This window comes from Onychostruthus taczanowskii, unplaced genomic scaffold (genome assembly GCF_017590055.1).
Source record: "Onychostruthus taczanowskii isolate IOZ18803 unplaced genomic scaffold, ASM1759005v1 scaffold3, whole genome shotgun sequence".
NCBI classification, from domain to species: Eukaryota; Metazoa; Chordata; class Aves; order Passeriformes; family Passeridae; genus Onychostruthus; species Onychostruthus taczanowskii.
This window is the reverse complement of record NW_024500349.1, coordinates 5,446,055-5,567,950: the sequence shown is the minus strand read 5'-3', so window position 1 is coordinate 5,567,950 and position 121,896 is coordinate 5,446,055. Positions and strand designations below refer to the sequence as shown.

Below are 121,896 nucleotides of genomic sequence, written 5' to 3'. Positions count from 1 at the left end.
GACAGATTTAGAACAGATCTGACAGATAGCAAAGATATTTTATAGTTGTTTCATAAGTAAAAAATCAGTAGCTGGAAGGTAGAGCAAGACCTAAACTGGAAAAGTCTCCACTGTGAGCTCAAGCACTGTATGTGTGGGGAGGGCTCTACTGGCCAGACCCCAGGGACAGGCTGGCCAGCCTCTAGCTGGGGGCATAGAGGGAACCAAGTATTTCTGGAGCCAAAGGCGTCTTGGAATGACTGCACAACCTGGGAAGAGGAAGGGGGCATAAGAGAGGGGAGAATGGGCGACTGCAGTGACATAGACCCTCTGCAGGAAATGGCTCTTCACGACTGCTGAAGGGACAATCTGAAAAAATCAGTTTTCATGATCAAGCACCCTTGGACAGAGTAGCTTGTGTACCTTCCTTCCCACTCCTTCTCAGACAATTGGTAGCCAGCGCTTGATGAGGCACTGAGAAACTTTAAAAGGAAGGCTTGACAGCAACTCCCCTTTGCCAAATCCAATGCCAATATCCCTGACTGGGGTATGGATTTATGCTCAGACAAAAGGTTTGCTCAAGCAGGACCAAAAGAAGGTCACATAGAAACTGTGTGATAGAAGAACTCTTTACACAACAACGGGATAATGAAATTAGGTAGATGGCAAAAAACCCCCACAATCCTGATGAAAGGGAGTAATGACAATATGTTTATTAAGTGGGAAGTAATTCAATACTTCTATGGTAGGAGTAGAATGTGGGTATCTAGGCTGCATGCAATGTTTTGACCACTGCATAAATGGGCAGAGAGAAGCCAGGCGAGCTTCCCATTAGCCATGAAGACTGTTTTGTGTCTTTTTAGAGTCACAAGTGCTGTTAGTTGGAATAAGGGAGCAGGAGCACACTTACAGACAATTAATCTGCCTGAGCCTTTGTTATTAAATGACACCTGCAATCATTTGCCATGAAATAAGAACAGCAGACATGTTAGCATTTTGGTCTTTGGGACAACTGATTGGTGGCAGTTAGGGCATTTTCTTAGCCAGGAAAGGGATCCAGATTCATGGTTCTGCAGACCAAATAAGAACTGTACATCATCATCTTGTACATCTGAGCGACAGTGGGTTCTGCTGAGAAATTCAGCCAAAAGGAATCTTAGGTACGCTTCCAGTCGTACCTTGTAAGCAAGACTTGAAAACAGTAAGTTCAATAGGTGCTCAAGGTAGGAAACTCCAATTAGGAATAAACATGCTACAATCCTGCAGTCCAGTATTAAATCCTTACATTCCTAAAAAAGGAAAAGTTGAAGTTGTGCCTCCAGGAAGTTTTTCATTTGCTGGCTTAGGCAAACGCTCATCATCTTGGTTTCTGTGGATACCATTTTTACGCTACTAAGTAACACCATGGAATACATATGCAAAATTCAAAGCTGTGGTTCTCAGTGGGTAGCCAGGCCTTACTTAATAGATTTAGTCATCAATTGCTCTGATCTTCCATATCTGTTGAATGACAGCGAGCAGGAGCACCTTAACTCCTATGAAAGAGGTTACATGCATAAGTGCTTCTGGGCAGTAAGGCTGTAACTCCAACGCCATGGGGTGTCGAGACCAGCGACAAGCGCTCAGAACGTGGACCCAGCCTTGTGACTGCTTTTGCTGTTAGAGCTGACTGGAAAACCCAGGAAGACACCGAAGAAATGGAAACTGCTGGTTAAATGCACCGGATTTTTTTTTTTTTTGGTGTGGGTTATTTTGGAGATAATGTGCTTTGTCTCCGGCAGCCTTTCCAAAGCCCGGAGCGCTCCAGGAGTCCCGGCCCGTCGCGTTCCGTCCCCTCAGGGCCGTGCCGGGCCCGCTCGCGCCCCCGCCGGTCAGTGCGGGGGGGGCTGCGCTGCGCCTGCGCGCGGGGGCGAGGCGGGGCGGCGCGCACGGGATCCGCCGGGGCCCGCCCGCCGTCCCGCCGTGGGATCCGCTCGCCGTGTCCCGCCGCAGCTCCGTGCGGTGAGTGCCCTCGGGCAGCACCGGGCCGGGCCTGTCCGTCCGCCCGGGGCGAGAGTGCGGCCAGCATCCCGGGCAGTGCTCCGCTGGCATGGGCGGGCGCGGCGGACGGGGCGGGACGGGCCCCCCGGCGGCGCTGGGCAGGGGGTTCTCTGCGCTCGGGGCTGGGGCCGTCCCGGCGCTGTCCCGGCTGGGGGAGATGCATGTCCCCTCACGGGTTTGCCCCGCCGCCCGGCTCACGGTGTCCGTTTCTGCCCCGCCTAGACCATGTCGAAGTCCCTGAAGAAGATCGTGGAGGAGAGCCGGGAGAAGAACCAGCCCGAGGTGGACATGTGCGACCGCGGCATCTCCAGCATGCTGGACGTGGCCGGCCTGTGTAGGTACCGGCGGCGGCGGGCGGGCGCAGCGCGGAAACTTCCTTATTTGTCCCGGGCGAGCGGGGGCCGGCCCTGGGCGTGGGGGCTCCGGGACACCCCGCCCCGGCCCGGGCGCTGCCCCGCCGTGTCCGAGGCTCTCCGGTGCGGGGATGGCCTTTGGGCACGGGGGGCTTGGGGACCGATCCGTGGGCTGGGAGAAACGCCCCGCAGCAGCACCGCCAGGAGCCGTGCGTGTGGGGTGTGTGTGTGTCCAGGAGAGCCCCGCACCGCGGCTCGGCGTTCCCTGTCGCACTGCTGGCATTCTGGCACTTGGCTGATGGGGAGACTTTCTCTTCTCCGTCCTGCTATTGAAACAAAACCACCAGCCAAGCACTCCACTGGGTTTTGAAAGGGATAGGGTGACATCAGCCTGCAACTACAGGCGACTGGTCTCTGGAGGAGAGGACAGTAATACTGTATCACAGGTACAGCAACATCATGCTTTGGATGTTGTACCATTGCACATGCTTGCTGAACCGTGGCAGGGTGCAGCTGTCAGTATGGTGCATTTGCTGTAGTTAAATTCACAGTAAATACAGCATGCCAATGGCAACGTGCTGTTGTGGTTCTGGAGAGCACATAAATGAAGAGCAAGTTAGGTATCTTTGCATTTTTAAAGTGCACATGATGTTATGACGTAGCCAATACTCAGGGAGTTAAAGTTGTGAGTATCTGTAGTGTGCTACAGGCTGAAATTTTTCAGAATGCCTGATCCAGTGAGGGGGAGAAAGCACAAAATCTCAACCAACCAATGTACTTAAAACTCTTGACTGTATCCTGGTTTACCTCTTTACTGTGTTTGTTAAACTTGAGAGCAGCTAGCTGCAACTGTACATAACTCTTCTCACAAGATAGGTGTGGGCTCAGGGAAAGGTATGGCTAGCTATCAACTGCCGTTATCTGCAGAGTTGGGAGCTCATCAAGGTGTCTTCTATCACATCACTAAAGGATGAAGTCTTAAGTACAGTTTTGCAGAACTAGGTTCTGTACTTAAGTCTTCATTCTGTACTGCTGTTTTCCTGCTTCTGGGTGGTGCATGGGACTCTGGGAAGATGGTGTTGTAAGGACTGTATATGTGAACTCACATTAAATAGAAAGTTTCACTGCATTTCTATAGGAAGAGCAGTTATTTGAGACAAAGTGGTGTTTAGCTCACATTAATTACAGATCATTTTTGAAAACTATACTTAGATCTGTCAGGTATATGAAGCAGCAATAGAGTACTGTTGCTTTTGTTAAGTAGACTTGGTGCCTGCTATCACTAGACACATAATTAATTAACTAGCTTTGATCTTTCAAGCATGGAAAAAGGATAATGTTGAAGCACATTGATAATCCTTAAAAAAAAAAAAAAAAAAAGAAAGAGGCTTTTCTTGCACAAAGACTGTTTGGGGTTTGTTGTTCAGGAAGGGCCAAGGACCAGGGTAGGACACTGTGGTTCCCAGATGCTCCCTGATACCAGGATGCTAATTAAGCATCTGAAGTGTCTCTGGCAGGGAGCTCCCTACATGAAGACTTGTGGTACCATAGTTAAAAGTGCATCAGAGGAGTCTCTGTGCAGATACTCTTGGTGCACATCGTGTGACTTGATCTAGCATGGGGATTTGGGGCCTTCTTCCATTTGAGATGTAAGTTAGGAAAGGGGGAATGATGGCTAGTTTCTGTTAAATTCATTGCTTTTTCAGTTATGATGTTCACTGACAGAACACATAAGTTGGTTTGAGTGTTTTTTTACTGTGGAGGTATTTGCCTTCTGGAGAAGGAACACCTTTCACCAAATAAAAAGTAATGAACAGGTATTACTTCTGAATTTTTAGTAAAGGGTTGAGGAAGTGTTAAACTTGTTTTCAAACCCCTGTCACCTGACTCCAAATGGATGATCTTCTCTAACGTAGATTGGATGTTTTGGTTTTCTCTGGCTCTCAGAACTGGCATGTCAGCTAAAGGAGACTGACCTGGTACCTTTCCTTGTCTGTTGCTGCATACCTTTCCAGGGCATGCCTTTTCAGCTATGTTAATTTTTTCCTTCCATGAAGTAAAGATCTCTGTTAAAAGCAATCATCACTATCCATGCCCAGTGACGCTTCTTGCACAGCATTTTATCTTTAAAATGAGGGCCATAAGTAGATGTAGAGAGTTCAGGTAAGTTTAGATAATGATTGGAGGGAACATTGTTGGCTATTTAAGTTCCGTAGATTGGAAGGTATGCCTGAATTTACTGTGTTTAGTAGCCCCTGGTCAGCATTTTGTCTCATATAATTATTCAGTGGTTGTGAATGTCCCTACCAGAGGTGCCAAGTACCCTTAAGGGTAAACTGCTCCTTCTAGTCCTGAATCTTCAAGGAAAGGACCAAGCCTTGTCTCACTGCACATTTGAGTACTTGCTTCGGAGTGGCTAATGAGCTTGTGTTTAACCTTTCTTAACTTAATTCACATAGGGTTAATAGAGGCACAAGGGTTTGGAAGCAGCATGGAGCATCTGTTCAGTGTGCCAGTTCTTTTCCTTAGGTGTCACCCTGTCCTTGTCATGTGTGTTTAGGAAAAAAACCCACAAAAACAACAACAAAAAAAAGTAAGTGATAGAGAAATCTGGTGTTATGTGGGGGCAAAGAAGAGCAAAGGGGAATATATGCCTTGTCTTGGGTACAGTTCTCTTCTGGCTTCTCTTTTCAGTATAGTGAATGGCTTCCTGCAGTACAGGGCAGTCACTTTCTTTTGCATTGTCTTCAACCCTCTGCAGTAGCTGTGGGAGAGACAAAGCAGAAGAACTTGCTTCTGTCAAATACCAGTGTCTCTTTCCAATAAAGAATGAAATACTTCTGTCTGGAAGGAGATTGGCAAGCTAACTTAGTCCTGTAAACTTGGCAACCTTTACATCTCTTCCCACTTTCATGTTTAGCAAAAAAAGAGTATGGTTACCTGCTTATATACAATGTGGTGTTCAGATTCACTAAAAAAGGTTAAGTAGTCCCTGAATTACTTCTAACTCAGGAGTTCATTAATGTCATTAGAAGTAGAGTCCTATTTTTGGAATATTCTTTGAATCCAGGCATTTCCATGTTTTCTCCTAATGACTTAAAATACAAACTAGAATCATGTTATACACCTTCAGAGCATCTGAATTTTTGATGCTTTCAGAACTGTAATGTGAGAGCCCTTTCTCAGACATGTTCTGTAGAAAAGAGATTTCATTTGAGACACAAAATACCCCTTGATCTAAGTGTTATGTGATTTAGCTTGTCATGCAAATACCATGTGATACAGTTTTAAGTGTTAAAGACTTTTTTTTATTATTCCAGCATATGATAAAACAACAGTTACACCATTTGTGTGCACATCTCTACTACAGTTGTGCATCTTCCATACATAAATGTCCTGTCCCATGGAAGTGTTATTGTGTTGGTTTGGGTTTTTTGCCTTCATATTGTGAAGTAAATAGATTATATTTGTTTTATAAAGCACTCACTGTGGACAATGGTAGAGAGCATTAATAGACATCCTGTAGGCTGAGCAAGCAAGAAGGGAGTAATGTGCCCTTTCCCTTAGCATAGCAAAGGATAGGGCATTTATGGAACGGACTTTGAACAGCCGTCAACAACTATGGGATTGTTCGTAGAGTATGGGCCAGTCTTATTTATGTGTCTTTTAAGCAGTTGATATGGAGGAGGAGGTACGAGTAAAGGAATTATTTTGCCCAAATAACTTGTGACATCTGCTCTGTTGTCAGGGAAGGAATATTGGATGCAATCCTATTTATGTGTTAATTTGTTCTCATTATCATTCCATCTGTAAGCTATTCATATTTTGCATAAAGTACATACTTGTGTGACTAGAATTCTTTATCACAAAGTTAGTGTTGATAAAATTGTTCATTCTTAAAATAATAAAAGCACAGAAGATGGAGAGGCAAACTACTTGTAACAATACTGTAATGCTCATCCTGCATTGACTTCCTCCAGTGGGACAGGCAGTGTCTTATCTTTGCTCAGCAAAGTCATTGGGGTCTTCCTGTTTTGTGGGTGTGGGGTTTTTTTCCTAATTTATTTTACTTTGGTTTGGTTGTTTTGTCAGGTTTGTTGGTTGGGGTTTTTTTTTTTCCCTGTTGATGGGCAGGGCTTTTATTTGTTTTATATTTTCCTTAATAATTGAGTATTGTCATCCAGATATTTTATGTGAAGCTAGCTTGCAGTGCAAGGCAGCAGTATATGAAGATGTTTGATAACAGTGCCAAAATGGAAGAACCTAAATATTCTTCCCTTGATTGACTCTTTTTTGAAGTAATAGTGGGACTGGGACCATAAGGAGAATTTGTGATTGCTGTGCAAGTAAATTGCTCTGGCAATAGGTATTTTTCCCCTCTAGAATATAGGTATTATTCTGTGTGAATATCTGGTGCATTCACGAAATCCCAGTAACTTACTGCCTGTATGCTAATGACTATAATGTTATGAGGTAGTGTCTAGAAGCTCCTGCAGTGGCATCATAGAGAGGTTATAGCAATTTCCAGTGGGAATCTCAGTGCCCTTCCATTTTCAGAAGACTGGTACATGGGCTGAGTCATCTGACCTGTTGTATGTTGTGCTTACCTGGACTGTGTCCATCCAAATCAAAACTGCCCCACCAGCCCCCCTTTAGCCTTCTAGATGTTACTTGGGAATGTTGATCAGTTAAGACAGAGGTCTTCCTTGCCAGACCTGATAGTTTCGTTGTCCTACAGAATGACTTTATGTATAGGGTGAGGTAAATCTCAGTCAGCTGTTCCCACAACATGGTCCTTTTCACAGGAGTACGCACGTGGCAGTGGAAGGAAAATGTGTTATTTCCAGGGGCTGGTTGTTTGACTCAGGTCTGTTTGATGTAAGTGAGCACATTTCTCTCTGTGTCGGGAGTGAGCAAGTACCACTCTCTTATCTTTGTTCTCTTTCTTAAAATGCTTCCAAAATTGCCTCTGAATTGCTAGTAGCTTTGGACCTTTCAAGTCTGAAGAATCTCTTTGTTTTGCTATGTCTAAAATGCTGCTGGAAGTAGTCCAGAGCACAGACACCTAAACCTTTGCTCTTTTCAAAATAGTATTGGAGTGTAGCCTTTCTTGTTCCTTTGGGGGATGTCAACCTGCCATTGCTGGTCAAGGATGCCATGGGACTTTTTGTCATGCATCAGGATTGACTGAGATAGTGGAGTTTCAGACAAGGTGTCTAGGCTTCAGTCAAATTTAGACAGTAAAATACAGATTCAAATGTCTTTTGCCTAGGGATTTTGGTCTTGACATTTTTAACGTGGACTTTGTTCTGTTCTGTATAGATGTGAGAGAAGAAACCTTTCTGGAAGTAGTATTGGTTGAAGAACACCATGATGGGACAAAAAAGGAGAGGGACTAGTGAGAATAATGCTTCTAATCTTGTGTTGCTAAAGGCCAGTGGTGCCCATGGCTTGGTGGTGTAGTCAAAAGGCTTACCTTTAAATACGCACAGAACTCCATTTAAATTCATCCAGAGTTCAATGTTCAGAAGACCAAAATCTGCAGCCCCAAAGCTCCATTGCCCTTGAGTAAGGATCTGTGCTTCCTTTGTACAGACATGATGACATTGTTTGTCTGCTTTGAAAGCAAAGGGAAATAGAAGCAACTTTGTACAGTATCAAAAACAATGATTTTTTCCTCCTTTTTTTTTAAAAAAAAGAAATTTTTTTTTATTGATACTGTTGAGTTTAGGTAAAGCCTCAGAGCTCCAGAATTACTTATTTCTGAAGTAAAATGCAGGGAAAAAAAAGGTTTTTTCCTGGGATTGATGATGTCAGATTTTTTCTGGCTATGGTGTAGGTTCAGTTGCCTTGGAATTGATGACGTCAGACTAGAGGAGTTTTCATCTCAGTGGTAGAGCTGCCCTTCTGGTGGTTGTCTTCTTATTAGTCAGGCTTGAATATCAAGGGCCCATGAAATGTTGACTTTTACGGATTGTCACAGTTATTAAAATAGCTAGACCAAAAGAAACAAATGTATAAAGCTTACTTAGGCATTTGTTCACAAGCTTGTGACTATCTCAAGAATCTGCTCTCATTTTGCTATGTAAATTGCAGTCCTATATTTATCTATATGGGTAAGCACTCAGTAGTGTTAAATGGTTGCTTATGGTTCAGGTACTGATGTGCCCTTTGATTTAAAGATAGAGCTCTTTGTGGAGGCTGCTGCTCTTGTCTGCCCTTTAGTGATGATTTTCCTACAACACTCTTACAGACTTTCTGTAAGCTTCTTTCCATGTCCTCTTGTTCTGCATAGTAAGGTGGTACAGACAGTACTTTGAGTGCTCAAGTTTTGGGAGAAGTTCAGGGTTCTGTTTATTCTTTTATCCTCTGTGCCTTTCATTCCTTCACAACCTGCAATTGCACAGTGAATTGTGGTGATTCTTTTTTTTTTTTTTAAACATTGAACTGTCTGATCTGATGGTGTCTTTGAGTGACTGCTTTCATTCTGCTAACAGGTTGTATTTGCCTTTATTACATCATGAGCTTTTTCAAGGATTAGCTGAAACAGGTCGCTGTATCAGTGAGTAAAACTCTCCATGTTGTGTCTGATACAGTAACAGAAATGTGAAGTAAAAGGGCAGAGGAGTAGGTGGATTCGCCCTTTACTCTTGAGCTTCTCTTGTTTATTTGTGACAATGCACGTCAATCAGTTACTGGAGTGTAAAGAATAATTTTTTTTTTCAGCTGAAATAGATACAAGCTCTCAGTTGCCATGTCCATAAACTAACTTCTTTCTCCCTTCTTTTGCAGTTACGCTATCTCACATCACACAGCTGGTTCTGAGTCACAACAAGCTTACAAGTAAGTATGTTCCTGCCTTTGGACTTCATTGCAGGCAGTTGAGTAACACTGAAAACCTGACACTGCTGGTTTGATACAGAGTGCAGTGACTCTGTTAGAGTGGTGCTTCTTGGTTAGTACTTCATTAAAAGTAAAGAAATTGAGGGTGTGACTTAGCAGCCATTTTCAACGTGCCTTTCCAACTTCAATGTAGACCTGCAATGTGCAGAAAGATCTGTAGTTCTCAGTCTCATCACCAATTCAGCCAGAAATCCATTTCCTACCATGGCTCTGAATCCTTGTGTTAAGGTGAGGACTTTTGAAATTTTTAACTGTCTCAGAAACAACACAGTTTGCATTTTAGTAAATGGATAATGAGTTTGACTGAAGCAAAGCAAATTACAACTCCACTGCATTACATATATAACCAAACATATATGAGCAAGGCCAACTGAATGTAAACATGGGAAAAAAAAGTAGCCTCTTTCTGTTCAAAAAATTATTGTCTCTTGGTCATACTGCTCACACCATCTTCAGGTTGTGGATCTGCTTCCCACAGTAAAGAAGCTCCTAAATGAGGTGTTGGTGAATAGCATGTCAAGAACAACATGATTATGAGACTTAACTTGGTAGAGGGAGATACCAGACTGACTTTTGCAAGACAAAAGTTTTTGTGGGTTTGGGGTTTTTTGTTTGTTTGTTTCTGTGGTTTATCTACCAGTGTCTTGTGCAAACATTCCTGCTTCTTGGTTGTTGAAATTCAAGCAGTAAATTTTGTCTCACCCCTGCTTCTGTGCATCTTCTAAAAAGAAGTGTTGGTGTTGTTGATGTTCTTTTTGTCTGCTCTCTGCATGTGCCAGTGGGTTTCTCTATAAACCAGTCCTCTTTTTGAAACTCAACTGGAGAAATGGAATGGGGAGGGGAATGGAACTAATAAAATGGGTGTGTGTTGACAAGAGGCATATTAGGGTGTATGTGCTTTAGGGTGTATCCAAGGAAGTCTTTACAAATTGACATGGGTCTTAAGAAACACAAACAAATTAATAAAACTCAGCCTGTTGAACTCTACACTGCTTGCTGCATGAGCTGTAAGGTAGTACTTGTTATTTAAAACGTGAATTAATGCAAAAGTGTCACTACAGTCTCTGAGCATTTGCAGAGGATTAAGCATGAGGAGAATATAAATATCCCTAGATTTTAGTGCATAACACTTCTATGGATGGAGTTTATTGGGTACTGATGTGTAGCTTAAAGGGTTGGTAGTAGTAAATAGATAAAATTATGGGCACTTTGACTGGCTGTGAGAACTATGAATTAGTTGTTCAGGACCCTTCTTTTGATAGTGTAGTGCCCTCTAGACTGCCATCTTGCTATTTGTTTTTATCCATTGTAGTTTTCAAAGAAATCTCAATTTAATTACAAATGTGACCAACATTTTCTACCCATCTGGCATGTAAATGATGACTGATGGGTAAATTAATGGGCCAGTTAAGGGAGGAAAACTCCGAAGGGCATCACTGTTAAGCATGCTGCTCTGTCCATGATTTAGAAGGCCATCAAGTTACAAGTAGCTTGAAACAGGGAGAATAATCTTTTGAGAAAGATTATGATGAATTTTCTTTGGTCATGTTGCCATCTGGCATGTTATCAGCCACTGGTGGAGCTGGGCTGTGGGGCCACCCAGCTAGTGACTTCTGTGTGTTCCCTCAGGTACTGCAAGGAGACGGTTGTCCCTGAACTTGAGCTTCTGAAAGCCATGCAGTTCACTGTACTCAGCCACTGCAGCTTTCTCTGCAGCCTTTGGAGGGTTGCAGGCATCTCGAGATAGCAGTTCATTCTGCACACCTCTGTCTAATTCTTGTGATCAGACAGCTCACCCAAGGTTGGATACCTTAGTGCTGACAGGCAAAGCTTCTCTCTGGTGCTGAATATTTACTCTGGTATCTCTGTCTGAATGGCTGCTTACCTGGCACGAGGATGAAATGTGTTGGAAATGTTACTTTTTGTAAATGTCACTATTCTTTGTCTGAGATTTGTAACAAAATTCCTAGAACTTTTGAAATCTGGCACTTTCAGATTGCCAGTGAATCAGCTCTTCCACCTACTGCCTTACAAATTTTAACGTAGCTAAAGGATGATCTCAGCTGAGGACACAACTGGCTGGGCAGGTAGCTGCCTTGCTCTGAGGAAGGTGTCTGCCTTGCCCTGAGGAAGGTGTCTGCCTTGCTCTGAGGAAGAGGAGATAGGCTGAAGCTCCTGCATGGAGACTTGAATCATGGTAAACTTGTCTGTCTCACCTCTGAGCCTGGGGAGGGCATGTGCTTCAGCATGAGCTCCACACTGAAAAGCTGAGTTGCCAGCCTATGCCCTAGGTGAGCCTTAGCTGCAGACCTGACTGGGGGAGGAAAGATATGGTAATAAGTGTCCAAGAAGGATGTGTCCAGGTTGGCTTTAACTATTCAGGAAAAATACAGGGTGTACCTCTTGCTTAAAGCTGTTTTAGTTTTCAAAATACCAGTTTAAATATTGCCATGACTGTAAGTTTGTGTTACATTACATTAAATCTCACCCTTCAATTAACTGCTTTCTCCTAAAGTAGCTGTCAGATCAGCGGGCTGCAAGTACATGCCTTCTCTGAGCCAAGGGATTCTGTCAGCCTTTCTAATTGCTCTCTTTGGGTTTCTTTCATGGCAAGGTAAGAGCACTGCTTGTCCTGAGAAGTAACACATCAAGTCTGAAACTTACTCTTCTTTCACAAATGGATGTAGACACTTAAATAGACAGCACACATTTTTAAAAGGCTAAATTTCAAGTTCATATTTTCATATTTGACACTGTTGACCTAATCTTTTAAGCTGTGTAATTAATTGTCTTAGCAGATTGTTCTTAAAATGACTAGGAAGCTGATGGCAGTGACACTTGACATGCTACACTAAGGTCATATTAGCATCTTCTACTAGTTTTCTGCCATTTAAATGAGTGTTCTGCTAGCTTTTTTTTTTGGTGTTTAGAGTAAATATGTCTATCTGAAAGAATAAATAAATGTAAAAAGTAGATATGCATATTTTTATGTAAATGTACTTTGTTTTCTTGCCAGAAAACTATTAAAACTAAGTAAAGTTTCATCAGCAGGTGTAAGGACTGCTCAATTAAATCCATCATACTGCTCAGAATACTTCTGTGGCATGGATTTTAGTCGTATTTCTAGTGTGCCATTTGTACTTCATTTGCATGTCTAAATCATTCATTATCAGAAGTACTCAAGTCCACATTGATTTTTCTGGAGGATATTAGGCTGAATTTTTTTCAGTTATCTGGTGCTGTCCTAATGGAGGAGTCTTGCACTGGCATTTTCTGCTTTAGGTGACTTCTGAGTCAGTTGAGTCTGTCCTTTGCTGCTTGGTGAGAACTACTTGTGCTTCAAAATCAGAGGCAAAACTCAGGGAAGCTAAATAGCTGTGATTCTGCAGCCTTGTTGAACCAGATGCTGCATAAGTGACAGAGCTGGGATGATTCCTCTGTAGGGTCTCTGACAATCCAGCAGAAAGGAGGAGAAAGAGAAGAGAATATTTGTACTTTTTCTTGGCGTAATGTAGATGTAAGGGCCATTTTCTCTACATGTTATACTGGGTGTTTTTTCTTCCATCATGTAGTAATTTTAAAACCTTCTATCCAGTATACAGCTGAGAAGCAAAATTCAAGATAGTCTTAGCCTGTATAGGTTGTCTGATCCTAACCCAGGTGTCTTTTGAACCCATTGGCTATCATCAAAGTAAATGCAATAGAAGTTCTAACAAATGTTTTTTAAATTGGTGGAAATGAGTGGCTGAACCATAGATATCTGCCCTTCAGTGTGGTGGATTAATTTGGGTTGTTTTTGTTCATGTCACTTGGTGCTAGCTGAGGGACATGCAGATAACATTCACGTCCTGCTCAATAGGTTCATTTATGGGACATGAATAATGGTAGGGAATTAGGGTGGCTGTGCTAGAGGGGCAGAGAGGGAGTTTGAGCCACAGGACATACTACTGTAGAAACTACATTTGATCAGTTTGGTCAGCCACAAATATTGTTTTTGTATCATCTGTGCAAGAGCAGTAATTTTTGTGGGTAGTTATGCTTCTGTTTTGGGTATTTCTAGGGCTGCTTCACTCAAGTTCCGGTGGAACATAACTGGAAGTCTGCAGCAATCTTGGCCACGTGCTCATCTGATGCCTCTGTACAGGAGGAAAGAGACCTTCAGGTGTTGGTGTAATCTGCCTGTTCTGCAGGGGCAGCTGCCATGATTCCTGTGACATTGCTGCTCTGTGGTTCATGCTGGGGTAGTAGTGCCAGTCGTGTGTCAAGGAATTTGTCATAAAAGTTCTTGAAATCAAACTTAGAGCTATTTTGTTCAGAGCCCTTCAGCTAGAGTTCATGTTTTAGTAATGGTTCTGGGGAATGGGCTGGGAATTGCAGAATACTGAGATTCTGAGAGCCCAGTCAGAGAGACGAAGGGATATCATCAGGCTTGTTTCTTTTTAATTTGGGTCTTGCCCCATATTGTTTCAAGCACAACAAGGTGGGGCCCTGGGAGGCAGTGTAAAATACATCATCAGAGTCAGGATGAGGATTTTTTCCAAGCTGATAGTAGGGTTTGTCTGTCACATGTCTTGAGGGCTCATGGGGTTTTGGGGTTTTATTTATTTATTTATTTACTTTATTTGTGAATTGATTGTGCTAGTACAACAAATGGCTGCCTTTAACTGGAAAAAGAGTACCTTTGCAGGCTGAAGTCAGCAGTTAAGTTGGGTTTCACTTTTTGGTCCCCTTGTACCCCATTAGATTTGTAAGTGAGCAAGAACTGGAGTAGAACCAGCAACAGAAAAAACTCTCAACTTTCATAAAAAATACTAGTAGAGCATAAAAATGTAGCTTGTGCCTTGTCTACTTTTTCCTAGCAGAGCTTTTGTATACTATTTTGCCATAAAGTATGAAGGAATACTGAACCTTCTGGAATTTAGATAGGTCAGCTAACTCAAGGTATTCTCCAGCCACGTAGAACATACACAGAATCTGACATCCTAGCATGGGATGGGAAGTCCTTACTTGTATGCTGATGAAATTTTGACAATTAAAATCCGTGTATTATATTGTGAATAGGAAGTGTTTGAAGAGGTTTCAGATGCTCCGTTTGTCTGTTATCACACCCAGAAGGGCACAGAGGGGACGATGTGACTGGAAAGCAGGCTGGAATATTAAAGGTTACTTCAGCATTGGTAGCAGGTGTCATCATTATGTGTGCAACTATTATGCTGCCAACCTGTTTTATTTTCTTTTATTTTGGGATGTGCAGTAAGTTTGACTTGTAACTACTATGACTTTTTTTGCATTAGCTGGCAGGGGTGGTTAATTAACATTGCAGTCATTTGGAGAAGTCAATTCAGAGATTCTATCTGCTGGTACTGGGAGTGTTCCTGCTGCTGGTGGAGTACCGGTTCTTTGTGGTTTGTCCAGAAGAGGTCACTGTTTGAGTACATTTAGCATTTTATTTCCCTGGAAGAGGCTTGTGTTCTGGTAGCTGGCAGCTGTTCATCCCACCTGCTAGATGATGGTGCACAGCTACTTCGTTTTTGCCCTTCTCCTCAGTCTCCCTAACCTCAGGTGGTCCTGTGCTCCCTGGCTTCACATATTCATGTGCTGTCTGTAAATGATCTCAGAATTTTCCTGCTATTTGTAGCTCACTCCTGATGGTTCCTTTATCGTTTTGTTCTCGTGCTCTGATTCTTTGTCCAGTGCTATCAAATGATTAAATAATGAGAGGTCGGGAACAACTATTTTTTACTGAAACCACTTCTGTGTTACCTGATGTCATGTTCTCTGTCCTCCTCTACCATTCTTCTGATCTGCTGTCCTGTACCGTTCTATGATCTCTCCACTGCTTCTCCCTTGATTCTCATGTAATCCTTTACTCATCTTTGGTCCTTTCCTTTTTGTGGGGTGATCCATTAGTTTTTTGCTGCTGCTTCCCATTTCCAGACCTGAATTTTGTTTGAGTTCACTTTGTGCTCGTGTCAAAATGGCTGTGTCTCATTGATCATTGTTCTTTTGAAAGCCATGTGGTCACCCTTTATCATCACTGTACATTTTGCCTTCTTTCAACAGAGCAGTTCAAAACTTCTTTTTTCCTGCTCACATGACTTACTGCTTCTTTGCTCTGCCATCTCCTAAATTGTTTTTCTCTCTGTGTGTGACCAGCACAGAAGCTTATCCTTTTGTTGCTGTTAACCCTCTTGACTGTGTCCTTGATCTTTTTTAGCATGCTGCTAAAATCTCTTGGTTTAATTTTTGCATTAGGATGTCTCCTTTCTGAGTCACCTTTCTGGCTGTAGTCTATACCTGGATGTATTGGAGGTAGTCCAGAGACAGCAACACTGTATCTGCCTGTCCTGAATTCCTTCCCAGTCTAGCTGCTTTGTCTTCTCCAGTCTTCTGAAATGTGTGATGGTGTCTCCCACTGGCATTGTCTGACACTTTGCATCTTGCCTGGTATCAGGTTATTTATAGAACAAATTTGCTGACTTCTGGAAGGAACTAGATGACCGTGTACTCTTCACTCTTTGTTGTTTCTTGTATTCTCCTCTACAATGCTTCTGCCTCTGCCTCCTTCTGTTAAGTCATTCCATGCTGTTGTCCTGACACAATATACCAACGGGGCAGGTCTGCAAGGTGACACCGGGGCTGTGTCCAAAGCACAGGACTAGTGCTTGACAGTGTCTGTCAGCTATGTGTGGGAGAGATGCTTTAAGCTAACTGTAAGCCTTTCATTTTTTTGGTATGTTTTGATTTGATCTTACTTCCTATTTCTGATTGAGGGATCTCTAATGGGAAGTACCTTTCTGAATGCAGTACACAGGAGGATGTGAAAAGGAGGAAAAAGGAGATCCCTATACATATGCCTTACTAAATTTGTGACATCTGGGTTCTACTCAAATGTGTTGATTAAATACCTTGTTAGCTTTTTCTTTTCTTCCTAAAAAAACCCCTGAACCTTTGGTTCTGAGAAAATACATATGGTAGAGCATTTTCATTTTAAATATATGTAATATCAACTTTGCTTCTTAGAAGCTTTGGGGAAATGAAACAGAATAATGTGTGAAAGAGTTCTGTGCTGTAATGGTATAAGGATACATGCAGAAAGTGCCCAATTTGTACGCAAATTAAATTGTCAGAGTTTGTGCTGTATGGCACCAAAGTCAGTTTTGCACCGTAAGTAAACCCTACTAAAAAAAAAAAACATTAGACACAAATCATTTGTCTTGAACATAATTCTTCAGATACTTTTGTTCTTCTCTTACTAAAAGACACCTGCAAACATATTAACTCCTTTTTTTAAATTCTCAATGTTTTCTGACATTACTACAAATTTCTTGTGTCTGTATTTATTTCCCAGTGGCTTAAAATAGCTCTAATTTTTTTGTGGAAGTCCCATATCATTCTCCTTGTTTATATACAGGTTGTAATGGGAACTTGTTGTAAATCCTCTTGCCACATACAAACTATTTTGCAGTTGGCATTTTCAAGGGAAGTGAACATTGCAAAATGAACTCACCTCATTAAAGACATTAATTTTGTATTACAGAATTTACTGTCTAATAAGCTAAGTAAAAATTTTTGGCTTCTGATATGGAAGGACTGAGACAAGAAGGTAGATTTAGTGTAGATTGTGGGGAAACTGGATTTAGTTTCATGTACTTGGTTTTGTACTGCATTTTTTATGTATTCTTTTTGTTCTTGTAGTAGTCAGGTGTGTTGAAGTGGATAACAACACAGCATTTCCCTTCAGACCACTCATCCTCTGGCCTTTTCCCATTCCTGTGGCACAACCTTTGGGGTGAAATAATTCCCTGATCTTGATGTGATGATGGCCAATGTGGTAACTGGTTGCCATCAGTAATATCTCCTGTAGCTGGAAATGAAATGTACAGTCAGCTGAAGCCTGGGGTAAGCTAACGTAGAGGCACAAGGAGGACTGTGCCATACAGACTTAAGGAGGTGGATTTAAGTGCTGGGTATGGGGAGCTCAGACTAGGAGGGAGCTTAATTCATTCCCAGTTCTGAGAACTGGAGCAAGAAACACATGTGCTGACTCTGCTTTTGAGCAGTGAGCTTTTTTACTGCAGCCTCTTCTGTGAGTGTGTTTAGAGGACAGGCTGGTGTCCCCACTAAGCAGTGTCAGCACAGCAGTCTGCAATGCTGAATAGGGGAAAGACTCGGTTGTTGATGCAAGCTGCAGTGAGAAATAGTCCTGTGTGTGTTTCTAAATACATTTCAGTGGTGTAAAAAGTTTAAACTCCAAATACTGGCTAATACAGCAAACTCAAATAATGAAAAAATTTTTAGACACACTGAAAGCAGAATTTTGTAACTAAGCACTGCTTGGCACACAGGAGATAGACACTTCTGAGTAAAAGGCTGAAGTGATCTTCACCTTTGAGGGTAATCTATAGTAATTTTTTCAACGCCTGGTGTGTCAGATGTGTGTGACTTCTTTGGTTAGTTCCTTTTGTGAACTGCAGAAAACATGTTGAATAGGCTGAAGTAAAGAGAATATTGAGGAAGGGAAAGGTGAACTTACTGAACTAACTTCATGACGGGTTGATTTATCTAAAGCCAGCAACTGTGCAGTAGTGTGAAACTCTGAAGATATCGTGCCTAAACAGTTCAAATACCTGAAAGAGACTCACTGGCATTTAATGATACTGTTTGCATTTGGTGGAAGCCTAATATTAAATCTCAATGCTATCAACTGAAGTTCATTTTTCCTGCAGAAGTTATTTCTCTTAGCCATCTGCTATTGAAGTATCAACACACACAGATGATCTGACCTGTAATAAGGGTACATAGCCTGCACTCTTCAACTTTTTGCACGGTGTACCTCATGGTTTTGTTTTGTTTTTTTTTCCTCTTGTCTTAAATATAAGACAGCAAGTGTCTTGGCTGAACTGTGCACTTCTCACAAAGCAGTTATTGAAGATGAAGAAGCTGTGGTTTACCACAATAAGTTAAAAAGCTTGGCTAATACTTTGCTCTCTTCAAAATTATTTGCAGAAATGAAGTGTGTGTTTATATCCACATTTTTATATATATCCTTATTCACACCATTCCCTAATGCTGTTAAAAATGCTAAAAAGCATCAGATTTTTGTGAGCTGTTTTGGTGTGGTTTCAGTTCTTTGCAGTTAGGTGATGTATTTTCAAAATAGTAATCCCTTCCTAACCTCAGCCCTTGGCTTCTAGTATTTCTCTCCAAACTCTGACATCTTATGCTCCCTTCTCAGAGAAGAACAGATTTGTCCTTTCTCTTCACTAGATGTCACTTGATTCCCAGTGTCTTCGCAGTCTTTCTTGTGCTCGCTGCTCTTCTCCTTAGACTCTGGCTTCTAAATGAATACTGTTTATTGACAAATTGAGCTATAGTATAATTTAAACATGTTCATAAGAACATTTTAATATCTGAGGTGCTTCTGTGGATAATTGAAATAAACCCTGCTGGTTTCTGGAAAGAGCTGAAGATTAAGGAGGCAAGTTTGTTTTTAATGTTTTCGGTATGAGGAAGATTAATATCCATCTTTGGAAGAGTGAAGGGAGGGCAAAAGGGGAAACTTGAACTGCATAGTGTGTAAATTAAGTACTGTATGCTTCAGTTGGGATCAGGATTCTCTCCAGTTAGCTGCCAAATATGATATCAGCATGCCTATGAATATTTAAAATGAAAACTGTTGTGTTCTCCCTCTGCTAATTCCTCTTTTATTTTGGTGAAGTTGATTGCTTCTCTTTCTGTATAACAGAACCCTTGTCAAATTAATCTGAACATGACTCTAGCTCTGTGAGTGCAGTTATATTGGATGCACAGAATGCATTATATATTTAGTATTCTAAATTCTTCCTCCCCCATGAAATGTGAGTAACATTTCATGTCTTTATGACCTTTTACACTAAGGGATCCTTACTCATGAAAGCTTCCTGTTGATGCTAACTGGATTAGCAAGTCCACAGAACTGGGTTTATTATATTGTGCAGCCCTCAGGTTTTACTTGAGTCTTAAAAAGTGGATTCTTGCTTTTGGCAAGAAATCTCTGCTTGGGATCCACAATGGACTGATTGGACTCTGAAAGGTCTGTATTGAGTTCTCTTTACCCTGTATGACTCTTGACCAGCTTTCCAGTTGAACAGTTTAATGAGGAACTGGCATAGTTGTATAAATCTCTCTTCTGTCAGGTACTGCTATTTTTAATAGCTCTTTTGGATAAATATTCTCTTAGAACATGTAAAGGTTTGGAGCATTACTGAACATCATGTTCCTAGGTACTGCAGAATTACTTCATTACATAAAGAAACATTCTAAAAAAGCGAGGGATTCTGCAGCTGTTAAAACTTTCTAAGTATCTAATTGCCTATTTATTTAAAAAAAATAAGATTCTTGTTTCTCTTGATGTCTGATTCAAAAAACATTGACTTCAGTTGGAGGTTTTCTGTAGCCTTTGGGTCATATTTATTGAGGAGATTGCAAGCCTATTCATGCACAATTTTATGCATAATCAGGTATTACAGATAGCATTTTCTAAGTAGCAGTGGGACAATGTTTATTTTGAATATTCAGTGTTAAGGTTTAAATGAACTGAAATGTTTAGTGCAGTTTACATACTGTGTGCTCTTGTCATGGAGACTTAAATTTTTACTGAATCATTTCAGTTATTCAATTGAGTAATTTATTGACCCTTCTAGGTTTTTTTCCATCTGAAGTATCTTATCTAAAATGCTTTTCATTTTAGTTTTGAATTGTAAAGGAAATTTTGATACAGATCTCTTTTACCAAGAGTGTCTTCAGAAATGTTTAATTTAGTGTCTTTACTGAACAAACAAAAAGAAAAGCAGACTAGATTATATCTTTTAGTTAACAGGAAGTAAAGACTTAATTTTGCAAACACCTGAGATTGTTTTCTTTTGAAATTGTGAGGATTGCTGTTGTTTTCCAAGGCTTCACAGACATTGAAGAGAAATCATCTCGGTGACCATGTGTGAAGGGCCCTGCCACCACAGGAGGAATTGTATTGAGACCTGTGTGAATGGCAAAAGAGTTACTGAGTGGAACTAGAGGGGAAATAATGGACTTTGTTTTCTTCTTTTCTGTTTCCTGTGCTTTTCATCCTTAGTCAGAGGCTGAATATAGAAAAGGAGCTGGATTTACCTCAGTTCTAGGTAGTGGTACGAGAACCTCTTGACTTCCTGCTTTGTGGGAAAGGGTTGCATCTGAGACATGTGATTCCAGGCTGCTGTCACTGATCTGGATGTTTTTAGTGAGTTTCTCTTCAGGATCCAGCTGTCCTGGATGAAAGGTCCTTCTTACCCAGTGCCTGGTCTCCAACTGAGGGGAACATCAGACCTCTAGTAAGGATCACGTCTGGTGTTGGCTTCTGGTTCTCAGTGCTGAAAGAGTTAAGGCTCAGATCCAGGATACTGTTAAGTGTGGAGTTACATAGCCATTGAATAGTAGCATTTAATCCTTCTTATCTGTATTTTGGAAATAATTTTGTTAACTTTTAAACAGCTGCTGGTTCTATAGGACTAAAATTTAGTGACTTGCCTCAAGTAATCTTGATGAGAGCTTGATGTTTTAGTGCCTAAAGAATTGCCACTAACTTCAGGGCAAAAAGAGCATAAATGCTTTGAAGAATAACAAGTTGCCAGTCCTTATTTCCAGAAACAAGAACAAAGTCCTCTGAATCCTTGTTGGCAGCCTATAGACCCTGTCTTTCACTGTCAACCAACCCTTGAAATCAAGGTGAAGTCTACAGCTGTCATAGTGAATCACTGTATGCAGTTTCCAGTATTGAACAAGGGGAAGCTGTTCCTGGTCTTGTGAAGTGAAACTTAATATGAATGGGGCTTCATGATGTGACTGAAGCTTCGCAGGAGAGCGCAAAGGCACTGGGCTGCCAAATTTTCCTGGCGTTTGCTGAGGGGGAGTTGTTAATGACACTGGGCAGCAGATGGGCTTAGGAGAGTTGTTAAGACACTGAGGATGGTACTGTAAATACGTGGGTGAATAGAACCAGGATGCTGACAGTTCACTCTCACAGCTCATACCGAGAAGGAGACTCGAGTGGAATCCAGCATTGCCAGAACATGAATGTCTCGGGATTTGGCAGTCAGCAGGCTGCCAAATGTATCTGGGAAGAGTTTTGCAACATAGTAGTGGAATGGTAGTGGGGTCATGTAAAGTTCAAAACAGAGGGCACGGTATGCCTGGTCAGCCTTGCTTCACCACCAGTGGTCTTCTGGCCTGAAGCTGCTGATCCCATGCAGTTTAGCTACAAGATCAGTACAGGAGTTAAATTCAGTCTTCTGATTTTCATTGAATGCAAGGGAGCATTTATTTATATTACAAATGTATTTAAATTGTTGAACCAGAAAATAAGCTATTACAGAAAAAAGTCCTCTCTTCCTTACCACAAGCCTGGTGTTGACCTACTCTTCTGTTCTTCTCACGAAATGCCTCCAGGCATTGCATCCAAACCAAAAAGTACAGTTGTGGATTGGGGCTTTTAATTTCAGTTTAAAAGGGTAAGACACAAAAGCATTTAATTTAAATCCTTTGCTAAATATTTAGCCTTTTTCTCATCTCAGCCTGTTTACCAATGCAGCTTTTAGTATGTCTTGAAGAAAATAATGATATAAAGTATCCCAAGTGTCATTCACAACATGAAATACAGTATGTGGGGATTAAACAGATATATCAGCAGGCAGTGTTATATCTGTATTGCAGGCAGTGTTATATCTGTATTGGTCTTTCTATTATTAAAGCATTGACTAAACTAAAACCTGTATTTTCTAGTACTTCTTATTCCTAGTATTCATAAATGTGGTATCTGAGAAGATCAGAAGCGTGATTTGCCTGTCTGTTGCATCTCATCAAAGTCAAATTATGAAGTCTAATTTCTGAAAGGAAAATATTTTAATACTGGTAATTACTTTTCTGGTGAAATATTGAGGCTGGAAACAGCTGAGTGATGCCAATTAAAATCCTCAGTTAACTTCTGTTAGGGAATAATTTAAAATAACAGTAGTAGTGAAATACCCTTTGGTTGTGAATGCACATAATTCTCACTATCATTGAATGACAGATAAGTATGGACCAGTTGGAAAATGCCTTTAGGGGATGTCTTTTAACTGTTCAGATTTGCCTTAATGACTTCATATAAAAGTCTGCTAAAAATCTCCTGCAATGAATATGGCCCTCAACAGTAATATTTATGTGGTGTAATTAGAGTCTTTGTTAGGGATCCTATTATTGTTCGCATTGTAATTAGACTTGTAATCTAGTAAATGTGGCATACTGCAATGTTCCGCTTTGTAAACATTATTGACTCCATTTTAAGACTGAGATTGCCTCATACAACAAATAAAAAAAAATCATGGCCTCATAAAACCTTCTAATTATTTAGATGAGCATTTTGTGGATTCCTGATGCAAAGTTGAGACTGAACCAAGGTGAATATTGAGCACAGGTGCAAGCTTCAGCACAGGTGACTTGCCAACCTCCTTTACACCTCAGCTGGCTGCTTAAATCTCACTCAGTTTGAGGGGAGAAGAGATGCAAATCTGAATAGCTTTTTAACCTCATTAGCACAGTCGTTGATATTGTGTTTCTGCCTTATAGTTCATGTTTCTCGGTAGTAAAAACCAGCTGTTGATTTGTTGCTAATCCACTGTAACCATGTATGTGTATTGATCAGTTAGTTTATCACTCATGGGAGGTAACTGAAAATGGGCTTGGCTAAACAGTTATTTTAGGGCTGAATTTTTTTTTTTTTGTAAATTTTGTTGTCTCTTAAATGACCAAGAATTTGGATACTGAATTGTTAAAGCAGTAAGCAGATTGGGCCATAGCTAAAAATCAGGGATTACTTTATGTTAGTTGTTAAGGACCTTTAGTATAACTGCTGTCTTGGTGTAACTACTTGTATCATTAATGTTTTCTCCACTCAAATAATGTCATGATCCAAGTCTCTCAGGCTCTGCTCTTTTGAGACCTCTGTGTGCTACATGAATTGGGAGGACAGCGTGCTTCTCTTAGTCTGTAAGAGCACTTGCCCTTCTCTCTCTCTCTCTCTCTCTCTCTCTCTTTTTGCAGTGGTCTTTGTTAGTCAAAATATCTTACAGCTCTGGTAGTAATTTTTGAAGAGTACAAAATGAGTGCTCTCAGCAATGAGAACAGGTTCCAGATAGGAGGCTTTCTGGATAGAAACTTTACTTTTATTGGAATAATGGGATGCTTTCTGTGCTGCAGTCACTGTACAAACAGTGCAAACGCCAGGTGCTGGTAAAGCATCTGTAGTCTGGGTAGCTTGCCCTAATTGCAGTCTCTCACTGTGAAAACTTTCCACAGCTGTGCCAGCAAACATCGCAGACCTGAGAAACATAGAAGTGCTCAACTTTTTCAACAACCAGATTGAGGAGCTGCCTACACAGATAAGCAGCCTTCAGAAGCTCAAACACCTGAACCTTGGGTGCGTATCTTAATGCAAAACTTTGCTGTAATAGAGGTGTTACCAAATGGTGTCGCAACTGAACCTGTAACTTCTTATTTTTTGATAGTAATAAAGTTTGTTATTGAAAGTGGCTTTGAGGCTAACTTGGGAAATACGGCTTCAGAGTGTTCAGTTAATGTCCTGGATAAACAGAAACATAAATGATGAAGCACTTACTCTGGTATACTGATAACCATTTAAGGACAACAGCAACTCATATTCATCAAATACTGAAGTCAAACTGAACAATTACTGATTTTTGCTTCTGTAGCAGCTGCGTCTTAATTCTGTGGTTACTGCATAAGAATCAAGAATCAAGCTCTGTTCTGATTTAAAAAAAACATCCATGTTAATTTAGGACTTCAATTCCAAATTTTTGGATTCATGTTTATAGACACTTCAGTTTATATGAAACCTGTAAAAGAAGCAGCATGTATTAGGTGTGGTGTGCATTTAGTTCAAAGAGCTGGTATTGACTGAATTTGTGCCAGGGGCGTTTATATTAAGTGTTCAGATTCTATGTTCCAGTAGAGCTGGTGATGCTTTATAATAACTACAGTTGCAGAGGGCTTTCTTGAATTATTAAGAAAACAAATGTGAAGCATTAGACCTTCTTAAAATTAAATGGGCATATTAAAGTATAACTATGTAGGAGAGCATTGGTAGGCCTAAGCTTTAGCATTGTAGGCTTCTCATAGAAAGAATGTTTGTATTTTATAAATTCAACTTCTGAACACATTAAACTGAGCATTTTTTTAGTCTTCAAAATACCAGATGATTTTTGCTAACCTCTGTGTATTCTGCTCCAGATACTTTCATGAAGTGGTGATAATTGAATTGCATCTTGAACTGTTGGAATGCCAACGCACTTTTTAATGATGATCTGTCTTCCCTGGTCTTTTTTTGTTCACAGTAGATATTTAGCTTTCCTTAATATCTGTTCCAACCTCTGAATTGATTTTCAGAGCAAATATTAATTAAGAATCCTGATTCTCTGCATTTTGTGGGTTATAGCCATATTTTTGGAATGGCATGTAGAGGTGTTGCAGTATATGAAGGAAGAAGTTGTGCACTTCCTGTGGCTTAAAGCGGCGACCACTGTTAATATAGGTCAGATGCTAGTCTGCATTAATGAAAAATTGTCATGCAAAAGACCACTTGGTGTTTGGAACAACAGACATTCAGGTCTGGAACCACATTTGCCATCTTCATGTATCATATGGCCTAAAATCTTAGAGATTAAACACTCTTCCCTCTTAATTCCATCCTTATACATGGTCTTCAGGCACAAGATTTACCACCCAGTCTTAGCTTTGCAAAATGGGTTTTGCTTTGGACATCCTTGGGGTCAGTGGCAAAGAATTTTTTTTGCCTTGGTAGGTTTTTCAGGAGACAGACAGCCTAGAAACCCTCTTGTCATCTGCAGTGTGTGTGTTAGAGGGCTTCAGAAGAGCCCCTTAGGGGAGAGGGGCTTGAATAAGAGCAGAGATTATTTTTGGGAGGGTTTTGGCATGGAAGGGTCAAGTGGTGTGGGAAGAGAAAAGGTGTACTGCTGCACAGAAAGCTTAAAATGTAACGTTTGGAAGGTAGGTAAGGCACACGTTCAGTGTTTGAACTTCTGCAGGGATGAATAGTGCTGGGCAGCAACTTTGAGCTGGTTCTCTGTCCCTGCCAAAGAATAGATACCATTCTGCCTCTTGTCAGTGGGGAGAACATTCTTTCCCTCTCTTCCTTGCTTGCAAAAGGCAAGGCCGTTAGGGCAGCTTGGTAAAAAACCCCTTTCACTAGTAGAAAACGAGCTGCTGTCTTTAGTCCTGTTTTATAGAAAGACCAGTTTTTAAAACAGTGACAATTCTGCAGTAGTAAAGAATGCCTTTCTGTGGTTTAAAAGCTAATACAACAGCAGCAATGTGAGTTGTATGCCTATGATGGGACTGCTTAATGGGGTTAAGGAGGAAGGATTTTGTCTAGATTTAGCTACAGAGCTGATCTCTACAGGTTCGTGTTTTGTTGGGACTGGCTTATGCAAAAGAGGTAAGTAAAGGTGAGGTTATTTTCTGAGTTTGTGAAAGAAATGGTATATGTGCTTCTCCTGACCTTGCTCACATGGTTATGTGATCTTTCTTATTTTTGGTTGTGCACCTTTGTCAGTACTTTGACTAGAGTTTTTATAGTTTTAAGTGTCAGATATTCATACATTCATATAATGTCTCCTCTTGACTTCAGTGACTGCTGCTTATCACTTTTGCATCAAAAGAGAATCAAATTCAGAGTATGTTTAGGGACAACATCTGAAAGGTTATGTTTGTTTCCAGTCTTCACATAAGAAAAAATTCCTGTTCTTGTCAGTAGCTACCTGTTCAGGCTCTTTCTGAAGATGCCCCTCTTCTCTGTTCTGCTTTCATACCTGGGTGACAACTGAAGCAAGATCCATACACACCAGGTATATATTTGCTGGACATGCAATAGGGACAGTATAAATAAGAAGCTGATAGGTATTTTTTTTCTGTTCATGTGATGAACAGCCATACACAAACAGTTCTTACACAAACAGTTGGGTTCTGTGAAGATATCTCCAGCCATGTGCCTGCCCTCCTTGTTGCAGCAGCTCTAGAGATTATCTGGATCACCCTGTTCAAGCTCTTGGAGTCATAGAAAAGTTACCATTTTCTCTACCTTGTCTGATCCATGTTATGAGAGAAATCTCTTCTTTCTGTTACATGTCCTCATGTTGTTCTGTCTGTTACCAGTAGGAACTGCTGTCCTAAACCCTCTTAAGAATGGCTGATTGAGCTATATTTAGATTAAGCTTTATCAGTCTCAGGACTGACATTTTATTTACTTCATGCTCCTTGTGCATCAGTAATTCTGTAGTGCTACAGATTTGCTGTTCTTAGGAAGAGGTTTGAGCAGCAGTTATCAATAACTTGAGGTATTCCCCTTTGTATCTGGTATCATGGTGAAGAGCTACATGGCAGAATGAAATATGGTCAACATGATGTGCAAAAGGGTAATTTGTCGTTTAGCTGGAAGTCATCTACCAAGGACCAGCTTTCTCCATGGAGTGTTGTTAAAGTGGAGCATGGCATTGTGACACCTCTGTCCCTTGTGCTTTGTTTTGGGTGTGGCTGCTCATTGACATAACAGACAGGATCCCTTGAGAGTGCGTAAGTTTTGGTATATTTATGGGAATGAGTGGTTATAAAAAGGTCTGCTTTGCACAAGACTTCCTCAGTATCTTGGAGCATCCAAGCCTTTTCAAAACAAGAGGAAATCTTGGCATATATTAAATTTTTTAAGGGGAGAAAAAAAAAGGAAAAAAACAAACAAAACCCTTGTGACCTGTATTATTCCTGTTAGGTGAAGTGAATACTGATGTCATATTCTGTTTTTTCCCTTTACCTACAGCATGAACAGGTTAAACACCTTGCCAAGGGGATTTGGCTCTCTACCAGCACTAGAAGTTCTTGACTTGACTTACAACAACTTAAATGAAAATTCCCTACCAGGAAACTTCTTCTATCTGAGTAAGAAACTTTTCTAAAACCTCTACAAATCTTCAGGATATGGTGCTTTGCTCTTTGCAGTTGAAATTTATTTGATGCAGACAAAAATACAAATACAGATTTTTTCCCAATATTTATGTTTTTCTTTTAATATATCTTGAGTATTTCTGCATAGCATGGCAATATTTATCTCTGATATACTGTCATCTGACACCTTTGGACATGAGCAGACTTGCTTAGTAATGGTATATTAGTTTTCTTCTGAGTAATGCTTCCTTGGGTCCCATACTCAGTTAAAACATCATGGAGGGTTGTAAGCCTCAGAGGAAAGTAAACCATTTTGCAACACAACTGTTGTTTGTTGAGTCTGAAAACAAATGTATTCTTGATAGTTCATTACTAAAATAGTTTTAACAGCATGTGGGTGTTGAGGTGTCCAGTACATTAAAACATATGCTAAGGTTACAAGGCTTGGCAGAGGAATGGTAGAGCTAAGCTGACCTTTGCATGTGTTAAAAATACATACCCAGAGGGTTGACAGAAAGGTATTGTAATGCATATGTGCAAAAGAGCTGCATTATGGTTGCCTAAGCAACTTGAATTCTGGTACTTTCTGGATTTCAGTGATTCTGCTTTTCTGTGTACTGTGCTGAAGTGGCTTCAGGATCAGTGCATTCAGCATCAAAGTGACAGGCGAGGGGAGAGAAGGAGTGCTGCTCTCTGAGGGGTGTTGTGATTGTAACCTGGCACAGGGAAATCTTTAAGTCAGCATTATTAAAAGTGGTCACATTTAGTGAAATGAGAAGAGGAGGAGTGAACTACGTAAGACAAATGGGATCTCCTCTGGTGGGAAGGAGAGGTTTTGCTCATCTGACCACCTTCTCTCCTGCTGCACCTGACATTTCTTTGTGAGTCTCCATTTTAATTCCTTTTTTCAACTGTCATGTATGCTTGTTCAGTAATAGCAAGCTGCATAGTTGTGCTGGGTCATCTTTTTTTGATTAATTTCATTGAGACTTGGCATGGAAATTACAAATTATACCATTGGAGTCTTCTCTGTTTCATTTCAGATCTCTTTTCCAGTGTGGTTTCTATAGAGCTTAACATATTTATATATTTGTTGAAAAAACTCAGAAATTTTTAAATGTCTCTTCCAGATGCAAATTGATGTGATAAATAAGAACCAGGGGTAATAAAGAGTAATGACTGTATTCTCATATCTGAGCATTCTGCCAGAATCTGCCAGGGTCTACTGTTGCAGAAATTGTTAATTGTGCTAGTCCTTTTGAATATAGATGTTTTCCTGAACTCACCAACAATATAATAAGCCAGTAAATCTAAGTTTGACCTGCTTGTTATTATTGTGAGCCCTGGGTATGTCAAAGGCTTTTCACCAAGTCAGGGTTATTAATCAAACCTGACTCCTTTTTATTGATTAGACCTCAAATGGTTGGGTTATATGCCACCGTGTTTATATATTGCTATTTAATTTGCAGCCACCCTTCGTGCACTCTATCTAAGTGACAACGATTTTGAAATGCTGCCGCCAGATATTGGGAAGCTCACAAAGTTGCAGATAGTAAGTAATTTATCTAAATTCTTGGAAAATCAATTCACTTTTGCAACACTTGTAGGAATGGAATCCAGTCAATTTGAGGAGTAGTAGGGTAGGTTTGCAGGAATAGACCACTACACCTGGAACTGTTTCTTGTTTACCAGAGGACACTTGTAAATAAATTGGAAGAATTGAGCATTCAGGAGAAAGTTAGGGGCAGAGGGAGTGGAGCTCTCTTTTGGGCTGTCTTATGGTAACTGAAAATCGTTCTGACTGAATTTATATTTGCTCTTAGCTGAGTCTTAGAGACAATGACCTGGTATCACTGCCTAAAGAAATTGGTGAGCTCACCCAGCTTAAGGAACTGCATATCCAGGGAAATCGTCTTACTGTGCTGCCCCCAGAACTGGGTAAGATTATGGATGATCATTTATTTATTTGACTAATAATGATAATGATGAACTGTATTTCCTCTGAAATTACTATGCTTAAGTCATCGTATATGCTAATACTTACTTTCTCCTGAGAAAAACTCACACTCCTCCACTGCACTCCTGGATATGCAGGAGGAGCCAGAAGATGACATATGTTTTGTTTTATTATTTTATTGCATGTTGCATTTTTCTTGTGTGTTAGTACACCTGATTGCCAATTTGTATATAGCACCTTACTTTATATAATATATCATAAATACTGGGTCAGCAAACCCATTCTTATCTTTCACTGGGTTTTGATACCACTATTTAGATTAGTCAAAATTGTATTGAACAAAAATGACAATAGCATAAGTCGCTTCTTAGTGACTGTGCCTATACGAAATGGAAGTTTGATCAACTGGAGCGAAATGTAGCTAAATGGGAGGATTTTTTTGTTTTTCAATTTGATAGCTTTTCTTAGGGACCTGACAGCTCTTTAGCTTAAAGCAATGGAGCTGGTTGATGTACTTTGAATTTGTGATACTGTATGTTTGAATACAGGTGGCTTCTTTCAATCTGTAAAATAGGAGAAGTTCTTTGAAACTTAAGTATTGATTTTACTGAATTTGCATTGCAGTACTCCATTTTACATGAGGGGCATGGTTCCTGTTTGCCCCAAGTCAGAAATTGGCTTCTAATCTCAAAATTTAAAAAAAATATTTTCATTGGGAATAATGTAGTTGTGTCAATTACCTGTTTTTGAAAGCTTTTGGGGAAGCTTCTTTGTTTCTACTGGTACCTTCCACGTAATACTTCCCAAAATTCAGAAGGATAGGGACAGAAATTAGCATGATAAAGTAAAATTAGTTGTTTTCATAAGAACTTGCTTTGACCCATTGACCCTTTACTTTAATGTATTTATTGTGACAGTATGCAATGAATGCTTTTTGTTTTACAGAGCAATGTGCTTTGCTTCTGTGAATTGGGGAAGGTATTTGTTTGACTCTTATTTGTTTGCCCAGTATGGGGGTTTTTGACTTTTTCCCATACCACTAGTGGATGAAAGTTGCTCTTTTTTCTTCAATTTCGGATGTTTATGTCTTGACACAGGTATTCTTTCCTTTGGTTTTGATCAAAGTCATATTTATTTATCAATCCTTGCAACAGCAACAACATTTCAGAAGCATGTGATGTCTGTAAATGTACTTTTCTGTAGCTTCCTAAATTATAGCTTTTGGGGTTTTTTCAGAACATGGAAGATGAATAGTGCACTGAGCCTAACCACCTTCTTTGACTAATTAAATATTCTAAGCATGCTGCTGCCTTACAAGCATAACAACAAATCCCCATTAAATGGGTTTACTATCAAAATTCATTCCAAATGGAAATGTTTGAAATAAAATTCTCAATATTTATTTTGTATTAACCTGCAAAATTCAGGATGGCTAAGGGAAATTTTTTCCTCTAAGCATTTCTTTGCATGTTAGACCAATATCAGTCTGGTAAAAAAAGGACTTGTAATTTTGCCCCAGTTGATAAAGGTGAGGTTCACTGACACAGTTAAGTCCTTGTTACCTCTGTTCTTTATTACTCAGAAGGTATCTTGTAAATTGTACTCTTCTTTTCATGTGTTAATTGATCAGTGTTTAATTTTGCAGTCTTACTCAAGATCCTCATTTGTGATCAGTTGCCATCACTTCTGTTGTGATCTATGCCATGGATAATGCTAGAATCATCTCAGATATTTAAAATAGATATTGGCGTATATTTCCAGAGAACGTTTACACTGAAGTCTACATTAGTAATTCGTGCAACTTGCAGGCATATTTACTGTGGAGAACAATGTTCTGCTTGTTTATTAAACATTTGGCACACGTGTAGGGATTGGAACACCAGACATGGGTTTGGAAGTCTTGTTTGAGGTCAGGGAACAGGCCATAGGCAAGAGTGAATCTCTGCAGTCCTGGTTTCCCTTCTGTAAACCAGGGCAGTTGAGAGAAGCACCCTTTGGAGACGATTTTAAAGTCTGCCAGTGAAAGGTGGCATGAGAGGGTTGCAACCTACTGCATGGACTGCTAATGCCATAGTCACCATCTGTGGGAGAATGAACTTTGTCTGCTGTCCGAGTTCTCCCTCCTAAATTTTTAAAATTGAATTATAATGTACTCAGAACTATCCAAATACTTCTTGGTGTGCTTTTTGGATAAATAGCTTTTCAGTGAGCTGGTCCTATTTGCATTAATTGGAGCTGCTCCTGTTCCATTCAAAGTAAACAATCTTTTCTATCTCATTATCACTTTCATAATTAAAGGTGCTGAAGGCTTTTGACTGGCTTAGTTCAGGCTCTGGTGGACAGCAGTGAGTCATTGGATGTTCATTTACCATGGAGATAGGTACAAATCAGTGATGAGAAGGATGTATGTGTTACATTAAACTGTTTCTTAAAGGTAATGTAAATAAGTGCAGAAGAAGGAATGAAGAATAGGGTATGAAAAAGGCCACAGACAGGCCTCAGGGTTCACAACTTTGGAGTAGATACCAATAAATAACCTCCTACAGTCAGCCTGTAATGTCACCCAATGTGATTGAGGTGACACCAGTACGGGGCTGGGGGAGATCGCTATTATCCTCCGTTGTGTTTAGCAGAGAATTCCTGCTGCTAATTTAAGAAAAATATTCCTGCCCAGGATGAAATGAAAGGACTGAAAGACTGCACTGGTCCCTGGGTGAGGTACTTTTCTGTAAATACAGTACATGTGAGCGATGAACACAGGAAATGGCCGGGAGTAGGTGGGTGGAATTTGCAGCTTGTTTTTATCATTTGTCTCTCAAAACCCCATTCATGAGAAATGGTGGTGGGCAGTCATATATAAACTTTAAAGAGGCGCTGGCATTTTTTCCCCCAGCATTTAAAAGGTTATGTGCTGCATTGCGAGACAAATAAATCATGATTCACTGCAACAGCAGAGTTGCAGTCAGTTATATAAATTGCCAAGGAGGCACTAAATCTGTCGCTTTGTGTGTTCTGACCATTTAACAATAAGAACGGTTTGAAAAGAAAGTAAACTAGAAACAAGAACCATATAAAATGGTACATGCAATTAGTCACATCAGTGATGCTGAGTTAAGTTCATTATTTGTTCATCTGGATGGGCCCATATGTGCCACATAAAAGATTTTCTCAGGAGAATCAGGAGTGTAAGAGTAGTACATGGTGCAGGGTGCTCACCAAGATGTAGCTAAATAACCACCCAGAGAATGTAACTGCTCATCTGTATGTTTGCATTTCTGATGTGAAAACAAATGGTATGATTTTTAAAGCCTATATTCTGATGTTGCCTGGGTGCACTACCTTGCTGCTCACACATGCGTGCACACACGTGGTTTGGTCATGGTTATGCATATGGAAGAACAGTGATTTCTAAGAATACATTCCCAATTGCCATCCTCCTTTGGCAAAATTGAATTTAGCATCAGTGGCTCATAAGTTGCTGTTCAATAGTTTATCAAATGATTTATCAAATGCTAGTTTATCAATTATTTTCTCAGGTGAAGAGAGGCGCTATCAAAATTATAACGTTAGTCCATACTGGAAAAGTAGAAAATTCAAGGCTTGTAAAAAAAAAAAAAAAAAAGTCTTAATGGCCTAAGTAGTCGTGTTCCTTTTTAAGAAGCATGAAACATTTTGTAAATTTAATTTGTGTATCAGAATAACCAAGTAATTCTTTCATAAATTTTTGGTTTTGAACAGCTAAATTATCATTTGTGGATAAAGGATTGGCTTTAAATACAAAGTTCAAGGAATTGTGCTAAAAGCCTCAATATTTCCGTCACAGGAAGACCTTTTAAAATTTAGGCTTTTGAAATTACTCTAGAATTTGTGAATTAATATTATATTACGCAAAGTAGTACCCGCAGTTGTTTGTTCAAGTAAATATTAATCGAAGTAGCCGTTTACTCAGGTAATTATAACAGGCATGTGCAAACATAAGAATCACTTACTTTACAAAAGATATTTCTTTTCCAAATGTTGGAAACTTTCCACTAGTTGATGTAAATGCCAAACTTTTCTTATTTTAGTATAAACTGTCACTGCACCCTCCCTATGTCACCCCTGCAATACAGGTCATTTATTGGTGCTTGTTGGAAGCCTGAACACCGGGGCACTTTGGACCACAGGTCTGAGCACTGGAACAACTAATTGATACCTTACAATTTCAAAAAATGTATGTTTCTAATTTTGGAACTAAGGTAAAGGTGGATAAACAAAATTACTTGTTTTCTGGGACTTCTGATGGAGCAGTTATCAGTCAAGAAACAATAAAAAACATGTACGTAACAAGATAGGTTATGGAGAGATTATTTATGTAGAAAAGCTTCTCTGAAAATCTGTGCATATTCTAATTGTGTTTCTCGTTTAAGTCAAAGGAAAAAAAAAAAAAGCCAAAAACCACTAGACCCTACACCCCACCACTTGTTATGTAGTTAGAAACCAGGCTGAATGCGGAGTACTTGGTGGACACTGCTGTAATTCTTGCCAAACTTTCTAAGATTCAGATTTGATCTTACATTAGTTTTTTAAAATATGTAAGTTCTACAGTCATTTCTCAGATGACTACAGTGTGTGTGAGGGTTCTCCTCATGTTGACTGTATTCTGATTATAAGTACCATCAAGATAATAATGATGGTTCTGTCAGCAGATACTTCATCTGTTGTGTCAGAGCTGTAGTAGGTAAGAGTACTGCAATTAGAGCAAATCTGAGCAAAGGTTATATTTGTCGTTGTATTTGGCTCATTTTATGCGTTTCATAGTACTTGAAGGTGGTTTCGCTCTTCTGAGTACTTGGCAACCTGTGTTTGAATGGAAGTTTCAAAGGTGCAGGGCAAAAGCAATACAGTGAGTCTTTTTTTGAAGTCATTTTTTTAAATTAACTAGATTTTGGTCTGATAGGGACCCTTCAAAGAGAGAATGCTCTGTTGAATTCCCATGTAATTGAGAATCTCAGGGGAGTTTCTGATGCTGGAAAAAAATGTGCAATATATTTCAAAATAAATTGGGATGCTGATCCTCTTAAGCCTGTAATACTTCCTGTGCCATTAAAATGTCTTTGATGTTAAACGACTTTGACATCACGTTAATTTCCTTTGTTCCCAAAGCCATCTGCTGTGTAGTGTGTTTCTTGGGTTTCTTCACTGGGAACACTTAGTGGTGACTGTTGGTCTGTCCCTTGGGATCCCAGTCAGCACTGGACATTTGTTACGCAGAGCAGTGAAGGAAATGGTATTTCCAGCACAACATGTCACCTTTCAAAGAAAGAAATCTGTGAAACTTCACAGTACTTGTAGGTCTTCTAGTAAATGGTCTTGCTCTTACCTGAGGAATGTGAGAGAAATTAATTGAATCAAGTTGTAAGTAATAAATAAATAATTTTAGTATGTATCTTTAAAAATACATTTTGAAAATACATTTTGAAGTAATTTCTTGGATTTTTGTTAAAGTGCTTGTCCTTCTGCCTTTCCTCTTAGCTACCAAGACAATGGCACCAGCCAGGCTGGTTGTCCTGGTACTTGAGAGCTGTGTGTGGTGGAGTTCAGCTGTTGAAGCAGCCTGATTTGTCATGTGGCAGTGCAAGCCATTAGCAGTGTTGTTAGGTGAGGAGTACCTTGTGTGCTGCATTGAATAAGTTCCTGTTTTATGACTTTCATATGTGAATATGATTTACTCTTTCTACTAGTTCTCCTGGTAAGGTCTGGTTTGTTGTGTATTGCAATGGTAGAAGTTTCCAGGCTCTCTCCTTGTTCCCAGAGAGTTAACCTCTCCTCCTGTCACCTGAATATGGGAATGTGAGTTTGCCCAGCCAGGTTAGGGCTATAATCTGTCTGTATTTAATACCTGAAGTGGTGGTTAAGGTGGTAGTTCAGCATTTCATCCATCCTCTTCTCTTTCCCAGGCTTCATCTTCAGTCCTGACACATTCTGAAGTGTCAGACTTTCCATTACGCTTTGGTATAAAGATTCTAACTGACCTTTGCTTTGATGCTGGAATTTTGTATAAACATCTCAGGACTACATTCACTTTGTTTTAAACTCTCTCCTATGAGACATGCTGGAGGGTAAAATTCTGTTCCCATACAATTGTAATAGCTGTAGCTGAGGCAATACCAGTTTGCTCTGTAACACTTCACATTTACATCAAGGGTAAAGAAGACAAGATTTAGTTGGTTTGTTTTTACTTGATTTATTTCAGCTATGTTCCTCTTACTAAGAGTTGAAGCAAATGGAGTAGCTACTATGGGATCACAGTATGATCAGACTATTTAACCTGTCAAAGTAAAGAGTGAGAGAACACTTGGCTGCTGATCCTCACTCACTCCATGGGAAGAAAAGCAGAGGTGGTCTTTCTCCCTTGTAGATGGGCAGGGGCAGCAGCAGTGTTTTAAAAATAAGTCAGCTTAGTTCAGCTCGGAAGTAAAGAATGTATTTTGACACTGATGAACCATTAGAACAGACACAACTGGCAGAATCTCCATCTCCTTACGATTTTCAAACCAGATGTTTTTCTTCTTGCAATGTGTTTGTAAGCTCTTTGGTTATTGAACTGACACAGATTTACTGTTGCACATATTCAGGTCAATGCTAAGTTGGGGTCTCGTCTCTGAACTCATTATTGTAAATCATCATGTACATCTAAGAAGTTGTAAGAATAACATGTGATGTTGCAAAACCTATTTTCACTCCCTGAAAGTAATTGTAATACTGAGGATGGATTTTGGCCTCAGTGTTTGACTTTCAGATTGCTCCCTCAGCCTTCTCTTACACTGGGGCTTCCTGTCTAACGCTTACAGGGGAGATTGCAGGCATTCCCATCTGTGTGGGTAGGAGGGGAGCCAGGCAAAGGCTTCCAGGGGAAGACTGCTTCTGTGTGATGGATGCTCTGGGGTATCTTGTTTATTTGCATGTACTTAATCTGATTTCATGTTATCTGAGACTTGAACCTTTTCCCATACTATGTGTAATTACCACAAATGCTATTTCAGGGTTCTCTGAAGTGTTGGTGACTTGAATTGCTACTGTTAGACCTTCTTCAGTGTAAGGATGTAGGGGTGAGAGGGCAGAAGTTTTGCTGGGAGTCTTTTGGAGGCATTTCAGTCTAGTTTTAGATTTATTAAACTTAGTTGTTCTCTCTTAGTGCATAGGAGCTCATCAGTAAACAAATTAGTATTTTTGACATATGCTGTGGAGATGTAGATTTCTTTATCATTCTGAATATTGCTGTGAATATTTCTGCCAGTTCCAAAGATATTGAGTCACACTGCACTTAGGTAAAAGAAGACTTTGCTCTTTGTTGTCTTACTGCTCCTTTATAAATACTGTTTAAATCTACTGTCTTCTGTTACTAATCCTTCAAAAGTGCTATGTCTTCAAAGCAGAAATGATCTTACCTGTTTATAGGAATGGTATGAGTTACTGATGCACAGCCTTACGCATGCTTAAGATTGGGGTAAAAATCATTGTCTTTTGATAATACTTTGTGGCATAGAAATGAGTATATATTTTTGCTTTTTTTACATAGATATTAAAACATCATTCACAATTAATTGCTTTGGTATCCTTTTCATGACATAATAGTCATTATATTTCTTCTACCCCCACACTTCAAACAATGTGTCTCTCTGTCTGTTGAGACAAAGCAAATGCCACAAAAGTAATAAAAATTATAAGCCCTGTAGTGTAAAGCAAATCTAAAACAAGCCAGGACAGACATATTTTTACGTACAACCGAAGTTTAAATTTAGTGCAGTGGATTGATCCCTTACTTAGCATTTAATAAAACAGGATTCAAAGGTATTTATGTCTAAATAAATTACTAAAACTAATTTTGTTCTTCTTGTTATATATACGACACAGAGTAAGACCTTTGTGTTGTAAAGGGAAAGAACGTTTGAATTGCAGTCTTAAGAGGAATTGCTAAAAGGGATGTGTTTCAGCTTGAGGACTCTCCTTGAGGTCAGCGAAGAAGAGTCTAGGGTGGGAGGGGAGTCAGAGTATCAACAGAGCACAGATGTGAAACTCAACAGTATACAAGCTAAAAATTACATCCATTGATTTTAATGAAGCTCCACTGGGGATGAATTTAAACCATTACAAAGAAGCGTTGATCTGGCATTTTACAGCTAGGATCATGTTTCTTATGCTGAATGCCAATGTTCAGTTCTCAAATGTCAGAGTTGTTTAATTACTTAATTTCACCTTTTAATTTTTGGAAGTATTTAAAGTGTTGCCAGGGGGCATTGAAGTGAAAAGGACAAGCCAGGTGTGTGTTCATTCTGTTTCCTTTTGCATGTATTGAAGTAATGCCTATCTACTCTAGTCATACCTTACTGTACCTCCAATATACATCCACTGGGTAAATATTACACACTTTGTATATCATCCATCATAAGAGGACGAGGGGCTTGTAGCTGTACATGTAAGGGATGCTTGCAGGCTGGGTTTAATGGACAGAAGTAGCCTGGGAGGTCTGAAGGCACCCTTGGCCAAAGTGATGGGTAGTATTATTACTGGCTCTGACACTCTCTGCAAACACCACTGTGGGAGGCAGCATTTGATTTTCTATTCCAAGCTCTTTTCTGACCATTGGAGATAATTGAGCAAAACATGAATGTTCTCACAAACCACTTTTTATTTCAACAATACTGCAGGAAAATAAGAGACATTAGTGAAAATGTTTTAGCTCAAGTGCAGGATAGATCCATTGAGATAGGAAAGTGTAGGTGCCTTCTTATCCTTTAAACATCTCTCAGGATGAGGTGCACCCACTGTCATGAAGGGGCCCTTCTGCCCACCCATGGCTGTAGATGCTCTGAGTTTAGGAAGTGATAAATGGTATTTTTCGTTAATGAATCGCCTAAGTTAGTACACGTTAAAATTAAAAATATGCACTTTGATTTTGCACTTGAATTCTCAAGAGTTTTGGTGTAGATCTATTTACTGTAGCTCTCAGGTTGCAGCTAACAAGAGATTTGGGCAGTAGACAGTTTTTAGGTCTGAGTAGTTGGGCATTAGGAGCAATTTGGTTTTGAGGTGGGGTAAACAAAGAAGTTAAATCACAAGGATCCAATCAAACTTAAGGGTTCAAGATCATCCTTAGATACAATGAGTGCCAAGAACAGGCATTTCTAAGATGCCACAGATGGCTCCTCTTAGAATTCTTTTGGTCATTCTGTGCAGGTTGTCCACAGCAGTCAGCTGTTAGATCTCTGTTCTTCCCTTTTCCAGATTCCCTTCTCTTTTCAGTGACCACTTACTAGTAGCAGCAGTGTCGACTTTGCAGTCTTCCTACTTGGAAATCTCAAGATAGAGTAAAAAAAGTACCCATTAGATTTAGAAGGTTCTTTAAGCATGTTAAATCTGGGTTCTGGAATGTATAGTTTTGATGATTTATTAGAATAATTTTAGAAGCACTCAAAAATAATATGAATAACATTTCTATGCCCTAGGAAAGGGACTGTGCTGACTAGCCTTGAAGGTGGCCTGTTCCTCCTTGCTTACCAGAGGCATATGACCATGATGTCTTTCGGTGGAGCTGATCTCTTTCAGTATGACAAAATAGCAAGAATTTTAAGTCCATAATGAAGAAATACAATTTTAGTGAAACAATTATGCCAAATTACAGAAATTATGAATATTTTTAATAGGTAGAGGTGCGTGTAGAACAAAACAGCAATGACCAATGCAGTCTTCTATCCTAATATATTTTGTGATTGAATCTTCAGTGCTGTAGTGTTACTAGAGGTAATTCTGTATTTTGCTTACTAAAAGTATCTGAGGGATTTGATGTGATCTCTGTAGCAGAACAGTATATAAATTTCCAAAAGCCCTGGGGACAGTGTTCTGCTGATGCTGCTGTTAGACAATATGCATGAAGGTGCATCTGCCGTGGCTTTTTCCCTGGCTCTAGTGCTGCAGGGGTGGAATAACAGCATTTTCTAAATGGTGCTGCTATAAAAAATATAGCAAAGAGGCTTTTGGGGTTGGGAGATAGGGACACATGTGTGAGGTGTCCAGTTGCTGGGCACTCCTGTGGGGAGCCTGGTGCCTGAACCGTTGCTTCAGGCAAGTGTGATCATCTCTTCCACACTGCTGGATTTGTCTTCTGCACTGCAGCAGGAGGGTCCATGCAGTGCTTCTCTGTGTTTGCTGCCCCAGCACATACTATTCCTCAGATGTTACTGAGACTTTGGCCTTGTGCTTGGGACGTTTGGCTGTCCTGCAGCCAGAGTAGAATTAGGTACGTAGGCCCTTGATGGATTTTTTTAGCTGTAAGCACAGAAAGGACACCAGCATATGGTCCCAAGCACTGTATGGTGATGCAGGAGAGACACATTTCCCTTCTGTCTCATTTTTAATTATGTGGTTTCTTTGTGTTCAAATGGCTTGCCTTGTATCAGGAGGGTTAGACTCCATTTCTTACTTCTGTTGAGGTGGGGCACTCTCCCTGTAATTTACCCTGCTTATTTTTCTGCCTATTTTCTGTCCTTCATTTCCAGATGGAAATTTTGGTATCCAACGGCGAGGTTTTTAAAGTCCTGGTTGCCCTGTCCTTCCTGTCTTATGGAGGGCAGCCCTCCTTCACTCACCTGCGGAGAATCTGGTGCTTGCTATCAGGACAGACAAATTGTTCCTTTTCTCACTACCACACTTGATTAAATTCTTCACTTAAAATCCCTAGGCTCTCACTCCAGCTCTAGGTGGCCGGTGGGATGGGCTGCCAGGCCAGCTGCTGCTGGCAAGGCTCCCAGAAGGACGTCCTGGGCAGGGAGTGGTGGATTTTGGTGTGGATGCTGAATTTTTGTGAGCCCCAGTTTCCTCTGTAATTAGATTAATTAGGGCTTCTGCTTCCCTCTGAATGTGAAAAGAAATATTTGTACCTGCCTCCAGTGTGTTTTAGGAAAAAAGAGAAGACAGAGGAAAATAAAGCTATTACATTGGCATGGGGGCCTACAGGTTATTCTGCTTGAGCAGTCTTGGGTTTGCTATAAGATTCCTTTGGCCCTAGTAGAGTAGTAATTATTACAATTAATTGCATTTAAGTGGGCCATGTGGCACTTGAAATGGAAGTGGGCACACTGTACTGTAGGAATGGAAACATGCAGCAGCCTTCCCTGGATGGTAAATTTCTGACACAGCTTGGGACGAGGATTCAGCTGAGACCCCAAATATTGAGATTTTGGGCACATGTGACTTATTCCTATAAGCAGCATTGAACTTGACCTGTGATGGGGCCGATCTTGCCTCCCCAAATTTAACTGGGTTTTTTTTAGTATACACAGATTGATCATTTTACCTTGATGCCCCACCTATAGAGCGCTTGCAGTGTTGGTAGTTTTGGAGAGCAGCTTATAGGATTTTTTGCAGGTAATAAAATGGGAAATCCAATTTGCAGTTGCAAAGCAAGCCCCTGAGTGATACATAATGTTCCCAGCAGCCCTGGTCAGAGGGTTAGGGCTAATTGCCACTCTGGCCAGCTTCCCCAGCAGCCTCTGCCTGAGATCTGGATGGTGAGAGTGCCAGCCTGCACCTTCAGCCAGCACAGATTTAGACACACTGCTTTCTAGCTTATTAGGTCTTCTTTGTCACAGTACTTAATCCGTTCTCCTGATCCTTGTTAGAACAGGGCTGCCGAGTCCCCTAATAAAGCAGACGAGGTGCACTGAAGCGTGCGGCGGGCGGCTGCCGCCTGACTGACGGCTGTGGGGGATGCTCAGCCCAGCCTGCCACAGACAGCTGGCAGATGAGCTTGTTAAGGTAGCGGTGACTCCTGACTCCGTGATAGGCTGGTGTGAGATTCTTGGCATCTTTTTACACGGTATAATGGCCTGTCTTTAATTGTGTTAACCCCTTTTGCAGAGAGGAATACGCCAAGGATTAGCTGTCATGCAGAATGTGTAGCCAAAGTGAGCAGTGAGCACAGGGCTTGAAGCAGCTCCCCTTGCCTGCACTTGCACAGCCCCTTTCATTTTGGAAAGTTGTGGTGTCAGGTTGATTCAGATTTCACCAACAGCTTGGCTCAGTCAGTCTTCAAAACCCTGTAAATATTTTTTGGCTTGTTCCCCATAGTTAAAGATTATTTTATCTTATTGTGGTTTAGTTATTGTTGATTTATGGGGGAGTGGTAGGTCTCTCTTAATTATAAAATTCACCAAAAAAAAATTTGAAAATATGCCACAGATTTCTTAATTTAAAGAACACAAGAAAGTATTTCAATGGCTAGGCTATCCCGGAATTCAACCCTTTGTATCCACAGTCATGAGGAGTTTGAGTGGAGCACATACTGCTTTTGGACTTGGGTGGTAAACTTCTACAAAATGACCAAAAAAGGCCCGAGCAAGCATATGATAGATCTCTTACATCTTCTGTCAAGAATCGGTAAAGCTGCCATGTTACAAGAACGACATTGTCCGTCTGCTGTTGTGTGTGCCACTGTAGTAACCACAGATCAGAGTGGGATCTTGGTACAGTGTGCTGGGCACTGGGAATGCAAAAAGCCCCTGGAGCAGGGGTTGAGGAATGCTTTGCAATGCCAAGCTTCAGCACAGCAGACTTCTACCAGAGAATCATTCTCATTTTATTCCTGCATAGTGGAGATAGTGAACAAATGTGTTATCAAGTCATACTTAAAACTAATTTAATAAATAAGTGGGCAGAGTTCAACTCTGCTTTGCAGTGTGTAGCAGCACTAAAACAAATAGATTGGAACTGCATCCATCATGGTGGGTACTACTGTGTCCTTCTATTTCGCTTTGGTGAGACTGAAATATTTGCTGTTATTAGAGTTGCACTCTCTGAAACTAATAAAAAGTTTTTACATTCACAGCAAGGTATTTCTTTCAAATTTTTCATGTTTCAAATATTTTTCATCTGGTGTTTTGTTTAATCTCTTCCAGGTAATTTGGATTTGACTGGTCAAAAACAAGTCTTCAAAGCAGAGAACAATCCCTGGGTTACCCCTATTGCTGATCAGTTCCAGCTGGGAGTATCTCATGTTTTTGAATACATTCGTTCAGAAACATATAAATAGTAAGTATTACATTATATATTGTAGCTGTGTTATTTATTTCCCAGTACTTACTGTATTGGGCAAAGTGTTACCAGCTACACACTTTTTTTTTTTACACATCTTTCATAATACATGCAGTAACCTGGTATTCAGGACAAATATGCAAGCCTGTACATTTATATTAAGGAATTTTGCCAAGAAGAAGGTAACTGTATTGTAGACAAGTTAGGAAAGCACAAAGACTGTTTGATACTGTCCTGCATTTTTTGTTTATTTCTAAGAGCTGTTATGTAACATGAGAGATGTAAAAGAACAAGTGTTAGAAGCCTTTTGATGAGTACTAATTTGAAATAGATATTTGTCAATGCTTCTGGATGCAGGTTGTTATGTTTTGAGAGATATTCAGACTTTGAACATGGTTTGCTCTGGACTAATTTGTGAAAGTCTACAATCTCAGTAATTCAAGTACAAGTACTAGTGTTTTTTTCAACAGTGTAAATGTGTGTGCTGGGCTTCTTCATTCTAATGCAAGATTCCATGTGCAAATGCTGACCAATAGTTTAGGAAATAATGTCTTTAATTATTCACTAAATTGTAATATTTGTTTTAAGTAAAGATCTCCATGTTATTATTTAGATGGGAAGTTATTTTTCAGTGACTAGCAGCAATCTTGATGCCGTCTCCCTAGGAGCAGTGGGTAGTACAGCCTGGATAGGAAAGTTTGTTTTTGCATTTTGCCTTTATTTAAAAACTGTATTTTAATAATTCAGAAGCATTTCTGACAATCTTTTATATGGTTGCTGTCTGAACAAAATTACCAGAGAAGGGTATTCACAAGTGACAGTTGTGGGATTCCAATTAAGTAACTGAGATGCAAATTTCTGCGTGTAACTAAATGACCCAACAATGGCTTTTGTCGGCTATTGCTCTTCATTTACAGAATTTTAAATGAAAAGAATCACAGATGGAAGAGTGGTTGCAAGAATTGCGTGTCTCAGAAGGGTGCTGATATTTATGCTGTGATTCGTGTTCTCAAGACAGATTTATTCATAGATTTAAGTAGGCTGCAACACCCTTTTTGCAGTAGTACTCTGTACTACAGACATGGTGTAGGGAAGCAGCTGCCTGTCTCCTTGGACCATCCTTCCCCACTGTTCATTGTGTACCTGCATCTCAGCTTCTTGATAATGCTTGGTAATTTCGTTTTGTATTGTCAATTTTACATTTCTCTTTGCTGAGCAGTGTAGATTAGGGACCCTCATGCACTTCTCTCAGGGACACTCTGGGCATTAGGAAGACAACAAAATTTTAAGGACTCAGTGCAGTTTTGAGAATTTGACTCACAATTGGTTTCTAGGGAGGGGGATGGGAGGAGAAGCTGTTATTATGTATCTATAATAATAAAAAAAAGGTGTGACTCTGGTTATATTAAACTGCTCTGGCAACTTTCCTGGTATAATCAAAATTGACAAGAAGATTCTGTATTTCATCAGTTTCTTCAGCTGTTGTTCTTTGTTCTCAGTTAGCCATATTGGGTTTGTTGTCTTACTGTTTGCTAGATGTGGCAGTGTCTTTACTGGTTAATGGGCCCATTTTGATTTTGTTCTCAGTAAATATTTAAAACTTGTATAGTTAATGGTGTAAGCAGAATCAGGCTCTGGTCATTCACAGGGAGAAAAATCAAAATCAAATAATCTTTCTGTGGCTCATTCATGATTTCTACTTTGATCTTAGAAATTTATTTCATTAATGTGCCATAATTTTCAAAGTTTAGTGATGGAAACCAAATGCATGGAGATAATTAGGTGTCAATTTTAGATTTTCAGCATATGACCATTTTATATTTAAATCATAAATAAAAAGTATCAGTATGATTTCTTAGAAAACAAGTAGTTACTTTTTTTGAGTCTTGATTTTCCTTGTTTGCCCTGCTAAAAAGAGAGTCCATGGGTTTTCTTACTGAATACTGTCCTTTTTATTTCCAGTTTCCTCTAAATATGTGATTGAAAATTACTGGGATGCCATGTCCTGAAGACCTTTCTTTTCATTTGGTCTTAGGAGTTAAAACTCAAAAGCAGTGGCATGGTGTAGGTAACAGGTCTAGTAGCATTGTTGTGCACAAAAGCAGATAAGTTGTACACACAGAAGAAATTAAACTGTTTTCTGTGGTAAAATTTTCATCTTTTCCTACTAATGACTATACAGCTTCTTCAACTGCCTTTTTCTTTCAGAGCCTTTGAACAGGTAGTGTGTCTTTTTCCTATTAAGCAAAACACAATTAAGTGTTGATATGTGAACTTAGTATTTTTCCTGGTGGGTGTCTAAATATGGAAAGTCAAGTTCTTGAGTTTTCATGTGTTTTATTGCTCATTCTGCCAAAATGAAAAAAAGTCTTTCAACATTTGCTAGATCGAAACAGATAAACTTTTACTGTAAGTCAAAGCAGTAGGCTTTTCATTAAATGAATGATTGGAAAGGTTGCTGCTTAGCTAACCTCACTTGCAACACTGAGAAGACAGAACATAGACCAGCAGCTGACCATCAGACCAATAAGTTTGTTTTCAGGTACTGGAAGATGTAGCCTCTCATAAACCAGAACTGTACATCTGTGTGGCAGATGAATTTTGAACTCCAGAGACAGAGATCTGTTTCCCTATGCCTGTTGTTTTTGCTAGCTGATTGGAAATACTGACTTTCCTTTTTGCACAAGTTTCACATTGTCTAGACTGGCTAAGACAGTGGGGGTAGGCTCCTACCCTCACAGGTGCCAAGTTCCAGAGGCTCACTAGGTTACGTTTTCACTAAGGGGGGTTATGCTAATACATTTTATTTTGGGTTTGCAGTGGCTAAAACTTTGTTTGCTAAGTTGCTCTTAACTTAGCCAGAAATCAGTAACTCATTAAGTCTTGGCAATGCACTCGCTTGCAAACATGTAAATAAACTCTGAGCTTTCTGCTGATGACTGGCACAAGCCTTCACTGCAGTCAGTGTCAGGGACCTCCATTCAGATTCTGTGAGGTTGCACTTGGGAAGCAGCTACCAAGTAGATCACAAACCTCTTTTCCTTTGTGAAATGTACTGGCTGTTTCAAGCATATTTAGTGAAAAATTACATCCCATTTTTAGCCTTGTCTTGGGATATTCGTGCTCTAGTGATTAATTGATAAGTAGGGATGACACCCATGAGGGATGATTATGTCTAAAGATAAAATGTCATTTGTCTTGCGTACTTTTACATTTCCACACTCCTGTTTTACATGGTACTCATGCACCAAGTATAAAACTGGAATTGCACTTTACTTCAGAAGCATGTTAACCAGTGAGACCCTCAGATCAGCTAATCTTACTTTGTAGCTTCTTTCATTTCCTTTAATTTCCTTACCTTTCATGAGAAACGGTTCTCGGTGATTTTTTTCAACCCTAATTTTTCAAGGAAGACATGCTGACAAAAAGATGGGCCATATATTGTTCTGGAAAATGTGTGTGGAGGGGCTCTTAATTCTTAACAGGAAATTCAGCAGCTCTTGGCACTTTGCTAGCTTTTGTTGGCTAAAATACGCCCACTGCACATATCATCTGGTGACAGCATTTGGAAATAGGTCAGTTTGCCAAGTGTATAATGATTCTTAATCTCTCACTGCTGTGTAACTTTCTGAAACTTTAGTAAGCTGAATTTTGGCTTTGATGCTATATATACTCAGGAGCTGCCATTACACTCACTGTCTGATGTCACAATAGTGTTGAAAAGCAGTTGAAGAGCTTGCTTAAACAGTGAAGGATAATGGCAACCTTGTCCCCTCAAAGGGCTTAACTAAATGTTTTATTTTTTATTCATGCCTTTAGTCAACTTTCAGAGTGACCTTTATGTTGTAAGCATATTCTCAGAGGATCTTTTCTGTCTATGATACTGACAAAGAGATGATGTATTGTGTGATTTTTTGGTCACAATGTGCTTAGATAAGTGCAGACAGACTTAAATATTTGAAAGAAAGCAATGAATTAACCTCCTATGAAGAATAAAATTCTGCTTCCTTAGGATGTTCCTTAGGGTTTATATAAGATAATTATTGATTTGATTAAGATGAGATAAAACTGAGATGTGCAACTGGTACCAGTGGATGGGTTTGGTTGCTGGTATTTACAGCAAAGTTAGTCCAGGAAGCTGCTTTTTGGGTACATTTCTAGAATTATTCATGTGCCCTTGATCCATCTTCATGTGGAACTTATTCTTTGCATGTTTGCAATGGAAAGAACAGTGATTTTGATTTATCACAGCAGAGTCTATTGCAGTCATCAACATATGATAGTGTAATCCCAGCTAAAACAAAAGAAATTGCTGGGTCCTGAGTGCATTTTTAAACTGTCCTTAAACCCAGCAATCCCCTTTTAATACTTTATCTAATGATTGTTGTTTCCCTGTTTGACCTCCCTATTTCAGTGAGGCTGAATTACAATATAACAGTCACACCATTTTTAAGTCTCCAGAAAGCAGATTTTCCCCACAAGGCAGTCAGTTTGGAGTCAAGAGGCTCAACAAAATGTTTTGTGAAAGGAAGTAAGTTGCACTTTTCACATTTCCATCAGGAAAGGTAGTAGAAGAGCAAGCCATTTTCAAGACTGACACATGAACTGTTAGTGGAGGAAATGGTTTGACAAATGCAGTGCTGAGCATATATTGCTTGCAAGCATTGGAACATAGTCTTCCCTGGGCAGGGTGCTCTGTGCTGAGCATTGCAATTGAAAACCCCATTTCATCAGCAGTGACAGTGTGGAAAAATCCACTCTTGATTTAGCACTCTGTGTAGAGACAATCTCCCCAGCTTCTTGGAATGAGTTGTACTGAACCCCAGTATTATGCGGCAGCTGCTTCCAGGGCAGCAGACACAGGTCATGAAGGAGCAGATTCCTCTTCTGGATTACATTAATGAAGAGTATTTCAGGATTTATTTTTAACAACTCAAGGAGACTGGCAAGATACTCAGAGTAGTGCACTAGAATACAAATAGTATCTTGAAATAACTGGTGATTTTACTCCACAGTTGTTAAGCCTGTTTAAGTTAAGTTAAGCCAGCTGTGTGGTTGGTGCTGTCCAATGATGTAAAAATGATAATCAGTAAAACCACCTATTGAGGAGTGGAAAAGAGGTCAAACAAGTGAAGAATCCATATGTTGGCTCTTGGGAAGCACGTTGGGAAAGTGGGAATTGGCAGCAGTTGATATGGAGGCATCATCAAGTTGAACTGATATGAAAGGAGGTAGTCCTGAAATGGTGTTACTTGTACAGCACAGTCTAGGACCTCCAAGAATCTGATTTTTTTATGCTAGCACAAAAAGCAGGAGTATTTGAACTATGTTTGCTGATGGTGCAAAGCTAGCAGCAAAGAAAAGAATCAGCATACCACACAGTAAGAATTAGCAAACAAAGAGGAAGGCTTGGGTGTATTAGTTACAGGCGAGCCACCGGTGTCATATGCTGGAGTGAGGGGGAGAGAAAGATAAGCATAATCCCCGGAGCCTGGCTAAAGGAGTGGAAATTTTCCAGTACAGAAAGGGAAATATTTCACAGTTGTGGTCATTATGTCCATGAAAGGTGAATTCAGGCATGTACAGGCAAAGTGTGAATATATAACAGGATAGTGAAATGAATGAAGAAATAAGACGAAGTTTAAAAGGTATTTTATTTATTTAGCAAAGTCAAGCCTGATAACAGGGCTCATAGCTGTCATTGAAAGGGAGAGGGGGAGGAAGAAACTTCATTTAAGGCATAAAAAAATGGTGGACATAGGAGCAAATATAAATAAGCTGGTCAGGTGTATATTTGATGGGAGGTCTCTAATTATTAAGGGAGCAAGGTAATAAATAAGCTTCTGGTAGAAATAGTCTTCCAACAGAAGAAATGAAGACCAAAGTCTGTTTCAGTGAGCCCCGATCAGTTGGGCAGGAGTACATGACATGATGACTTGTGGCAGAGGACAGCGTGTCTGTGATGTAGGCAGACCTTGCATTCACATTTCCTGATAGCTGAGTCAAAAAATCTGATGACACTCCCATATATATTCAGATAACTGCACAGTGCCACTGATATTAAACTAAAGGAGGCAAAGCTCTGTTTTATGTTAATATGAAGAAGAATAATTATACATATTCCTCCATTTGATAACCTGTTTACATAAACATGTATGGCAGTTTTGTGCAGTAGTTTATAATTACTGACAATTTTTCATAACTTAAGAATTGTTATGATATAACTTACATATTCATTAGGGAAAAAATAATTTGGGATTATGAAAATCTTACTAACTTTTTTTGCACTTAGGCTGTAGAGATACCTAGAGAGAATGCTTTTCTTTGGCTGTATCTAAGTAAAATTAAATTACCCAGTCATTGTCTAATCTTGTGATTGTGCCAAAAAGAACTGGGCACAGGTGATTGCAGGTGTAATTTCTAATGGTTTGTATTCTGTACTTCTTGGGGGAATAAAGATCGTATAGAAGAACACAGACCAGTTGCTTGACACATCTGTAGATCTGATTCAGCAGAGCTCAGTCAGACACCTCAGCTGTTTGTATGATCTGCAGAGATCAGTAAAGATTTAAAGAACTTGGATAGTGTGGGTCTACCCTGCCTTGTGAAGAAATATAAGCCATAATAAATGCCATTTACCTTCTTTATTTTTCTTTGATTTTGTCTCTAGTATTCTTTGGTAGTTTGTGGATGTAGTGGTTTAACCCCAGACAGCAATTCAAAAGCACACAGCTGTTCACTCCTTCCCCTGCACCCTGTCGGATGGAGAGGAGAATCAGGAATGGAAAAAGCTTGAGTTGAGATTAAGAGCAATTTAATAATTGAAACAAAGTACATCTAATAATACTACTGATATTAAAATATAATAATAATAGTAATGAAAAAAAGAGAAGAATAAACCCCAACAAGTGTTGCACAATACGATTGCTCACTATCCACTGACCAAGGCCAAACCCATCCCTGAGCAGCAGTCAGTCCCTCTTGGCCAGCTTCTCCCAGTTTCTACACTGGGCATGGATGTTCTGTGGTGTGGAATGTCCCTTTGGCCAGTTTGGTCAGCTGTCCCAGAGGTGTTCCCCTCCCTTCCCCAGATTCTTGTGTAGCTCCTCACGTTCGGAGCATGAGACAGTGAAAAGTCCTTGGCTCAGTGCAAGCACTACTCAGCAACAAGCAAAGCATCAGTGTGTTATCAACATTATTCCCATCCTGCATCCAAAACACTGTCCTCTACCAGGTACTAGGGAGAAAATTAACTATACCCCAGACAAAACCAGGACAATGGAATAAAAGGCTTCATGCATTAGTTTTCTCTTAGATGCAGCTCTACAAATACTTCTAGAACCAGTGTTCTCACTGTTCCTAGAGGGATTGCTCATACACTCACAGCATGCACCATTAGCGAGCACATCTTTTCCCTTCTCATTTGCACTCTAATTGTCCTGGGCCTGTACAAGAATTAAGGTGGTGTTGTGTGTCCAACATTCCATTGCTGGAGCTCAAATATTTCAGTGATTTTTTTAGCCTGGCATCTTTACTGTTTGACCCCTGACATGAATGTAACATCTGTGCCAGTGGTAGCTGTGACCTCATTTATTTTAGCATGGTCTCAAAGACTGGGTAAATGTAGTGGAAAAAAGATGACCTCAGTGATCTGTGTTAGGTGAGAATCTCTGAGATGCCACATCTCCTGTGAAGATGAGCTCATGACAAATTAAGCTCCACTCAAAGGATGGCAAGAAGCAAGATCCATCATAGCTGAGAAGTAAACAAATGTTAATAGTCCTGATTCACACATTTTGATCACGTACCAGTAAAAAAATTTAAATTTACCAATAAAAATCTATTATCAGCCTGATGTGGGGAAATATAAAAATGTCATCTACGTTTGGTTCTGTTGTACTGAAGGCATGGTACTGTATATTTTATATGAAAATGCTGATTTGTATTCCAACCACATGTTGTATTTACTGGCTGTATTTTAAAAATTGATAAATATATTAGTACATTATTTCCAGCAGAGAAAATAGATGACTCAGAGTCCTGACATCTTTAGACAACATTTACATGCAAATCTGTAACTCTTCCCTAAAGAAGAGCTAACTGGAACCCATGTCGAAAGATAAACAATAAAAACACTATGTCTGTATATTTTTGTTTATATATTGCTAAGATGGATATGTAATAAAACCAAAGCTATTGCTGATGTATCTGACAGATATAGATACTGCACATATAAATATTGGTGTAACTACTGATACTGCCGTTCCCTTTGATATGAACTTTATATAAAGTTTAGAATATTATGCAGTAATCCATTTGCCATGTCAAGGATGATAACCTAGAGTTTATGTCACTGAGGCAGACATCTGGAGCTATGTTAGAAGTGAAATTGGAATGAAGTGAGTTAAATGCAGAAGCTGAGGACTTTCTGAAACCAAAGCTAGGGAAACGGTAGTAGAGTTTGCGTAGGGAAACAATACAAATCTGGAGCTATGTTAGAAGTGAAATTGGAATGAAGTGAGTTAAATGCAGAAGCTGAGGACCTTCTGAAACCAAAGCTAGGGAAACAATACAATGTTGCATCAAACTACAGGGCAAGGCAAGATCAGTAGCTAAGTTAAAAATGAGTGGTAATTATGATAAATCTAAAATGAGTAATAAGTAGAGGTGTACAAAAGAAACTGATAAACCACAGGTCAAGGAGCTGGCCTACAGAACAGGTTCTTAGACCCCCTAGAACATTGGGCTGTAAGCAAGCATGCAGAGTGAGATGTGCAGATGCAGGCAACTGGCACCTTGGGCAGGAAAAATGATAGAGGAGATGGAAACAAGTTTATGCAGTGGGAGAGAGGGACAGTCCAAAGTGGGATCTATCTCTTACCCATTGGAGAGACTGCTTGTAACTATCTGATTATGATAAATCTTGGAAACTAAATGGGATCTTTTCTGAACTGTGATAGATTATTAATAATGACAAGGGAAGGAAAGTCATGTTCTGTTAGCTTCTGTTCAGTGCAAGCTGGATGATAATTTAGGGAAGATGAGTTGTTTCTCAGTCCCTCAAGTGGATGCCTGACCCACATTTTGTTGTGAGAAATGGTTTTAAACATCCAAGCCTCTGGGCATGTAGCCAGAAGGTTTAGAAAATTTGACCAGCAGAGTTTGGACTCACCCAATCTTCATCAAATTACTGTGTCAGTGAAAGACCCAAAAAGTGACAGAAGTATTAGTATCTTTCCAGCATCAAGGAAGGTGAATACACCAAATTGGGTATTATGAACTAATTTACTCTGAAATTAATTTTGGGTTAAATAGTGAGGAAGAGACATGGAATTCTGCTGGTGATGATATAAAGAAAGTGACTGTAATTATGAAGTATGACCATGATTTTGAGAACTTTTTCCAAAAGAAATATTAAATATTATAAATATTGTAAGTTTGGTTGGTCAAGACAACTCTCTAACCATAGAATTTTATGAAGCATCTAGCTTGTACAGCTACACAACATAGTCACTAGAAAATGAGCACTGCATATTTTCAATAAAACATTAAGAAGAATTATCAACACCCTGATAGGTCTTGGGAGACAATTACCAAAGAGAATGTTTCTGGTGAGGTCCACAGAGATCTGAGCTGGGGTCATTAAATGTTCTCCTCAGGTGTTTGGAGGCAAATACACAGTTGTTTTTGATGACCTGGGAATTGGTGAAAGATAACAGTGAAGGTACTGGCTGTCCTGGGTCATTTAATGAACTGTGCTCATACACTGTATTTTTAAGCAGCTTAATGAAGAATTACATATCTATGAATAATATATGCAAGATATACCACATGGTGTGGTTAGGATTACAGGAGGAGATAAAAAAGTGGATACATCTTTACGGAATGCAGTCAACACTAAAAAACATTTAAAGAGTCATAACCAAAGTGCACTGTCAGCTCACAGTTCAGTGTTACATCTGAAAGGTTTAACTGAATTCAGCATCAGCTCCAGCTGATGTGGTAAGTACTAAGTTCTTATTCCTGTACTCAGTAATCTGACATCAGCTGGGGCTGATGCTGAATTCATTCTGGTATCAGTAGTTTTAAAGGGATGTTAAAAATTTGTTTAAATACAGACACCTCAATTATTTGAGAGCAGAAGTCAAGCAGATAAGGAAAGGAAAGCAAGGTACAATTTAGTGCAAGCTTCCAGGGAAAGTAACATATTTGTTTTTCTTTTATTGTGCTCCAGTTGCCTCAGGATGCTTTCTGGGAAACTGTGTTTTAGTGCAGCATCTCAGCATGAAGGTTATTGTATGATCCATGATGGATTTTAAGATGTGTAATATCCAAATGTAATGATCTATTACCTGATTTTAGACTTTACCAGAACTGCCACAGTTCTGGTGAGCCCTTGTATCCAGTAGGGTGTTCTGCTGCTCTAACTGCTGTGGGCATGGTGGGTCCATCATCTCCAATGTTTTCAGGGGGGTCTCTCAACATTTTTGGGAGGTGTTGTTGCTAACCAAAGGCAGTATGCTCAAAAGAGATGCACTTCAGAAATTGGGCTGATAATCTTTGTGGGTAACTCATCTAATCTTGTTTGGATTTTGTATTTGTTTTTAGGGTTTGTTTTTTCTTTGTTTGTTTGTTTAGATTTTCTGTTTGTGAGGGTTTTTGTTTGTGGTTTGGGTTTTTTTGGTTTTTAATTTTTGTTTTGTTCTGTTTTGGGTTTTTTTTGTCTGTTGGAGAGGATATTGCAGGGAACAGAATTTAGATTTTACAGTAGGTAAAAAACCAATCAAGCATTTTAAAGAAAATCCTTGAGACATCAAGAGAACAAAGAATAAGTTGGAAATGTCAGACAGAACAATACTAGTTGAGGACTAATTCCACTTAATAAGGTGTTTCTGGTAAAATGGTGCAGCTAACAGTAAATGTGGTCTCTTAACCCTTTGTAATCTTCAAAATTCAGTTGATTTGCTTTCTTGTTTTCTTCTTCAGATTGGTTCTTTATAACCAAACAAGAAGAGTTACTGCACACATTTGCTGGTTTTATTTGAGAAATAAATTTAAAAGTGGCGCTTTTATAATCAAGCAGATCTGTCTGCAATTTCTATTCTCTATGCAGTCGTATCTGTTTTATTGCATGTCGGTTTTTATTGAACTCCAGTTTATTCCTTCAGTTTCACATTATTTCAGGGATTTGTGTGATCTTTAGCAATTTTTTTACCCTTCTAGTGAGGGCTATCAGCTAGATGGAGAGGTGTCCCTAATTTTATGATTGCCTTTATCAACCATTTATCCAGTGGAAGGCTGAGGTTGAAATTATTCTGGTGTAATTTGCTGTAGCCACTTGTAATACAAGCTCTGATAAACTTCTTAAAAGCCATGATTTTATTTTAGCAGGTATCACTGTCATCCTGTTTATATGCACTTTTACAGCCCCATACACCTAAACCACAGTGTGAAAAATGGTTATGATCAGATTTCACTTTAAATTCTTGTCATTAAAATTAACTTCTTTTTGAAAAGTATAATCTGAAAAGGAATAATTTCTGCTATATATGACACAGGATTTTTCAGTCCTGCATTTCAATGCTTTCCTCTGACCGAACAAGAAATGCCCTACTCTTAAAGCTGGGTATAGTCAAATTTAGGTCCTGTGTAGGCAACACCTTTTGACTACAGTTTTGGATGTCTTTGTTTGTATTCTGTACCCAATCACTTTAATTACTGAACCCTAAAAATCTACTATACTGAAAATCACTATTAAATATGCCAGGAAAAAAATACCCTGTAATTTTTCTTTATTGCACTTGAGTGGAAAAAGAAGTTGTAGTCTAAAGTGAAGTGTGCAGGAGCATAAATGGTAAATAGGATTACATAGCATACTGACCATTTCACTTGCTCTGGCTTCACAAAAGCAATTACAATAAATGGAGGAATATTAGCCCTCTTCATAGTTTTGCCACATGTTTTAAGAAACTGTCTGCAGTGCTGAATGTAAACAGTAGCATTTGTTTCACTGAATGTGGAACAGTGATTCCCTAAATCCTTTTGGTTATCTGTAGTAATCTTTGATCAGGTAGGTTTACAATCCCACAAAAATACATCTTGCACCAAATTGCTGTCACAGGATGGTAAATATATGCAGAAGTATATGGAGCAAATCCTATACCCAGTGCTGTAAGTATGGTTCCTTTTGGTAGGAGGAGGATATGCTTGATCTGTATTCACACGTGTACCCAGATTGCTACCTCTGACCTGCTTCAGTGTCTACTTCTGTGGTACTTTCTGCACTTTAAATGTTTTGGGAATCATCCAAGATAAGAGAGCGGGATCCAGAACTCTTCAAAGATGTGTTGCAAGAACCTGCTACCTACAAAGACTCCAAGGAAGAAAGATCACAATTCTAGAAGAATAGAATTTAGGCACGAATATATGTGTGTCACTTTTGATTCTTAATGCAAAAGGGATTTTGCTTAAAAAAGCTGCAGCTCTTAGAAACATGGGTTTTAGTCACCTCTCAACTGGATATAATTTCCAAGCTAAATTCCGAATGTAAGTTTTGGGTATTGGGATGTTCTGTCTCCTGTTCATTTCTCCAAAATTCAGATTTACAATATTGTTGACTTTTAAAAAAGAAAAGGTATGCAAGGAATGACAGGGCTGATCTGAATATAAATTATATCAAGCAAATTGATGCAAGATAAAATTACCAAATCAACCTTTTTTAGTCTATATTTTATGGAATATCTAAATCTATGTTTGGCAGTAATTTACTCTTGCCCATGAATTTCTGACAGTTTCGATTCTTTGGTCTTATTAATCAAAGTAGTCAGCACCAGAGCAATTTTTATGAGACTCACTAGTCATAAAAAATTTATTATCAGATAAATCAAAGAAACAACTAGCATCTTAATAGGGTGAACAAAGTGGCATGTAGAAGATCATTCAAGACTACATGCTTTTGACACTTGTGTATTGCATTTAGTGCTAGAGTCAGATGTTCTGCTTGCATTTTCATCAAAATACTCATGACCATGACCCAGTTGCTACCTTTAGTGCAGGATGTTTGTTCTTCTTCTTTTCTATATGCATACATACATATATACACACATACATACATAGATATAGATAGTTATAGATATATGTGAGTGAAGCAGTCACAAGAATGAAGAGTTCCCTTTAGGTTGTCCCTATAGTGAACTGAGCACCTCAGGGACCAAGACAGTTCACCAAATAACAAAGCCATGCTCTGGGGGCCCAGAGGGGAAGGGCTCAGCCCTTGGGCACCACTGTTGCTGATGCCAGGCTCCTGTGTGCCCCAGCTGGTGCTGGCTCTTATGTGACCATGAAGCAAGGGTTTTCAGGGGCTGATACAGCTAGAAACTTATTTTGGCAGTTCTAGTCTGAATTACCTCCTTGACCTCAGTGCCTCACAGCCAGCACTAGCCCAGCGAGCAGCGGTGCAGCCACTGCAGAGGTGGCCCAGCTGAAGCAGGTCTATGCTCCAGGAGCTGGTTACATCAGCCCCTCAGCCATGTGTCCAAAAGGCATGAGGAGGAGAACCTGAGTCTGCTTCATGCACCAATGAAGCAGACCTTCTATGAAGAGAATACAAGTGCTTTTAAGAACTGAAAAATTAACCCCACCCAGCATCAGTAAGCTAATTGGAAGTCTGGGTTTTTCTTGTGTTCAGAAAATAGGGGAGGGAGGAAGTTCTGACAGCCTGTGTTTCACATGAAGCTGGTGATGCTGCAAATACACAAGTCTCATTAATGGAATTCTTGTAGGTAGGTTTCATATGTTTTGTGTAATAAAAAATAACTAAAAGGAGATTGAATTTATTCTGTGTTAATAACGAGAAAGGATGTTTTTGGATGGCTACCAAGTGATGCAGAACTGTGAACAATACAAAAGAAACCCTAGTGTTCCCTATTCCGCTCAATTCGTGCTTTTCCAGCAGAAACATACTTAACTTCAGCATTATGTTTTTCTGTGTTTGTGGTCCTAAGTGAGACTGAAAATAAGGCTGCCTGTGGGATGAGCTGCTTACAGAAATGCTTTTGTCTTGTAGCCTTTAATGTTTGCCTCACTGGTCTGATTCCAGTTAAGTGAGTTATGGCTGAAAATGGTTGCTGTGGGTTGTTCACTTTACTGTGTACGTAAGGTAACTAGATACAGTTCTCTTATTTCTCTTCTAGATACAGCTTTAAAGCTGTGGTGGTTTTAAAACATACTGATTCCATCCAGTAGTCAATGCTAACATCTGACTGCAGCTGCGTATTTTCTCTCTTTGCTGGCCTACTTACAGTTCATCTCTATGAATCTTTCTTGAAGAGTAGATTTTTATCTTCTCTTTTATTCTTGGGACAAATCTATAATGAGATGTGGAATTTCTAACCTATTGTATTTGTAATTAACATGTTAAAATAATGAGCCCTCTCTGTACTTTTTATGTGGCTGCTACTCAGTAGTACTTGCATTCAGAATAGAAAGAGCTAATCTTCTCTGGTCTTGATTTTAAGGCAGACTGGGGTTTGGACTAGTCCATGTTTGGGACAGCTTTTTGGTAGAAAATATAAAACTACAGTTAAAAGAACTGTAAATTCAGTGGATTAAAGGCTGTGATTTGGACAGTGGCTTAGGAGATTTGCTTGAAATACATACATAATACAAGTAAATTTTCCTAGAGTAAATTTAGAAATATCCACTGGATGAATAGTGGAGTGGGCATTTGAGTTTCAAGTACTTCTTTAAACTGGAGAGGTATCCAGAAGCTAACAAGGTGTAGAAGAGAATCCCAGTTCCATGTCTGTCACAGATCTCATATGTAAATTTAATAATTTTTCAAAGATTTCAAAACAAGCTGTCTTCACCTCAGGTCCATAACCTCCCAAAAACCGTACCAGTAGACAAAGGTGTGCATGGATTTTGCAGTGGAGAACTGGCAGGTCAGATGGCTGCTAAGAAAGCAGCCAGTCAGTGCAGACCAGCGTTGGAGCACGCAGTTCTGTTTGTTCCCTTCACTGGGAAGTCGGCTCACTTCATTCCCAGTGTGAAATCTGCCTTGCCAGGACTTTGTTTCCCCAACTTCACCAGGATTTTCTTGAGTGCCATAGACAGGAAAAAGGCATAAAGATCTACTCTTCAGCACACAGAGATCAAGCAGAGTTTAGGTCCAAGATCCCACAGCCCCTTCCATGGCACCAGCCACTGATGGAAAGAGTCAAGAGCTGCTCTAATTTGGAGAACTTGATGGACAGATGGTGTTTTCGTTTTCATGAGGTTGTCTCTTGTACCTTGCATTTTTATTGGAAGCTATTGAGGGTGAATTCTGTTTGGCATATTTGGATACTTGCTCTGCCTGGCCTGATGCATCTGAGGTGGCCTCTGGTGTGATACTTCTGCTATAACTAGGAGAGTTCAAAACTAGGTTCAAAAACAGCTTTACACACTGGTACATCAAATTATGCTATGTTGCCTACAAATTTCTTCGCTGAGCCATTTTGCTTTTTTTGTTTGTTTGTTTTTTAATTAGTAATATTGACTCCTTTTTTTTGTTTGTTGGTTGGCTTTAATGTACAGTTTCACTCTGGGAATTGAAACAAAATAGTTTCTTTCTGCAGGTGAAATTCTTGTAAATTCAGTCTAGTATTTCACAGTTTAGGTTTTGATTAGTATGTTTACTTTTTGCTTCAGTTTTGGGACTATGCTGTGGATGCATACTATAATGAGATTTTAATCTCTTCCAGATATGTTGATTTTTCCTGCTTTCCTCTAAAATACAGTCCTGTTCACATGATGAGATACTACCAACTAGATTGCCCTAGAGATTCAGGTGTGCCTGTGGTCAAAATCTGGCTGCTAATGGTATATCAAATCCAAGTGATTCACTGCATAGATTCATAGCTTTGGATGGGGCAAATATGTGTTTAAGCATTGCAATAATCTGTACATCCCACATTGTTTTATGGAGGAGAGTTTGCAGGTGAAGTTTCTTATCAACCAACCTGAAACCCACAGATGCATCTGTGAGACTAGTGATGGTGACTTGAGCAATCATAAATATTTTGACACTTCAATTTGCAAAGATAAACAACGACCTTTTACACGTTGGTGTTGTGCTGGGATTTCCATTGAGTTATGGCTGTATTGATGGTTACTCCTTTTTAAGTACTGTACTACTTCATTATTTTTTTCAGTAATATTTGCTTGTCAGCATATAAATGCCAGACATTAATTGAAACATCATATTCCCTTTGCTTGGCAACTCCTATATCCACTGATTTATACAGTTATTCATCAGCTTAGTTCCATTGCTTCATTATGCTAAATGTTTAGTTTTAATACTCTGAAACTTGGTTTGCTGGAGTCAGGTTTACCTGTGTTCACAAAGTAAGTAGTGTGAGTCACTTTCATTATTTCCTCATTGAAGAAGGTATTAGCATTTATGTGTAAGAAAATGAGACCCTCATATCAAGGGTGAGCGTTAGTAATTCTTACTTCCCTATAAAGGATTGATTTGTGATATTAGATAATACTAGGATGTATTTCGCACCAAATCTTCCTCTCCAGATGTTTCACAGACAATGGAGCAGGGAAACAGAAAGGCTGCTTTCGTTAAAACATTTGTACATTGGCATGGGAATATGTACATGAGCACTGAAGAGAGTACGTGTTGGAAAAGTAAGGAGTCTGGATTAAGGTGAGGTGAAACACCTCCTGTGTTTCTGATAAAAGGACAGAGGTAGAATTCTAAAAGGTTTATGTGTTTGTGGTGTATGTGTCTCTACACACTCGCCTGTCTATAGATACTCTCCCACTTCCCTGTATATATTTGGTTAAGTGCTGAAATTACCTGTTGTTCAGTAAATGCATCCATTAACTCAGTTCCAATTCATTATTTGCCAGGAGAGGGATCGATTTAGAAAACAATGGGCATTGAAGTGCATAAGTCTGTTGACATGAATTTTTTTTTAAATTGTGTTAAAAATAAATTTGTAAAAATAATATTCATAGGTAAAATACTGACATTATCAAAATTAATCATGGGATGAACTGATGCAAAATGTAGATATTGCAGAATCCAAATTACTATATTCATGAGGATCATCATTAATTGTGTAATTCTAAACACACACATACTATAGCCTAAAAATGTATTGTAACTTTACAACTGACTAGCTGTTTGATGTGGCAGAATGTAGTCTTTGCATATTTATTAAAATTATTCATAACTGGTCGCAGTCTAGATGAACTGCTCTGTTCTTATGTCTTGCTTCAATACATTTTCTTACCCATTTTATCATGGCATTATATTGGAAATTTTTCTAAATTTTAGAATGATCCATGGAGCATTTTCCAAAACCCCTATCAGCATCTGTTAAAAACATATATTTGCAGTTTGCATTTAAGAATACTTTTAAAAGGTTTAGTAGCAGTACATATTTTCTATATATAATTGTTTGCTGTTCTTTTAAAAAAAAATGTTTTATTTAGACGAAAAAGGGATATACATTGAAAAATTGGGCCTATGCATTTAATTAAATTCTATGGGCTTATCCATTCTCCAGCTTACAACTACAAATTGGTTCTTTTAAAATTATCATATGGTGGTGAAACATGTTTATAATGCCTTTTTATGGCTTACCCACAGGTGTCCTAGCAACGTTACAAAAATCAATTATATACCTATGGAGTGTGTTGTGTCTTACACCTCCCCCAAGCTTGTCAGGGCAACAAACTTTTGCTGAAATAAAAGAAGCAGGATGGGGAGCCTTTCTACCAACATGATGTGCAATTAGAGTGACTTTAAGATAGTCCCATTTACCTTTCCTGGTGGCTGGTCTATAAACATTGGCTAATTTGTGTACACAGGCCAGACATCTTCTTTTCCAATAGAATTCAAATGAAAAAGTCTGCCTGTAGCAGTATGGAAAAGGAAACCTAAGGTGATATATACTCTGTATCTTAATTAGCAAACCACATTGTTTTTGGGGGTTTTCTTTTAATGTAATTTGCAAGAAGAAAAGGTTTGGCTTTCAGAAAGAAAAACACATTTGCAGTGTGGAATAGTTGTAAGTTGTTTGGGTTTTGTTGTATGAAACTGGAGGAGTCTGATACTGTAGCTGAAATCTTTCACTTTGTGATGAATACTTTAGAAATGGGTTACTGTGCTGCCATTTGCGTGGTGATGCAGAATTTTTTTCATTTGCTGTCAAAAGCAATTAGAGTCTAATGAAATTGGGTGCAAACCATGTGATGAACACTTTGCATTTGATAAATGTCTTTGTGTTGAATAAAGGAACAGTCCCTTTTTAGGTATTACTATTTCATGTCTTGCTGAAATACACTTAATTCCTGTTCATAATTAAATATAAAGCAATTTAAGGAAAAAAAAAACAAACAAACAAAACAGATCAGTGTAAAAATTAACCATGAAAAATCTGCATGACAAAGAGCTTTGTGACCTCTGCTGCCTTGACCATGGTTTACCTGTAGAAGGCCTGAGGTACTGCAGTTGCTTTACATTCAATCAAAAGACAGTCTCAGCTGTGCACTCCCTGTTCCCAAAGAAGTGCAGCATCTTTGTGTTTATCAAAAGATTTTGCAAAGCATCAAAATTGTTTAGACTCCAAGTGATGCAGGAAATACTGTTGCAAGAGTGAAGTCTTCCACACAGGCATAACTCTGAATAAAATGGGGGAAAATGAGAAATAAGGAAAGCCAGAATAAAGATGATGCAATATATTCGGTTTACCTTATCTCTCTGGGGAGGTTTCTGGCTGGATTTGCTGGCCAAGTGTAAGTATCTGTAAGGAGAAATCAAAAAAAATTTTTTTTGGCCAGCTTATTTATCTATCTCCTGTCTGAGCTCATCCTTACATAAACTAAGAAAAATGTTTTTCCACACTGCAAGTGTAAGTATCTGTAAGGAGAAATCAAAAAAAAATTTTTTTGGCCAGCTTAAGAAAAATGTTTTTCCACACTTATGTTTATTCATTTAGCTTGTGTGCTCAAATGTTTAGGAGTGATGTACCAGGTTGTAGGGTCTGCCTTCTCTTTTAACTTTTCAACAGGATACTATGAAAGGTCTTTTTCCTTTACACAACGTGTGATACAGTGGCTCAGAATAGTAGGACCATAGTAAAAGTTCACTGTTCAACTTCATTTTCTCTTGGGTAGAACAAAAGCTCCTCTCACAAATTAACCCTGTGACTCTTCCCAACTTGTTCTAATGCTGTGTATGCCTGGTGTGCTTCTCTGAAGTGATGTTGTAACAGAAATCAGTGTTCATATGGTGGTTACTGGAAGTTTTTGCCGTAGCAAAAGGTGGGCAAGAAAAATACCTGAAGTGACCGGATTCTGAGACCTTAATGCTCAGGAGCAGTGAATGTCAAACCACACACTGATTTGAGAGGGTTGACCTGCCTCAAACTGTCTGTGTAAGAGTGTTTGTCTGTGGTTAGCAAAACAATTTTCTCTGTGTGCAGTCCAACATTTTACACCTTTAGCTGGGTGGCAGTTTGAGAGAAGCACATGGCTCTCCAAACAGCCTCTTCCATCTGTTCTGCCAGCACAAGCAGTGTAGATAAAAGATATTTGATGGACTTTCTGGGGGTTTTGTAATTAGAAGGTGTCTCTCGATGGATATCCAGCACAAAAAGAGGCAGACTGGCTGGAAGCTACTGACAGACCAGGATGGCTTTGCATTTAACAGGCTAATAGCCAGCCAGTGGTATTAATTTCTCTGTTAAGTCTCTGCAAGCAGTGACACTTGTTGCTGCCTGTGAGTCTCCAGGTGGTGGCAGGCTCATGGCTTACTGTCAGCACAATTGTTTTGGGGATGAAAGATGGACCACTTGGAAAGCTTAACCTTTCCTTTCTCCTTCAGAGGGCAAACAACCCTTTTCCCTCTCAGAACAACATGACATCAATTTTACCAGGGAAGGCTGGAAGTTTTTCAGTCTTGCTTTTTAACCAACATAATGGACAATTCAGGCTAATAACTGCTACCCTTGGTCAGTCCTTCTGTAATAGCAGCCAAGGAGATATTGTCATCAATTTTTGTATATCCTTTGGTTTCCTGTGAACCTACTCTCTTGAGGGGAAATGCTTAATGCTCTTGCTGTTACAATCTCAGAAACTTTTAGAGTCAGTAAAGAGTAACACTAGTTCAAACTTTGGACCTTGTTCCTGAACTTCAATTTAATGTAATTGTTATTTACAGCATTAGAGAGTGGTAAACAGCTGCTTGTGCCTGCTGGGTTTTTGGTTTGTTTTTTTTGCTGTTGGCTTGTTGGGTGTCTTGGAGGGTTTTTCCACCTAATGATGCCAACAAAAGTGACCTGGCGTTTTTCCTTTAATTAAAATGGGCCTTTGTGAATTAGTGTGTGAAAATCACGGGATACAGCACTAATTGGAGTTTAGGTAACTGTTCCCCTAACCTCTCACAGTGAAACTTCTAAATGAAATGTTTCAGTTTAATTTAGTAGCTTGAGAGTTTTTCATAGCTAGATATAAAATAATGATTCGTGACCTTTTTTGGACAAATAATATTGGGGGTTTTTTCTGATAAAACCTTTACAGCATCATTCATTTGTGGCTAATCTGACCTGTGGTTTGACTGCTTCAGCTCTCATTTGACAGTAGGCATCCTAAAAACATAGGAAAAGACTTTCTGTGGTAAACCTCTGATTCATTGAGCCCAGCAGCCTTCCCCAAGAGGCTGTAGGAGAGGTACTGTTCAGGGAGAGCCATGCCCAACCTGACTTAAATGTTTCCAGGGATGGGGCATCTACCACCTTGCAGGATAACCTGTTCCAGTGCTTTACCATCTTCATTGTAAAAAACTCCTTCCTTATGTCTAGTCCGAGTCTACCCTCTGTTAGTTTAAAACTATTACTCCTCGTCCTGTGAGAAGACATCCTCTTAAAAGGTCTGGTCTCATCTTTCTTATAGGCCACCTTCAAGAACTGAAAGGCTGCAGTATTTTTTCATAGGGTTGGAGCTCCTGCCCGCTAATCGCTTTGTTGGCCCTCCTTTGCTCCAACAGGTCCATGTCCTTCCTGTGCTGAGGACTCTGGAGCTGGATGCAGTGCTCCAGGTGGTGCCTCACTGGAGCAGAGCAGAGGGGCATAATCGCCCCCATCAACCTGCCCACCACATACTCACTTCACTGAAAAAATCCAGATCAAGAGTAAAGTCACTGATAACATTTGCAGTTTTCTTATATCTTTAGGCTAGGATTATTTATGTACTGGAAGTTCACAAACCAGATGTTTTTCAAGGATGTATAGCGACAGCAGAAGCTTTTAACAATGTTAATGGGTTTTAAGTATAAAATTCTAGGTGTCCTAATTGAGCTAAGGAAAGCGCTGAAAGTTGCCGTTGTTTAAGGAAGCACTCTGCATAGATTTTGAACTCCAATTAGCAATCTACACTACAATAGACTAGATCAAAATCAATATTTCTGCCTGGAATTCACACAGCCTCTTTGAGAGACGAGATTAATATGGTTACTGTTCAACTCTGTGTTCTCAATCAGCTCAGTATGTGCACTTGTCATTCATATTTTGTTTTTAGCTTGTTATTCTGACAGAAGAGTCTCTGAGGAACGAAAGGAGAGCCAGTTTGAAGAGTAAAGCGATGTAACATTTACATATTTTCACACTGTTACGGAAGCCGGCTGTTAGGCTTTGAACATTATTTATTCATTTGATGCTGCTATTTGTTACAGACCTCTGAAACATGTTACTGACAGTAACTAAACCATCCGTCTCACTTTAGGATTTCTACTGATTGCTAATTTTGTTGACTAAGTGGTGGAAAAAGCTCAAAATGTGTTAAAACTAAAAAGACATGGTTCTATTAGGTTTTTCCTAATACCCTGCTCCCATACTGGGTTGCAAGAGAAGGTTTTTTTTAATGTTGGCACATGCACTGACAAAAACATCATGTTGTAGGTCTAGCAAATCATGCAGATCACTTCAGTTTGTGCTGGTGTGTTCTAAAAACCATGCAAATGAGCTTTCCATCTTGGTTGTTTACCCAGTGGGTGGAAATATAACCATCACATTCAAATGAGTTGAACCAACTGACTCTAAAAGCAATTACTGGCAACATTGATTTTTCCATTAATTGGCTGAACCCTCTGAAACATGAAGTCTCTAAGGACAGCATCTGAAATGTGTTACTGCTTTTATTGCTGTTATGATTATTAGATTTTGGATGCTCCCAAAATGTCCTGGACTCTATTCAAAATACAAGACAGTTCCTGATCTTGAGAACTGAGGAGTCTGAAAGACAAAATGTCGAAGGGAATAAACACTTCCAAAGTGCTTTATAATTTCGTTATTACTTTTGATGACTGTTTTGATGCTTCACAGTATTAATGGGGTCTTATTGAAAACGTTGAGTTATAATGAAATAATTCTTGACATAGTATGTCAAAAGAGATCTGTTCATACATGAGTAGGTGAAGGCACATCAGGAGTTTTCTGTTTGTGTTGTGGTTTATCCCCAGCTGGCAATCTTGCAGCCACTCACTCATTCCCTACTTCCCACTTCCAGGTGGGATTGCGAGGAGGATGAGGAAAAATTTGAACATTCAGGGGTTGAGATAAGGACAGTTTAATAATTGAAACAAAGTAAATTAGTTTCATAAAAATTATTATAGCAGTAATAATTACAGTGAGAAAGAGAGGACTAAAATCCCAAGAGAAACAAGTGATGCACAATACAATTGCTCCCCACCACTGACTGATGCTCAGCCCATCCCTGAGCAGTCGTCAGTCTCTCATAGATGACTCCCCCAGTTTATACACTGGCCGTGATGTTCTGTGGTGTGGAATATCCCTTTAGCCAGTTTGGTCAGCTGTCCCAGCTGTGCTCCCCCCCATCTTTTTGTTTAGCTTCTCACTGTCAGAGCATGAGACACTGAAAAGTCCTTGACTTCGGGTAAGCACAGCTTAGCAACAACCAAAACATCAGTTATCAACATAAACCTTGTGTTAAATGCAGTACCACCTACTAACAAGAAAGTTAAGTGTCCCAGCTGAAACCAGGACAACGTGGGAAATAGGTAGATTGGGCAATGAAGGTAATGTCCTTGATAGGACAGAGGGAATGGGGTTGATGGGGGGAAAAGAGATGGTCCTTTCACATCAGGTTGAAGTTGGACAGACCAACTAAAGAGAAATCAAAAATTAAAAATTGAGGACAAGGCAGTGAGGAAGGGTGTAATATTTAATTATTTTTGATGGCTGCTGGACAGGACTGACATAGGCAGAGGAAAATTATGCTCTGCTATATGGACAGTGGAGAATGGCCAGATCGTTAGAGTATTGTGAAGGGAATAGCATCAGGATTCAAATCCTGATTGCTCAAAACTTTATTCAGTTTCTGGTGGAAAAATTTCAAAACTTTTTCAAGAAAACTTAGTTCACCCAAGACCTTGCTCACATTATCCAATCTGTGTTCTATTTACAGCTTTATACCCCTTATTAGACTCCCTCTTTGTCATTGCTGTGCTTGTTCTACAGGTCCCATAAGTAGAGGTGTTGTATAATTCATTTAATAGTTATAGATACCTACACCTGCCAGGCCTACTCCCGCTGGGTGCTAATTTTTGCACTTTTCTGGATCAGAGTGCAGGTGTCTTCATTGGAAAATAACTCTTGAGAATGACTGTGAATGTTTAAGAACATTTTCAAGTTGTCAGCCGTTTTCTTGAGCCAAAGGCAGTGGCTGATTTCCTAGAATAGCCAGTAGTGCAGTGGGAAGAACCAGATGTTTCAGTAATCTCTGAAGCAGAGATTTCCTGGATGCTGTTTCTAAACCCCATCTTATAGTCCAGGTCTGACTGTCTTTCCCACACTCTTAATAGTTTTGGAGAAGTATCTGCTCTACTGCACAAAAGGTTAAAGCACATTCGCTTTTACTGCTTGGTCCTGACATTGCAATATAAGCAGTTGCTAACTAAGAATAAAGGGAAAAAATTATAAAGTATATGAGACCATGAATTACAGAGGCAAGGTATATCAGTATTTATATCAGACATTATTTTTCCTTTTCTTCTACTTGCTCTATTGCTTGCCTAGTGACTGTTTAGTCATACAGTTAATTTGTATAGAAAGTTTTCCTCTGAAAAACCGGGAGTGTACATTTTTGATAAGTATGTTTTCCGTAGGCATGACAGCATGATTAAGTGGTTAGCAGAGTTGAAGAGAAGGTAACAGAAAATGAGACAGAGTTACAATAAAAAAATCACCCTTGATGATTTTTGGAAATAAAAAAGCATTTCACATATAAATAGCACTGTGTCCTGAAAAGAATAGCCTGCAGTTCAGCAGAGCTGAGTGTAAAATACTGACTGAAGGAATACATGGTAAGGAGTGACTGCTAAGCACTGCACAGAGGGTTAGCATATGCCACCACATCACTGCAGAGGTGCCTCATGTGACATGGAAGAAGTAATGTACCTGCTATACTCTGTTCTGTCACCCCTATTTTAGGGTATGTATCCAGCTGCAAAAACACGAGAACCAATTGGGGAAAGTCTAGAGCAGAGGAACAAGCAAAGTCAAAGGTTAAAAATGTTGACTTGCAAGGAAAGATGGACGAAGTTGAGGGGTTTTCCCTGAAGAAGAATGTTGAAATGTTTTCAAGCAAGTCTTTGAAGAAGGAGAAAAAAATGTCCTCTTGAGTGAGAACAAGACAAAAAATAATCAGCTTCTCAAATTGACTTCTTTCGTTACAGTAACTGTTCCTAAAGGAAACATGAAATCTGGAATGCAGGTTCAGTTTGCTTTCAGCTTTCTCAGCAGAGTTCATTGGAAGACAGTAATGTTCCTTGTCTTAACCTTTGGCATGGATTTGTAGTCATCTTATTTCACCCATCATGTCACTTCATAGCATATGTTTTGCTAGAGGGAGGTGTGAACTCCACATAAGACACTACAAGTAGGTTTTCTAATTTTTTAAAAAAATCTTCTGTCCCAACCCTGAAGACTCTTTAACATAGATGAGTAGAGAAGGGAAAGAAGTTCATTACTTCAAAAGTAAATTAAAAGTTGTTACAAATAATAAAGTTAAATAAAAATAAAAGTTAAGAAATTTTAAAATATTCTCATGTAGCTGAAAGTACAATTTTATCAGGAAAGAATGTGAGCATTAAACTCCCAATTTTCTTAGTAAGCAAAAATAGCAATTTGCAGTAGAGAAATGTGGCACAGCATACTTTGCCTACCTTACAAGGTTGTTTTCTGCTCTTGTCAAGTTTGGCTTTCAAAAGGTTTTTTCTTTGGGGACTTTTTGGAAGCAGCACTGAAGCATGAAAATTTGCCTTCGGTAATCATGTTTGGAAGCTTCAGTGTGAAAGGACTAAGTAAATAAAGTTTCAATGTTTTGTTATTCAGCATTAGTTGTTTGGGTTTTTTGTTTGTTTTTTTTTTTTTTTTCCAGAGATGGTCACTAGGAAAAGGAAAGAAAAAAACCCAAAACTGACACATCAAGCTTATAACTTTAGGATTGTTGCTCTTGTTTAAGCAGTTAAAGTGCATATTATAACAAAAGTAAAAACTATTTTTCTGGAAGAGTGATTAGTCTTACTAGAAATTCTTAACTTACTGGAGGGCAAAGTGGAGTGTGCTGTGCTTTTCTTGTAATGGGAGTTTTCACAGTGCAGTGACAGGAAAAAAATATGCAAAAATGCTTAGTGTCAGCTGTGCAGAATGCAGACTTACTAATGCAGGTTTTCAAGAACAGTCAAGTTTTCTGTAGGAGTAGCATATGTGTGGGAAAAAATTCTCAGTGAAACAGGAGTAAAAAATAAGGGGAAATCTCTTAACTAGTTAAATGTACTAGCAGACTTGTTTGACTGTGCACAGTAGCCAGGTCAGGAGCACAAGACACTGCAGTTACAGAATAGTTAGCATGTTCACTTATGATCTCAGGGGAAGATGATTTTATATTTAATTTCTGCCACTCAGTAAATCACATTTTCTTGTGCCAGTATTCTTTGCTAATGGAAGGAGCACCTTAAGCTCCATCAGGCAGGGGAAGATGCCCATCCACACACCTGTTTAGGTCCTTTGTGAGGTGAGTCTGACATATTCCAGCTACCTCAGACTTCCTACAGAAGGTGCAGAGGGTGGGCAGAGTGTGGGAACTGGGAAGTACAGTGATGCCAGAGGTCATAAATACCAAGTATTTCAGCTCTCTGCAACACAGTCTTTATCATGAAGTGGCAGCTATAATTTCCTTCCTTATCCTTCATACTGTCCCTTTTAATATTATTAATTTACAGGATATGCAGCCAGCAATTCAGTGTTTAATATCAGGAATGTATGGATCCTCAGCATCTCAGACAACTAGCTCACTGTTGTACAAAAAGTCTTAAAATTAATTAGATGGAGAGACCTGTGTGCTGAAATAAAGTATTTGATATGGTTAGTGAAAAATAGATATAAACTTCTTGGGTGTTGAAAAGATTCAGTGGTAATTGTTACTCACATTTTATGGTGGCAGAAGAGAGGGGAGTGGGCAGGAGTAATAACCATTTTAGGGACTGAAGCTGAAAAGGTGACAGACACCACTTCATCAAACATAAGCACAGCTTTAGTAAAGAAGAGCAGCAATATTAACAGCAAAGCCCAGCAGTTCAAAAAGGTATGGTTAGATATACTATATATTTTATCTTTTTGGTCTTCTTGTTCACTTATGCTTGTGGTACCTGATTTTTTTTTTATATAAGTCAAATTTAAAAGAGCTATTTCAAGATCCATAAATATGATGATGTTGTATATGCACAATGAAGCAGATGTGTTGCTCTGTATCATTATTGCTTGTAGAATTATTTTAAAATCTTAGTGTTTTGTTGCCACCTTTCCTCTATTTACACCTCTTTAGTTTTTTGGTTTATGAGCAGCAAAAGAAACTGCCACTATTTGCTATAAATTTAAGCTTTTAATATCTATGTCTGTTCTACAACATTTGTCAGCTTTGAGTAGTCTGTCAGTAGAAAATAAAAATAGCAGGAAATCTCAGCAATAGTGACATTGAAAATTTATCTGCTTATGCTCAAAAGGTGTAAAATGCAGGTTTCAAGCATAAGCAATTGAGGTTTTCCTTAAAAAAATTGCATTTGCTGTGGCTAACGCTAAACTTTATACACATCACCACCAAAATAAATGACAAAAAATTTGTATGCAGTGTAGTTATCTACACAAAATACTATTAAACACTTTAAACATAAGAGATAGCCAAATAGATATTATTTGTCAGACTCCACATTGGGTGCATTGTTTGACACAAAGATGAAGTTGTAGAAATGCTCTGAAGAGTAGTTCTACTCAATAACAGAGGTGTTTTATCAGCGTGTAAAACTTGACTGTCATGTTCCCAGTGTTTTAAAGTGAAAAGATATTTCAAATGTAAACTTTTTCCAATAGCATTGTTTTATTTAATCTGGAAGTATGCTTGGTAAAACAAGTATGTATAAAAAATGAAATTAAAAGTTTAAATACACTGTCTTATTTTGTTGCTCTTATTTTTCAGTGTTGCTGAGGAAAATGCTCTTTTGATAATTCTCCTGAGTTTTTCTTCTGTTTAAGGTTTTCTTTATCGTTCAGTAGTATTTTTATCTCCTTGAGGAAAAAAAAAAGCCAGCTAGTACATCAGCTTTAGTGGTTTTATTCATTAGTGAAGCATGCTTAGAGCAACAGTGAAGTTCAAATATATTATATTGTGGTGGATTACTTGTTACAGAACAGGAGTCTTTTGGGACAACCCTGGCTGGATTTTTACTTGTCCTTAACTGAAGTGTTTTGTTTGCAGTGGGACTAGTTCAGTTCTCCCATCACAAGTGTGTTATATCTAGCCTGAAACACTGTTTCCCGCCTAAAACACTTTCTCCTTCAGACTGACTTTTCTCTCATTTTATTTGTGAAACGTCAAACCAGGTAGTTACAGTTTTAGTCTTAGGTGATATTCTGGCAAGTGCTTGTCTCCTGTAGTCTTTCTGTTCAATAGTGAATGGCTAATGTTTTAGTTGGGTTTTTATTTTCTGACAGTCCAAAAGCCAGTAGCTATCATTTTTCTCTCCAGTAAAGCATCTTGTTGGCAATCCTCCTTTGAAATTGTGAGACTCATTTTGCCAGAAGATGAATGTGATTAAAAAAATACTTTCCATTTTGGGAGAGAGTCTACAAAAATTTTATCTGATCAAAAAGTAGTGTTACAAGATTGAATTCCTGTCCACTGCAGAAGTAATTTTTGTCTGACAGTGCCTTCACTCTGCTGTCAGTGTCTTTCAAGAGTAATGCAGGAATGTAAAGATGGAGGGGGGAGACTTACCTAGAGAGGGAGAGAATTATTCCTCTGGGAAATGCTTTGTGTTTGTTTATTTCACAGCAAAGGCTTGAGTCTGTTCTTAAATGAAAGGGCAACACAACCTAGATAGGCCCAGCAAGGAGAACGTGATGCATAGGACTTGTGTAATTTAGATAAAGGCAAAAAAATTCTTAATTCTGCCTTTTTTCTTTAGGATTTTGTTGAGCAGAAGTTGTAAATAGATGAACAGTCATGATAAAAATGATGGTTTTGTCTAGGAGTTCATTGTGCAATTGAAGCCTGTAAAGCAATTTTTTTTATTCTGTAACTTTTAAAATATTTATTAGTTTAAGAGTATGTATACCTGTAAAAGTATCTAAAAGTGACTTGTGTACTCCACATCTAAAAAAATACAACAAAATCTCCTCAGCCTGGAATCATATTGAAAAAAAAAACACGTGAAAAATTAGTCTATTGGATGACATATTTATTATTTTAGATGAGATGTACAGCAGAAATAGCTGAGGAGTTGCAAACTCAGAGCTTATGAGTTTTCAGTGGCATTACCCAGTTAGGAAGGGAAGGCACTTAAATCACTTAAGAGAATTACTATTGGAAAACAATATAGTACAATAAAAAATACAAATCTGCAGAAATAGAACTGAACTCTCTACTCTGGGAAGGAAATGATCAACCATGATGTGTTAGAGTGCTGTTAAATAGGTAGTGACATGATACAGTGGAAGAAGAAACTTTACTAAATGTTTCTCATAATCCAGGAATTTAGAGATAATTTGGGACAGAAGAAAGAAGGGAGGTGGCTTGGGTTTTAGCATGTCATTCCTTTCCAGCCTCATTCTGCTGCTGTCTGAAGGCAAAATTGCTTCTTTCCATATTCTCTTCACCATTGTTCCCACAAAAGAGAAATTGAGCTGCATGGACTGACAGAAATCTGCTCTGTAGTAGCAGTAGTGGTCCATAACACATGCGATCACCTAACCCAGGCACTACATCTGGCTACACCATTACCCTCCAGATGGCAACTTTTGCTTTTGGAAGGAGCTGTATTTCCATTTCCTGGACATTCCTTGGATGAAGCCAAAGTACTCATGTTTAATGGTAGATGCATGATAGTTAGGTTATTGGAGATGGATCCACCTAAAGTCTTTGAGCAGAAAAACTCATTATTCAGTGATACAGGCATGGATTTCAAAGGAGGTCCCGCAGAAGTCACGTGTGGTTGACAGGAGGGCAGAGTGACACATACCAAAGAGAAATGCGTTGAGACTTGAGTGGGCACCTCCTGTTATGTCAGCATCTGTTTGGCGTGGGCAGGGCAGCAGTGAATTGCAGAGGGTCACATACTTCGAGTGCCTTTAGCAGAAGATCAGTTGAGGTGTTGTTCTGTGCCAGGAGGGGTCCCAGAAAAGTGGCGTCTCTGGCTGTGATGCGTTCAATGCTGGCCAAATGCCAGTGCACCCACTAGAATATACTTACTCATTTCATGCTCTGAGATAGGATTAGGAGGAAGGCAAAGCAGGCTCAAAACTTTAAAAGGATATTAAGAAAACATTATTCAAAGGACAAAAACAATAATAAGAACCAGAATAAAAATTTTAGAATTCTCCTCCCCCCTACTACCTTTTCTTTCCCACTGACAATGTGCACAAAACAATTCAGTCAGTTTATCACCTCTAGAATAGTCTTTCTTCAGTTCACTTAGGGAGAGGAGTCCCTCTTGTTATTTTATGGAGACTTCTCTGCGAGAAAGCAGTTCTCTCATTGCTTTTAATTTCCACGAATAGCAGCCGCCCAGGAATCTGCAGTAGTGAAGTCCCTCCCATCTTTCACAGCTTTCCCACAGCTGCATTTAGGGGTCATGTCAACTTACGGGGTGCTATTTTAAGGATGCAAAGGTTCAAGAGCATTGGTTCTCTTTATCTATCTCTGAGATCATCTTCATCTCTGAGAACAGAGGCCGCCGTCTTCCTTTCCTGGGGGCAAAGGGTCTTCATCACTCTTCTCTCTCTGTTCAAACTTCTCATGGAATCACAGCTACTTCAGCATCTGCTTGCTTTAGCATAGATGCCTTTGCTGATATCTACAATTTGAACACTTCTTCCCCCTATATTTTCAATGAGTTACAGGGAAAAAAGAGTCTTCTCCATAGCCTGACCAAGAGGATTTCAGCCCAGGACTTGAGGCATCTCCTCAATCCTCCCATCTGGGACTTGACTTCTTGCTGACCTCTAAGTGTCTTCACTCTGTCTTTTTCTCTCACCCCAGGGAGGATTGAAGGTCTGCAAGTCTTACCTGTGCACTGAAAGAGTTAATATCTTGCCCGGGGCCTGCAGACGGCCATGTGATCCCAAATGTGGCCAAAGCAGGGATGGATCTTCAGGCCCACGGGGGCTGTGTCAGGATCAGCCACATGGCCGGTCTCCAGCCCCTGCAGCGTTCACTTCCAGCCGCAGGGCCACTCTCTTCGCGGGCTGCGGGGCCGCCTCTGGGTTTTTTGCTGACAGCCGTGCTGGGGGAATGGCCGGGATCTGATCAGCCAGGCTAGGACTCAGCAGCCGATGGCCTCCCCTCCCCCTGCCCAGCGGCTGCTGGGGCCCGGCCCAGCTCCCCAGGCGGCATGGGCCGTGGTGGAGCAGGCCTGGCCCGGGCCACATCCTGTTATCTGTTCAAGGCCGGAAGAAAGAGAGCTTTTCCCTAGGTTTGTTCATTTTTAACATGTGTGTTCATAAAGGTGTGTTCAGCTATCTAGTGGTTTAACAAAGTGTCAGTATTCAAAACAAATCAGTTTTGCTGGGCACGGAGGGAGCTCTCAGAAGCTCCTCTCAGAAAAAAATCCCTTCTGTGCATGGCTCCAATGCAAACCCAGCACACTGGCACCTGCTCCCCACCAGGTTGCCATCTTGGAAGAGCTGGAGGAAAATACTTTCCTCCACAGAGGACAGATAAAAGGAGCCCTGTAATCCTCTGAGATGGAGTGTCTTCTGGTACCTGTTGGGTTTCTGTGGTCTGACAGCACACAGTCTGACGTGTCACTCGGGTAAGGTTGCTGACCCATGGTCTACACAGTCACTGCTGCGCTGGCTGAGATGCTACAATTGATTCAGGGTCAATTCAGCTTTTGGGGCTGGAAGCTATTTTTAAGACCTCAGCTGCTACAAGGTTCCCTGCCCTTTCTTCTGTGCTGAGGCTCAGAGCAAGGGTGAGATGCACGGTCACAGGGTCACATCACCTTCCAGCATACCAGCTGAGACCCTGAGACCTACCAGAGCACATCTTCATGTCCTGAAGCAAAGGTATGTCCCCCTCCAGTGGAGTCACTTCCCGTTCACTGCGTGGCTGGAGGACACGTGCAGACAGCTTCTGCGGGAGCAGCCCCTCAGCTGTAACTCCACAGCCCAGCGTACGGATGGTGACTAGTTTGTCAAGTCATGCCATTTGTGAAACTGTAGTCTGCACCTTAGATAGCGTAGGGGATCTGTGTCCATCTCATTTTCACAAATGGTCACGATGCATATGGTTTAGGCAAGTTTTGAAATACATAGAACTTAAAAAATATTTTTCTTGTACCCATGAAATATCTCACCTGCCTTTTGACAGAGTTATAGAAGCTTCAAAGCAACCATATAATGATATGAAATAGTTTTCTTTTAATAACATCTAGTGGTCCCAGTTCTTATTTATGTTTCCTAGATTTGCAACTCCAGCAACAGTATTTTTAAAAGTCGGATAAAGTGGTCTCATCTATTGGTTATATTTTTTCAAGCTTCGGAAGATCTGTTTAGTTTTTATGTTGGAAGCCAGCAGGCTGTTTTAGAACCTGATGAAAAACATTGAGAAGTAATCATGAAGCAAGGCTTTGGGAAATCACAGGAAGCAGAGTTCCTGGTAAATATATTAGATCTGTAGTACGATTTAAGGACAGTACTTTTAAGGAGAATGTGTTTTGCAGAAATAACATTTGTCATCAAGTCATTCTTCGCAGGTAAGCACCCTTCCTTTGGTGCATTGCAAGAACTCCTGGGCATGTAAATAATATCAAGAAATGTCCCTGGGAGCAGGGCCTAATGTGGAACAAATGCTTCTGTGGTGCTTCTGCTCCCAGAGAACTCTCTCTTTGTGTTTCATATAGCAGTCCAAGCTGATTGCTCAGATATTTTTAAGAAAGCTTTTCTTGCCATCTTCTGTCACCACATCTTTACACACTTCACATTTTTAGCAATTATTTCTTCCTTTCAGTCCAGCTGTTTGCTAGGCATTGCCACTTGAAATGGTTTTCCTGTGCTCATTGGTTCAGTAGCTTTGGTGAATTGGTTCAGTGACAAATGCCTTTCAAAGTTGTCCCTCAGACCTGCAGAACAGTGCTCTGATGTGACAGGTAATCCCAGTGCCTTTGAAACAGGAACTCTCAATATAACTGCATTTTATTATTCACACTTGGGCGATGATGATCTTTTTTTTACTTTCTTGACAGTCTGTGTGCAAAAGAATATGTATATGTGTGTAATTTAATGAATGAGTCTGTTGCCCTTTTCACCTCGCTACTTTCTCCCAATCCTAAAAACAAAAAGGAGAAAGAAACAACCTATTTCTTAGAAGCAATTTTGATTAATGCATTGCTTCAAAATTCTGGCATTAGGAAATAGAAGAAACCTATTTTGGATAACTGAATTTTTCTGGAAGTCCTGCTTTTAAAAGTGGGTTTATATCTTTGCCTGGGTTAAGTGATACAGCAAATGCTTTTGATATAATATTTGTATTTCATCTGAAAGCTGTAAATATTTTTTTTCAGATCTGCCTCTGATAACCCTGTGTCTAGCAGAAATTCTCCCTCTGACTGAAGCATATCCATCATTCTTCAGAGTATCCATCATTGCACATTCTGATTCAATAAGAGATTATATCTTATTATCTTTCCAGTGAGTCACCATATTTATGGATTTAACTGGTATTGTCCAGATGTATCATCTTTGATTCAGTGTTTTGGGTATTGTGGGACTTACTCCCCATGCACCACATACTGGAGGTTGCTGTTAGGTAGTGCTGAGCCATCCCAGGGACTGCTTTTATCTGTGAGTGGTATCAACAGATAACAGTTGAGTTTTTGTTAGTGCAGAGTATATATATTCAGCTTTTTTGAAATGAAATGTTAAGGAAAACTTCAGTTTATCTTGTAATGCTGAAAAGTCTAATCTGATTTGGTAGTTAGGGGTTTTCACGTAGTTTCTTTTTCACAGAGGACTGCACACATATTTACTGTTCTTTGGTTGTTCAGTGTTATGCTAACTCTCAATAAATATTCACTGATTTTATGTGGATATATCAACTCCTTTAAGAATTGAAAGGCATGATACATATTCCAATTGAAACTTCAAAAAGTCTTAATTGTGGTGGATTATGTGACTCTTGATAGGTTTCAGGCTTTTTTTTTTTTTTAGGTAATGCTTCATGCAGCTCTGCATGTTGTTCAGACATCTGTTTTAACTCTCTGTGCATAATTACTTGAAAATTGGTTTGGTTTTCTGCTTTTTGCAATTACAGTAAATTACCTTCTAACCTTGTTAAACCTCCTAAAAAAACACTGCAAATGAAAACACAGGAAGAATGCAGAACCAGGTGTGGTTTTTTTAATGATGACAAATTCAGGACAGATTTCACTAGGTCAGAGGTCAAACAAGACATCTTTTCTTATTTGTGCATTTTCAGAAAATAATTTTAGAAAATAATTGAGAAGATATGTTTGCAAATGGAGCAGCCAACATGAGGAACTGTGCTTCTATGGCAGTAGTAGTTGCCAGTAAGGCAGTAGGGGATGAAAGTTAATTACAGAATTTTAACAGTTTATAGATGTTTAAAAGATGCAACCACTAGTCAGAGTAATATGTTTCTATTGCTTATTACTAGTGGGATATGGACAGTTTTAACCTGCACGCCAAGGAAGACCTTTTCATAGCAGTATACAACTAAATTAATTCTTAGATCATGCTTCTTTCTGAAGTACTTGAAACACATTGTTAGCAATATTTAATAAGGGGGAACTCTTTCATTGCTCAGAGCATGGGCTGGGTCCTGTTTCTACCTGCTCTGGTGCTTAAAGCATTTTTCTTGAGGCCGTCCAATTACAGCAATCTGTTAACCTCTTTGAGAAGAAAACTGAAATCCATGTCCAGAGAGATGAATGAGATGGACCTGGGGGCAGACAGCTCACTGAATAGGCTTTTGATTAAAAAATTACTTTATTCTTAAGTACTGATTGGGGAATTTTTGAGAAACTGATGAAAATCTGATATAGAAAAATTCTTGCATTTCCTGCCAGAGAAGATTGTTCAGGCAGGCTGCACATGGCCTAAATAACCAGCTTTTAGAAAATCATCTTTGCAGGAGTCAATAATTTCAGTGCATTTTTGAGACACAGTTGCTAGTTTTCACAGCAAATGTTCCTGATAGCTTCTGCATGCAAGTAGCAGCCAAGCAAATAAGTAAAGTAATTCTCATGGAAGAAAAAAAAAATCCTTATTTTCAAGCAGCAAAGACATGATCCAGATAATTTATTAATTTTTTAGTTTTTCAGCGTTTGGAGTCCCTTCACGTAATGCCTTAGACTTGCCAAGTTAAAGGGAGTGAGAACTTAAGTAATGAAAGCATCAGACAGAAATTCCCCAAGTCGATCCCAGGGGAATGTTATGGGCACCCAGAGGAGGGGGGCATGCTTGGTGAAGTTACTGGGGTGTTTTGGGGAGGGGGCTGGCTCAGCAGGCAGAGGGAGGTGTTATTTTAAAGTTCAGTAGGCAGATGCAATGCAGAGTAGAACATCTCCAAACTCTTAGGCACTCACATGTCACTTAAATGGTAGATGTATTTGCACTCCAACATACTTTTGCATACTTTGTAAATCCAGTCTCAGAGGAATCTTTCCAGTGCCAAATCCTCTGACCTAGTGTGGCCCTCTCTATCCCTTTTTTCTGAATTTTGGTTGGTGACTTCCTATATTCTGGGCATGTATGACTAATTTTAAAAGGTTGCCTAGTGGCATCAGTGTGTGTTAGTGGTGGATCTAATACTCAAGATCACATGTGTCCAGTGGGGTCAGAGTTCATTTGATCTGTGTCTGGCAAAGCTGCTGACTCTTCCTGAATAGAGACTTGTAAATCTGACCAGTTTTTATTGTAGTACCCAAGCCACACCATTATGTCCCTTCCTTAAAGTTGGAATAGGTTTTAAACTTCGCAGAACTAATTTCTTCCATTCTGGTGGGATTTCTGCAGATCCCATCAAGTTACAAATCAATCGTTTCCAGGAAAGAGTCAGAGTAGGTGTGGGACAAAGCACATTGTTAGCTATGTGCCATTTCTCTTGTAGATCCCTGTGGTGGTCCTGGCCATTCAGCTGCTGCTGCTGTTTGGTGTGACTTGCCTACTGTGTCATGCTTCTGATTCTGAAACATACTGGCTGTCTGGCTTGAAGGTTTCTTTGTACTGCCTTTGTATTCCTGGATAAAAATTCTTGCAAATGTAGTGGCTCATCCTCCTCTGTCTTTTTGGTTTCCAGTAGGTGTGAGGCTGTGGTGCTTGTTGTCAAGATTTTTAAAGGGGTTTTCAGCCTTCCTGAGAGGCAGTTGAAGTTGGTAGCTTGTGGAATTAGAGTATTCTCTGTCAAAGAAATTGTGATTGTCAGAGCAGAGAGTGTTCCTTCACAGGTAAGTAAAAGGAATATAGAAGTCCTTATTCATACATATACCTGTAAAATATCCATTACCTTTTTTCAGTTCTTCTCTGCTGTGCAAAGGAAGGACCTTCAGGGTTGTTTCTTTAGTCTATTTTTGCTCTTGTGTTTCATTTCTCTATTTTTGCTCTGTCCATCTGAATCTTGTATCCTGTTAATTAAATGTAAACCTCCTTGCAGTCATTTCAGTGGGTTTTAATCTACTCTGCTGGTGTCTTTGTGTACTGTTTGTGTTCCCAGTGTGACTGCAAGGAGGTAACATTTCTGAGTCATTTGTGGACTTGTTTGCTTATCACGCTAGCTGGTCCACCCACTGAATTTTTTAGTATAGTAGTGGTCTCAAAGACAAAATCTTTTACCCTGGAATGTCAGAAAAGGGTAAGAGGTATATCTTGTAATCTCCTAATTTCCAAAAGTAAAATAGAGAGATTGTCCACTGACGTAAGAGGTCCATCATGCTGTTCCAGCTTACACCTGGCCAGCTCCATGGTATGTAAAACAGCACGCTTACTGCCTGGCTTTTGTCTGTTCTTGAGAGGAAAGTCTGATAGCCAGCGTGCCAGAAAGCACTGGAGCTGGCTTTAATGAGTACGAATAACAGTAAAGATACAGCAACATACGGCTCAGCAGTCCTGTGCAGCTGAAACTCATAGCTCTGCTTCTTCACTGCTTCTGTTGTCTGTGCCGCCTTGGCTGGGAAATCAGTTCTTTCCTTTCAGTGCAGAACTGCAGCTAAGGAATGACTCATCCCTTTCTTGCACTGACATTGACCTCAGCAGTTACTCCTTTTCTGTGTGAGAGCAAATGAGAGGAGAATCAAGCCTGCAATCCCGAAAAGAAGAATTGCTTAAATTCGATCTCATGAATAAGTACTAAATCCTAATTTCATACTATTTCTGGTCTTCAGATGGAGACAGCAATATATTAGGAATTAAATAATAGTTTTGAAGCAGGACTAAAAATGCAGCATCTGCAATTGCTCCATTGTGACCTTATTTGTGTAACTGCCCCCAGTGACGGCTCCCCAGCAAGGAGACCAGGCTTGATGCTGGCTGCTTCTTCCATCCAGCATTCTGGTTTTTTGCTTTCTTCTAAAACAGATCAGTAGGATAAGTTCTTACTAAGAGATTATGTGCACTTAATGGTGACATACATTTCTGTTGAGTTACTGTAATGCTGCCCTGTTTTACAGCTCAACAGTTGCATTTTAGGTGACAGTAGCGCTTGTGCCCTAAAGCTTGTTGTGAGGTATTATGTCCCTAGTAAAAGTCTTCTGACATCACTTTGAGATGCTAGGGTCCAGCTTCCTGAGCCGGAGCAATGTTAGCATGGTTTGGTCAGGTATTAATGTCTTCCTGTCAGAGAAAGCACGTTTGATTTAGGCAGTGTCATTTCAGTGAAGTGTTGTTCAAAACTCAGACACATGCAGTGTTAGTGCCTGGTGTTTGACACTTTGGAAGATGATGTTTTCATGTTAGTAATTCTGAGTAGGGAAAGATAAGATTCTTGAGAAACAGCTTCCAAATTGTGAGGTAGACTTTCTACTGTCCCAAATTTAATGCATTCAAAATGAGAAATTATTTGTTAGTTATATATCCTGTGTCTTTTACTAAGGTACATTATAATTACTGTCTGAATTCCCTTTGGACTAATAGCAATGCTGTTCACAGCAAAAGTATTAAAACTTAATGGCTTAACTAGAAAAAAAAATTGAAGTTTAGTTTTACCAGGTTAGATTGTAATAGTGAAACATTTTTATAAAAAAATTAAAAAAAAAAATCAAACCTTTCTCAGCTGCTTCCTCCATGCAAACACTTTCTGGCTCTAAGAGAAAGTTGCTGTAGGGGCTCTGTAAGAAATTACTCCTTGCCCAATGTTAATAGCTGAGCTGTTGTTTCTTGAGTATTTTGTTTTATGTCTGTTTTTCAGCAGGTCTTCTTGATCAAGCTATGTGTATCTAAACTTACATTTGGAAGAGTGTGAAAAGCAGCTTGTTTTTATGGTAATGAGATGTCCCGTGTTTTCTTTACATTTGCAGTTTGTCCATGTTCAGGACAATACCTTAACTGCATCCCACCATCTCCTGTTTGTCAGGGACAAAGGCCAGATGGAGTGAGACATTTGCCAAAAAATTGCAGCCCAGTGGTGGGAAAGGACTTGAAACAAAACTAGATCATGAGGTTAAATCTTTAATAATGGTAGGTAAAGCTGTGTGCAGTGAAGGATCAGGGATGTGTCATTCCAGCATCCCAAACTGAAGGACTTTGCAGACATCCCCTTGTCTCTCACTACAGCGCTCCTGGTAGAGCCGTGTGATTTGAATGCGGTTTTGCCAAGTTACATTCCCCCCTGAGCAGTGTTCCAGTAAGTGGGTCCTGAGGAAAGCTGTGCATTGATCTGACAGGGATGTTGAAAGATCATTACTGCTGAGCAAGCCAGGGCCTTGTAAACCTGTCACGTTAACGCAGCAGTGCCTGTAACAAGCTGTGTTCATACGCTCTGGTAGGAAGGGAAAAGCACTTCCTCTTCTAGGTGTGTGGGGAGGTGTTCAGTCAACCTGTCCTTGTGCTCTCTGCTTTATGGGGTGTAAGAACTTGGACATTATTGTCTGGTTTATATTTATTTGTGTGCCGTTTGAACTGCAGGCTGTAGTAGTCACAGATCAACAAGACAAAGATAACAGTATATAGTAGGGGGAAGAAATTGTGATGTGCTAGGAAAGGATCAGCAGCATCAGACTGAGGATGCCCAGCTCAGAGGAGTCATTTCTACCCCTCACACCAAGGGTAAGTGAATGGGGGACTGGGCACCCCTTGGACAGCCACTGCAGAACCAGCTCTGTGCTGGGGGCGTGCCCCTTGTCACTGTCATTGAGACAAGTGTAGATGGTCTCAGAGAGTATTAGATGCCTTGCTCTTCTCACAGTGTAATTTAGCCTGTAAAAGAGATCCACACACTTGTTTTTACTAAGCTGCTCCTGATGTAGGAATGTGCTGGTGTGGGGTTTTATTGAATTTTGTTTGTTTGTTTCAGGAGGTTTTTATGAAAAAAATACCAAGTGAAACAGCAGGTATGAAAAGTTGCAATTTTAAATTCTCACACCAATCATTCAACTTTCATCCCTGACAGAATTTATCTATAAACAAAGGGGATGATTTGTCTGAGGTGGGACTTGATGTGAGATTTTAGATAAGAGTAGGTGACATAGAGAAATGTTTCATAACAGATAACTGTTAAAGTATGTTCATAGCTTTAAAAAAGGTAAAGAAGGTGGTGGTAACCTGTTCAGACCATTTTTCAACCTGTTAGTTTTGTTTAGTATGCATGTGGCATGGTGTGAGTTTTTTTAAAGCATAATTCTATGTTTCCAAAGGCCAAAGTGTAAGGAGGATGGGCAGCAGAAGAGGTTTGAGTGGATCCTGTGGTGATAGGAGTGCTGGAGATGGATGGTCAGTGCTGGACAAAAACCTTTCTTTTCCAGCTGACTGGCGGCTAGAACTAAACACCTGATACAACATCTTTTAAATTAGTTGGTGGAACCACACCATTGGCAGATTGCTCAGGTAAAATGGCATGGATATACCTAAGGAAACTTCTCTGAGAAAAATTGTAATTATTCAGTTTAACTCCTCATTTTTAGATACAGAATTATCAATTAGGCTTAGAGGGTTTAAGCATAGAGTCCAAAGGAGAAACTAACCCTCTCTGATGCAAGGGACTGGAGTTTTACCAGTAGCTTGAATTGAAGCTGGGAGTTCCTTGCTGCTGATCTGCTGGGATGATGCAGGATGATGTAGATAGTAGACAGTAGAAAGTATGCCTTGACTGCAGAGAAATAGTGGCACTCCACATTTCCCCTACTCCATCACATGACAGGTAGTGTTAGCCCTCTTGTTTAGCCACTTATTTGGGGGTTTATGCTTATCTATGAACAAAGGAGTTGTGCATACAATTTTATACGTAAATCCTGACTGAGGTTACTTTGGGATTTGTGAGGTTTAGCCCACTGTGGACAGCACAGCTGAGCCACTGGAGGCACCGAATGACTGTTCTCAACTGAGAAAATTTCGCAGTAGGTCACTCTTCCTTCCATCTCAGTAAAAAATTGTGAGACCTGGGAATTTTGTTCAACACAGAAAATAATTAGAAGCTTCAAGCCAATCAACAGGACTCAGATTCCTTTCTCAGAGCAGCAGGAGTATAAATATATTAACCCATGGTGTTCTGCTGGAGCACCAGCATCTTACCTACCCTCATGATGTAAAAGCAGCCTTGTGTTAGATTCAATCCTCCCTCAGTTGAACAAAAAGGAGGATGGGGGGAGGAGATAAAAGAGGTACTTGAGCACTTGAAAACAAGTATTGATTTGTAGCCCTGCAGATGCTTGATATAGTGTCAGTTATTGTGGAAGTACATGGATTTGATGTATGAAAGTCCTCCCAAAAAATACGTTGGATAATTTATATATAGATAAAGAGATAAATATTATTTTAAAACTGGAGCTTGTGAGCATCTATTTTTTACATATTGTTGCAATGAAATGTGAAATTGTTCCCGGGTTTTAAGCTGGTCATCTGCATGAATTCCAGTGCTGCTGTAAATATTTCTCAACATGGGCAGTTAGATGCTCTTGGAAAAACCAGAACAAATTCTTAAGTTGCCAATATTGTCACAAAGTGTCCCTGCAGAGTGAGGTTGTTTGACAAAGTGTTTCCCTGGTGATTTGGCTGCAGATGAAAATGTCTTCTGCAATAAAATTCTGTGCTCAGGTCTCAGTTCTCTGTGCTCATCAATCAGCAAATGACATATCAAGGATTTTTCTGCTAGATTAGTTAATATGGTGGGGAAAATATGTGAGGCATTGATACTCCTATTTTTATATATAAGGTTTTTTTCACCCTTAAATATGCATTGTTTTTAAATATATATACTTTGTTGTCTAGAGCTTCCTTCAGTAGTCAGTAGTGCTGCAATAGAACTAATATAAAGCTATATTTTATGTACTTAGATTGTCTTGCTTGGAGAGAATGCCTACTCTCTGAAAATCACTGTCAATCATAGGGAAGAGAGAGCTGGGGGAAGAGTGGAGAGATGTACATTTAGTGACAGCATTTCTACCCTCTGCACTGTCCTTTGTGGGTTAATATATTAATGTTTTGCCAATAAATGGCATTTTGTAGAATTTTTGTGGCCCTGTGTGTTGTAAATACAGTTTTGCTGGAGATAATCATGTTCCACATCTGCTGATACTTTCATAAGGTATCATTAATGGCTTTAGAAAGTTCAATTACGTGGCTGCAAAGAAATAAATCACTTTATCGTTTAATTACCTCTAATATAACAGCAGCAAATATCTCCTGGGAAGCTGCCTCCTGTGTTACTAAATGACTGTCAATGATGAAGTTGCTTTCCTTAAAGGATGCTCTGTTAGGGAGATTGTTTCACAGTGTTTTATGCTACATCTGTTTTATGCTGCCACCACTAAATTTTATAAAGGAATTTAAAATATGACAGATGTCAGTAATAACTTTTATTTCATGCCTGCTTTTTAAAGAAAAAAATGGAACTTACTGCAATTCCCATAAAGATTTATAAGAAATGTTTCATAGGAAATCCTTTTAAAATACTTCTAAAATATTTTTTGAATAATTATATGGGATCCAGAAAAGTATCTTAAAACACATTTTAGCAGAACCCCTCTGTGCAGTGTGTGCCCATCTGCTGTGAAAAATATTAAGAAGGGACCTTCACTTTCCTGCTTAATGTCTGAAAACAGACAGAGTTACTCCTCTTCAGATCCAACCACCAGAGAGGCAAAAAGGGAGCACAGATGGAAAGATGAGTATCTTATGTAAAAAAAGAAGTGATAAAAGGATGAGAAACAAGGAAAGGAAAGAAGAAAACATAAAAGTGGTACAGGAGGAAGACCAGAAAGAAGATGCAGGCTGACAAGCTGGAAACAGAAAAGGGAAGAACCAAAATCCTGAACAGGGAAGATACATGAGCAGGATTGGCTGATTAGGCAAAGGGAAGAGATAGAAGGAAGTGAAATAGCAGAAACATTGAGCATTTAGTAAAAGCAGAAATCAAGGACAGAAATAATCAAAGGATAGGCTGTAAGACAATATTTTCTGCCTTTTCCTCCCATCACCAATCAGTAGCTGGGAGAGAGGTATGACAGACGAATATCAAAAGCACAACCAACTTGCGTTTTCTTGCTTGTCCTTTTCTCAGGACTCTGGTTTTCCTTTTTATGATTTTGGTTCACCATGTTTATTTGGGGTCAGCTGCCCTTCCTTTAATACCACTAAATCGCCAAACTTGGTGACTGCTTTGAATTACTTAAATCATATGATTTTAGGATCATAGCTTGAACTAAGAGGCTTTAAAATTATTCTGAGCCATTTTGAATCATCTCTTCCTCTTGCTTCTAGAAAAGTGCTGGTTTCAGTACATCCCCTCCCCTGTTTTGATCCAGTAGCCAGCAAACACTCAGACTTGATAGATCAGGCGTATAAGGGTGTGCAGCCTTCAGTGTAAATACAATGGTGGTGCATAATCTCAAGCATCTTCCTGTCCCTGGGGTGGTGAAGTGGCTCCAGAGGAGCTCCCAGGATTCAGACACTGACCAAGATTCATGACTCCGTGCAGGGATGCAGATCCCATGGCTGTTCTGTGGCCCATCCTTTTATTTGCTGGCTAAGAAAGGTTAGGTGGATTAGGGAGATAAAAGAGCAAGGCTTTTTGAGAGATAAAGACCTGGAACGTTTTGTCTCTGCAGATCAGAGTGGACCAGGGAGTTTACCCTGCCCTTTTCTTTGGGCAATTTCTTTACAGCAGGGGTGCACACTTGTTAACACTTTACAGGGTAATAGGTAGGTTGTTAACTAATGGCTGTTTTCAGCCTCTGAGTTGTGGGCCATAACAACAAGAATACATTCTATTTCAAAGGAGTTTTTTTAATGAAAAAAGAGGTTTTTGTTGAATTCAGGAGGTGGGAGTTAGGTAGCACTTAATGTATTGAACGCAGTGAGGGAAAATCTGAGCATAAGGTACAGAGACATGTAGGTTGGATTTGGATGAGCACATTTGTGTGTGGAAAATTATATACTGTCTCAACGAAAATTACTTTTTCCTTCTGAAAGAAAATGTTTTCTTCCATGCACTGGGAGAAGTTACAGTTCTCCCATTGTAGCATGTGTAGTTTTTTCCCCCATACACATAAACAGAAGTACTATTAAACTAATTTTTGCAAAAAGAATATAATTCCTTCAAGGAAGTTTCTTTCTTCAAAATGTTTTTATTTTCTGTGTTGATTATTTCGTCTTAAAGCTGTGAACTCCTGGCCTGTTCTTCATTGTTCTGGCAGGAATAAAAAGTACACCATAAATTCATCCCCCTCTTCCTAAAAATAATTTCCAAATCTAAAAAAAAATGTTCAGAAAGGCTCTGAGAATATCTGATTGAAAGTTGCCACTACTGAAATAGCATCTTAAGAGTATAGTAAAAGAAGAAGAAGAACAGAATCAAGTTAAATGAAACTTTCTTGATTCTCTGAGGCCAGAATTAACATAAGTACAGAATGAGTGTAAAGTGAGGAATAGTAACATATAACCTGGAAAAAATGCAGGTCAAAGTGAAGTCCTGCTCTTTTGTCCTTGCCTCCCAGTTTTTATTTTGGCTATCTACAGGTGATCTTTAATGCCTTTTCATAGCAAGGATAGATTTTAAAAGGCAAAGCTCTCACACCAACCAGGATTTTCAAGAGAATGTCCACACTCTGCCTCCAGTGACAGACAACATGTTTGGGTTAGATTTTGGCTCTTTTACCTAGTCTGGAGTAAGACCTCATTTGGGGCAGCTGTGATGGTTTGTGACATGGAGCAGTGGAACTGTGTCAGAGATGTGGGGACATCAGCAGGGAGTAAAACTCTGGTTTTAGAAACATTGTACAGGGAAAAGAGGAGATTCTTCAAACATCTGAGATGAATGAGTGCAGAGTGAGCCCCAAGCCGGCTCGTGCTGTTTGCAGGATGCTGGGTGTTGCCATAGAGACCAAGAAAGGGGGAACAGAGGAGTTTTGAAGAGAATATCAGCTGGGGCTTTAGTAATGCTAGCTTACCATGCAATGTCTGCCAAAGACCCTGCTGGGGAGTGAGACCCGAATGTGGTATCAGAGCAGGAGAGCATTGAGGTCATCTGGCATCTGCTAAGAACTACTGAAGTCACGTCTTGGACATGTGAGGATGTGGTGGAAATAAACTCAGCTTGCCTTCACATATTCAGGTAATTTCCAAGTTATGTGTAGGTACATTTCTTGACAGAGTAATTGCTTCTGGTTCCTCTCCCATTCCTGAAAATATTGAAATATTTTGTTTGCTTCTAACAGGGACTGCTGTGGAGATAATTGCCAAATCCTTAGTGTCTTGAGATCACCACCCCACACATCCCAGAGGCTACACAGGCTCTCCTGCTCTGGCTGCCTAGTTCTCTTGGCAAATAAAAAAAAAAATTCAGACTGACCTTTTCCTTGTGCTTCGGCAGTCATTTTGTGCTCTCTGTAGTTTTTTGTGTTGATTTGGAGAAAATGTGGAGTTGACATTGTGGTTGGTTTGTGTTAGTGGAACAGATTTAGGAAGGTGTGTTACCTGCACGGTTGTCTTCACTAGGGTCCTGCGTCTGAGCTCTTGGATCTTCAAAGACAGATGTTGAGTGTACTCGTAGGCAGCTGGCTGGACCTAGCACTTAGCTCTCAAGACTGAGGAGCCACCCACTCTTCATGGAGCTGCACATTTCTCCCAAAGCTGTTTGGGCTAACTTGTGTATGGAGCCGAGTGTCTTCTCTCTTCAAGCAGATGGTTTTAGCTGTATTGTGACTATGCTTTACAGTAAGTCACTATCCAGGATTTGCACTAAAAAACTCATTCTTGCTTTAATAGGAATTACTGTCTTCTACTAAATGTATGAAGACCATCAAGTGGGTGCAGTACTAAAGATGTCAAGTAAATTAATCATGTGCAGGAAGGAGAGTCAGGACAGAGTTTGTCTCTACAGCATGGAATCAGAACCTGGACGAGACTAAGAACTGATCAAGATGTATGACTGCTCTGATACAAAGTAAATAGCATTTTTAAAATTAATGTCCGTGGCATTGGCTGTGTTAATACTTCCCTTTTGCAACATTTATTTTTTCATTAATGGAGCTAATGTAACTGAGTGATGGATGGGAAGAAGTGCCAAGCACCATGTATGTTTAAACGGGGAATGGCCTGCTGCAGTGTGCTCATGCTGGCTGCTTGTTCTTGAAGTAATGGTACTGAAAATCATAGAATAAGGAGAACAGCATCTGGGGGTATGCTCCTTGCATCAGGCAAGAGCCCCCAAACCACAAGGGCTTCATGAATTCAGATGGTCTGCATGCTTATCTGTTCCTTCATTCCTTCCATGTTCCCTTTCTTCACTGAAATGAGAGTTGCCTGCATGTTTCCTGCAGTACCAGCTTTATCTTCTTTTGCCAGGGCCAGTTGCTTTTCCATACGTGAAGCTTTGTGTGTCTCTTATCCTTCTTTTGACCTCGTAGCTGGTCCTTTCCCACTTCCATCTTTCCCCTGGCTTGGTCTTTTTTCCTCTCCCTGAGGCAATTTTTTTCTGGGTGTCAGCATTCCTAAACTGTACTGCAAGTCCTTTAAGGAAAGGGAGGAAATGGGGGTTCTTCTTTGCCAGACTCATTAACTTTGGCAAAGAAGGTGGCAGCCATTCTGTGGCTCTTTGGTCTATAGGCCATTGCTCCCAGACCTGGATGGCTGAAACAGCTGCATATGCTAACTACTGCAAGAGGTCACAAATCCTAATCCTGTGTAAATATACCTTTTCCCTCTCATTTTCTTGCTGTCATCAAAGTTAATATAACATTTTCCATTGCCTACAACATTCCATGAAATGTTGGAATTTATCAAATAATCTAGGATCCTGAAATTATCTTGTAACAGACAAAAGTATGGAGAAATGCCACTTGACCAGAAATCATAATATCCGGGGATGAAAACTACCCTACTGTAGTCAACTACCCTACAAATAGGTCAACAGTCCTTAAGCACAGGGTTTTTTTTCTGGGCTAAATCAGTTTTCTTACAAAGCTCTTTCTACAGACTTGTCTTATAAGTCTTTGGCAAGAAATTAGGCTGCCCATTATTTTGTGTGTCTCTGTCCCTTTGTTCTCATTCCTCACCACTCTTTATGTCAGCATTGCACGGACTTGTGGGCTTTGAGTGACAATGAAGTTTTCTCCACAGTATATATGCACATCCCACTGTGCAGTTACACCTTCCAATTCCCACCATCTGACTTGCGAGGGGAGTTTTGAGTTAAAAAATTGATTGATCTGTTTTCTTCCCTTTTCCTTTTTTCCTCTGCCTGGGGTTTCCCATGCCTTCATCATGTTAAATCTGGTAATCTAAGAGCTGCATAGACACATTAACTTGCTGACCTGGCAGAAAGCATGCACCCCAAAACAGAAACATTTTCTAGAGTAGGATAACTACAGTGCTGGAAAGTAGTCTGAGAAAACTGTACCATGAGCATTAGACTAGGAAAAGAAGTGAAGTTTGTATACCTTTGTCTTTGGCTACTGAGGTTTAGTTATGTTTAGTTTGAATTTGCAGTGTGGTTTTGTATTTGTGACTTTAGTTTTGCTTTGGTTGGGTTTTTTTGTTTGTTTTTTTTTTTTTAATGGAAGGAGATATTTGCTTTTTATTAGAAAACTAATAAAACAGAAGATGGAAATTTTCTTGAACAGAAAGAAATATGAGCAGTTCTGGAATTTGTTTAAGATTCAGTGTAAAATATGTCAAAAGGACTTTTAGTTTGGATGTTGACGTGAAGCATAAAAAAATACTTGAGTATACTAGTATTTAACCTTTGAATTAAGTATTTTTCATTGATCCCAAAATATGTTATATATCTTTCAGTTTGGAGTTCAATCTTGATCCAGTTTACTTGCTGTGATAAAGCCTGCAGTCCATTGAAGCCCAAAGAGATTCATAGAGAGCAGTTGTTCACCATAGTACCATTTCTCAAAGATAAATTATGCAGCAGTAAAGAAAAGTTCATAAACTTTATTGTATTGCTTTAGTAGCAGTGCTTTAGGTTCTACTGGGAAGGCAAATTCAACACTAAGGCCTTCCCCAAGGTTTATTAAACTGTCCTAGAAGCTGCCAGTGTCATTTTTTTTTCCTTTTTTGAACATTTTTCTAAGCTCAGTAGTGGGAGAGGGAAGAAGAGGAAAGTCTTTTTTTCTTGGTCTTCAGTTAATCCTTCTGACTTTCTGCTTCCACTAGCATGTAGAAGAATCATACTGTGAGAAGATGATACTCTCTTTACTTGATTGAGTCAAACACGTGCAGCTTTTTGTAGGCTCACCATTTTTCTTCAATAGCATGCATCTTTGTCATAGTTTAAAAATTATCTTGAAATAGTAGTTACAGTTCTTGAAGTTTTGCAGCTATGAGCAATATGTACTATCCACATTTTCTGTATGTTGAGACAGTGTTCTAGTTTTATGGGTATAGTAAAAAATTATAAGGAGTAAACAGTCAATTGAGTAGAACATAGGAAATGCTGAAAAAAATCTGGATCAAAGTACTTTACATTAGTATTCAAAAGAATTTTAGGAGAAAATATTTTTCAAGCCCTTATGTGGTAATCCTGAAATACTAGGTCTTTCTGGCTGTTGCAAGATGTACAAGTGCAATGTTGGAACCAGATGATTTGTGTATGTTTATCTTAGATTAATTTTTTCTTAAGAATTTCAGGAGATCTTTTAGCAGCTCTCATTTTTGCTGTTTAAATCTGGGTTTTGTTTTAAGTAGAATGTAGAAATATTGAACTATTGCTGATCTAGCTGATGTTGGAGTCTTTTCAGAGATGTAGTTCAAGCTGTAATTTACAAGATGGAAAGATTTAAAGAAGGATAAGAGGGAGAGTTTATGTCTTCACTGCTTATGCAGGTATATCTTTCACAACACAAGTGCATTTTTCATAAAATCCAAGACACAGATTTATTCTTTTTTTCTGGGCACAGTATCTCTGGGTGAATTGAGATCCAAGGCACAGATTTATTATTTTTTTTTTGGCACAGTATCTCTGGGTGATTTGAGATCCAAGGAGGTGCCTAGCTACATCATGGTAAATTCAGCTTTGTCCCTGTGCAGGTGTTACAGAGAGGATGCAAACAAATGATACTTCTCATGTAGTAAAAGTCTCATTTTGGTAGTAAGACATAGCCAAGCAGAGAGCTGCTACGTAGTCTTTGAGTAATTTTTTAACTTCCACTGCCTTTAGATAAATCCTAGGAGGTGAACATGAAGAAATTAAGAGCAATCTCAATAATGCAAGCACAGTCATGGTGAAAGAATCCAGATGTTACCTGTCTATGGGAGCAACAGTGTAGATCTTGAACCTCATGAATCCCTTTTCTGAGTCCTGTTTTCTAGAGCATGTGCTAATCAAGGGGGAAGCTGTCTGGGAATACCATTAGAAAGCAACCTGTCCACTGTGCAGTTGTTCAACTGAGGATGCAAGTTTTCTGTATCCAAAAACATGCGTTGGTCACCTTGGAGCACTGAGCAGTGAGCTGAAGGTAGCTGGGTGTTTCAGTGGAAATACAGCTCTGATGAATGCTGGAAAATACATTACCTGAGATGAGATTAAGGGAAGCAAGCCATCTTCTGCATATGCTCTCACTTTGGCACCAAGCAGCTTTCTGACTTTTGGGGACTCAAATGTTTAATCTACATGAGCACTTCTCTAGTGATGCTGCTCATTTTGATTGTCATAATAGATCAGAAAAAAGCAGGTGAAAACACAGTGCCAAATTCTCCAGGGCCTGAGTATCTGCATACAACTGTTGTGTCTAGGCAAAGTTGGTATTTATAACGGCTCTGGAGTGGCGAAGAAATGAGGCATGCTATGAGGGAGAAGATGTTTTAGGCCTTAAAGAGGGATTGATTTGTGGTTATTATTGCTGCCTTTGATCTGCCAACAGGGATCTGAAACTAATCCACCAGAGCAGCACAAGTCTGATATATAAAGCCAGATGGAGATGCCAGAATAGGTTATGCCTGCTGTCTTTGACACTGCCTTATCATGAAGTGATAAAACAGGTCATACAAAGCAACACAGGCAAAGGATGGGAGTGTGTGCACTGCAGGAATGCTGCCAACAGTGTGAAGTGACTGCCAGTTGTTAAAGCCACTGCAGGATCAATTAGCCATTCGCAGCATTACCCTGTCCTGGTGAGAGGCTGAGGCATGCAACTGCACAGAGCACTTGGTTGCCATACAACATCTCTGAGTGCTTCCATGCTAAACTGAGGGAGTAGAAAATGCAGAGTCCCTGTATTTAAAAAGTAATCCCACAAGTACATATGGCCGTAGAAGTAAAAAACAGTGTTTGCATAAGGACTTCTACTTCATACCCATACCATACTCCAGCTATTGAGTGTATCACAGTGAATCTCATTCTAAGATGTGCTGTAAGCACTGAATATGGTCTAGCTGCTGAGATATTGGTGGGATTTTATCACTTCTGGTTGCATTTTGTTTAGAAATTGAAGCAGTTTGGGGCTTAGTATATCTATTAATTCTCTATAGATCATCATCATCTGAGTCAGCTAACTCGTTGCATAAGAAGAGCTTTATATAGATGTTGGATCAATTGACAGTAAGTTGTCAATAAATGTGTCTCCTAGACACTGCAATTGACAGGCTAATGAAGTGCATTCTCAGTGACAGAGAGCTGTTGACAAATCTTTTGTCACTTTGCCATTCCCACTCCTGCATTTCTCATAAATCTGCTCCATATTACAAGATGAATGCTGGGATTAGAATCACGGAATCACAAAGGTTGAAAAAGACCTTTGAGATCATTGAGCTAGTCTATCACAAAACCATGCCTCTGAGCACCACATCTACATGTATTTTGAATACTTCTAGAGGTGGTGATTCTACCACTTCCCTGGGCAGTCAGTTCCAATGTTTGACCAGCATTCCAATCCAGTCTAATATCTTATCTTTCACAAGTAAGGGGTGCCTGTTTGCTACCTTGTGTGCGTAGGCTGGGATCTGGAAAACATGTTAATAGCCTGTTGGTTGAGAAACCAGAAAGAAAGAACCAAGGACCATGTTTGCCTTCCCTGCAATGTGTTCTCCAACATGTTTCAAAGAAGATGCAAAGTAGGTGATCTGCAGTTTGTCCACCAACAATGCAGCATTGTGTTCAGCTCCCTGTTGTAACGCTCTCTGTGCCTTTGTTGTTGCTGTGGCACTTGGACTGATTCAGTGCAAGCATTTTCCAACTGCCTGATCCTTTTCCTCTTGCCCAGAAGAAGGTGGAATCACTGGTTTATTTTACATCATGCTTGAAGGTTCCTGTGGGTGCCTTTTGCAAATATCTGATGAGTAAACTAGTTCTTGTCCTTTTCTGTATTCCATATTTTTTCCTTTAACTCATGAGCATTCGTAAGCACCAACAATTTAGGATAAGTGCTGCCTACCTACAGCAAAAGGATGTTGAACAGAACCAGATCAGTATGCATAATCCCACCTTCCTTGGGAAGAAACTATTTTGGTCAATGTGTGCATTAAAAAGTCACAGAGTGACTCATTGGCCTTAGCTATTACTAGCACTTGATGAGAAAGCATAATTTTCACTCCACTGTTCATAGCCAGCCTAGATGTTGTTCATAGCTTGTGTACATAGTTTGGGGTTTGTGAGCCAAACTGCATCTGCAGTTTGCCTTTTAGCTTGCATGGGTAATTGACCTTAAAGGCCAAACCTTGAACCCAATGAAATCAGAAACAAAACTTGTATTGATTTTGTTGAAATCAAAATCAGGCTGATGCTGTATTGCCATTTCATTACACTGGGGGAGAAGAAAACCTTTCAAAAGGCTTTATGTTTTTCACACTGTGGGCCCTGAAAGACAGTGAAAGTAACTTGGGAAGTCGTGTGGATTGGATGACATCAGAACTTAACTGATGTCAGTGTTACTGCTCTTTTCCAGCAAGTTGGTCAGCTTCTTGCTTTGCAAGTGGGGAGGAAGCCAGTGTAAAAATCTTCCATAAATTAGGGATTTTTCAAAGGGTGAGGATTCACATAGTAAGTGAGACTTCATATCTCACCCACTTCATCTAGCACTATGGAACACAAATCTTGGAAAAACACTGCTGTCGAGAAGACATAACTATATCACAGTTTGTTTCTGGTTGATGAAGGGAAGCCCAACCCTTTGCTCAAGGTGTTAATGGCATGAAAAAATACGATGTGATTTTCCTGTTGTTTTAGAACCACCTCCAACTGTGGGCAAGTTTGTTTTACAGAACAGAGCTTTAAGAAAGAGGGCAAACTAAAAAAGAAATGGTAAACATTCAAGCAAATGTTACCGTCTTGTGTTACTCAGGAGCTGGTTCAGTTTGCTGATTGCTCAGTTTCACTGTGGTCTGAGTAATGAAGAGCTGACTAGTGAGCCTAATTTGGAGTAATTCCCTGAGTACTTTAAAGCATAGCAAAGCCAGAAAAACTCTAATGAAAAATAATGGAAAGGTAGCTGGGGGCTTAACTTATGATCTCTGCTCATTACTGTAAGCGACATTTTCATTGCAGTGTTGCCATAAAGATTATTGGCTGCCACATAGCATAGGTCCCTCCTGAAAAGATTCTGGAACAGCTTTGTTGGCACAGTAAAAGCCATGGAAAATTACCAAAGATTTGCTTAAAACCCAGTGATTGTTTGCCAAATATTAAGGTTGTGATGCTTTGTTCAAAACTGTCTGGAAAATTAGGTGAATAGTCTGTATTATTTTATTATGTGGTTTCTGAGTGACCATCCTTGGTCTTCTACAGTAAAGTTACATAACTGGAAATCCATTGTATTGATATGTTTTGTTTCCATATAGAACTACTCAGTCTTTGGCTTTCAGTATTTCAGCATTTTAACATATATGATGACAATGATTTTGAAATTGGCTTTGAATCACCTTTTTCCTTTGCATGTATGTTGATTTTTCAGAGTACAACTTACCAGGTGTCTGTAAGATTGACATAATTGGCATGTTTGTGCCCACATTGGCCAGGGAGTAGGTGAAAGGGCTGTGTTTGGGAACTGGAAAGACCTGCATTGACCTGTTAAAGCATGTTCAAAAACACTGTCCAAGAACAGCTTTTCTGCAAAGTGTATCCATCATGAGTTAAACAAAGCCAATTCATATGGCCAAGTGAAATTGGAATGTCTGAGAGGTAGCACTTCATATATGACCCTTTGTGTCAAAAAGTGACATTTTCATTGCAGCGTTGCCATAAAGTGATTTTCCTCTGTTTTTCACCTTCTTCCTGGTAGTGCTTTTGAGCAGCTAAATCCAGTGTCCTGGAGGAACCAAGTAAATTCCTTCCCTGATGGCAGTGAGTAACTGCTCCACATCCCTGTTCTCTTGTCCTGTCAGTAGCAAGGCTGCCCACGGTCTCAGAACATGTATATACACATGGCCAGCCATGGGCAGATTAGCATGATGGGAGGACAGATGGACACATAAACACAGAAAAGACAAACAACAGCCAGACTGTATTCCTCAATACCTTTCCCTGCAGTGCTCAGGGAAAACCCTGTGTCAGGGATCCCTCTGATACCTGGCTCCCCAATCTTGATGTTTCAAATATCAAGCCCCCAGACCCAGTCTCATCAGCCTACATCCCTGAGTCTTTCTGGAGGCTAATCCTAGAGTCCCTTGGTCACTCCAGTATTTGGGACTCAGTCCATGCTATTGAGCAGCTGATCTGTCTTGAACTTGAACATGCTGATAGGGCATGTATGCATGCTGCCAGAACAGAGGGCGCACTCACACAGAAAACAGCTAGAAACAGGCTTAAGGGAGGACAAAGTCAAGATGACTGGCACAGAGTTCTGCCAGTCAAGTGCTCTGACCTCCTCCCGCTTGCACACTGTTGACCTCATTTATTCCCTGCCTCATCCTCTCTCTTTTTCCCTGCACTTGTTCTCTTCTGTCATTCTTGGTCATTCACTTCCACTCTATTGCTGTCTCCTCATAAGTCCTGTATAATCCTTAAATGCTCTTGTTCAATCCCAAAACTCTGTCTAAGCATCCCACAGTAAATCCTGTGCTCCCTTTACACAGTGGTCTGCAGAGCTCACACAGCCTGCCAGAGTTTCTTGTGTTGGGTCACACAAATGGATTGTGTGACAGGACTGGGACTTCCTCCTTTCCCTTTGAGGGTCTCAGAGGTGGTGATTCAGAGGGGTTAGTTTGGTTGAGTTCCCCACCTTGTCACTGTGTCCCTTGTCACTGTTCAATCCTCATGTTTATTTTAAGGAGCTGTTGGAGAGCTGGCCCTGCAGGCAGTTGGGATGGCAGAGGCAGACACCCTGGGAGAGGTGTGTGAGCCAGCCCAGCAGAGCAGGGCAGCTGATTAAATCCTGTGTGTGGGAATTGCAGTCTCCCAAATGTTCTCCATGCTACTACCAGTGAAACTGGCTATCCTCAGTGTGCAGCAGAGCAGGCTCAGATTAACTCAGACACTTCAATTTTGCTAAAAAAAAAAAAAAAAATTTAAAGAGACTCTCTGTATCAGTATTTCCCCAGCGTCCCTTCTATACACTTTGTCTAGTTACTGGAAAAAAAAATACATACCTGCCGGATATATAATAACTTTTAAAAAGTTCCGTAGCTTGCACCTAGCTATTTTTACCCTCTGTTTTCCTGGTTTTAAATGTTAATTAGGTACACAGCAAAATGCATGTAATAAATCAATAATAAAGATTATGTAAGGGCATTTATCTGAGCAGCAGTGTAGCATTCAGAAAGGAAAGTGAGCACTGTTTTACTGAAGCCCAAAGGATTCCACACGGACAACAACATTAAAATAACATAAGAATGAAGAATCCTGTGCTCAGCTGTCTCCAGGAGGATGTCTGTGCTGTGTGCCAGTATGTTTTCTGTATTGTGTTTGCTGCCTGTCCAGGGCTAGATTGAGATCACGCAAATGGCCTTGAGTGTTGTCCCAACAACATGTTTGGGGAAATAGAGCAATTGTTGATTTATCTAACACATGCTCATAAATTACAAATACATAAAGATAAGGGTTGGGATGATAGAGATCACTTCAGTAAACAGAACACACTTCTTACTCACTTGAGTTGTCTTTTTCCTTCTTAGTGGTGCATTTTTATCTGCAGCTACCTGTGCTGGCATCTGCCAAAGAAGCTGAGCATGCCCCTTCAGTTTCTGTGGCTCCTGATTGCTTCTGATGAATTAGATGTAGGATGCCATTTGTTCTAGTAGATAGCTCAGTCCTCAGAGTTTAAACTGATGCCTGTATCTGGTGTAAAATTGTTTTTTCCGGTCCTAAATAGGAAAGCATTATTTCATCTGTGAAAACAAGTAGGAAAATATTCCACTGCAGTCTGTGGGAGTTCTTACCCTTAAGATCTTCAGTTTCTGGCCTATGCAGTTTTTTCATGCCTGGGGTGAGCTCAGGGACTGGTCTGCACATGTAGGCTGGACAACTCATTGCTCCATTCAAAATGGAGCATGAGAAAGGAGATCAGGCCTCCTGAATGTGCTTGAAGATCTGAGTCCCAGGGGAGCAATTGTGCATAATTGAAGTAGTCTGGTAGGACTGTCCACATGCAGAAGCGAATTGTTCTCTCCCTTGTGCTCTCAGGCTGCTGTTTCATTATACTGGCCTAGTTGGGGGTTGTTTTATCAGCATAATAGATTCCCTAGATGAAATCTTAATTCCTGTTTGTCTCTGTTTTGAAAGATATAAGAATAAGCATGCCCTGTCCTTTCTGTCATTGTGACAGTTCCATAGAGGCCCCCCTTGTGTGTCTCTCTGGATTTGTAGCATGGCTGAAGATTTTCAGTGCTGGGGTCCCTGGGTATCGAGACAGGTCTTTCAGAAACTAGATGTTAGTGTTCCTTGTGCTTTCAAAATTTTGTCTGCCAAAAGCCATGCTTCTTGTAAGATCTTTCAGGTTGGGAATGCAAAGTCATTAGCCAGCTTTGCAAATCTTGGCCTCTACATTTTCCTTTAAAAGAAATCTTTTTTTTTTTTTTTTTTTGCTAGGCTTCTGTGAACTTCCAGCTGTGCATCCCTATCAAGCCTCACATTTAGAGTACTTACTTCAAAAGGCTGCTAGCCTCAGAGAATATAAGTAAGGAGGAGGCTTACTTTTATTACTGTGTATTAATTAAAGAAATACCTACTTGGAATTCCTTTATGGGAAAAAAATATATTAGTTCCCCATAACATGCAAGATGGTGAGTTCAAAGAAGCAAGGATTAAATTAACCATTTTAAGAGCAAATGTGTCTGGCAGAATTAAAATTATGCATCTGTTACCCACCCAATAGTAGAACAAGTGTTTGTAGATCATAGTTACCTCAGCCCAAATCTCCCCTCACTGACACATCAGGTCTGGGATTTCTGAGCTGAGCCCAGAGGTTCCTCTGGTCAGAGTCTGTCTCTGACAGTAACCTGTAGGGGTAGAGGGTGGGAAATGTGGCACGTAGGGGTTGAGCCTTTCTTTTATTCAGGTATACAGAGCAGCAAATACACTGGAGTAGAGGGGCCCAGCAGAAGGGAGCCCTGTGGAAAACTGAATGGTAAGAGACAGTAAGAGACACGTGGGATTTATTTTGGAGGGTGCACATTCTACGCAGATGCTGAAACAGTGAGCTCCAGAAAGTTTTGGCAGAGTACTTTTTTTTGCTTGTTGAGATTTGGAGTGTTTTTAGGCAGGAATTCTGAGTAAGTCAACTTTGGACTGCGTGACTCAGCAGAGTCTCTAATGTAAGATAGCTAACAGCTTGTGAGAGTGCAGAGTGGGAACATAGAGGGAGTGGTTGGGTGGACTCCATCTAGCATTTTAAAATAGCTGAAGATGAGTGTCTGCGTGTCAGCTAGCTACCCACTGTCCTCTGTAGCTGGTGAGAATCTTTAACAGAGCAGTGCAGCTAAGCATCTCACAGCAGACACTTCTACTTGATCACCCAAAAAGCTCTTTACTCCACTGGCTTCATTAGCCAGATCTCCACTGACTGGGAGACATGGGCTTGAATCCTTAGCTCTCCACCTGTGCTGAATCCTCTTCTTCTTACCTAATTTGTGCTCCAAAAAAAATGAAACTAGCTAAGAAAAAGAAAGAGCTAATCCAAGATGGGAAGAGATAATCAGTTCCCCTAATGAGTGCCTGTGAGGTGAAGACCAAAGAAAGCATTTGAGGATATTAGGGATTTCTGGTGTTGCAAAAAGTCTCTTTAAAAGGTGAAATGCAGGACTTAAGGGGAATCAGGAAGAATAGTGACAGTCAAAGTGTGCAGGAACTTTGGGTTATGAAGATAATTGAGGGAAGTAGAAGGAACAGAAAAGTAACATAGGTTGTTACACTTGGGAGTGTCTCAGGGCTGGGCTCTGGCATGTATAGATGTGGCGCAGTCTGAAGCATTAAGCATCCCAGAGTGGCAGTGGGCTATAGAGGAAGACACACTGTTCACAGACCTAAAAATAGTAGAGCAGTTTCACAGCACATTGAGAGCTGCAGGTTCGGTGGCCCAGAGGCCACTGCCAGCGCCTGCGCCCTTCATCCAGCCAGTGCTGCACACACAGGGACAGGCCAAAACGGAGCGGTTCTGAAGAAACTTGCTAGAGCTTCAGATGATGGACATCGCTGACACTGCTGCCATCTGCTCTCAGAGCACTTGAAAACAAAGGGCAAAAAATTAGCTGAATGAAATGAATCACTCGTGTCTGGTTTTCCTTATTAAGAATCCTAAGCTGCAGTTTGCCATTCGGCTATAAGGAAAACAGGTACTGGTTTCACTTACCCATGCAGAGTTCCTCTTCACTGAGATCATCTGAGTTACAGCACAATTATCAGTGAACTACCGATATAATATGATATCTATATATCATATTTTATATATATACATTATATATATATGTATATAATATATATATATATATATATATAATATGATACTTGCATAGTAATTTTAACCACCACTTTTTTCTCTCACTGGTACACTACTGACCAGTTAATTCCCAGTATCTGTCCCTTTCCTGGGAGAAAGAATATGTGGTTTGAGGGGATGACGTGTTAGCAGCTCCCACGTAGAAAAGGTCAGTCACTCAGAGGGGACACCACAGCAACAATTAGCTATGCAAAAACTGGTATAGCAAAAGCACGTTGCTCTAAGTGCATGTGAACTGTAACTAATGCAGGGTAGCCAGCATGTATCAGTCGTGCAAGCACTTCTTTCAGCTTTGGGTTTGTAGTGATACCACCACTGATTCAGCCTTTCCTTTCTCCTGCTTCATCTGCTGGGGTTTAGGACTGTTCTGTCGAGGTCATTGTGAATATCCACTTTGAGGCTTGGTCTGAGCAGTAAATATCTGCCTGATCCTGAACTTCACCTTTTGAAAAATCAAGCAGAGCTGGAATGTTTCACCTTTGTTTCCCTGATTACAGTACATAGCTAGAGGTAGCATCTCTCCAGGACTATATTTAACAATGTTGTCCTTTTTATACTGCATACTCACCCTGAAGATCTGTTACAGACATAAAGTGAAATACCAGTGTATTTCTCATTGCTCAGTCTTGAAATCCTCTTTCAAAATGCTTAAACTCAAAAAAATCAATGTGTGCATCAAACACTTTGCAATAGTTCCCTAGCTTACACAAGGTCTCTAGCCCTTGGCTAGTGAGCATTTTGTTGTACAAGAGAGAAAAATTGGAGATAGTTGTGCTGAATTTGTTTTTCAAAGTGACCCTTTTGGCCTTTATGAATATAAGAATTTTAACTATGGTTCTGTTTTTAAGTTCAGAGATTTTGGTAGCAAGACTATATGCTTTCAGGTTACAAGGTTCCATGCCTGATCTTCTGCTGTAAATTGCAACATTTAGCAATTTGTGGTTTAATTTAGAAGGATCACCTACTTTCCTAAATGCTTAAGTAATGTGCCAAGCCGTGGTTATTGATTCTCTCTGAATTTATTACAAGAAAGCTGTATTCACTCTCACCTCTTGGGAATGCCTCTCCTGAACTGCATGCTTGCTAGTGACAGCTTAGACCCCTGATACATAACCAGAGACCTTGCCTAATATCCTTGCAACTACTTTAGGGAATTTTTATTAAGTAAAAGCATCATTAAAGTAGACAGAATGATGAAGTTTAATGAGCATCTTTCTCACTTGATGTTGTTCTTTTTGCTTCTGCAGCAGCCATGCTGCTGTTGTTTGTTACTTCTAGTGGAGCAGGTGGAAAATTCATGAAGATTTTGTTCATGTTTATATCTGCATACAAAGAAACATTTTTTTCATTAAAGATACTTTAAAAAATATATACAAGGAAAGAAAGCTTCTCAGAGTCTCTGTCTGAGGACTTTCTGCACTTTCAGTCTTGCATATAATCTCCCCTTTAATTTTTATATAATGAGAAGTCTGCCTACAATTCTGTAGCTGCTAAATCTAGAGAGGTTCTGCAGTTTGTGAGCTGTGGTTATAGTAACCAGCTTCTGACTGTTATCAAACTGCAAACATCACGAATACTTGTTTGCACTCCAGATTTTGTCCTTCAGCAGAGGTTTTAGCCTTGAAGCTGTGCCTAGTGTCCTGCTCAGAGCTGTACCGGTGCTGTGAACAGATGAAGTTTCAAAATGTCTAGTGGGAAGGCACTGCTAGGATGTGTTATCAGCACTTATCTCACAAATCGGCCTTGAAACCATAGCCACAATCTGCGTCAAAATTCTTTTGTGTGTTTATGGCAACAATCTGCCTTGGCTAAGGGTCTAGTCATGCAAACAGCTGTGTCAAGGTGCCATCCTCTAGCACATCACCATCCATGAGCTGAGCAGCAGAACTGTCTGTGGGCACGTCTTCAGCTGGCCTCTGCTGCCCAGGGTGATGTGCGAGTGTCTCTGCCTAGCACATCTGACTCTGCGTTCATGCAGAACAAGAGCATGTACCTAGTTTGTACAGCTTGGCTACAGCTGTTTCTGTGTCTTTCTAGTAAGTACTGAAATTATTAAAGACTTTTTGCAAACTTCACATCTTTTAAAACTAAAGAGTTGCAGGTTCTTGTGGAAGTCAGATAATTACTTCTCTGTGCTGATGAGCTCCATTAGTTTTTATTTTGCCTTTTTTTTTTTCCCCTGCAGCTTTTTTTTCCCCTAAGAGTTATAAAAGTGGTGTTTACTGTTGTACTAGGAGTTCATTGAGAATTTTGAATTCTCTTTTCCCTAGTGTAACAGAAGGCAAATTCTGTCCCAGAGGTATTATCACAGTCATTATTGTATTTAAATATTGTTGTGACACCATATGTGTCCTCATATCTGATGTGTGCAGGCAGGAGAGGGAGACCCCGTGTGTAGAGGCTTGTATCATCTAAATATGTCTGATCCTTGCTCTTTGACTAGCAGGCTCCATGAAAGATTGTAAAGCACTCATCTTCAGTTGGGATAGCCATGTGCATTGGAACTCCTCTCATTTTGCCAAGGAAACCTAAGTAGATATATTTGATTTTCTTATTTCAAACCCGCTAATTACTTTGCTGGATGAAATTTCAGTGCTCATGCTGATAGAAGTGGTTGGACATGAAAATAGGTAACAAGAATGTGAAAGTGCTGTGAATGCCTTCAACTCATGTACATCTATTACTACTAATGTAGTATTTGCATGGGACAAAGGGAATTGCTGGGGCACAAGTGGCACTGAATATTGTAAGGAGCAGATATCAAAAAAACCCCAAAAATATCTCGAGTCAGTTGCGTTTTTTACTGCTTAATGCACGATGTGGCTTCTGGACCTCTTTTCATGTCAAAAGGCATTGCCCAAGTAGACTTTACCAGCACTCTGAAGTTCATTCAAAATTGTCAGTATTCAGGTTTTCTGCATTTCAAAAGCATTGTGTAGTCAGTAGAATTCCCACCACACCCTTTTTCTTTTGAGGTCTAACAGTCCACATGCTTGAACATTTGCTCTGAGAAAGGAGGAAATGAGAGGCAAAATGAATGCCAGAAGGAGCACCTGAGATGGAAACTTATATAAAGTTTCCAAAGCAAAAAGGAGGAGCCTAAACCAACTTGAGCAAAAGGAGGGTGTGTAACACTTGACAACCACTTAAGCTGTCTCAGGCCTCTTTGGGTTAGCAGTAACAGGGCAAAGGAGCTGTGGGGCAGCAGGATGTGGAACACAGGACAGTGATAGGGGACTTCCGTTCCCATCCACAAAGGATTTTTGTGTTCAGATACAGTGGATCACTGGAGTCTCTATTAATCGGTGTCTAAAGTCCCAAATAGGGATTTCAAAAAAGCCAAAAACCAGCTTGAAGGTCAATTTTGTATTTACCTAACTAGTGCTGTCTTCTGAGAGTTACAAAACTACTGCTGAAAGTGGTTCAAATGCTGCACTGCATATCGTTCAGAACAGGATGCTGCTTGTTCCCTGGCTTCTTCTGTCCTGGGTCAGTTTCTGATGGCACAACCTCCTTGAATGTCCCTTCTGTGCTCTTCTGCTGTGATAGCTTTTCATAATACTGAACCATCTCCTTCCATAGACTCCCTCGCTCAACTCACTTAACACCTTCCAAAACAGGAGTTATTTAGGATGTATACTTGATTAATACACATACTGTGTACTTGGATAAAATGCAGCCTTGTGCTGCTGGAGCTCTGTCTCTTCAGAAATAAAATAAAATTATGAAGCATGTAGTTACTGCAGAGGGTCAGGGCTCTCTGCTTTCATCAGGAAATGCCACCTGATCCCTTGTTGACAGTAGGTGATGGCACACATAAAATTTCAGTAAGGTGAAGTAATGTCATAGTTTACAGTTGTATTTTCCTTGAGCAGGGCTGTTTGGTTACAGTACACCTTGACAGCAGCCTGCTTAGCAGTATGATGTAAAACTTCAGCTGCTGAGAAGGTGAAAGCAAGCTCTGCCTCTTCACCCCACCTTACAAGAAGCTTTAATCCCATTCCACAGTCCAGGAACGCCAGGGTTGAAGTATGTTCCAGATACAGCGACATAAAGCTCAAATCAGGTGGTAGCTTTTAGTCTTCTGACATAGAATTAGAATAGTAAATAGAATAGAGTCACAGAATCACAAAGGTTGGAAAAGACATCCAAGATCATATGCAGCTGTGATTTGGGAGGACAAACATCATCACTCCAAAAATCCCCCCTTCCTTCTTCTCCCAGCTTTCTGTGATGAGCAGGATGTGGTGTGGTATGGTCTGGGATATGCCTTGAGTCAGTGGGGGTCATCTGTCCTGGCTGCATCGCTTCCCAACAGCTTGTGCACTCCCAGTCCCCTCAGTGGCGGGGTGAGGAGCAGAAAAGGCCTTGGTTCTGTGCAAGCCCTGCTCAGCAATAACTTAAATATCCCTGCATTATCAACACTGTTTTCAGTGCAAATTCAAACCACAGCTCCATACCAGCCACTATGAAGAAAATTACCCCAACCAAAACGCATCTTCAAAAAGCACTTTATGTCAATAAGTGAAGTTAAGTTTGAGCTGTGTTTATTTTGGGTAGCTTTTTAATTTATTCTAATCAGGATTACTCATAAATTATCTATTAATTACTATGTGATATTTAGCAAGATCCTTTCAGCCATGTAGTCCATTTAGCTTCACAGTAAATGCTAGCCGTCTTAATTGTAGGATACTTTGTCAACATTTAATCAGTGGTACTTACTAATGTGGCATTGATGTGTTGGTATCTGTCCCAGTGCTATCAATCATGTGTGAGCAGCAAAGGCAGCTGTGACACCATTGCTCTCTGTCACATTATCAAGCCCCTGGGTTTTCTGGTTAGAGATGATGCTCACTTTGCTCTAAGCAGGCACTCTATCTCTCCAGTTCAACCCAATTTTTGTCATTGTCTACTTGAATACACATCCGTGCAGCCTTTCGAGCCTTAATCCCATAACTGCAGAATAAAGGTTGCTAGTTTCTGAAGGCAAAACTGATTGCTCCTTCACTGCTCCAAAAGCCTGCTCTTCCCTGATGTTACTCCCCTGAAAAGTCACAAAAAACCAAATGTTAATGACTGCAGCTTGAGAGCTAATAGAAAATTCAGTGTGTTGAGACAAAATAAAGACCTTTTTTTTCTTAGTAACTAGATGCTTTGTTTAATGTCCTGCAGAGTAAAAGTCTGTGTTTAATGATTGTATCACAATTTTTTTTTCTCCTTTCCTTACAGTCTTTATGGCAGACACATGCAGGCGAACCCTGAACCTCCAAAGAAAAACAATGACAAGTCAAAGAAGATCAGCCGTAAACCTCTGGCAGCCAAGAACAAATAAGTGCCTGGCTTCTGCCTCTGTTTTACATCCGTTGCATTGTTTTTGCTTGTGCCTACAATATTTCTACATATCTCTTATTATGTATAAGAAAGCAGAGATTAGAATTAAATGCAATTTACTATGTATAACGCTTTAGAAGATAGTTCTAGAGGGAAACAAAATTACATATGCTCCTAACTGTGGTCACATTTATGTAGCCATTTCATGTATCACTGTCAAACATATTTTAGCTTTTCTATTTATATGTATATTAATGTCCTCTCTTCACTTGTGTCACATCCTGTTAATATAGGGGAGTTTGCACTTATATTATACGATATTAAATTTCATAGGATATTCCGAGTGATTTTAATAAAGCTCTTCATTTGTATTGTTGTTTAGTTTCTTCAGTAGGACTTCTGAATAGGAAATTCCTTGAGGAATGTATGTGTCCAGTTTCCTGTAATACAGTGATTTCTTCTGTAGGAATGTGGTAGCGTTTTATCTGATGCAAGTTAGTTAAAGTGCATTCTGTTCAAGCAACATTTTAATCAGTTTCTTTTTTTATGGTGCTGTGGACTGCTCTTTTTACCTTGAAGGTTATTTTGAAATCAAGGAGTAGGGGAGGGGAGAGAGAAAAAAAAATTGTCTTTGTACAGAGCTGCCAATTGCCAGACTCAGTTTGGGGAAGAGAACTTTGTCATTTGAAGAAACTGGTACTTCTGCCAATTTTTCAAGTGATTTTTTTTCTTTAGGCAGAAAACCCAAATAACGTGTTTAATCTCTGCTTAAAGTGCTTATACTGAAGAGCTATTCCAAATGGCTTTTGAAAATGCCACAAGTTCCATATTTATCTATACAAAGCTGGCACCACAACCAAGCTCAGAAGCTGCAAACAGTTTAAGAGCTCAAATAGTTTCAGGTTTTACCAGTGGAGAAGAAATGCCTAAAATCTGCAGACAGTGTTTCCCAAATAATTTTATTCTTAGGAGAGCAAAACCCAGCAAGGAAACTTAAGGTACAAGAGCAGATATTCATACCTGGATCACTTGTGTCAAGACCTTCCTGCCCTTGGTTTCCAATTGAATGAATTTCATACCCGAGCAGCCCATTGCTGAGCGTCGGCTGCCGTCCCATCCGGCCAGCAAGCTGGGAAGCTTGCCCAGACTGCTGAGACAGGCCTGTTTGTTCAGTGGGAAAAGAAAAGGTTTTAAATATCTCATGCTACAAGTGATGCCTTCTGCAAAAGCCGATCTGAAGTTTCTGTTATCGGCACCAGTCTCTCGAGTGCGTTTAGGATTGCCCCAGCATTTAGGTAACATGGTTGCCTTAGTCTGGAAATAAATGTATTGACATATATTTTGCAACAGATTTTTTTTTTGAATTGGCAAGCAGAGCTAGGAAGTTGGCGTCAAGCTTTAGACACACTTTAAGTGGTCTTCAGTACTTCAGAAGAATGAGGCAGTCTTGGTAGGCAGATGGAGAACAGTAAAAATGGTAGACTTGTCAGGAACAGTCAATTCTATCTGTTGCAAGCTCTGCAGAGGATTTTCCAGACCTCTTAAGTGATCTTCCTAGGGAACAGGTCCAACTGAAACAGGCCCGTGAAGGTGCTAGGTTGGATGCATGTTAAGAATTCACAGCAAAAACTGTGCCCCATCTGGAATGCACACAATTAAATGTGGTGTAGGGATCAACACGTGAGAGTGCCTACTGACAATAATAATCATGCTACAAGAAGTCCTGAAGAAATGTCAATGAAATGTCAGAAGATCCCCAAACTACAACTGCAAATTGGTTTTGGAACAAAACAAATAGCAAGGGCATATCTACCAGGAAGGGGTGAAGAGACCCTGGATCCTTCCATGGAACTGAATGCTATCCCAGCCCTGGAAGAGGGCACTTCCTCAGGGCTGCACCACGGCTCTCCTGACAGATGCCAGACACCTGCTTTGAGACTTGAAGACATTTTGCATGCGCTCACTTCCAGCTGAAGTGGATTCACCAGTCTTCCAAAGTCTCCCTGGGTCTCACAGACATGGCTTTCTGTGAGTGGGGTGGCAATGCAGCTTTCCTTTGGTTTGAACAGAAATCCAGACAGAGCTGAAGGTTCAGGTGGTGTCTGAGACTGTGTCCATCACCCGTTCTGTGTCCAGGGATTTAGGCAAAAAGAAGTTGCTACAGGAGTGTTTCAAAGCATGGAGTAGAGTCTCTAATGTAAAATTCAAAGCTTGTTGGGGAAGGCCTGATGATGTTATTGGTGGGAAGCTACAGCACTGCTTTAAAATAAGCTTATGGTTTTCAAGCATTAGTCAGACTTTCATTAACTGCAGTTGCAAATTTTGAAAGTGTTGGAAGAGTCATGCAAGCTCTTCTCTGCAGGATTGCAAAGTATTGATTGGAGCATTCTTGTGTGCTCATAGCAAAAAAATCCACCCAACCTTCCTACTTCTTCCCTCATGAAGGAGGAAGAAACACAGTTTTGACAAGCAAAAGCAGGAGTGAAGGGCCTGGGGAAGAGTAAGTGAAAGGCATAAAGATGAGAAGGATAAAAGAAATCCTAAAGGGAGAAGTACTGTACTCAATGTGGTGCCAGATGGGGGGCAGGAGGAAAGAAGTTTCTTGAAAAGAAAGATGAAAAAGTAAGATAATCATCTGAGAAGATGATGAAAACCTGAAATGCATAAAGCTTTACAAACAGAAAACAAAACGGGTTTTAAAGGAATGCTCTTCAGAGGTTCAGGGCAGAATAAAAGACAAGGGAAAGAAAAGCAAACTATCTGGGATGTAATGTGCTGAGGTTTTAGTGTTTCTAAAAATGTGCCAGCTTCTTAGAGCAAACTACACAACAGTTTTCATGTGAGTATGATGATTTTATGTATCTGTTCTCTAAGGTCATTCCTTTTTTAATATTTAAAAACAATGCTATATTTTACTGGGTCACATTTATTTCCCCATTGTACTCAAGGAAAGGAGTTGCTGTATCTTATTGTAGTGAACCACTTAATGAACAGTGCGGCTCATGATGGTCCCCTTGGTCATTTCTCCAGAGGATCCATCAAACTGAGGCCCCTTCCAATGAGTCTTTGCTTGCTGCATCCAGGTGAGCACCTGTGCTGTGCCAGCTCTGGGAAAGCTGCTCTTTGCTCCACTGATCAGTATTGTTTCACTGGCCGAATTGAAAATGAGACCCTTGATCTCAGGTTGCCTTGAAGAGAGCGTCTTTGCCATCCGTTCATTCATTCGTTCATTCATTCAAGGTCACTTGTTCACGTTGCCCCTTTGGGCCAGGCTCTCATACAGCCAACTGCATGTCCCTGCAAGGGGAGAAAATTATTCCTGTGAAGAGAAAATTCACTTTTTTACAGCTTTCCTGTACCTGGGAGCTATTTGAAAACAGTTATGCTGGTAATTCTGATTACCAGCATAACTGGTAATTTGATTTTGCATATGGTGAACTGGCATTTGATTTTGCATATGGTGAACTGGAAAGAGTATGGCAAAGTTTTTGTGTACTATATACCCTGACAGAGGAAACCTGTTAAAATTACCATAAACCTGACATGCTGTGTCTGTGCAAAGAGCGGCCTGGGGAACTAATGTTCCTTGCTAAGGGTAGAGCAAAATGAAACCAGAAAACTTGCTTGTGCAGGCACCATCCACAATTTTCTTGTACTTAACAGTGTCAACCCTGTGTTGCCTCCTGCAGTCCTCTTGATGGACGGGTAACAGTTATATAAAAAAAAATCTCAGTTCTGAGAAAATGAGCACTGCTCTTGCTCTCTTTCTTACTTAAAAAATATGTGAGGAACAGCAACTGTGATTTTAAAATTTCACCCTTTTGTGATTGCTAGCCTAGGAATAAGTTTCCTATGGAGTCACTGGTGCTCAAGCACCTTTATTTTGGTTTTACTCAGGTCTTTCATGTTAAGGAAATGGCAGTAGCATCTGCTTATCAATTAGCTTCCATCCTTACAGCTGGCAATTCACAGCAGCAGCATGGGAGTTTCTCCTGAACTGGCAGCTTGTTCCAAGCCAGTGTGGCCCTTGCCTCTCCTCCCTCCAGCACTGTCTGTATTCCCCATCCCCTTCCTCTAGGCTCTCCCCACCAACACTATATGGGGCTGGATCCTGGGCTTCTGGAGGGGCTGGAGAGAGAAAAAATTTCCTGTTCTGCCTGACCCTCTGCTCCCAGGAAGCACAGTGAGGTCAGGAGGCATTTCCAGCTCCAGCAGTGCTTGGGTGTTCCACACTGGCTCATGGCTTGGGCTGGTAGGAAAGCTGGGAGGCCAAGTCTGTGCCATCCCCATGCTTGCTGAGCAGCAGGAGCTCCAGAGACGGGGAATATTTCCAGTTTGTAGCGGGTGGTAACTGTTAATATCCTCATGACAACCAGGAGGAGTGAGATTGTCATCGGTTATATTAGTTGTTAATTTTGTAAATATTAACAATTTCTAGGATTATGGCACAGGATGTGAGCTGTCAACTTGCTTTATTTTCCTCCTACTCCTTCTTGTAATGACACATCTTTTGTACTCTCAGATTCATGCCATGTGCTGGTTACCTTGCACTGACACTAGGTTGGCAGGTGTTCTGGGATGAAACCATGATAACCTCCCGAAAGTTAGACTTTCTTCCCCTCCTGGGTACTTTGTTTCTTCTTACCTAAGGGGAAGTAATTTGCCTGAAAAGAGCAGTGATTTATAAATCTCTGTGGTTGGTTCCCATCCAGTGCTGCTGCCAAAGCTGCTGCCATTGGCACAGCTGAGCTCCTGCTTCCCCTTCCAGCTCACCTGTGAGTGCCTCAGGCAGGCACTGCCACTCCAGTCCCCCCCGGAGCAGGAGCTGAGTTACAGCTCACAAGGAACCGTATCCCTGCTGTGAGAAAGCCCTGAAAAGTGACATTTTACAATGTGTCTCGAGCAAAATTTCAACCATATTTTTAGATCAAGAAGCACGGCAATTGCGCGAGTACCAGTCACAGGAGTCACCCCTGCGGCTTGATGGACGTGTTCAGAGGTAGCTTTAGCAGCAAGGTGCAACTGGGGGCAAAGCACTGGGGAAGGTGGCTTTTCCAGGGCACTCACTCCTCACCTTGGCTCCCTTGCTGCTGGCAGGAGCCTCTCTGCTGCTCTGCCCTGCTCCTGTGCCACTGGCAGCCCTGAGCATACAGCCAGTGCTCAGCCAAGCAGTGATGCACCCCAGGCTGAATGTGCATTCACAATTTGCCTGATATCCCAGTTATTGAAGGTAATGTTTCAAATGGCCTGGTCCTGCGGCAGCCCCCAATCCAAGCAGCAGTGGGGAGCATGGCTGTGTCCAGCTGGGTGCTGGCAGGGAGACAAGCTGCACCTCCAGGCTGGGGTGGGCCATGCCTGCAGATGGTGCCTTGCAAGCACTGGGCTGAATACCCACACTGCTTCAGTAATCATCTAAATGGGGCATCCTCTCCCAGGGTGGCCATCCTGCAGGTCCCCAGGCAGTCTTGTCCTGTACCCGAGCCTGGGTGATGCTCCTCGTGGTTTTGCTAATCTTTGCTTTGTCAGTGTGGAAATTGCGGGCTGCTGGCAGTGCAGTTCCCAGCCACAGGAAGCTACTGCCGGGCAGAGCCTGAGGAACAGGGACACCTCATGCCCTGGAGATGGCCCTGCCATCCTCGTGTGAAACCCAGCACCCCCGGGAGCCACACCGAGCTCGCTCAGCACCACTCCCCAGGAGCTAAGTGCCGCGGACAGAGTCCTGTGGGGCTCGGAAGGGGCCACTTGTGGGGCTCCGCACGGCAGCGCCTCGGCAAGGAGCAGCCAGAGGGGAGCAGAGCCAAAGAGCTGGTCTGGGGCAACATGGAACACTGCTGGGGAGAGGGCAGCACTGTGGAGGCTGTGGGTCGTGCTGGGGTCTGGATGGCTCAGACTCTATATAGGAGAGTGGATTTTAATACTGGATGTTGTTTGCCCTCCAGTTGTGTACTTTAGGATGTTACAGCAGTGCATGGAGAACTGGTGATCTTGTCAACTGCCCCCTCACAGCGGTGGGGTTTAGAAACCAAATTGTTGGTGGCCTGGTTTGGGGGTCCTCAGCCACTTCTTTGCTCTTACATCAATCCAGATACTTTATTTTAGGGAGCTACTCAAACATGCCTGGCACATGTGTTTTCCCACCAGCACACAGAAATGAGCATGTCTTTTTTGGAATGGAAGAGAGCGCTGATTTGGAGGAATGCAGTGCATGGGTAGTTCCTGGGATATGATTTTAGCAGTTTCCATCCAGACTGTATCACAGGACTTTCCTGTTTTCATTTCTGGTCAGCTTAGGCTACTCAAAAGATTTCTGCTCTGCCAGTTTATACCCAGAGACTCATTAAACACCTTGTGGATCAGACGTTCAATACTAATCCGTTCTGAGGGCAAACACAAAAATCAAAGCTTTGATTTCAATCCCGGTACCTTGCAGATACCGTGTGTGCCTGGGGTCCAGCTTCCAGCGCCTCCGAACTGCCCGCGCAGCCGGGGAGGATGCCCGGAGCTGCTCGGGATGCACTTTCCGCCTGTGCCAGCAGTGGGGGCGCGAATACAGCCGGAGAGGCCAGGCAGGGCGCACCGGAGCGGATCTAAAACTCGGGCCTGAAATCCATTCCATTCCCCGTGTTGCTGGTACAAAAACACGCCGAGACAGTTCACAGTGCGCACGACTGTCACCCCCAGCTGGCAGGGTGTCCCCAGGGAGGCTGCTGGTGTTTCCTTTCCCCTCCCTTTGCTTTTACATCAATTTACTCCGCCAATTAAGCAACCAAATAATTCAGAGGCAGCCATGTGGCACCGAGTGCTGTAGCTATGGCTAAAAATAGCCCCAAACATCGGGAAAAACAGCTCCAAGGGCTGTGCACCAAGCCGAGCTCCGCTGTGTGTGTGTGAAGGGGATCACAGCCCCAGCTGGCCTGGCTGTGCTGGCCGGAGCTGGAGTTGAGGGCAGGGATGCTCCTGTGCAGCTCTGCCTGGGGAGGCTCCGTGGGGCTGCGGCTGCTGGGGCAGAGCAGGGAGGAGCACGGGCCAGGCACGAAGGGCTCCGGACCCGGAGCCTGGAGCCACCTTCTCCCTCCCGAGGCAGCGCTCAGAAGTGGGTTCATGGTCTGGGCCTGGGTTGGTGGCTTTGCAAACTAGGCAACGTGGACTAAAACTTACCATTCCTTATTTTAGAAAGAAAACAGAAACACTCAAGTGATAAATATTAAAAAATGCTCTCTGTGAAGTCCTTGAAATTACAAACCCCATGGGTTTGGGAGAAGAATGGAATTTCTTTGGAGTAATAAGAAACCAGGGAAGGCCAGGTCACCCGGTGTAGCTCCACAGCTAGACCCATGCTCCTCCCAGGTACAGGCAGTTAATAAAAATAGAGCAGCACATCCAGTTTTGCATAGAAGTTTTCTGTTCTTGTAAACCAAATGAAATTAATCATTACATTTATCTACAGGGTGTTCTATAAAATCAATAAGCACTGCATAGCAGTCAAAATATGACAAGGCACTTAAACTTTGCCAAATCAATCCAATTAATTATATCTTCGTTAGAAAACAGTCATTTTTATAGAGTCAGTTGGCTCTTCAAGGACCATAATACAAGCTTGATATAAGCTCATTGATTTTTACTTTATGATTTCCAGTTGAAAGCAAATAGAGATCACTCGCTTTATAAAACTGTGAAAAAATGTGTGTATTTAACATACCAATATTATTTATAAGCAGCAGCTAATGTTTAAGTGCCTCTTGTACGCCTTGATAAAAGTGGTTCATGATTCAGCCCTCTCAGATGTTCAGAGGATGTTCTTCTACATTATTGCTATCGTCATTTGTCTTTCCCCTCTGACATGTGCAGTTTTTTATGCAGGAAAACTCTGTAGATGAGGCTCATCAGCAAGGAGGAGAGCAGCCTGAATACCTATGAGGTGTCACTGCAAACAAACACTGCTGGACATCCCAGCCTGGCTCTGCCATCTTTTTTAGCAGCAGCCTGGGAGCTTAGAAGGGAGAAATGGAACCAGAGGACCCTGGGGAAAGCAAGAGTGGGGGTGCAGGTTGATAAACACACTCGACATGTACAGCCTTAGAGGAAGGGAAAGCCTAGCAGGTGATGAGGACTTTTCAGGGTGACAAGTAGAGGGAGAAGGTTTGGTTTGGAGTACGGATTGCAAAGGCAGCAAGTACAACCCTGGGATTCAGTGGGTGCTCGTGAAGCTCACAAACCCTCTGGAATATGAAAGGTAAGAGGCAAATACTGCAAAAATAAATGCACACTAGGCAGTGGGCATTGAACCTAGCTCTTCTCAGTGCAGGAGGGTGCTGCTCCACGTGCGAGAACCTGCACGTGGGTCTCGCTGGTGAGTCAGTGCCACATTTTTCATAGAAATAGTCCTTACCAGAGAAGCCACATTGGTAAGTGCAAAACAATCCCCTAATAATGGCAAATACTTGGGTTTTGCTGTTTTATTGTCATTAATGAGAGACTCATGATAAAAGTCTGAATCTGTGATGGAAGGATGAGTCAAACTGCTTCTGTCCCATCAATGCCCAGATCTTCCCAAAACTAAGGAGAGTGTCCAGAGAATGAGGATCTGAGCTTTTGAAGAAAAAGATGAAAAGTAAAGACTGAGTTTTGTTTCCTTTTCAAAGCATGAATCTCATTTTCAGCTAGAATGCATCAGATACAGATGAAAACAGAAAACAAAGTTGCATTTCCACAGTAGTTATTTGCAGTTCCATGGCACACTACTCCTATTTCCTGAGATGCCCTGCCTAGCCAAGGTGATGCCAGCACTGGGATGTCACTGGCACACGTGAGAGGTTGCCACCCATCACCAGCAGACAAGGAGGGGGTGCAGGGGCCCTGGAGCCAGGCACAAGGCTGTGTCTGCAAGGTAAGCCTCTGCCATGGCAAGTGAGCTTCAAAGCCAGCAAGGAGGGCTGCTGCCATCCCCAGGGTAGGCTTGCCTCAAAGGGAGAGAGGACTCGGTGGCAGGAGCCACTTGTGGTGAATCACAAGACATAAAGGTCTTCACACCCCTGTGAGCACGAGTCTTCAGGGAGGTGCATTGTAACAACCACAGAGGAAAGCTGGTCTCAGTCTTAAACTTCTCCTTTCCCCCCTTCCCATGGGTTTTGGACACTGGAAGAAATAAGACAGGGTGAATAATTGGAGGAGTCTCAAGCCAATTTTTTGATGGTATTGAAATGAGCGAGGTTAACGGGAGTTCCTCAAGCCAACAACAGGGGAAGGGAGGAAAAAGCTGTGACAGGAGGAGGTGATTAGCAGATGGCACCAGGGGAGCCCAGCCCAAGCCAGAAGAGCTGCTGCAGGGCCCACTCCCTCTCACAAATGCAGAGACTCTCCTGGGATGGACAGTTCAGTCCTGGCCATGATCAAGCGCAAGCACACAAAATGGAATATCCAGTGCCACCCACCACTCTCCTGAGGCTCCTTCCCTGCATCCACTGGGCCCCTGGCGTGGGGAATGAAAGGACAGAGCTGTAATTATGCTCAGGGCAAAAAAAGGAGGGGCTAGATGCTGGGGGATAGCAGTGAGAGGAGATGGGCCCACCCCTCTTCAAGCATCCCCACCTGTGCAAAGCCTGTCCAGTGGCCCAGACCTGCTCCAAGACCCAGCATTCCCAGGACAGCAGCAGTGAGATGGGGAACAGCAGCAAGAGGAGACTGCCTTGCAAACACAGCAATAAGAAATCCCTTGGAAGAGTGAGTGACAGTAATTGGGAGTAATCACAGCAACACAGACATGGAGAAAGCTTTTTAGTAATTCACCACTTCCTATTAAACAATATCAAAAATCCCTCTCTAAAGTGATGGTTAGGGCCAGCCTCATCATTTTTTTGCATTTTTCTTAAACTAGTTGTAAACTGAGATAATCAGTTCCTGTGGGATTTTTAAGAAGACCACATATCTATTACACATTTCAAATCAGCTGTTTTCCTACCTTCTCTTTGTTTAATGTCATCTTTCATTATTGACCCTATAGAAGAAGAAAAGGAATGTCCTTTTTCACTCAGACCTGCTCTCCTGGTTGCAGGTGCCACGGCAGATATTTCCTACCAGGAAGGAAAATTAAATTAGGCCACAACTCTAAACATTTTCACAGAGATTGCAGCTCCTGTCTTCAAGGTTTTGCAGTGCCTCAATTTGCTGGAACACAACATGACACTACAGGAGACAGAAGAAGATGTCAGCAGCCACTGCAGGAGCTCACTCTGCTAATAAGGGTTACCCAGAATTTAGGCTGAAGTGTGACTGATGGCATCATGCAAGACCCTTGTCCAAGTAACAGCCATCAGGCCTAATTTGGTACAAAACTGCTGATGAAACACAAAGGATATTTGCTCTGCCTCATGCCTTAGCTTTTTTAGCTGACAGGACTTCCTACCTTCCCTCTTCTCACCTCACAAGTTGTCTGGTGGCTGTTCCAGGAGGATGGAAGACATGTTTGTAACCTGTAGCACCAATGATCAAAAAACTCAAGTGTGACCGATAGACAATGCTCGTGTTCTGTTCAGAGTAAGCCTCATCCAGACAATATTTTCCATCTCAGTTTTTCTGCCAGCAAGAAGGCTCATCTGCCTTCAAGGCTGAACTCACCACATTGCTGAGAGACCTGAAGAAGCGGCTGCTCCTCAGCCTAGCTTAGGAGTCAGGTGGTACCACCCCAAAAATAATGGGTTTAGTAAACCCAGGGCAAAGGCTCAAAATTCTGAAGGGAGGGATGAAGGTGGACCGATGGGATTTGCAAGATATTATGAAGAGAAATACACTTTCAGGGCCAGGACAGGGAGTGTGGTGCCCTGGGCAGAGGCAGAGGGACAGCCTGCCCCAGTGGGCGCCCTGCCTGCCAGGACTGGGCACTGAGGGCTCCTCAGATGAGCTCCTCTGTACCCAAGGTCTGTGCAAAAAAGCAGTATTTCCACATTTCTGAAAGCCAGGGCTCTTATGTGGGAGTCTGGAAAGGTCTAATAGCATGACAGTGGCAATCCTCTGCCCTTATTTCACAGAGCTTGTCCCTCGTGATTCCAAAAGCCTGGCAGACTTCTTGTGAACTTTCCTTCTGGGCAAAGTACGTAAAAGTGCTTCTGTAAGTACAACATGCTTTAATCTGAGATTTGGTATTCTGGTATGGATCTTGTATTCTTCTTTCCATCAGTGACTGTGCCCCTTTCAGGCAGCCTGGGAAGTGACCTCCCCTTCAGGCTTCTGCAGGTGGGCTGCAGGAAATGCAGACTTGTGAGCAAGCTCAGCTGTGAGCTGGCACTACATTCCTGGGTTACAGCGGGGTGCACAGGGGAAGGAGCTGGGCTGGACTGGGTGGGTGCAGATCAGAAAGAATGTGAGCGATTTTTTAGAGCAGAGGTTAGCACATAAACCAGGGAGCAGAGGTCAGAGCAGCACGATTAGAACATTTCAGGCAAGGAAGGTTTGGATCTGGATTTGTTCAGTTCTCTGCAGCTTGGCCTTTCTAAACTGTTTTGGAAGGAAAATGGACAAACACATTATGCATTATGATTTTTAGCATGCGGAGAATCTTAGTTCTCTCATGGCTGTTGGGCACGGAAGTTTCAGCACTCAGGTCCAGGAGAAATTCCTAATAACTTTTTTGTACTGGTAGCAAACAGGCTTTCCTTCTGCAGCCAAGCCCTATCAGCAGAGAGCCTTCTACCAGGCAGGTCAGTCTCTCTTCTTCCCCCTCTTCCCTTTTTGAATTGGCGACAAGACCTGGATGACTGTGAAGAATCTTTGAATGGGATTAAGCACAAAGCAGTGCTCTGTTTCTGGATCTTTCCTCCTAAACAGAAAGTTCTACATCCATCCTGATCTTACAGGTAAAATCTGCCCCTCTGTAGAGTACAGAAACTTGTCTCTAAACAGAAATTTAGGCACCATCTCTAAAAACAATCTAGCCTATTCATATAATGGATTAAAAAGAGAATTTTCTGTCTAGCATGCTCAGATAACTTTGTATCCATCATGCTGGAAATAGCTCCCAGATAGCAAAGCTCACTCATCATGCAAACTCCTTCTGTACCAGTATGTAATCCTTTTAATTATCCACTGCAGAATGACTTGTCTGCCATCACTCAAACCTGTTCAACTCAACCAGTATGGGTGTTAATAGCATTTTCTTGGGCAGACTTCAAAAATCCCACCAGTGCCTGGCTAGATTTCTGTATTTATGGGACCTATGAGCACAGGCAGGTGGCTCTGATTAAAACCATGACAAAGCTGGGGGCTAGGTCTCCCCTAATCTGTCCTAAAATACAGTTTTTACAGTTGTCCTACTTCCTGCATAGTTTTGGCATCCTGACAGAATTCAAATATAATCTGGAGTTTATTCTGCTAATTTCTGGAAGAAAACTGACAAAGCCTTTTTCACGAGCAAGCCATCAAAAGCAACTTCTTTGATTACTAAGTAAGGCAAGAAACTGAATCAGCTCTGTTTCCTTGCAGCACTTTTGGTATTCTGTTGGTGTTTCTAAGATTTCTCATCTCCTGACACACTGAGACATTCATCTTCAGTTACAGTCAGAACCCACAGGTTTGCAGAAAAGTCAAAAATTTGTCCTCATCTACTGCCTGTGATGCAGTCAAATGTTTCAACCCAGCAGCTCCAGAATATCTCATCCCTTGTGCAGTGCTTGCTCAAGTATGTCCACTTCTCCCCAGTTCTGTGCCCCTCTCAGGGTGTTTCTCAGCTAAGGGCTGTGTTTGAAGAGGGCTTCACTGAGCACTTGCACACTGCAAACATCAGCCTTTGAGATGCTCTGTCGAGAGGCTGTTAAACAACAGCACAGCAGGGGAAAAGTGGGAGCAAAATATCAGCATGGCAGACCAACCTCACAGAAACACATCAACACGAACAGGAGTGGGGACAGAATATCAGGTTAAACACAGAGCTACAGGATAGTGCCAATGGAGGAAACACAGAGAGAAATACATTTTTCTGAGGGGGGAATTAAAAAAAGAGGCATTATAATTCTCTGCAAAATTCTGAAGTTGAATATACCTTCTAGCTGTTGATTGTTTTTTCCCAAGCTGCTGAACAGAATAATTCTTATGGAAAAACACAGCAAAGATGTGAAGAAAACATATTAGGAAATCAGAATACATTTGTCAATCTAAATCACTGAGCTTTAAAAAGTTACTGGATACAAATAAGATCAGTAGCACAATCTGCACATGCATGCTCGAGGAGCAGATCCTTGGGGTGCAGGAAGAGGCATGGGAAGGCAGGGAGGCATTTTGGGGTGCAGCAGCATGCAGAAGCTCTTGCTTCTGGTGCCATCCCTGCTCTGAGCACTGCAGCACAAACCTGCCAGCCAGCAGCTGCCTCCCTCCTGGGTGACAGCATCCCTCTGGCCCTGCTGAGCTCCTGCCTGTGCGCTTCACTTCTGGCTTGGGAAGGAAAAAGCCAAACCACGCTGCATGTGAGGGAGCAGGCCCCTGCACAGGAACGAGTTTGCTCACTTCTCTAATCCCTGTGGCTGGAGAACACCTGAATTAAAAGGATTTTTCAGTCTATCTGCCCAAGGACTTCTAACAATCAGTATTTAGTGCATCCAGATCACACTCTCAAGCAACCAACATTTAGCTCAAGTGTCCTTTTGGGGCATTAGTTGCAAGCAGACACATTTATATTTCTGTATTTATGCATTTCTATCACATACTCAGAGCTGCCCAGGCTGCTCTCATGTGGCACAAATCCTGTCTCTTTGCCTGAGCTTGGCCCTGGCAGGAAGAAGAAAATCAGCCCCATCCAGCTGCAGTCCCAGAGTGCTCTTTTGGGGACAAAACTGCAGTTCCAGTGAGCTTCCTTAATCTAATGGAAACAAATACCACCCCTAGCCATTGAACTCTTGCATTCCTGACTCTGACAGGTTTGTGACTGTATCTTGGACTGACTCTGATCTGGACTGACAAGAACACTTTTTAGCTATAAAAGATAATGCATTTCATTCATACAAAAATGTATAGCACCTGAGTAAGAAATATATTATGTATTCCTGAGAACTGGACAGAAATGCAGGCATTGATGACTCCAGAATCCCCCAGGTAATTAAATATTATTTCAGAGCTGTTTAAACAGCAGATGTCCTCTATCAACAACATCAATTAGAAGCAAATTCTGTGTCACTGGCCTGGACACTGCCAGCAGCTGGAGCTCTGTGTTTTGGTTTCACTGTAGCTGGGCAGAAAACTAAACCAATTTAGATAAGATGGTGAGATGGCTGGAGTAAATGGGGTGCTGCTGCTGTCTGACTCTGCATCCAGCACCATTGCTGGAGGAGATTGCTTTGGTATGAGAATTTATTTTCAAGTCAAGCATCCCTAAATGTTGACCAGTGACTGGGGTAAGAAGCAGTGGTGCAGACATGGTCTTCCCATTATCCCTTTTCGTGTGACAAATGAACAGTTCTACCTGGCACTGTGGAAGCCAAAAATCCTATTTGCAGGTGGCAAAGGAGGTGCCTGTTCCCTTTCTCCTACAGCAGTTAGGAAATCCTGTGTGTCCTGAAAAATAAAAAAACAAAAACAAAAAAACACCCCAAAACAATTTTTTTAAAAAATTGCCCTTTCTTTCAGAAAAAGGTGGTGATTTTTTTTTTTTAGAATGTGGATCTGCTCACCTTCAGAGTGTGATTCTGCAAGACCCTATGGCCAGAGAGTTGTTGGATGTTGCCAGGCTGCAGACTCAAGGCTACTTTAATGGCCTCAAGCTACTTGATGTATAGCAGCTAAACTGTTTTTTTGGTGGGTCCCACACACTACTGAGCACTCTGCTTTCCTGGCACAAGTGGGCAGCCTCATCCTTCTCAATTTTGTGAGCCATGAGAGCCTCAAAACATCATTCTCTTTAAAGGGGAGCAGTCAAGGAGAACTATGCTAATTATCTTGGGTAGAGGATCCTTTAGCTCCTTGCCAGTTTTTATCAAAGCATAAAAAGCAATTATTAAAATTAATGCAATTTACCATGTGTTCTACTTCTAGCAAAGCTATTTTTGGCAAGAGTTTCCATCTGTCCCATTCAGCAAGATCAACCACAGACTTTTGCTCTCTATTCCACTTCTCAGAGTTCTCATGTGGAGCCTGGCAAACACATGCCTTTCTGCAGAGTGGGGCACCTCCATTGCAGCATCTAGCTTACCTGAGAGTTGCCATCACCTGGCAATTGTGTCCTCATCAGCACAAATACTTTTACTTCTTTCTCTGTTGCTCTCTGCTGGCACTGTGGATGCCCCTTGGTGAGGAAATGCTGCACCCTCTGCCCTGAGCAGGTGGCCAGTGGGAAAGGCTGTGGGCTAAGTGACAAATTTGTCTGCTGGTTTTCACATAACAGCTTTTATCTGTATTTTTCACAGTTCTACAGCCTGCTTTAAAGCAATTAGAAATTAGTTCATTTACATTTTGATACAGCTGAAGACAAAACAGCACAAGGAGGATGCATTTGTAGGGAATAAAGACCTGGCTCCAGGATAGTGCCCATGGCCCATTGACATTCAAAGTCAAAAAACCAGGCACAAACAGCTGGATAAACAGGAACACAGCAGGTGGGATTGTCCAGAGTGGAAACACATGAATCCTCCAGGTGACTTGAGTTCTGGGGATGGATTTACATTTGCCATCCCCTCCCAGTCCCCTGGCAGCAGCATCCTCTGCACCGAGATCTCACCTCTGTACAAGTGAAAGAGAGCCCTGCAAGGAAGCAGCAAGAGCAGCTCAGTTTATCCTTTGTGCCCCTCATCTGAGGTTGCAGAGATGAAGGAACTGTGCAGATGAAGGAGAGCATTCTAACATGACATGCTGGAATCACAGAGGTGAGACAGTTTATTTTGACTGGAAAATAGAAAACCAAACAGTATTTTCACTTGTCCAGTGAATACACCAAGAGGAAGGGAAGCCCAGATGCTGTCGCTGAGATACCCACTTGCTGGCTTCAGACTAGCTATTTATTAGCACTTTAAAATTAAAAAGCTGTAATAGATTGAGTGGGGAGGTGTGATAGAGATATAACGAAGAACAAAAAACTAATAAAAGATATGTGTTAAATGCCAAATAAATGCCTAGCCGGTGTAAAGAAAAAATATCTGGGATATAAAACCCAAGGGGATGATTAAATAAATAAAAAGGAATCTGACTCAAAGTCTTTAGACTCAGTCTCTCTGGTGGCTGAACCCCACAGTGTCCATGCTTTACAGCACAACAGTGCCTTGCTTTCTGCTTGCCATATTTCCTGAATAAAGGAACCCGAGCGACAAAGTTGGCAGCACAAATCTGTTTTGTGCTTAAAGTCATTAATATCCCTACCTGGTGGGAGACAAATGTTGGAGAAGCCCTCAACAGATAAGTTGTCTGAAGAATTTGCTCAAAGCTGCCTTGAAGTTGCTGTCATTGACCTTTGCTGTAGCATTTCTCCCTGTGCCGAAATAACAAAGATTCCTCCTGCAGACACACTCCCTGTGCTGCATTTTGCCTGGTTCAAAATTAATTCTCAAAATAACACCTAAACATGTTTTTCTCAACATATTATCATTGCAACATTATGGCAGGAAATGCTGCTCTCCAGAAATGGCATTTCCTTTGTAACCCAGGCTCACAACAGTCTTCTGTGCTCAGAGACACTGCTCCCTGCTCAGATATTCTCTTCTGATCCCTCCCAGCATTGCAGGGAGAAGTGGCATTTATCAGGACACTCAGTGGAAATTCTTCTTTTCATTCTCTCTCCCAGGCATTAAAATCCATAGAAGATTCTTGCCTCTTTAAGATATTGAAAGACTGGTATTAGTGATTTCAAGTTAATGAAACAGGAGATTCCAGGGTAAATTCCGTTCTCACAAACAGCAGTGGAACTCCAGTGTGAGTTCAGTGAGCTTCCCAGTGTGGCAGCAGAGGAACGAGGGCTCCTTCCAGGCCAGCAGAGCCACTCATGAGTTAAGTGCAAACAGCATTTGGCACTCCATCAATTAGCTCGGTAGAGTAATACATGCCAGGGATTGAGAATATTTTCATGGAATATTGTGTATATTATCCTGCTCTTTTGGATCACATTTAAACAATAAAACACAAGATAGCAAGTTCCTGAATTGTGATACTCATAGGTTTTATTGTTC

The 121,896-nt window shown here is 40.6% G+C and overlaps 1 protein-coding gene across 1 annotated transcript; it reads left to right on the top strand.

Annotated features, from left to right (window-relative positions):
• Positions 1 to 1,895: 1,895 nt before the first annotated feature.
• Positions 1,896 to 105,117, top strand: RSU1 (Ras suppressor protein 1). The gene is made up of 9 exons (XM_041408883.1): positions 1,896 to 1,980; positions 2,242 to 2,353; positions 9,165 to 9,215; positions 23,625 to 23,745; positions 27,175 to 27,293; positions 28,769 to 28,851; positions 29,123 to 29,237; positions 42,192 to 42,324; positions 104,663 to 105,117. Exons 2-9 carry the CDS (start codon positions 2,245 to 2,247, stop codon positions 104,763 to 104,765), a joined length of 834 nt encoding a protein of 277 aa, XP_041264817.1. The 5' UTR covers positions 1,896 to 1,980; positions 2,242 to 2,244; the 3' UTR covers positions 104,766 to 105,117.
• Positions 105,118 to 121,896: the final 16,779 nt, after the last annotated feature.

Coding starts and splice junctions, on each gene's coding strand:
- RSU1 (XM_041408883.1), top strand. CDS start 2,245: ATGTCGAAGTCCCTGAAGAAGATCGTGGAGGAGAGCCGGGAGAAGAAC. Junction 9,216..23,624: donor GAGTCACAACAAGCTTACAA/GTAAGTATGTTC, acceptor AACTTTCCACAG/CTGTGCCAGCAAACATCGCA. Junction 29,238..42,191: donor TGTGCTGCCCCCAGAACTGG/GTAAGATTATGG, acceptor AATCTCTTCCAG/GTAATTTGGATTTGACTGGT.